The sequence below is a fragment of the Urocitellus parryii genome, chromosome 4 (assembly GCF_045843805.1).
Source record: "Urocitellus parryii isolate mUroPar1 chromosome 4, mUroPar1.hap1, whole genome shotgun sequence".
NCBI lineage: Eukaryota > Metazoa > Chordata > Mammalia > Rodentia > Sciuridae > Urocitellus > Urocitellus parryii.
Window position 1 is genome coordinate 11833672 of NC_135534.1, and position 121896 is coordinate 11955567.

Genomic DNA, 121896 nt, shown 5'->3' on the forward strand with positions numbered 1-121896 from the left:
GCCGGGCGCGGTGGCGCACGCCTGTAACCCCAGCGGTTTGGGAGGTGGAGGCAGGAGGATCGCGAGTTCAAAGTCAGCCTCAGCAACTTAGCGAGGCGCTAAGCAACTCAGCGAGACCCTGTGTCTAAATAACAGATTAAAAAAAAAGGGCTGGGGATGTGGCTCAGTGGTTGAGCACTCCTGGGTTCAATCCCCCAAAGCCCCCCAAAACTCCCCAAATCACTGAAGCCAGGAGTGGCAGCACCCACCTCTAACCCCAGTGACTCTGAGGCCGAGGCAGGAGGATCACGAGTTCCAGGCCAGCCTTAGCAACTCTCTAAGACCCTGTCTCAAAATAAAAAATAAGTAAATTAATAAAAGAGCTAGGGACGTGGCTTCATGGTTATGCATCCCTGGGTTCAATCCCCGGTACCAAAAAATAAAAGTAAATAAATAAAATAAAAAGTGCCGTGGATGGAGCTCAGGGGCAGAGTGCTCAGGGTGTGTGAATTTCTGTATCAGTAAAACTGTCATTTTTTTTTTTTTTTAAATCCAGGTCACCTCTGGGATCTACAGCAGAAGCACAAGCGAAGACCCATATACCACGTACTTAAATATTTAAAAAGCAAGCAAACAAGCTGCTAAATAAAGTATGTCCTCTCCTCTTGCCTTGAAAAATATACCTTTATAGTGGCAAAATGAAGAAGTGCGTCTGAAGCTCTGGTTTTTATATGCTGGAACGCTTTCGTATTTGGGTATTCTGTGGATGCGCCGGCTGTGTTTAGACAAGGGGTGAAATAAAGACATACATAATTCATAGATTATTATTGTCTCAGTCCATAAAGATATTCATGCTTTCGTTTCACCAAAATTATTAATTTGTGTTCCAGTGACAGGATGAGCCAAAAGACGAAAGAAATAAAATAGGGTTTTCATGAAAAAAAAGATACATCATAGTAAATGTAAAATCTTGAAAACATTTTTTTTCCCAAAATGGGATCTTTCTAGAACATTCAAAGTCATTTGATGAAAGGAGAAGGCAAAAAAACAAATTATAATCAATAATTTGTATTTGAAATCATCATTTTTCTAATCAATACAACAGTCTAAAATCATCACTTGAAATGAAATCTAAATTTTTATTTTATTTTATTTTATTTTTAAAGAGAGAGTGAGAGAGGAGAGAGAGAGAATTTTTAATATTTATTTTTTAGTTCTCGGCGGACACAACATCTTTGTTTGTACGTGGTGCTGAGGATCGAACCCGGGCAGCACGCATGCCAGGCGAGCGCGCTACCACTTGAACCACATCCCCAGCCCAAAATCTAAATTTTTATTTTTATTTTTCTCTGAAATTGTAATAAATTTTGTTTGCCATTTTGGGAACGATCATCTTATTGGCATTTGTAGTGTTCAGTGCCCACGTAGTTGGTGATATAAAGGATCAGTATCACATTTTATGCATGTTATATCTAAATTTATATATATAAATGTAAGAGTAATAGGATCTGTTTAAACATTGCAAAAGGTCCTTCAGCCGCTGTGGGCATCGTTGTAGATATTGCATTAATTCACAAGAATCTCTGGAACCAAGACTTGGTACATGAAGAAAAGCAAGAAAATGGACATTTGATTCTGCTGAGAAAAGTCATTGGTTTGCAAGAATCGATCGCATCTCTGTTCTCCCAGGGGAGGATTTGACAAGTTAATTCATTTGTCTTTTCAATGTGTTAGTCAGTTGTTGTTACTGTAACAAGATACCTGAGATCATTAACTAAGGAGAGAAAAAGGTGTGTTTGGGTCACAGTTTTGGAGGTTTCATGATTCCCCTTTTGCTTTTGGGCCAGGGGTGGCCATATGTCACGGCTGGAGCACTGAGCGGGGCAAGCTGCTCATCTCTTGGTGGCTCAGACAAGAGAGATAAGGAGTAGCCCCCCTGTGCCTGTCAAGGGCACTCCCATGGCCTCAGGCCTCCCACTGGGCTCCAACTCTAAGTTTCCACCAGCTCCCAAGAGTGCCTGCTGGGCTGAGCCTGTAGCCTCTGGGCCTGGGGGACATTTAAGGTCCTAAGCTCAGCACTCCCCGTCCCAGGAAGCAGAGGCCGAACCCTCAATCCCCCCACGGCATCTGACCCACATCACCTTGTGCCTCCAGGACGAGCAAAAGAGGAGAGGCGCCGTGGTCCCCTGCCCCCCCCAGTCACCCAGCAGGGGTTGGGGGTGGTGTGACAGTGGCCCACACTGGGCTCGGGGCCTGGTGCATGTTCCCTTGTGCACGTGGCCCTGCCCAGGCCTCCCCTCCCAGCGGGTTCGTCCTCGCCTGGCGGGTGCTCCTCGGGAGCTCTGCGGTCCAGCTCCAGCCTCAGGGACTGGGCTCCAGGCCCAGCTGGGCCTGGTCCTTCTTTGAACAGCCTGAGTCTCCCTGCTGCTGCCCTCCTTGCTGCACCCTCCATTCAGGCAACGATCCCTGGGGTCCCTCCCGCCCTAGGCCCAGCCCCAGGGGGCCCCTCTCGGGCCTCGTGCTGCACCGGGCCTTGGCACATGCCAGTTCTGTCCTCCGGAACACTCTCCTGCTTCTGGCCCAGCATCTCCTTCTCTTCCTTTGGTCTGAGTCTCCCGTCCTCCATGTCGGGTCGGGGGGAGGCCCGCCCCTGGGCTCCCCCACCTTTTGGGGCTCACCTGGAGCAGAGGCCAGAAGGGGCAGGGGCCTGCTGCCCACCCACCTCTTCATCTCCAGACGAGGCCCTGGGCCATGGGCCAAGCTGGCTGAGCCGGGGGGAGCCCCGCAGAGGGGGCTCGGAGGGCAGCTGACCCCCTCCTCCACTTCTCCCTTCTCCCTGCAGGTGTCTCGGGGGACTCCGAGGGGCAGTGGTTCAGGTGGACGGTGCCTCGTGGTCCCCTAAGACCTGAGAGCCGAGGCCCGGGGCCCTGGAGACGGAGTCCTGGCTGCCGGGCTGACCGCCGCCCTCTGACGCCCCCCCTGCCGGGCCCCCTCTGCCAGCCCGGCTCCCCCCACCGACCCCAGCTCCAGCTCCTCCAGCCCAGCACAGCAGGGTGACCAGGAGACTCAGTGGACACCTGCCTCCCACACTGCCCTTGGCCAAGAGACCGAACGATGGAGCTGGGCTGCGGTGAGGGCGTCGGGAGCTGACTCTGAGCCACGCTCAGGTCCCAGCCCGTCTCTCCTCCTGGGAGCCGTGGGAGCCGTGGTGAGGCTGGGTTTTCCTCCGCTGCACAGTGGGCACAGTCGGGTCTCCACCTCAGTGTTGCCGCGAGGACTAAATGAGATAGTGCTTCAGACAGAGAGTACAGCACGTCCCCAATACCTAGGGTCACTGTCATCGAAATAAGGACACAGGATGATCATCATCATGAACCTGTAGAAACCATAGGTTTATTATTCATTCATCCTCCAGCCGGTTAGTCAGCTGACAGGTGTTCAACAGTGCCACCACGTCACAGGCTCCAAACATCCTCAAGTGTCCTACAGCCCTGGGGACATCCACAACCCGGTTTCAATTGGTGTCACGAGGAATGCATTTGTCAAAGAAAACCTGAAAACAGTGACTTAAACACTTCAGGTCTTCTCACCTAACAAGGAATCTGGAGGTGAGGGTCCCAGGGCCCGAGCGCTGGTGTCCAGATGTCTTCCAGCCTCCTGTGCCCCCAGTTTTAGATGTTGACTTTCAATCTTGTAGTGCCGTAATGGCTGCTGCACCTCCAGGCATCACATGTAGATTCCTTCAAGATAAAGAGGGGTTGAGACCTAAAGGAATCTGCTAACCCAGTCAGCCCCTTATTTAAAAAAGCAAAGACTCTCTTGGAACCCTGAGTGGTCCACAACTTCTGTTTCGGCTTCACTGGCCAGCCAGAAAGTGAAGAAGCTGATCCATCCACAGGGATGGGAGCCATGACAATTTGGAACAAAACTAGAGTACGGTTAGCAAGTAGAGAGGGAGGGAAGAGTAATCAGGTGGGCCATCAAGGGTCTGCAGAGCCACACAACGGAGGGGGCTTTAAGTACCTCATCTGCCATCCTGGAGATATCCAGAGAGGGCGAATGACTTGCCAAGATCACACAGCAAAGCCCGGGCAGGACTGGAACCCAGGTCTTCTGAGGGCACAGGCTCAACTCCTTCCACCACCCCAACGGGGTGCGGCTCCATGGTTGACCAGGCCCTGGAAGGACCGGGAGGATGGGTCCACTCAAGTTGCCTGCACCCAGCAGCCCTTGAGGGAGGCAGATTGGGTGAAAGCGGCCTTCCCGTTGTCACCGACCCTCCAGGGCAGAGCCGCTGCTGGGGTGGCTAGCTGGCAGGCTGCTAATTACCCTGTCACCCGCGCTCTTCCAGGGGACAGCTGTGGAATCCGCCCATGGGCTGTGGGGATGGCCCTGTCCTCCACCCTGGGAGGCTGGCACTGTGTAGGGGGAAGGGTGGCCACGGGCAGCCAGGGAGGGAGGCAGGGAGGGGAGCCACTGCGTGGGGACAGTGAGGGAGGGCCCGGGTGGGGGTGGGCCAGGGCGCCAGGCACTGTGGGGGGCCACTGATGGGGGCCACCTACCACCCGACCGCCCAGGGAGAGAGTGAGCTCAGGGCAGGCTCCTCCTATTGGCCAGTCTCCAGCCTCCCTGGGAGAGGCCCTGGGGACACCCCACCCAGGTGACAACGGCAGGTCAGAAGGGGGGTGCTTCTGCATGACTCTGGAAGGAGGGAAGGCCTCCCCGGGGGACCCCTGAGCCAAGGCCGCGGGTCGCCCGCAGGTCAGGGCCAGCTGGCTGCCTGGTCCCGGGCGGGCAGAGGGGGCCCAGGTGGGGACTGTTCTGCAGCGCCGCTGGGACCCGCGGTGCCCTCTGCAGCTCAGCAAGCCCCTCGCCACTAGGGGCCCCTTCTCCTGCCCAGGTCGCGGGGAAGGGACCGGGTCCGGAGTCACACTAGGAAACAGAACCAGGACTCCATCTCGGGTCACCTCACTTCAAACCCCTGCCCTCCCCTCCCCGTGGGCGGGCTTCGCTGCTCACCTCCCCAGGGCGCGGGCTCAGGGGCGCGAAGAGCCCTGCGCCAGACCCGGGAGCCCCCGCGGGTCTGAGCAGGAGGACGGCTGTGGCCTGATGTGGGAAAGGGTCCCCGCCCCAGATCCTCCTCCCCTCTTGGCCCTCTGCATGGGGCAGCGTGTGTGAGCGCGCGGGGCTGGGGGGCCTGGTCCAGGGGCCTGGGTTTGGACCTCCTCCCCGCCTGCCACCTGCGTGGCCGGCCTCTCCCCTGTCTTCTCGTCTGGGAAGTGGGCACAGGAGCTTCGGAGCGGGCAGCCCAGGGGGATGTGGCCAGACCCGCGAGGCGAGGTGCCTGGCGGGGTGGCACGTGCCTGCAGTCCCAGGGACTTGGGCGACTGAAGTGGAAAGATCTCCCGAGCCCTGAAGTTCAAGGTCAGCCTGGGCAACACAGCAAGACCCTGTCTCCACCAACAAACCAGCAAAAAAAGAAAGACAGGCCACAGAGCCAACAGGGAGTGACCAGTGATAAGGGCCAGCGACGGCAGCCCGACGTCTGCCGCTGTGCACGCCCCTGTTAACCTGCCTGGCTCCTCCTTCCGTCCGCCGCTACCTGGCCAGCTCCAGCAGCCCCAGGACCCTAGCACGCTCTGCGCTCGAGTCCTCAGGCTGCCCTAACAAATGACCAGCCGCAAACTGGACACCTTAAACCTGCAACCAGGAGCTGCCTCACAGCTCCGGAGGCCAGAAGCCTGACATCCAGGGTCTGCAGGGCCACCAGCCCACCACGACCTGCAGGAGACTCCTCCCTGGCCTGTAGGTCCAGGGCTCCAGTCTCTGTGCCTGTTGTCACCTGGTGTCCTGGGTCAGGGCCCTCATACCGCTGGCCGTCTTCCCTCTTCTTGAAGACACGGACCTAAGAGATGAAGGGCCAGTCCACCCCAGGAGGACCTCACCTTCACCTGGTCACATCTGCCACGCCATATCTCCAAATAAGGTCACCTCGTGATGTGCTGGGACACCGGCTTCCGCATATCCTTTGCGGGGAACGTGGTTCCATCCATGACGCGTTCCAAAGCTCCCCAGCGCGTGGCCAGAGGACACCTGTGGGAGTGACCCCAAAAATGAACATCTGGTCCTTGCCCTTTGACCCCAGGACAGGTGTCCCAGCTCCTGGGGCCGGAGACAGACCCTGCTGTCCCGGGGGCCGGAGACGGATTTTCATTTAGATGTATCTTGGGGGATTTGCTCACTCCGGGGGTTGACCAAGCCGCTGGGGACAAGAGTCCTCTGGGGACCTGGGTGACTGGGGAGGGGTTTCCTCCTGTCACACTGGGAGCCCAGAGAAGCTCCGTGGGCTCAGCTCGGCTGCCACTCAGCACAGACAGGGAGTCCCTGGGGGCCGTCTCAGCAGCCAAGGGCGATGATGTCTCAGTGACACTGCTAATCTGGGGACCCAAGCTGTCGTGTGTCAGGCAGTGACTCGCAGTGGGGGGCGCAGGGAATCCTGCGGCAGGTGGGCAGCTGATTCTGAGTCAGGGGACAGCCAGGGGACAGTGAGCCGAGGGAGGAGAGGTCAAGCTGGGGACTGTGGTCCCTCCCAGCCCCTGCCCAGCAGCCCCTGCCCTGGCCGCCCGCCTCCAGGGCTCGCATGCGTCCCAGCCCCCTGAGCCGAGGCCTGGGAGGAGGCGGGGAGCAGGCTGTAAAGGTCAGCGGCCCCTGGGGCCCGGCAGGCCACGATGCAAATGTGGAATTTACACTCCGGAGGCCGGAGGCCGTGGCCGCGAAGCCGCAGGGTCCCCCCACAGACTCTGGGAGGAGGCCCCGGGTGCGTGGGGAGGCCCTCGTCCTCTGGACCCGGGCTCCCTGCCCCGTGGCTGAGACCCCCTGGCCAGCACGGCCACTCACCCTCCTCCCCCGCCCTGCGTCACCCTCGTCTTTCAGCCCAGTGGCTTCCCGTGAGACCTTGCTGACCCCATGACCTGGGGGGAGGCAGCCCCGGGGCCACCAGGCACCTGAGGCTGTCCTCTGAGCCTCTTAACCCCGCCATTGTCACCCTGGGCCCAGGAGAGGAGGCCAGAGCTGGAGAACATGCCCGAGGGGTCACACCAGGGAGGCAGCGCCCGGGCGCGCCCTGTCACCCCGGGAGCAGGGCTGACATCCCCCTGGTCACCTGCCTGCACCTGGCTTAGCCACACAGGCCTGGACGGCAGGCCTCAGGCCTCACCAGGCACCGAGCGCCACAGTGTGTGTGTGGGGGGGGTGTGTGCATGTGTGGTTTGTGTGTGATGTGGAGTGTGTGCATGTGGAGTGTGATGTATTGTGGTGTGTGAGTGTGTATGTGCACACGAGTGTGCGGTGTGTATGCCCAAGTGCATGTGTGTGTTTGTGTGGTGTGTGTGTGGTACATGTGGTGTGGTATGCATGTGTGGCGTGTGTGCATGTGCATGGAGGGTGTGTATGTGTGTGATATGTGTGTTGTGGTGTCAGAGTATGTGTGGTGTGGTATGTGCGTGTGTGGTTTGTGTGTGTCTGGTGTGTAACCTGTGCTGTGTGTGTATGCACACACAAGTGTGTGGTGTGTGCACATGTGCATGTGTGTGTGTTTGAGTGGTATTTGTGTGTGGTTTGTGTGTGGTGTGTGTATGTATGTGTGGTGTGGTGTGTGCATGGTGTGTGGTATGGTGTGTGTGATATGTGTGGTGTGTGGTATGTATTGTGTGTGTGGTGTGGTGTGTGGTCTGTGGTGTGGTGTGGTGTGTGGTGTGGTGTGTGGTGTATGGTGTGTGGTATGTGGTGTGTTGTGGTGTATGGTGTGTGTTGTGTGGTGTGTTGTGTGGTGTGTTGTGTAGTGTGGTGTGTGGTGTGGTGTGTGGTGTGGTGTGTGGTGTGTGGTGTGGCGTGGTATGGTGTGGTGTGTGGTATGTGTTGTGTGTATGGTGTGATGTGTGGTGTGTGGTATGTGGTGTGGTGTGTGGTGTGGTGTATGGTGTGGTGTGTGGTGTGTGTGGTGTGTTTTGTGGTGTGGTGTGTGGTGTGGCATGGTATGTGGTGTGTATGTATGTGTGGTGTGGTATGTGCATGGTGTGTGGTATGGTGTGTGTGATATGTGTGGTGTGTGGTATGTATTGTGTGTGTGGTGTGTGGTGTGGTGTGGTGTGTGGTGTGTATGTATGTGTGGTGTGGTATGTGCATGGTGTGTGGTATAGTGTGTGTGATATGTGTGGTGTGTGGTATGTATTGTGTGTGTGGTGTGGTGTGTGGTGTGGCATGGTATGTGGTGTGTGTGTATGTCTGGTATGGTATGTGCATGGTGTGTGGTATGTGTTGTGTGTATGGTGTGATGTGTGGTGTGTGGTATGTGGTGTGGTGTGTGGTGTGGTGTATGGTGTGGTGTGTGGTGTGTGTGGTGTGTTTTGTGGTGTGGTGTGTGGTGTGGCATGGTATGTGGTGTGTATGTATGTGTGGTGTGGTATGTGCATGGTGTGTGGTATGGTGTGTGTGATATGTGTGGTGTGTGGTATGTATTGTGTGTGTGGTGTGTGGTGTGGTGTGGTGTGTGGTGTGTATGTATGTGTGGTGTGGTATGTGCATGGTGTGTGGTATAGTGTGTGTGATATGTGTGGTGTGTGGTATGTATTGTGTGTGTGGTGTGGTGTGTGGTGTGGCATGGTATGTGGTGTGTGGTGTGTGGTGTGTGTGTATGTGTGGTATGGTATGTGCATGGTGTGTGGTATGTGGTGTGTGCTGTGTGGTGTGCTGTGTGTGTGGGGTGGGGTGTGGAGTGTGATTGTGTTGCAGCTGTGCGGTGCTGTGGTCCTGTGGACTGAGCCTGGACCCTGGGCCACATGGGCACCTGGCTGGCTGGCTGGGTGGCCTCTGAACCCGGTGGCCGTCAGGGTCCCGGGGAGGCCACCCGTCCTCTGCTCCGCAGCTCCCGGCCCCCGGCAGCCTCTGTGAGCCTGATGCCTGGTGGGTGCTTATCCGTCCCCCTGGCCTGGTGACAAACCTGCCATCCTGAGACGTCCCGCCTCGCCTGGGTGACAAGTCCCTGGAGGGCTGGGGCAGAGCTGCTGAGGCTCAGGCTCCACTTGTCCCCTCTGCAGGTTCGCTCGCCCCTCCCCCCTCGCTCTCCCCTGTCTCCCTGGGCTCCGCCTCCGTGTCCCTCGCTGTCCCCGCCTTCCTCCTGGTGCCTTTCTCTCCTCTCTTGCCTTCTGTCTGCGGCTTCTCTCTTCCTCTGTCCTCTCCGTCCCTCGCCTCTGTCCACCCGCCCACCCGCCCGCGAGCCCTGCCCACTGTCCACCGTTGCAGGTGACATCACCCTTGCCTCTGGCACCCTCAGAGCCTTTCATCCTGTTGACCTTCCGTTTCTCCCTCTGTTGACCGACTGTCCTGCCCCACCCGCTGGACAGGCCAGGGTCAGAGTTCAGAGTTGTCGCTGGGCCACTTGGAGCAGGCTGGAGTGGAGCAGGGGAAAGCCACCAAGGTGAAGGCCTCACGGTCTCCCAAAGCCACCTGGTGGGCGAGAGAGTGGGGACAGCCCCTCCGGGCAGCTGCGGCCTTCTCAGCCTTCCTTGGGACAGAGGCTGGCTCTGAAGAAGAGCCGGCAGGTCTGGGAGCACCTCAGTCTGCAGGAGGCCACGGGGACAGTGAGGGCCAAGGGAGGGAAGGGACTTGCCCAGGGCCACATGGCCAGGAGCCTGAGGACCGCTGGCTCCTGCCCTCCTCCCTCTATCCCTGGGAGGCAGGGAGGCCACAGACACTCCCCAGGTGGATCCTGGTTGTGCCAGAGAGCGGAGGGGGCTGCACCCCGGGACCTGTGCCGGGGAGGGCAGGAAGGCTCCGGAAAGGGAGAGGCTGGGAGCAGATGGTGGAAGCGGCTGCCGGGAAGTGCACCCGTGAGCGCCCAGGGAGGTGGCCTCGGCTCTGCCTTCAGGGGGTGCCAACCTGCCTGCCTCCCGCGGAGCCGAGCTCTGGCTGAGGCCAGTCTGTGGGGGGCCCAGCCTCCTGCACGTCCCCAGGCCTCAGGAGCAAGACTCGGGTTGTCTCAGACCCAGGTGGGGCTGGGCAGGGCAGGTGGAGGTGCACCTCAGGCCTGGGGCACCAAAAAGGAGCCTGGAGTAGAGAAGGAGCTGGTCAGAGGGTTTGGGTTCAAATCCCCACTCTGCTCGTCGAGGCTGTGGGGCCTCAGGAAAGGTGTGTTAACCTCTCTGGGCCTCAGTTTTCTTCTGGAGCAAACGGAGCGACTTTGATCTGCCTTCATCGGTCCTTTGGGAGAAATGAGCATCGTGTCACATGTGGCATGTGCCTGGCCTGGTGTCCTCCTGCTAAATAGATGGCCACCAACACAAGTGCCGTTTTAAAGTTTCTAAACACAATGACACACCATTGTGGAAATATCAGATTGGCGAAGCTCCTGCAGTTTGGAACACACTGGTCAGCCAGGCCGTGGGGGAGAGGCCGGCGGAGAGCTGGTGTGAGCGGAGCCCCAGGCCACGTCTGGGGCGGCCAGTCATCCTCGGGCTCCCTTCCCGATGTGGCCCCATCTCCCCTAGCGGCTGTGCCAGCTCCAGGTTCCCCGGCCCACACGAAGGCCATTTATCACAACGTTCCATGTAACTGCCCAAGACTGGACACAAGCTGAATGTGCGTCACTCAGGGATCAGCTGAATACAAGGAAGGAATGTCCAGCCCTAAAATCAAGACGAGGAAGCTGTTTTCAAATGACATTGAACGATAACTAAGACAAATCTTCAAGCGAGGGAAGCCAGGTAGGCAGAAGGGTGTGCGCGCATTTTAAATAGAGAACAAATGACCAGGGTGTGGTGGCCCACGCCTGTGATCCCAGCAACTTGGGAGGCTGAGAGAGGAGGACCACAAGTTGGAGGCTAGCCTCAGCCACTTAGTGGGGGACCAGGTGAGCGCAGGCTGACGGAGCCAGGTCTCCTTGTGGAGAAGGGCTGAACGTCCCCCTCCTCCCAGTGGCCATGGCAGAAGCGTTCTGCCCCATCACCGACACATGCCACTCCCCTGTGCCCCGTGCTCTCCCCCATACTGTGGAACAGGAGCTTGGGGCAGCCGGGACTGCTCTCTCCTGCCCACAGTCCAGGGGCGGGGACACCAAGCCAGCAGTGCCCCCTGGCGAGCGGGCACCTCCGCTGCCGCCTCGCTGGCCGGTCCCCCTTCCCAGGGCAGGGTCTCGTCAGGCCTGCTGCCAGCCAGCCGGCGGCCCCGGGTGGGCACAGCAGCATGGCGGACTCCCGCGCAGGGCAGCGGAGCTCGGCTGCCAGGAGACGGTCTCCCTGGATTCTGACTCTCAGAGGCAGCAGCGCCGCGAGGAGGCGGGTGCCAGCCACCCACTCCCCTCCGGAGGACGGGTGGGGATGCGCTCCTGGAGGTGGGTGAGGGCCCTCCACCTGGACCGGTCACTAGGGGCCGCAGGTGTAGAGACCCTTTCTCGGCCTGTGGTCAGTGGTGACACACCAGAGCAGAGAGGCACTGGGGGTAGGTGGCTCCGGAGGGACAGCAGTGCCAGCACCCGAGGCGATGACTTGGTGGCCTGAGTGGAGGTGATGTCCCCTGCTCGCCCCCGACGGTGACAGGTCGCTGCCACTGGGTGCCGGCCCTTAGGACAGGTCCTCGTTACCCCCAGGGGAGGCTGGGCCAGTGTCCCCATTGCAAATTCTGACTGTGACTCGTGGGTTCCCGTGCCTCCTGGGCCAGCTCAGGCGGACAGGCAGGGACAAGGGACCAGCTCTCCAGGCAGAGGCACGACGAGGCGGGACGAGAACGTGGGGACTGAGGCGAGGGGAGCAGAGGGGGCCTGGGGGGTGGCCAGCCTGGATGGCACCCCATGCCAGGAGGAAACCTCTCAGGGAGCACTGGGCACGTGGGCAGTTTCCCATTGGAAATGGACCTGATGGAAGGTGGGGACAACACGAGGGACCGACTCAGGCAGAGAGACCCTGGTGGTGGCCGAAAGAGAGGCTTCTGGAAGGAAGGATGCTTGGCTGGAAGCCCAGCCATGCTGCTTACCTGCTGTGTGGCCTGGAGCCAGTTACCTCACCCCTCTGGGCCTAAGTTGTCTATAGAATGGGGATGAGGACATCACAGCCACCTAGAGATCTGCTATGAAGACAAGAGTTGAAACGTGCCCAGCATTCAGGCCAGCGCCCTAGGAGGCAGCAGCACTGAGCCAGTCTCGGGTGCTTGCCACTTGTTATTGTCCCCACTGCCCTGGTCCTCAGCCCCGTGTCCCTGCCCTGAGGCCACCTGGACACATGGTTCTGTTCCTGCTCTGAGAGGGGACACAGGCAGGCCTGCTGGCCACTGGGAAGAGAGGTGTCCCTAGCCCAGATCTAGACGTCCCCCCACCCTGTTTTCACTCCCCTGGGAGGTGACCAGAGAGACAAAGCCTGGTCTGGTGGCCCTGTCCTTGGCCCATTTCCAGGTGGGCAGAGGGACTTTACACCTGTCACCCTGACCAGAGGTCACTGCCCCTGCTTATCAAGGCCCAAGTCAGGCTCCGAGTCCCCCCCCCCAAGCCCTGGAAGGGGAGCCGTGTGCCCGCCTGCCTCCTGCCACCCAGGCAGCTCTAATGAGGCGTGTGGCGGTCAATGGGAGGCAGGGCCCCGGGCCTGGTGAGATCAGCGCTGCCAGCGGTTGCTTGGGTGAGCGAGTGCGCTCCCAGTCATCGGAGTCACAGCCTAATCCCCTCATTACCACTCCTGCAGCTGACAGTGACTCAGGCCTGAGTGGCCAAGGGTCCCTGCCTCCAGCACCCCGTCCACCCTTCCCCCCGCACATCAGTGCAACAGCTGGACTCCAGGGTAGCCAGTTCCTGGCTGGACTCCGGCACCATCTGCCTGCCCCGGGGGAGTCGGGCTCTGCAGAGGGTGTCTCAGGCGCCTGCCCCCCGGGAAGGACAGCGGTGGGGCTCTGGTACACTCGACCTTCCTAAAAATAGGGCAGGGGGCCAGGCTGAGGGCTCAGGAGGTCTGGGGTCTCTCTTTTGGCTGGTTTCCTTGACACTCGGGCCCCGGTTTCTCCATCTGTGATGGGAGGACTGTCCACTGTCCTTCCTCCTTCTCTGGCCAACCGGACTCAGCGCAGGAAGGAGATTTGCCCACACAAGGCCTGGGGCTTCTGCGTGCGCAGGTTGAGGTGACAGGGTGTCCACGAAGGACAGTTGTGGGGCTGGGCACGTAGCTCCGTGGATGGAAAGGGGGACTTGCAGACGCACTGCCTCCCACCACCTTTGGCTCTGCTCAGCCCCAGGCTGCCCACAAATTTTGGAGTCCTCGATCCCCTCTCTCTATATATCTCTCTCTACGGGATTTTTTCCTCCAGGGTTACCCCTTTCTGGAACTCAGCAAGGCTGTGGGGATCCTTGGCAATGATAATAAGTAAAGCTGATCACGCACCCATCTTGCCCCCTCGGAAGCCCTGAGCTCAGATGGGTGACGGCTTCCCCCACGGAGGAGAAGCTCACGGAGACTGGAGAAGCTGGCTGCTCCCTGGCGTCACCCCCACCTGGCACGCAGCAGGCACGCAGCCACCGCTCAGTGCAGGCAGGAGCAGCAGACGGGCCTCGCAGGCAGAACTGCCCTGGAGGAAGCAAAGACGGGGTCCCATCGTGGGCAAATGGCTCACGTAGTCCCTCCCGACTTCTCATTTCAGAGAGTAAACTGAAGAGGACAGAAGGGATTGGTCCTGGGCCATCCGTCAGGTTGGGGCAGAGCCAAGACAGAACTGCGTGGAGCTTCCGCAGGAGGCCCCTGGAGCTGTCTCCCCCCCACCCCGGGGGCCACACCCCTGTCCCCTTCTTCAAGCCGAGGCTAAGGCTGAGGGCTGGGGACGCAGCCTGGGCTGCATGCTCTGAGCACCCCACTTAATGGGAGCATGGGCTCCAGGGGTCCTGCCTGCCAGCGCCCTGCAGGGCTTGCTCGGGGACAGCCATGTGTGCAGTGCCGGGCCACCTCATTCCCCACTGTTGACACACCCGTCGCCCTTATTCCATCAGCAAACACTGGGCCTGGAGAGACAGCCTCATTGGCTGGCAGTGTCCTGCTCCTGGCTCCCCTCCTTACCTAAGTAGACAGCCCTGTTTGTCCTGCCGGCCCTGCCACAAGGAGCCACCTCACCGTCACCCCGGTCCCTGCCTGCCAGCACCTGGCCCTTTCTCATTCCCCCAGAATCCCCCTGTGAGAGCTGGGGAGACCACGGAAACTCTGGGGACAACCTGTGACCCGCTGCCAAATACCCACCTCGGCTGTGACAAACCAGAGGGGGAGACAGTTCCCAGGTGGGGGAGGGGGCAAGACCACAGGGAACAGAGGTCGGGGCCGGCGGCGGTCACTTGCTGGCCGCAGCACTCTGAAGCTTGGCATGTGTCAGAAGAGCCCCTCCTTGGTGGAACCTGAGCCCACCAAATGAACGGCCCCCTGGACTGTCCCCCCACATCACCCCTATCCCACTACCTTCTCCATCTCCAGAGCTCCAGAGGCCAAGACCTGGGCTGGGTCATCTCAGGGTCCCCTGCTCCCAGGTCACGGTGCCCAAGAGGCTGGGGATGAATGAAGCTGTGGACCCGAGTCAGCACGGAGCCTGTCCCTCCTGCCCCCCCCCCGTTCGGCCCCGCCCATCCCCCTCCTGCCTCCCTAGGCCCAGGCTGGGTGGCCTCTGGGGCCTCCTCCCAGAAGCCCGGTGGGTTCTGAAGACGACCCCCTCCCTCTCCCGGGTCGGGGCCCAGGCCGGGCAGTCTCCGCGGGCTGCGGTGGTGAGTCAGTCACTGGCAGGCTGTAAACACGCCCAGGAGCACCGGCTGTACCACAGGGCCCTGGCACGCATCCTGGCCGTGCCGGGGGGATCTAAAAGAAGACAGGCACCCACGCACCCACCATGGAAAGGAGAAGGTGGAATAGAAACAGGGGGGAGGCTTCTAGAATTGCCTCCCGGCACGTGCACAGGAGTCTGTGCGGCCCAGCCCGGAGGGGCCCAGCCGAGCCCGGGGGGTGGGAGGGGGCTGAACTGGGAAGTTGACCAAGAGGAGGGGACCTGCAGGGAAGAGAGGGGGCGGCCACTGCAAGTGTCACAACCACCGATGTTTTCTGAACACCTACTGTGCAACAGGCACTGCTTCCAGCCTGGGGCACTGAAGTGGCAGAACAAAGACCCTGGGCCCCAGAGAACAGAAAAGCACTCCCAGGTCACAGGGTGTGGGGTGACGGCCTCATGGGTCATGTGTAAGACACTCTGCAAGGACAGGACATCCAGCCACTTGACAGGTGGAGGCACTGGGTCCCAGAGAAGTCCAAGGGGTTGCCTGAAGTCACCCGGGGACACAGGGCAGAGGTGGGTCCCAAAGCCCTGCATGGGGCCAGGTGACCCCTCTGGCTTTCAGAAAGGTGGGGCTTTGACATTCAGAAAGCCCTGAGCTGGGGCCTCCCAGCACGGCCCTAGCAGGGGCTCATTCCACCTTCCTGGGTGGGAAGGCACAGGCCAAGGGCAGGATCCGCCCTGCACCTCTTAGGGGCCAACTCTCAGGGCCCTCAAAAAAGCCGCAGAGGCTCATGGGTGAAGCCAGGCTCTGCAGCCACGCAGCTGAGGGTTCCCACGGCTGAGCCGCCCCCGTCCCTGTCTGCGCAAGGGCCACTGTGACTGTGCTCCCCAATGACCTTGCCAAGACTGCACATGAGGGTTGCTCCCTGGGGGTGGTCCGGCCTCTGAAGTCTGAAGGCTCCTGCTTCCTCCAGCGCCAGCCCCCACCCGCACCGAGCTCCACGCTGGCGACTGGAGGGACTCCGTTTCCCTGGGCTCCGCAGCTCTGCGGCTGCAGGGGCGACCGCGGGCGCTGACATTTCAGAAGCTCGCACTCTGCTAAGTGAATGGTACTTAGACACAGAGTACTTCGCCGCTGAAATTTGCGGCTGCCTCCTACATGCCATTTGATAAGCTTTTATCGTCACCTCCCCCTAATGCTGCATCCCCAGAGCCTGTGGCAGGAGGCTGCCAGGGTGGAGGAGCAGGTCTGGGGCAACTGCCCAGCTGTGCTACCTAGAGCATGAGGCGTGGCTCTCTGGTCCCACCTGGAGAAGGCTCTCCTGGTGTCTCAGCTTCCCTCTCCAGAACCCGTCACCACACCCCACTGGTCCACTCTTGGGCACAGTCCTGTGCTCAGGACAAAGAAGCCTATTCTTAGGTCACTAAGTAGCCCCACGGCAATGCCATCCCTCCCTCCTCTGAGCTCCTGCCCTGCCTTCCCCCTGGCTCACCCTCGCTATTGTCCTGGGCCACCATGCATGTGGGTGTTCCATGGGGCTGGGCGGGGTCTCATTTGTCACTGGACCCCCCCTGCTTGGGCCTGGTACGTTATTGAGCTATAGAGATGTCTATTCCATGATTCATCCACTCAATGAACAGCTCTTGGGGCAAACTATGTACCCAGCTCCGTGCTGGGCCATCCTGGGGTGAGGGGAGACCAGGTGGCAGCAGGAACACACAAAAAAGCTGGACTCCGCAGTTCTGGGGAGACCAGGGAGGGCTTCCTGGAGGAGGCAACAACTAAATTGAGACTTGAAGGATGAGTAGGGGTTAGCCAGTTGGGGGAACCGGTTCGAGGAGGCAGGGGTCTGGAGTACAGAGAAGGCGTGGTGAATTCTGGGGACTCTTGGGAGAGGGGGTAGCCTCTTTGTCCCTCCCCATTGCTTGGCTCTTCCTACCTCTTTAACAAAGAAGTGTGGGGGTTGGGGGGATGATTTCCTCCCATCAGGTGCGTCTCCCAGAACCGGTCCCTGCCTGAAGAGGCCAGAGAACTCCCAGGAGGCTCATTATTTGGCCCATGCTCCATAATCAGCCAGTCACTCCTCTGCCCTAAGCCTCCGAGGCCTCATCTGTTAAGTGGGGTGAGGCACCCCCACCCCCACCCCCACATGTCAGGGTGATGCGAGACCTGGAGGAAGCAGAGAAGGCCCCATCCGTCCTCTACCCAGCCAGGGGGTGACCTTGGTGGGGCCTGGGTCTGAATGCTGTGCCCACCCCTCTGAGCGCAGGCCGTGAATCCCTGGCTCATCCCCTTCTCCGGAGTCCTTCTCCCTGGGCCCCCTCACTCCCATCCACGTTGGATAGTGATAAAAAAAGAAAAGAAAGAAATGGTCCTCCCACTACCTGGCAGGCGAGCCCACGAGGAGGACGGCCTCTCCAGCTGAGCTGGTCTCGCGCAGCCTCGTCACCACCAGCACGACGGACCCCGAGGCTCCAGCTGCCCACCCCCGTCCTCTCCATGCCCCCCCCTCCTGACCCCTTCCCATGGGGCTGAGGACTCAGAGCCTAGGCACAGGGCAGGGGACAAGACAGATGGGAGGGGAACCCCAGGACCAGGTGGGACACGTCCTTGTTCCCTTGCTGGTCTGCAGGGGGGCGGAGACCAAGGCAGGGGAGGAGCCTAGGGGCCAGAGGACACGCCCAGCCTGACTCAGTTCTGGGCCCCCACGAAGAGCTCCACGTGCTTTTGCAAATTGATGCGCAGAGCCAGGGAACCTCGGGGATGATCTCATCGTGTAAATTCAAAAACTGAGGCCCAGAGAGGGGCCAGGGCTTCCCCAGTCACAGAGCAGGTTAGAGGAGACAGAGTCCGCATGAGAATCGGGGCCTCTGAGCCCAGTCCAGGGCCAGTCCAGGCCAGTGGTGAGAATGAAAGGCAGAGTCACCTAGAGGACTGTGGCCAGGCCAGGCCAGGCCAGGCTGCTCCGGGAGTCCAAGCGTGACCACAGCTTCTGTTCCCTGCTACACGGCAAAGGCCAGGTTCCTGTCCCACCAAGTTAGGTCCAGCCGCAGGCAGAGGAGAGATTTTCGCGGAACTTCCTGGAAGCCAGACTTCCAGGTCTGTAGACCTTCCAGAATTGCTGGAAGGAAACTTTGGGATCCTATAGGATGAAGAGGCAACTGAGGGCCACAGGGAGGAAAGCTGTCCCCAACCCCAGCCTCCAGGGAGTGGCCAATGCATGTTTTCTGATTCCTGTTCCATCCCCATGGCTCAAGGCCAGGCTGGGATGAAGCCTGACATGGCTGGGTAGGAAGCCCTGCTCTGCCACTCACTGGCTGTGGGACCCGACTGTGTTCTCTAGTCATTTACATTCTCTGAACTTCTGTTTCTCCATCTGTAAACTGGGGACAGCAGCATTAACCATGTGGGATGTTGTAAGATTTTTTTTTTTTGTACTGGGGAGAACCCAAGGGTGCTTTACTGAGCTACATCCCCGACCTCCTTTTGAAAAATTGCTTAAATTTTTATTTTGAGACAGGGTCTCGCTAAGTTGCTTAGGGCCTCACTGAGTTGCAGTGGCTGGTTTTGAACTTGTGATCTTCCTGCTTCAGCCTCCTGAGTGGCTGGGATTACAGGTGTGTGCCACCACATCTGCGTGTTACAGGAATTTAATTCAACCAGGTGAGCTCCATGGGGCAGACTTTGTCTCATTCACCACAGTGCTTCTGGTACCGAGAGTACCGCCTGACACATAGTGGGTCCTCAGGAAAAGGGAACAGGGATTATCACTCTGTCCTTTGCTACTTCTGGCTTGACCTCATTAGTGGGGGCAGAGAGAGGTAACTTCTTTTATCCCGTTGCTCCCCAAGAGGAGGGAGCTGCTCTTGCAGAGGGAGACAGCAGCCTAGCCTAAAAACGAGAGCCGCACATTCTCTTGCCCTTTCTGTTTGGTTTCCCCATGGGACAGGTAGAGCACTGCTAAGTGATGACTGAAGTCCCCCAGCTTGAGTATTGCTCCTGGACCCTGTACCATGGCCCTGCCAGAGGGCATTGACCCTTCCCCTCTGGGGGGCCAGAGGACAGGACTGGACACACAAAGGACAGAGCCTGCACTCTGTCGGGCTGGCTGCTTGCAGGACATGGTGAGAGGGGCACCAGCCTCCACCAGGCCCTGGGGAGGAAGCTTCTGGTGGAGGCTGGCTTTTCCTTAAGAGGCTGAGAAGCAGGGCTGAGCCTTTGCCGAGCACTCTGCCGGCCCCCACCTCCACCCAGCCTCAGCACCACCTGGCACTTAGCAGCTCCCTCCCCAGCCCGCCCCGCAGGCATTTGGGAATGGGCAGGAACACTGTGGCTCTCCTAATAGACTGCGGAGCCCATTCTGGCCCATTAGCCCTTGCTCCTGGGTCCCCTGTGAGGGAGTTTATGGGGTAGAGACTGAAGTTCCAGGAGCCGGGCCCCCCCCAGGCTGCTAGCTCTGCTCCTGTGGTCTCCATGGTCTGTTGCCAGCCAGGCAGAGTGCAGGCCTCAAGCCCCTCCTCTGTCTCTCTCTCTCTCTCTCTCTCTCTCTCTCTCTCTCTCTCACACACACACACACACACACACACACACACACACACACCAGACAACCCTCAGCAGGTCGACCCCCTCACATCGCAGCCCCTGGGCAGGGGCTAACCTCTCTAGAGGTTCCTAGAGCTCACTGGTAGAGCTTCATGAGTCCAGAAAGTTCTGGGCTCTGGAGAGAGACAGCAATACCCGCCATGACCCCAGGGAGGAAATGGCTTCCAGGGGCCAGGGAAGAAAAACAGGAAGGGCCAGGCTGGGGAGGAAGTCCCGAGGGTGGGCCCAGGGAGAGAGGCCTGTCCCTGTCCCGGGTATGCGGCTGAGAGTGACCAGTGTAGCCAAGAGAGTGACCATAGTCCTGGGCTGTGCCAAAGACTATCCTGGGCTCTCTGGTGGCTCTGTCCCCAGGTGGTCGCCGCCCACCTGAGAGCCCTGACCTGGGACTCAGTTCACATAGTGGAGGTGAGCACTGGGGACGTGGGGCCTCCCTCTGTCAGGGCAGAGATGTGACATCGCCCTCCTCACCCTGCTCTTTGGTAGGCAGGGGCCAGAGCAAAGTCGCCTCCTCTCCCTCCCCCTTCCCCTTCATTTCCTGAGCCCCTCTGGAAGCCTGGCCAACTACAAAACAGCAACTGGCGCAAGCCTGCCCCTGCCCTGGCCCCTGTTTCACAGAGGAGATCACAGCCCGGGGACACTTGGAAAACAAACAACAGAAAAATGTGTCCCACCTTACACAGCAAGTAAACAGTGCAGGAGAATCCGAGGCTGGTTGCCTGGCTGCACGGGCCTCGCCGGTCACTGGAATACTAACCAAAGAAAGGACCCTGTCCCGGAGGAACCAGACCTTAAAATTCAGTGCATTCAGGGGGTCCTAGGAGCGCAGAGGTGAGCAGCTGACTCGTGCTGGGGGAGCGGGGGCAGGAAGGCTCCCCTGTCCCCACACCCTGAAGCCTCCGCCCCTCCCCACTCTCAGCTGTTGACCTTCTTTCCCACTCCCCGAAGACAATCCCTCTCTCAGAAGCACTTCCAGACACACACGGGCACATCCACCCCCACCAGCCTGTGTACCCGCACTCTGCCTCCCGAGCCCTGGGAGAGATGACTTCCCACGCTCCTCCCCATTCACACACGGGAGCTCAGCCCTCTGATCTGCTCAAGGACATCATTCCAGAAACTTCTCACCCCACCCCCACCTCTCTGGTGTCATCAGTTCCTACTGGGTCTCTCAGGCAGGCTGAGTTTCCTCCCATCTCATGCAAATCCTTCTGGATCCTGGCTCGTCCCAGGCCAGCTATTGCCCATTTCCTTGGCCCCCTCTGCAGCAAAACTCCTCCCAGATCCTCTCCTCCTGTTCTCTCTTAAACCCACTCCAATCTGCCTTCTGTCCCCACCATTCCATCAAATCTGTTCCTGGAGCCAGGCAAAGTGGTGCATGCCTATAATCCCAGCTATTCAGGAGGCTGAGGCAGGAGGATCACAAGTTTGAGGCCAGCCTGGGCAAGACTCCATCTTAAAAATCAATCAATCAATCAAAAAAGGGGGATGGGGGTTTTATGAGTGGTAGAGCACTTGCCTAGCATGCGTGAGCTCTGGGTTCAATCCCCAATGCCAGAAATAAAAAGATGTTCCTTCCAGAATTTCCGCTGGCCTCCTGGTGAGTCCTCTCCTGTCAGTTCCCAGACTTGCTGCTTCTTTGGGGGGCGGGGTTGGGTCTGGGGATTGAACTCAGGAGCACTCAACCACTGAGCCACCTCCCCAGCCCGATTTTGTATTTTAATGAGAGACAGGGTCTCACTGAGTTGCTTAGCACCTCGCATTTTCTGAGGCTGGCTTTGAACTCGCCATCTTCCTGTCTCAGCCTCCCCAGCCCCTGGGATTACAGGTGTGAGCAACCAAGCCCCACTGTTCTTGCTCTCCCTGAAGCAAGTAAGGCCTTCCTCCTCCTGAAACATTGTTTCCTCTGGGCTTTCAGCTCCTTTGCCTGCTGAGGGTGGGGTTTTTCCCTACCTCTATGACATCTCTGGCTTATTTTCTGTTTTTTTTTCTCTTCTTCTAAACCTCTTGAGAACATGGAGTATCCCAAGCTCAGTCTTTGCTTTTGGTGCCTCTCCACACACTCCCCTGGCACGCTCACCCAGTCTCATGGCTTTAAACAGCACCCATGTGCCTGCTGACGACTCCCGAATCCACACCTCCAGCGGTGACCTCAAATGCCCACCTGTCTACACCTTGCCTCCTGCATCGGAGGGCTCAGCTCCAACCCTGGCAAAGCCGACTCTGCTCTCCATTTACAACTTGCACTCACACACACAACTCCGCAGGATGCTATCTCCCCAAAGAGGCAAAAATTGAATCTTGGGGGACAAAAAAAAAATCATAGATATCACAGTGGTTTGTGACTCTCCAAAGAGCCAAAGTACATCGACATGTGCCCATGATAGCTGCTGCATTAAAATCCCATGAGGAGGGGGTGACTGGAGGGAAAGGTCTGAAAAGGCGCCTTGGGTGGGTGGTAATGAAAAGTGATCGGGGAACCGCAGGGTGCTGACAGAGACTCCCTGCTGCAGCCATCGAAAGCCCACCTGGCCACTGCGCAGGCCAAAACCTTGGCGGCGATGTCACCTCCTCCTTTTTTCGTCACAACCCACATCTAATCCATCAGGAAATCCTGTCGGTTCTGCCTTTAAAATAGATCCCGAATCCAGTCCCTCCCCACCACCCCCACGGCATCCGACCACCACCGTGGCTTCTCGCCTGGATTATTACGACAGCCTCCCTTTGGTCTCTCCGCACCCAGCAGAGTAAGTCAGCCCTCCTCCTCCCTCTTCAAAACCACGGCAGGAGTTTTCCACCCCCGGAAGCCCTTACAGCGGCTGGCCCTCCCGCTCCCTGTCCTGACCCCTGTCCTCCTCCATCAGCGCACCCCAGCCCCACATGCCCCCAACACACTGGGCACAGCCTCACCTCGGAGCCCTCCCACGGCCGCTCCTCGTCTCTGGCAAGATGCTAGCCACAGGTCTGCAGGCCAATCCCTCCCGTCCTTGCTCAGATGTCACTTTCTCAAGGAAGCCTGCCTGTCCACCCCGTCTCACTGCTGCCAACCACCCTCAACATCCACGAAGCCCTCACACCTCCCCACTCGCCTCTCACTCCACAAAACTCATCGTCTGAGATGCAACACATGTGCTGCGATGGCCGGTCTCCCCTGCTGGAACGCCGGCTTCCAAGGGCAGGGGTCTTTGTTTTAGTCCCTGATGCATCCCCAGCAGGAGAACAGTATCTGACCCACAGCAGGCATGCCTGATCCACAGGGACACTCAGCCCAAGCTCCTGCCCTAGCAGATGTCCCACTTTTCCCACCACGGGTGCCATGACATCTCCCCAGCTTTGGACCTGCCGTTCCCTCTGTCGGACAGGTGCCCTCCAGAACCACCCGGTGGCAAGCTCTCTTGCCTTCACAACCCTCTCAAAGATCATTTCACTGTTCTGGAAGGTCAGGAAGGGACCTTCCTGCCAGACAGGAGGTCCCGGATTTTCCCAAAGAGCAGTGGGGATCCGTGGAAGGGCTTGGCGCTGAGGGGCAGCGTGGTCACCCTTGTGCTGTAAGGACAGGGGGTGAGAGGGAAGCCGGGCTGGAGGATGAAAGGGGGCCTGGGAGAAAGCCCAAGAGAGACGGGAGGACTGGGCTAGGGCAGGGTGAGGCTGAGAAGGACTGCAGGACAGCCGGGAGTCGGGAAGGCCAGGACCTGCACCAAGTAAATGTGCTGGGGAGGGAAAAGAGGGAGGTAGGGACATGGCCGAGGTCTCTGCTTTACAAAAGTGGGGGATGGTGACATTAGCCAAGGGAAGGGAACAGGGGCCCACAACAGGGTAAGGAAGGCCTATGGGGAAGCTTCTCCCTGACTGCAGCCCCACCCACTTTCACCAATGGCATCTAGTGCCCCCACACCCCTGGCCATAAAGGACAAGGCCTGTGGAGATTTGGGTGCTCAGGGGAACCCAGTCCTTGGGCCTGGGATGTAGGGAAGGGGCCCACCCAAGGGGTATTTTTAGAAAATCAAGCCTGAAGCCTGTAGGGACACTCATCCCAAGCTCCTGCCCTAGCAGATGTCCCACTTTTCCCACCACGGGTGCCATGCATGACATGTCCCCAGCTTTGGACGCGCTGTTCCGAGATTTATATGGGAACTTCCAACAGAAAAGTCTACACTTCCTCCCTTTCTGCATGACCTTGTTTGAACAGAAAGACAAACATGACAGTGAGTGGCCTCTGTGACTCCATGAGGACTCTCCAGCTCAGCCCAGGGTGTGGCAGGAGGACAGATGGCTGTCCCATGGGGTATCTCACTGGTGAAGCCAGAAATTCTCAGGACTATCTCCTCCCACATCTTCACATTGTGGATGGGAACTAAGACCCAAAGAGGCCTGGTTTTTCCAGGGAAGAAATGAAGGTTTCATGGGTAAAGACTGACCTGGTCTGCTGGGGACAGACGAATAATATCATCTTTGTGTGTGTGTGTGTGTGTTTACTATCCTTCTCCCCAAGAGTTCATTGCATACCCATGATCTCATTTGTCCACAAGACATCTCTCTGGGGCAGGTGACAGGGCCACTCTGTGCAGCTGTTGTGAAAATTGCTCCCCTCATAACCTTCTTTTCCCTCTCCAGTCTCCATTATGTCCCCTTTCTTCCTCCAAACAATTTAATTCGGCAAAGATTTATGAGACTCGTGCTTGATACACAGCTCTGGGCACTTGAAAGGCTTGTGCATTTCCCCAGGGGTAAGCCCACTGTTGCATCTTCTATGATCCCAGAGCATGTGATTCACACCTGATTTGTGCATCCCTCATTGTTCAGTCCTGGAGGGCAAGGCTCTGTCTTACTTTAGCTTGCATTCCCCCATCTGTCCAGACCCAGGCCTGGCATTCAGAGGCCTGGGGGAATGGAAGTCCTTGCCCAGGGCAGAGTTACCCCTGAGTGCACCCCGAGCATGCCTCATTAGTGCTCTGTTTCTGGCACAAGTCTATCACCCAGAAGTAACCCACAGTACACAGTAGGATTCTGTATATTTGGTGCCCAGAACATAGTAACTACTCAATGTTTGCTGAACGGATCAATAAAATGTGGGGGAAGGAAGATGAGGATGGATAGTAATTGAGTGACTCTTGCCTTTCAAGAGCTCCCAGTCCATTGCAGGGTTAGAGAGGAGCATAAACACCATTAGACAATTCCAAAGTGCTGAGGAAGCATGATGGGGCTACCAAAGAGGACAGGGCACTGGGTCTAAGGGTCTGAAGGAGGCAGACAACGGGTCAGGAGCCACTGCTGAGGCAGAGAGTGTGCATGTGTCTTAGAGAAGTGCCTTAGGGACACCTAAGGTATGAGAAGCTCTGCAGGGGACAGGGTCTGATGAGCTGGAGGAAGAGCATCAGGACTACGGGGAACTGATCTGGGGCTGGGGACAGTCATGAGGCTGGTGTGATCCAGGGAGGCACTGCTTCCCTAGGAAGGTAATGAGTTCACTCCACTTGGGTGACATCTATGTCTTCATTAAGACATAGATGCTGGGCCTGGGAGAGAGGTCAGGCCCCAGAGGCAGGGCTGGGAGTTGGGCTGAAGCAAAATCCTAGGCCGCGGGAGTGGATGAGATTGAGGGGATGCAATTGCAAAGAGTGTGGGGACAGAAGGAAGCTAAAGATAGGACAGAGCCTTGGGGAGGGGTGGGAGCAGGAACCGAAGGACCCAGGAGGAATGGAGCAGCCCCCGGAGGTGGCCGGTGATCCTTCTTCTGTTCCGTCCTTTCCAAGCTACCCGGGCCTCTGCTCCCCCTCACCTCCATGAGCAGGGCCACATCCCACTGAGGAGCTGACCCTGCTGCCTGCCCAAACCTTCCAAGTGCATTTGGTCAGGTCCAGGAGCGGTTCCTGGCTGTGACTTCAGACAGGCCACATAGACACTGATCCTCCGCTTCCTGGCCTTCCTAAGGGGATCACAAAGGGACTTCTTCATCGAGTTGCTGTGACTATTAAGTGGGATAATGCGTGTTATGCATTTGGCACTCGGGTCTGGCAAGCCCTCAGAGCTCAATAAATGGTGGCTGCTGCTATTATGATCATTACAGAGCGGGGATTGAATTCTGGCGCTGGGTCTGGCAGGGCCAAGCAACCCAGAGCCCCCAGAGGCCTCGGTGAGGGAGGGGGCCTGGCGATCTGAACACTTCCCCGCGTGCTGGGGCCCCCTCGAAGAGCCCAGAGCCAGGGATCCGGGATCAGAGAACTGGGACAGTGGTAGTAGCTGTCCCTGCGCTCCCCGGCTTCCACCTGCGGAGGGTTAGGACCCCACCCCCACTGCGGTCCTCAACTCCAGCTGGGAAGGGGCGAAGGCTGGACCTCCGTCAGGGGGTCGGGGGTCCTTCGAGCATGCCGTGTCTTTCTACTCAGTGTCCCGGCCCCCTCCTCCTCCTGCGCGCGGCTGTGTCCTCTCTGGTCCGCGGTAATTTGCCTGCTCACGCGGGCTCGCCCTCCGCGCACGCGCATCCCTGTGGGGGGGGGGGGCGCCTGGGCCGGGACAGTACAGAGGCGCAGGGTGGGTTATTCCAAGTTGGGTAGAAGGAAGTCAGTGCGGGAGGTGGCCATCCCGGGCAGGAAGGCTTGCCGACTCCACTATTAAAATCCAAGGCGCCTCCCCCACCCCCAATTCTGCAGCTGGAGCCCACCCCAGGAGCGCCTTCCGCGGGCACTAGAGATCCCAAGCTCAGGCTGCTGGAGCACACCAGGACTTGGGTCGGTGTGTTCAGGTTCCTGTCCCCTCACACATACCGAGCTCCGAACCGGGACTTCTGAGAACCTCAGTTTCCCCATCCCAGCCCGAGGCTAAGATCTAATTTACTGGAGACCGACAGGTCAAGGGATGCTCGGCTCGCATGCCCATCCTCTTGTGGGTGGGAAACAGAGGCGGAGTCTGGTCCCCTGAGGTCTGCGGACACTAAACTCTACCCCATCCTACCACCCCGACCTGGCTGGGGCTCCCTGGGAGGAGCAGCACTTGACCCTCTCTACCAGCTAGAATGGGTCTGAGGTCCCAACCAGTTCAGGAGGAGTGGACAGGCACTGGGAGGCCCCCATTAACTAGGCCATAGCTGGGGATGGGCCTGGAGGCTGGAGCTGACCGGCTTGGGTCTCCTGGGGGTGGGGGGTGGCAAGGATAGGGCTTTGAACAAACCACAGAAGGTTTCTGCCATATCAAAAGAGCTCTTAGAGACTAATCATGTGGGGGGAAGGGGAGCAGTTGGTGAAAGAGCCTCTGCTTGGTTCCCATCAGTGGAGGATCAAAAAGCATTTGGTCAAAGAACCTTTAAATACCTTGAAAGGCAGGTGAGGCCGGTTCAATGGGTTCCGAGAGGGATTAAAACAACAGTCTGAGCTGCAGACAGGCTGGCTCCAGCCACAGCAAGTGCTGGGGGAGAGAGAAATGAGAGAGACAGCCCACCAGTCCACCTTCCCTAAACCCAGAGCCACTGTGGGGGAGGCTGGGGAGGGCAGGGAACCGGGCTTCCGCTGTCAAGAGCTAGAAGCCACCTGAGGCCTCCAGGTTAGGGATTTTTATCTGGAACCTGTAGAAACACACACCCAAGGACAGGCACAATGTTGTGTCTGTGTTTGTGCGTGCATTTTTCCAGGGAGGCAAGATCTGTTGGGTTTATGAGATTCTGAAAGGAGTCTGAGACATAATCAAGAGGCAAAAGCAATGTCCTCATGGTACACACTACTGGTACATTGAGAAGGATTGAGTGACTCACTCCAGGTCACTTAGCTTGGAATGGGCAAGAAGAGGTGCTTCCACAGGATCTTTAGTCTCAGGGGTCCCAGAGGTGCCCCTAGCAAGAGCAGAGGCTAAGGACAACATTCTGGCAGAGAATCTCGTAAGCAGGGGTTGGTTAGATGAAGGGACGCAGGATTTCATCTTTCAGGAGTGGTGAGGTGTGACAGGGGCTGATCCCAGCCCAGGGGTGTCAAGGTGGTCATGGAGAAAAGAAATTCTCAGAGAAGGAATCTAGATGGGGAGGAGGTTGTAGGAAGATATGAAGGGGAGGACTTATACCGTGGAGGTGGGGTTTCTGGCAAAAGATTGTTTCTGGCCCTGCAACATGGCCTGAGAGACCATAGAGAAGGTCAGCCTGGATCAGGATCTGTGGTGCCTGGATTCAACCCCTGGATGCCAGGACAGACACCCAGTCCTTGCCATATCCTCAGTATAATTTTACATCTCTCTGTAGGGCAATTATTTCTATTATATGGATGAGAATATTGAGGCCCCTAGTTGTCAGATAAGCAATGAAAACCAAACAACTAGAAGAACAGTCAGTCAGAGGCAGGAGCAGGGCTCAAGTCTAGGATTCTTCTTCTTCCTCCTCCTCTTCCTCTTCTTCCCCGTCTCCCTCTTTTTGCTGCAGTGGAGATTGAACCCAGGACTTCACACGTACTATGCAAGCACTGAGCTACATCCCCAACCCTTTTTAAAAATTTATTTTGAGACAGGGTCTCACTAAGTTGCCCAGGCTGGCCTCAAATTAAAGATCCTCCTATCTCAGCCTCCCAAGTGGCTTCTAGGCATGTGCCACAGTGCCCAGCTTCATGTTCTTCTCTTGATGCTGTGGGGACAGACCCTGACTCTTCAGGACCAGACCTCCAAAGCAAAGCCCGGCAGAAGTATGACAAGCCTGGGCCCTGGGTAGGCCACGAGATTTGGTGGTGACTGGGTCTGGAGACAGGAGGTAATTAATCAGCAAGTATTGATCCAGTCTCTATTATGCTGAGGTGGGCAAGGGGACGGCTGCAGCTGCCGTCTAGGGGTTTGCCATCATGTCCTTGCTGGGAGGATGACATCTGTTAAATCTGTGCTTTTGCCCTCTGCAGACTCTTGGCCTCTGCAGAGGAGGAAGGGGAAGCCCGGGGGCTAGCTGCAGGGACAGGGTGGCAGAACAAGTGTTTGCTCCTGGCCAGGCACAATCGGCAGGCACCCGGGTCGCCCTTCTGGCTGGTCTCAGGCCATCCTTCCTGGATCAGGCCAATGCTCGGCCTGAGTCTCTCGCCACACGGATGGTGGCAAGGAGAGAGGTGTGTTTGTTCTGTCACGTGAGCTGCACAAACAGCTTCCTCAGCATTTTTATTAATAATTCATCCTGTAGCCCAGGGGGTGGGGGGTGAGGGGACAGGAGCTGTGGGTAGACAGCAGCAGCGGAGACCATGCCAGGTAGAGGCCAGAGGGGAACCCAGGAGCCATGCCTCCCAGCCGTGACCTAGCAACACAGCCTGGTGGCCTCAGGGGCCCTGTTTGGGAAAGTGGAGGCCTGGCATCTGCTCCTGGGGGACAGAATGTCCCTCCCTGCTTCCAGTCACTCCCTGAAGCCGACCCAGGACACCTGGCCCTGATGACGAAGCCAGATCGGAAACAGGCCTGAGGGGTCCACTGCATGCAGCAAGCCAGTCCCTGGGGAACCAGGTGCTGCCAGCATTTCCTGCCACGTCATGGAACCCAGGACACAGGGGCCAGCAGCATCAGGGAGGGAGAAGGGCTCTCTGGGCCTCCTCCAAGGGGCCAGAGAGAAACAGTAGAACAGCAGAGGCCCAGCCTCCCTGACTAGAGGCAGGACCTGAAGGCAAGGCAGGAGTGTTGCCCAGCCTCCCAGCTCCTTTCTCTGAGGACCTGCTCGCCTAGGCAGACTCCATTTCCTCCTCTCTCCAGTCTTCTGTGAGTGCTCAGAAGGCAGGAACTCACAATTGGCTTGGATCTCATGATACTCCAGGAGCAGAGAGTAGCCTTGAAATGCTACTATGATTCTAGGTTAGATATCTGAAAGGACTTCCTTGACAGGCAAAAACATGGGAATGGGGAGTACATGGTATCTCTGGTAAGGATAAACAAATAACAATAATAATGGTACTCGGTATCTATCTAGAATAAAGTATGTGGGCTAAGCATTACTTCAAGTGCTTTAATCATATCATTACATTTAATCTTACAAAAAGTCAAAGGAAATAGGTATTGTTGTTCCCATTATATGGAATGAGGAAACTAAGGCTCAGAGATGTCTGCCCAGGGTAAAAACAGCTATGAATGGCAAAGCCACAGAAATCTGTATTCTTTTCTCTTTCTGATAACTCTGTACCCTTAACAAAGTGACTAAGGCCCAGAAAAAGGGTGTGTCCAAAGTTTTTCATGAAGCAGGCAAGAAATAAAATACTGCCAAGATTCCGAACGCCTGGGAGGCTCAGTTTGCACAATATTTTACAGAGTTCATCTAGTATGCTTGAGGACTACCCAGCTCCTACATTCTGGAACAATCGTTGTCTAATGCCTCCTGGGAGTGAATGAGACCTTTTTATATTTTGTTAAGGGACAGGCTGCATGCTATTGGGCAGGAGCAGGCACTGGGTCTTCTCACAAATCCCACAATGGTTGGTAAAGGGTTCCTCCTCGAGGTTCTCTCACCAGCTCCCTGGGCTGTTAGATCTCTGAATCAGTTCTTTCTCCTCTAAAGGCCTTGGCTTCCCCTCTGTCACCTGAGGAGTGGTGCCAGGATCATCTCTCAGATGTCTTCTCCATTAACTCTGAGAAAGCACGTGTTTCCAGATGTTCAGTAAAGACCTGTTGCATTGCAATGACTAGGGGTTCTGTTGTCCCTCTCCAGGCTTGAAGGCTGGTGACAGGGAGGGCTCTGGAGTGGGGAGAGTCCTGAATGGGGACCTCTGTGTGTGCCGAGATGGCCTGGTGGAGTGGGTGTGTATCATGGTGCATTATTGCTCTTAATAAGAGCAATGAGAGATGCAGTTGGGGGTGGGAGCAGGAAGCTGAGGCAAGGGACCTTGGAATCCCTGCCCGTGGCTTGGTTTTCTGGAGCTTTCTAGGCCCAAAAGAGAGTTGTGGACAGCTCCTGGATTCTCGGCTGCCCGCGGATGAGGACGGCTACAGAGTATAGGGAAAAGAGGGAGGGATGGAGATAGCACTTGATTGGAAGGAAAGGGCTGAAATTTCTGGCTGTTGGGGAATCGCAGGCCTTAACCTACTGATGCCTTTTTTCCTTCCATTTTTAATTAGAACATTCAATCCCAGGAAATCTGTTCTTCACCGGAACAGTCTTTGAGAAGGTTTTCTGGGGGAATTTCCTTATCTGTTTCTCAACCGGAAAAGCTGTGGGTGGAGGTGAATGTATGTGTGTGTGTTGGTGGGGAGGGGGGGGAGGTTCCCTGTGAGTTCCAGGGGATGGTGTGTGTGTGTGTGTGTGTGTGTGTGTGTGTGTGTTAGGGGAAACTTGGGACAGAGATTTGTCCCTTGGGTCCTAGCTACCTACTGGCTGTGGGAAGGTGGGGTGTGGCTGGGCATGAGCTGCCTGGGATTAAGGCAGTTAGGTGGATTTCTGAGATGGAAATAGGAATCTTGAACTTGGGAAAGCCTGGCTCACCTGTGAACTGCATTCTCAGAAGAGGGGAAGGCAGGATTCTGCCAGAAACCTGGGATTTTGCCCGCTTTAGTGCAAGGTAGGGGCAAGACCTGTACTATGGAAGTGTCTGTGTCTCTTTGTGCGCTAGGCCTGTCTGTGTGCTTGTGTGTAGCAGCCCATTAGTTCTGTAGGTGTGTGCAAGGAGGTGTCCATACCTGCTACCACCAGTGGTTCAGTTACAGGCCTTTAAAATTCTTGGGAGATGGGTCTCTCTTTCCTCTCCCCAAATCAAATCATTCCCATTCTGTGAGGAAGGAGAAGTAAGAGAAATAGGGTTTACCCGAACTTGGACTGTGTTGAGAAGGCACAGAGGCAGAAAGGGCCAAGAGAGCCCGAGTGTTGGCAGTGAAAGGGGGTGTTTCTTTCCTACCAAGGAGGTGCTGGGTCAAGGAAAAGAGGGAAGGGACAGAGGAAGAACAAACAGGAGAAGGATGGGCAGAAGCTGAAAGATACGCTTTCTTCTTATGTGGGTTTGGGTCGGTAGACCTAGTGCCCCATAGAGGGCAGAGATCCTAGCCCTTTGGGCTCCCGCTGCGTGCAAGCTCTGGGAACCAGCAGAGTGAGCGGGCGCGGGCGCAGGCCCTGTGCTGGCAAAACTCCATTCCTGGTTTTTGCACACACCATCTCGTCTTCCCGGTACGGCTACGGTGTCGAGTTCGGAGCTGACGCCCTCGAGCGGCCACCCAGCGGAAAACCCGGAGTGGAGCTCCACGCCTTTCGGGACGGAGCCAAAGGGCACCTCGGAGGAGGTGGCCGGCTCCGCCACCCTGCCCCGTGCGAGGCGCGATCATCTGGGGTGCACGGACGGAGTTGGTCGAGCAGTGCGGATGGACCCACATGCTCAAAGAGTCCCGCCGTGGGGCTCTGCCACCCTCCCCGCGGGGGCCACGGGCGGGCGGGGCGCGCGGGGCGGCGGCCGTGCCCTCGGGGCGGCTCCGGGCGGCGGCGGGCGAGGGCTGCAGTGCGGCGCGCGGCCGGCAGCGGGCGGCAGCGGGCACAGGCGGTGGCGGTGGTAGCGGCGCTCGGCGTTAGGCGGGCGGCGCCGGCGGTGCCCCGGGCGCGCTCACACACGCGCTAACACACACACACACACACACACACACACACACACACACACATACACACCGCCTCGTACACACTTACATACGCTCCGGCGCGCACACGCGGCGCGCAGGCCGGAGGGAGGAGGCTCGGTGCGGTTCGGCAGCGGCGGCAGCGTGCTCCGCGGGCGGGCGGGAGGGCTGGCGGGCGGCCCCCGCTCCCCGGCTCCGCGGCTCTGTGCAGCCCGCGCGGCCCCCGCCCTCGGACCCGCCCCCGGGGGTCGTCGGGCCCCATGCCCTGCAGCGGCGGCGGAGCAGCGCGCGGCCGCGGGCGGCTCTGAGGAGCCCGGAGGGAGCCGGCGACGAGGGGACCATGTACCGGGACCCGGAGGCGGCCAGCCCAGGTAAGCGCGGCCCCGCGCGGGCTGGGGCGCCCCGCACCGGCGGGCAGGACGGCGGCAGAGCCGGGCGCCGTCTCGGAGCCTCAGCCTGGGGCTGCTGTCGGCTGGAGCCAGACCGCCTGTCCCCCAGGGTCATCCCAACCCTGGGGGCTCGGGTTCGAGTGGCAGCGGCTCGGACCCTGAACCCGCAGTCTTGGACACTGCCAGGCTTGATGCCTGGGGCCGGCTTCGCAGTGTCCCCACAAGGACCTCCTCCCCCCGTCCCCCAGCAGCCCAAGGACAACGTGTGTGGCGGAGCGAGGAGCCACTGCCCCCGCGGGAGCAGGGCAGTGCCCTCAGAGGTACCCCCGCTCCCCAGCACCAGTGCCCCGGGAGGCTAGCGCGGAGGGACCCCAGGGCGAGGATCCTGCCGCTTTGGGCCAAGATCGTGGGCACAGGGGAGCGGAGTGGCATTGGCCGTGCTAACTGTGAATTGAGAGGGTGCCAGGGGGCAGGTGGGAATCTGGTGCAGCAGCAAGGCTGGGAGGCTTCTGGGGGGTGGGGAACCGCAGGAGCGTGAGAGGGGAGGTAGGGGTACCTGAGGGGAAAGAGCGCAGCGGCCGCCTTTGACAATGGGGGTGCTGGGGGGATGTTCTCCTAGGGTTGAGGAGGGGGAAGCAAAGAACCCAAACTCACTCCAGTGTTGTCGGGGAGGGAGGGGGAGGGGCGGCACCCCTTTGCATTTCTCCTCAAAGGGAGTGGCCGGGAGCCCACTGTCTGCTTAGCATCTTCCAAGTCCAAGCCAGCAATCCCTTCTCCTTCCTCGGGAAATTGTTCTGCCATTTCCTCCTTGGTTCCTGACGCCTCCTCACGCAGTGCCCACCTGTAGGCAGGTCCCCTGCAGCTCCTGCCCAGGCTCAGTCCCAGCTTCTATCTGTGGTGCTCCCCCTGACTCAGGACACCCCCCCATCCACCAATTCTGCCATCGGGGTCTCTTTCTGGGTTGCTATCCGATGCTGAAAGCACCACTCGGATCTAGGACCTACTCCTGAATGAAGAGTCTGTGGGCTGTCTGCTGCACCTGGGGTGCAGGTATTGGAGGGAGGAAAGGCTTAAGACCCTCTGCAGAAAGCTCCTCCTGAGGCTCTCCAGGGCAGGCTGATGGGAGGACAGGCTGGTGGGCACTGGCTTTGCCTGTTCTGGCCCCAGCCTGCACTTGCTCTTTCCTGGAGGGACAGAATCAACCCATCCCTGCCTCCTGAAGAACCAGCTGTCACCCCTGTCAGTTCATTTCAGCCCAGGTGGACTGGGGACCACCTACTGGGCTCCTGGTATCATGCTCACTTAGCACTTGGGTATAAGGGGAAAAGAGACTCAGTCTTCCCTCTGGAACCTCGTGCCCTTCTATGATTGTCCTTTAGGTGAGGGCTACAGGGGCATTGCCTTTGGAGAGTCCTCCCTTCATCTATCTGGACCCAGGTCACAACCCTGGCATCTTCCCCCAAGAGGAGCCAGCTTCCAGCACCAGGGCTGAGGGCAGGGGCATCTCTTGCTTGGCTCACCTTCTCAGAAGGCAATAGTTTTGTTGAGAGACCAGTTCAGGGTAGTAGGCTGGAAGGGGGTGCAGTGAGGAGCCTCCCTTCCCCCTGCCCTGCCAGGCTGGCAGCCTCCCCTTTCCTTTCCAGTTAGGCCACTGGCCTGGGGCCCTGCCTTCATCCCTCTCCCCCACTCCTCAGCACTCCCACGCCTGGGCACTATGACATCACCATTTCTCCAAGCACCTCTGCCCTCTCCACGGAGGCCAACTTTGAAGGGCTTGGCATCTTCTGGGCAAAGGGCCTAGACTCCAACACTGGCATCCCCTTGACCTTTCCTTCCCCCTCCCTGGTTGGATCTCCCTGTCTGGGATTGGGACCTGTCCTGTCCCCCTGCAGCTACAGGGCCCACTAGGGCCCCTGGCAGGGACACTCTGTGTAGGAAGGGGGCTGACCTGAAGCACTCAATGGGTGGGGTCAGAAATAGTCTGGAGAGGATGGAGACAGTTTGGATCCTAGTCATCCAGAGATCTCCAAGGGATCAGAGACTTCCATTCGGCCTCGGTGTCCCCCTGGGATCTGTGCCCACCTCCTATAATCCCTATAGCTCCAAGTCAGACTTCCTCTCTCAGCTCACGCAAGGCCGCCTGAGATGCTGTTCCTCCAGCCAGAGCTCTGTCCCTCATTTCTGCCCACCTCAGTCCCCCTTTGCCTTGCCAGGTGGGAGTGAGAAATGCAAATTGATTCCTGTGTGACTCAGGCCAGTCCTGCTCTTCCCCCTGGTCCCCCAGGAACCAGAACCTCTTCTATCCTGGTCTTATCCCCCTCTCAGGAACACCTGCGGCCCAATCCTGCTTTTAAAAACATTTCTTGTTCTCTCCTGCTGCCCCTGGCCCCTGGCTGGAGCCAGAGGGTCTCTGTGGTGCTCTCTCCCTACTCACTCTGCAGGTCCCCACAGGGCTCCGTAGGGTTAAGACCTTACCTGGCAGGTGCCATTCCCTCCTCCCCACTTGGGCTCCTGTCCCCCAGGCACCACACTCTCTTCCGTGTATTATGAAGAAAGAGAGTGTGGGAAAAAATGAGATCCCGATGGAGAACAAGAATGCAGACCTGTCCCCTCCCATGCACACCCATGGGCCCCTGCTCCACACTCTGCCCAGTCTCTCCAGCCATACCTGCAACCCCCCTCTGCCCTCAGGCTCTATCTTTTTGCATCCCGAAACTGGCCTGGCTGGGCTTCCCTCTGTCTCTCCAATTGCCTGTCCCCAAGCCGGGCAGGGCCTCAACAGGCCTGCAGGGGTCAGCGTTGCAGTGGGCAGGCAGGATGGCAGCAGGGAGGAGGAGGGAGGGAGAGGTGACCTTGCAGTGAGCTAGTGAGCAAGGCCAGAGAGGGAACTGCTGGGAGAGAGGTCAGGTCCTGGGGGCTGCCTCCCCAGTCCCCAGCCCTCTGTGAGCTTGTTCCCTCAAGGGTAGCTGTGCGCAAAACCTGAGTCTGTCCCACCTGTTAGTGGGATCTATCCCCTACAGACATTCTGTCAGGCAGCCCATTTCTTGGGGGCGCGGGTACCAGGCTCTTTCATATTGCCTGGGGCAGGGTCCCTTGGCATGGTGGGTCTCCTTTCTAAAGCAGAAGGATCCACAGAGTTGGTCCTGGCAATCCTCCACTCACTGGGCACAAGTTAGGGACCGAGGCTGATGAGGCTATGTGTATGAATCAGGAGTTAGGGGCACGGGGTACAGGGCAGATTAAGGTGCCCTATGAGGATCACCAGGGTTAGGGCTGGGGCTGTGGTGTTCGATGGTCCGAGGAGGCCTGACTCTGTCCCATCATTTCACTGACCACCTTCTGACCTTCTCCCAAGCTGCCCCATGTACCCAGTCACAGGTCGCCCTGTAGTCTGGTCTCCCAAAAGTTATGGCAGGGAGAGGGCTCTTGGTCTGAGCAGGTCTAACACCAGGGTGGGAGAGGATGCCCTCTAGGGGTGTGGGCCAGAGTCCCCACCTCCCAGCTGTAGAGTTGCTGTGGAGACTGGCCCCTCCTTTGGCCTTGATTCATGCTGCTCTATGGCCTTGTGGGGACAGCTCCACCAACAGGCTAGGTGCCCAAGGACTGGAGGATGGTGGGGACAGAGATGGCTCCAAAGCCCCTCCTTCCCAGGGGGAAGCCACTAGAGCAGGCTGAATTGGGATGAGGACCTACAGGCTGGCTGGTGGCAGGTGAGGGCACATCTGGAAACCAGAAGAACAGGTGGGTATCAGTTGAGCAAAGACTGCCTTTGGCCAGCTGGGTCCTGACCCCCTAAGCTTGGGCCTCAGGGACACTGAAGGTGACATAGCATGCCAATGGGTGCTGCTCCTCTCAGCCCCCCCAGCGCTGCTGTGTGGGAAGGCAGAGAAGGACATGGTCCCCTTCTCCCCCCCCCCTCCTTACCCCCTTCCCCCTCACCCCGACTCTGGTCCTCTCACTGTTCTCTCAAGGACTCACCTCCCTCCCGTGCTGGGGATGGAACCCAGGGCCTCTCACACACTAGGCAAGTGCTAACACTTAGCCACGTCCCAGCCCATCCTCTCAGGGACTGAATCCTTATTGAATCTGATGGACCATTTTCAATAACTGCTTCCCCCAAGGGAGTGAGTCTGAGAACAGCAGGGAGGAGCTGGTGAGGGGGGCCGCGTGGGGGAGAAGGGGACCCAGTACTGAGCAGAGGACTCTGGGTTGGAGGAGGAGTCTCAGCTCCCTGGCCTCAGGGGCGCTGAGGCATCTCAGGTGGGCAGAGCGGGCCCTGCTCCATGGGCAGTGCCTGCCAGGTGGTACTCTTAGCCAGTGAGCTCTGCTTTCTCTCTCAGAGAGGTCACTGGTCTGGCCAGGTGCCAGAGCCAGCCTGTGCCAGCCCCATCCTGGGTGCCCTCCTGCCTTGCAAGGGAAGCCCAGCCAGTGGTGCCAAGCGAATTGTGCCAGTTCCATGGACATGAAAGTCACTGACCTTCCAGGCAACAGGGGCAGACCTTCTGGGCCCTGTCCAATTGGTGTCTGGAGGGCAGGGCTTTGGTCTCACCCAGCAGAATTCCCCCAGGGTTGGAACAGAGTTGGCAGACGGCGTGGGACCTGTGGAAGGGGCTGGATGGCGCCCAGAGCCTGCGCCTGGAATTCCAGACCAGTTGGTGTGAAGGTGGACTGGCGGTCACTGGCCGTGCTCTGGGGGGCTCAGCAGCCTCCACCTGGAAGGGCCCCTTGCAGGTGTGTGGCCTGTGGGGCCGGGCTGGGAGTCCACCTGCGTGGTGAGCCGGGATGTTGGGGAACTAATCTATTCCTGTGACTGTGCGTTCGGGGCTCCAGTGCGGGTGGCAGCGGAGGGCGGGGCGGCGTGCGCTGCCGGGTCTGTATGTACCTACGTGCGTTTGCGTGTGCGGGCGGCAGCTGGCTGGCCGTAATAGCTGCGCTCATCCGAGTGCCGTGCCCGCTGTAAACAGCAGCTAATGAGTGTATTTGTAGGGAGGTGCGTGGAGGTGCGCAGGGAGCTGTGGCGGAAGGCGTTGGGGAGGGCTCCTCCCCCTCCTGCCCTGTACTCTGTCAGGCAGAGCCAGTGACCTCCAGGGACCCTGCCTGCCCCCAGACACACCCTCCCACCTGCCTGCTTGGCTACCTTCAAGGCCTCCATCTGCACAGAGGGCCTCACCTGGCTGTTAACACACTTGGGTGTGGGTGTGGATGTTCGTGGAGCTTTCGATGTCGGACACAAGCATTGTGTGAGTGTGTGTGTGTGAGTGTGTGTGTGTATGTGTGTCTGGCTGGGTTGTGCTGAGCTCATCTGGCTCTTGTGTGTGTGACTGTAGCCACTCCTGTGCATGTGTGTATGAACCCCTCCCCCAGAGTCCTAAGAGGGGACTGCCCCTAATAATGGCAAAGCCAAAGATGCTGTCAGAACAGGCATGTGCCATGGCCCTGTTTCTTGAGTGTCCTTTCTGAAGACCAGGAGGCTGGGTACTTCTAGGGCTGTCCAAGGGGAAAAAGGGGGTGACCCCATTTTGTCCACTAGAAGAAACAGCTGGAGAGGTCTGAATCCCAGGCTCAGTGGATCCCATAGTTTCCTCTTGCACCAGAGAAAGGTGAGAACCTCCTGAGAGCCCTCTGGTCCTTGGGCCCCCAGGAGCTCCAGGAGAGAGTGGAGGGACGCTGATGGCCAGTCCTGGGGGGGGGGGCGGGGGTGTATGTGTCTGCACCCTGCCCCCAGCCAGGGTCTGGTGGCGTGAAGGGGTGCCCGTGTGAGGCCCTGCGTGAGGGGAGTGAAGGAGAGAGGCAGAGAGCCGTGTGGCTAATGTGTCCAATTAAATTACTTCAAACCCTGCTGCGGCAGCTGCTCCCGGCGGGGCTCTGGGTACAAATTGGATCCGTCTCATTACCACGGGGTGGTGTCAGCGGGACCAGAGAGCTATGGCCAGCATGGCCAGCACATGGTAGGCCTCCCCGTGCTCTGTCCACCCCGGACGCACACAGCCCCTCACATCGTTGCTGCTCGCTCCGGCACCCCTCAGGTTCCCCCAAGCCCACCATGTCTTGGTATCGGGGCTACCTGTCTACCTCTTGCCATGCCTGACCCCATCCCCGACAGCCCAACGGCTCCTGAGAGCCATTTCTCTCTTGAGGGGTTGACTCATGCTTTGTGGGCCTCAAGCTTAAGCAGTCCCCTCTCAGGTCCCCCAGCATACCCTGCCCCCTCTCCTGATAACAGTGATGGTGCCCCAACAGCACGCTCTTATTGTGGAGTGCTTGGTAGATGCTAAGCATCTTCTATGTGTGCTACCAGGAATGGCTTGCTGAAACCAGGCTCCGGTCTCAAACAGCCATTGAGTGAGCCTTGGCAGAGGGACCAGCTGCTGTGTCCCTGCAGCACGTGACTCCACCTCCATGGCCTCAGTTTTTCTCCTCTTTTAAATGCATGTGATGATGGTTCCTCCTAGGTGGCTTGAGGATGAGGTGAGATAAGGCGGGAAAGGTATCTCGCAGAGGGCCTGGCACATAGTAAACACTCAGCCAACCGCAGCTGTTATCAACATTATCCAGTATCAGAGATTGATGTGTGGGATGAGGTTTCTGGAAGCTTTGAGGAGGACATGCCTGCCACTTCCTTGGTGGAGAAGCTGGGGAGGGCTACACCAAGGCAATGCCAGTAAGTTACCATCAGAGTGGCGAAGATGTGCACCAGGTGCTGTTCGAAGCTGGTCCGTCCTCAGAATACCCAGAGAAGTAGGAACTTGGAAGTAGAAGTTGGTCTGGGAACCTGGTCCTTTGGTGCATGTCTGTCATCCCAGCGACTCGGGAGGCTGAAGCGGGAGGCTCACAAGTTCAGGGCCAGTCTCAGCAACGTAGCAAGACCCTGTTTCGAAATCAAGAAGAGCTGGGGATGTAGGTCAGTGGTAGAATGCCTCTGGTCCCAATCTCCAATACTACAAAAGAAAAAAGGAGTTGTCTGGGATCCCAGCCATGCCACTACCTAACAACATGAGCTGCGGGTGCAGGGCTTGAGTCCTGAAGGAAGAATAAGAGTTTGCAATGTGAGCAACACAAGTGAGGCATTTGGCAAGGTGAGGACAGCACAGGCAGTGGCCCAGAGTGCTGAGGGTCTTGGCCATTTGAGGCAGCAATGAGTGCTTCAATGTGATTGCAAGGGTGACCTTGGGGACTCCCTTGGTTTGGGAAGGTAGGTTGGGCCTGGAGGCTTTTGAGCAGATTCTAGTGTGGGGGGAAGGGGAGCCTGCAGGCAGGCAGGTAGATGCCACTGGAGTCTCGGCGGTGAACTACCTGTGCCTGTCTCTGCTTAGCCCCTCCTCTGCCTCTCACCTGCCTGAGTCCAGGGCATTCATGCCTAGAGATCTGCAGCACCCTGCTGGACTGGGGCCCTGCCTTTGTCAAGCTTGTGGCAGGTAATGGGTGGTCAGGGTAGCCTGATGCAGATGGGCATCACTGAACACCCCAAGGAGCCTTGTCCTGGTGCCTGAGGCATCAGAGGAAGCCTCTCTGGGAGAGATGAGGAGCCAAGGTGAGCAGATTCAGGGCCCCAGAGACACGGTTAATGCTCCTAGGCATCAATTCTGCACCCACCCCACCCAGCCATGGGCACCAGCACCACGCCTGTGGGAGCCACACAGCTCACACTCCATCCGCCAGGCCTGAGCTCCAGAGCCCCACCAGAACCAACCTGTATCCACGGCAACTAGGCGGCTGCCTCCCTCTCCATTGCCTCCCTCTCCATGCCCACGGCCCCTGGCACAGGGGCCCATTCTCAGCCAGGCCTGGGTACATCTTCCCACTCCCATCGGGGGTCATCCACGCTGAGGTGCTGGAGTGTGCACGCATGTTGACATTTGGGTCCATGTGCACACTTGATTATGCGTATGTTCCCTGCAGAGGGAAGCAGGAAGGTGGGCTAAGGTGCTCACACTTTGCAGCCAAGGATTCATTCCGTTGGTATGGGGTGGGTGGCCAGACAGTCACCAAAGAGCCTGATGACAGTTATAAGCCTTTGCCTCAGGGATCACAGAAAGAAAGCCAGCTGAGAGAAGGGATGGTTGGGATGAATTAAAGGCCAGGGAAGCAGCCAGGGAGAATCCCCCCATCCGCCTTGTTCCTTATATATGTTATTTCATTTCATCCTTGCAGCTGTCCTCAAGGGAGCTATCATTATCGCTGTTATACCTACGGGGAAACCGAGGCCCAGAGAGCTGGGGGGTCTTTTTTTTTTTTTTTTTTTTTTTTTTAGTTCTCGGCAGACACAACATCTTTGTTGGTATGTGGCGCTGAGGATCGAACCCAGGCCGCACGCATGCCAGGCGAGCGCGCTACCGCTTGAGCCACATCCCCAGCCCCTGCTGGGGGGTCTTGCCAAGCCATTCAGCAGAGCAGGAATAAGGATTTGTGTCAGCCGCGCTAGAAAGGCTGGGACTTAACCACTGGGCTACACTGCCTGGCGCCTCCTGTATCCTACTAGGATCCAAGCCAGCCTGTCTCTCAGCCTGTCTCTCAGAAGAGAACACTCGGAGTTGGTATTGGCTGCAGAGCTGGACTCGGAGGGTGTCCCTAGCGCCTCTTTTAGTGCTTGGGCTGTCCCCTGAAGCCTTTGTTCTCAGATCCCTGAGTGGAACAGTCTCCTTCCCACCCAGTCTCCGTTCACTTCTCCAGGCAAGGTGGAGGGATCCTCTCACCAGGGGAGGCTCAGGGAGAAGGGAGGAGCCCTTTACTCCCTGCTTGGCACCTGCCAGCCCTGGAGGAGCCTGGTGAATTGTCTGTGTGCCCCCCCCCAACCTCATTCCTCCCTCTCCAGCCCCCGCCTGGTAGGGGAGGTGCGATTTCACAGCCTGTCAGCTGAGGCCTAAAAATACCCAGGACTCTGAGATGCTTGGGCAGGGGGAGGAGAGAGCAGGGACCAGGGATGGGGTGAGGGGTGCAATGGGAAGGAGCCCTAGTGGCACCATAGTCCTGCTCAGACCCTCTGTCCCCAGATCCCCCATCTGGCCCCCAATCTGGCAAAGACAGAGGAGGGCCAGTGTCCCTAGACTCTCAGGAGCTCATCTGGGCACTCAGAACCGAGAGAGGGCTTCTCCTCTGATGGGAACTGTGGACCCCAGGCCCCTCAGAGCCTCCGGTGGATGCCCTCCTCTCCCTCCCCACCCCCGAGCTGGCTGGCATCTGCGGGCCGTGGGAGCCGGGCTGTGCTGGAGCCTGCTTCCTTCCTGGAGAAGGTGCCCGCTCCTGTGAGGAGAGAGGCGTGAGGAAAGCAGCGGGGATGGGAGTGCGGCAGGTGTGTGGCAGGCACTAGAGGGAAGCAGAGGAGAAGGGTGTGGTGGCTCACGTCACCACCATGTGGCTGTGTGCTGCAGCGTGGAACATGGTCCCCACCAATCAAACAGTACCCAGAGAGGGGGACGTGTGTGTGTGTGTGTGTGTGTGTGTGTGTGTGTGTGTCTGTGTGTGTGCCTGCTGCAGTGGGCCTGCTCCTGATGTGGGACTGCTTGTGGACGTGTGTGACCCAGAAGGGCTGTGCCAGGTAGAAACAGGAGCAGGTACGGAAGCCTGAGCAGACACGTCACTTCCTGCGGGCACGTGACAATGTGTGTTTCCCATGTGAAAACACGATGGCACAGGTGCCGGTGCAGAGGGCCACGGACAGACATCTCTGAGGCACCCCACAGGACTGAGAGGGTCCTTAAGGAAATAACTCGGAGTGGGAGCCGGAGCAGGGACTGCGGACCAGAGGTGATGGGGTTCAGGTCCCGGGTCTGCCATGTGTTGGTTGCTTTGTAAACCAGGCGTTGTAGCCTGGCAGAGCTCCATCTCCCATCTGTTGAATGGAGGTGACTGCCCCATCTTGGGGCCGTTGGAAGACTGGGTCTGTCACAGCACCACGCAGGTAGGGGCTGTCATTATTATCTGGTCCCACTGTTTCATGGCATAGGTGAGAACACCAGGGCCCAGAGAGGGCAAATGCACTCAGAATCACACAGTAAGTTGGAGGCAGAGCCAAGTCTGAGTATCAGACATAGGGCTGTTCAAGTCTAGGACCTCATGGTACCGCCTCTGTTCTCGGGTGCCCCAAGAATCCCCCACAATACACAGCTGCCTAGATTCTGGGGCCTAGATCCTGCCAGAGCTGGGTTTGGGTCCTGGGAGCTCATGGACCTCAGCATCTTCGGATAATGCCACGTCAGAGGGGTCCTCAGGGCAGCAGCCTCAACGTGGCTAGTGACCAGAGTTACAATCATGCCACTGGCTGGCTCTGTGGACTTGGCCATCACTCAACCCTCCTGAGTCTCGCTTTCTTTCCTTTAATGGGATGATAGTGATGTGTATTTTATAGGGTTGTCATGGGGTCAATAGGATCCTGCAGGCCGTGTCTTAAGGAGCTGGCACACTGTCCCTAGTGAATGCTCCTTAACGTTAGCTGCAGAACCTCCCTCAGGGCTCGAGAAGGACTGACTTCCTTTGCTTCCCTTCCAGCCCCTGGGCATCCTTGTTCCTTTCATTTGCCACCCATACGCCACAGGGCTTTGATCAGGGGCTGGCTGCTAGCAACCAAGATCCATCTTGTCTCCTGCTGTCCCCTGGAGAGAGCAGGACCCACCACTGGGACTCAGCCCTTGAGCCTTCTGCATCTGGCTTCATCGCCCATTTGCTCTATGACCTTGGACAAACACCATTTCTCTTTGGGCAGCTGGTCACAGTGCTGTGTGACCCAGGGGGACCCTGGCTTGGCCCACTGGGTTGGCAGGGAGGGAGGTCAGCTGCCTGCCCCCAGTATGTGAAGCATCTGGGGCCTGAGCCGGCTGGTGGCCTGCCATGGTGCCCGCCTGCACCTGTGGCTGCGTAGGAGGGTGTGCAGGCCCGGCTGGCTGGGCACTGACATTGGGGGAGGCTCAAGGACAATGACACAGAGAGAGCCCTTCTTGGGACTCTGGGAGCTGCCACTCCAAGCCGTCCTCCCTGTTCTCCTCCCCCTTCTCCCTGGGGTTTCCTCCGCAGTTCCTCCTTCCCTCCTGCCCTTCCTCTCTCCTTCCCGCTCCTGGAGTCTCCTGGTAGCTCCCTCTCTGACTTTTCCTCGCCTGTATCTTGACCATCTTCCAGGTCCCTTCTTCCTTCCTCTCCCTATGCAGGGGGCAGTGCCGCCTTCTGTCTCTGGTTCTTGAGATGCCTGCTTTCCTTCTTCCTTGGATCCCAGCCTCTGGGCTCTTCCTGACACCTCTGCTGCTCCACAGCCTCCGTCCCTCTCACTCTGCACGGGCATGTCTAGTTCCTTCTGGCTCCTGGTCCCCTGGCTCTCTTCCACTTCAGAGCCCCACTTCCTGAGGATCTCCACCTCCCTTCTTCCAGCTCCTTGGAACTCCTTAGCCCCTCACTGCCTGCTTGCCCTGGCAGGCCTTGACCCAGGCAGTGTCTGTGGCTGGTGCTGTTACCCAGTACCTCCACAACCCCCACTCCTGTGAGTTGAGAAAGGGGTCAACTCGGGGCCCAGGGACTGGCAGCCTTGCTTCCTAATTAGCAGGAAGTAATTGCCTGGAAAAAAATTTCATTTAGAATGAGACTCCAAGACTCCAAGTTAAAGCTGAGCCAGCAGATGGCCCCTGGGGAGCAAGAGGGCAAAGCAGCCCTTGGCCTCAGGAAGCCCCTTAGGAGATGAAGGTCTCTAGAACTCCCTGCCCAGCATACCCTTAGGACCCCTGCCTTGGACAAGTGGGAAGCAAACCCTGGGCTGGCAATCCTGCCATCTTCAGCTGGGGTTTGGCTGATTGCTCATGGCGACTTGGGAGAGCCACTTATTCCTTGGAGTCTTAAGTTTTCTCTCCTCTAAAATCAGAGCAGGGCCATCCCTACCTGCCTCGCCCCTCAATATCTTGAGGTTCAATTCAGATGGTAGATTTGCAAGCACGGAGAGGGCTGTAAGTGCTGCCGAGTGTATTGTCTTCTTCCATGTGGCTCTCGACGGAGAGGTGAGGATGGCGGGGAGGTGAAATGGTCCTGGAGCTACCTTCGGGTAGTGAGGCTCCAGAGCCGGGAAGGATGGTAAGGTGGATCTAGCTGAGTTGCAAGATTAAGGGCAGACAGGTGCAGTTCCCCAGGCCAATCTTTTTTTTTAATATTTATTTTTTAGGTTGTAGTTGAACACAATACCTTTATTTTATTAATTTATATGTGGTGCTGAGGATCAAACCCAGGGCCCCACACCTGCAAGGCAAGCGCTATACTGCTGAGCCACAACCCCAGCCCCCACCCCAGGCCAATCTTAATACTCAACAGCTGCACCGCCTGAGTGGTCACCTCACCCCTCTGAAGCCCACCTTCTTCATCTTATGATGCTGCCTCCCATGGGGATTTTGTAAGAGCTCTAACTACAGTGCTTGGCACATAGTAAGTGCTCAATAAAGGATACCAGACACATCTTCCATAATTAAAAGCTATTATCTTTACTCTCTGCCTGGGATCCAGAGAAGCAATGATTTTGGGTGTTGTCTTCAGGTGGTTTTATTAATTGCCTGGAAAAAAATTTCATTTAGAATGAGGAGAGTTTTTTGGAAAGAGGAGAGTTTCTACACCAGTTAGGCTCATCTCAAGTCTAAAAATACCAAGAATAACTGCTTCTCAAAGAGCCCCCACCTGTAGGGCAGGGAAATAGGAGTGTCCTGCAGTTGTAGTCTTCTACCCCCTCCCCCTCCCCCACTTTTTCCTAGGGAGGGCCAGTGGGCAAGGTTCTCTTTGGATGAGTGTGGAGTTGGGGGCCTCTGCCCTGGGGAGAGACAAGTGAGAGGCCTTTGCATTCGTCTTGGAGGACTGGCCCTGCAGAGGGAGTAAATGTTGGTATTTGTTTCCACGAGTCTACCCCACGCACCTGGGGGAGGAAGCAGGGAGTTTTGCCTGTCCCAGGTCTGGCCAGCTGGAGGGAGTCTGCTCTGTGACCTGGGCAGCATGGCGCCCAAAGAGGCCAGAACGCAGTGGGACAAGTTGGAGCCTGCGGGTGTTGGGCAACGCCGCGAGCTCAGAGTGCCAGATTGCCCCAGGAGCGGCGAGGGGGCGGCGGGGGCCAGGCCGTCTGCCGTTCCTTCCCTGCCCGCCAGGCGCCACCGCTGGGGACCTTCTGTGCTCCTGCTCTGGGTGCAGTGCCGCGCCGGGCACCAGGAGGCAGTGTGGCTGGCTCTCCGGGAGGGAAGAGGGTGTGGCCTTTACCTTAGCTGGGGGAGGCTCTTTTTGTCCCGGAGTTGGACATCTCACTGGGGTCCTCGCCATCCGGGGAAACGGAGCCCTCGAGGTCGGGCAGCCTCTGCTGTGGTTGCAGCGAGGGGTCGACGAGGGAGAGTGTGGCCGAGGGAGGTGGAAGCACTAGGCTACGACGTGGTGCGAGGACCCCAGGCTCGTGGCTTCTGCTCTCCAGGAGCGGCGCAGAGGGCCGCCTGCAGGACCGAGGTCTGTTTCAGCACCAAGGACAGGGACGGGGCGTCCGGCTTGGGTTTCGGCACCACGGACAGCTCTCAGGGTGGCGTGCTAGGCTGCTCCGTCCTAATAATTTGTGGTGTAAATGATAGTACCCCAGAATATACTAAAACAGCACCCGCGAGAGGGAACCTGACACCATAAATTTTAGTGAGAAGGTCAAGGACCAGAAAGGTAAGTGAGTAGACCAAGGTCACACAGCCAGTGAGTAGCAGAACTAGATTTAGATCCCACACTGGTCTCTCTCCATCCGTCTCTCCCACACCTGGATTCCCTTTAGTTCCCTCTCTCTTAAACACCCCTGCGAGCTCCTTCACGTTCTGTCGCATCCTCAAGAGCTCTTGAGCTGGCAAAGATTAAGAGCACTCCCCTCCCCCACCAAAAACCCCGGCTGAGGATTTGAATCCCAGAATGAACCATTCCTTGCTCCGGGGGCCTTTCACGGATCCAGGCCTCAAGTGAGAGGGAGTCAGGGAAGGGCAGGTGCCCTGGCCTGTAAGGAAGCCTGGGGACATAGGGTTGAGTCATCCATCCGAGGAACTCTCCAGTGCTCTGAGATCCTCAAAGGAAATACAGCACACTGTTCCAACCCCAGCTTCTTTGCAGCCGTGTATTATTAATAACAATAAGATGCTGATTTAGGCCAAGGCACAACAATGCATTATTCATAGGAGTAACTAGTGGTCAAGGCCTGCACTTAATCATCACACGTCCGGGTCCTGCCTCCGCTCCGCACTCCTGGCGGAGAGGCCCTCCATCTGAGCTCCTCCTTTCTTGGGCTCCTGCTGCTCTGATAGACACGATCATTTTCACGGCTACCCAGGCATCTCATCAGCTTTGGGATCAAGGTGGGTGGGGAGGGCGACACGTTCCTGGCTAGCTCTTTGCTACATTCCCTTCAGCCTGAGCTCCCTGCTCAGAGCTGACACCTGGCCATGTCCATCCTGAATAGCTTTGACCCTGGTGACTTCCGGGCTCAGCAGCTCTCTCTGGGGTCTACAGATGGCCTGTCCCCGTCCCTCCCCCTTCTTTGGAGGCTGAACTCAAGCTGGATTCATCAGACCTTCCTAAGCCAAGAATTGTGGATGGTGGGGGCGGCGGGCAGAGGATACCGCCCCCACCACCTCCATTAAATGTGACAGTGGATGTGAAGCCCTGTGTATAGTGTGCAGCACTTTGCAAACCGTTCAGCGTCGTGCAAATGGGAGACGTTCTTCCCAAGGCCATCCTCTCTGCTGGAGGAGAGAGTAGAGGTAGGGAAGGTGTGGACGAGGCCCTCGTGGTTGGCCAGGCCTGCCTCCCTGGTGAGAAGTCGGAATGCTTGTGGATCCTGACATGTCCCCGTCCAATTTCTTGCTGGAAAGACTCCTGGCCCATCCAGATAATCCTTCATTCGCTGTTTACTCACTTGGCATCTCGTCTGAATTCTAAACCGTCTGCACCCAGCCGGCCTCTGCGGCCCCTGCCAGCAGGCTCTCCCTGGCTCGCTCACGCATTATCTGTTTTTATTACAGTCAAGGTTGAGGAAGCTTGCTCGTGCTAAGCCCCTATTTTCAGCTCCTTGTAACTTTCCAAAACAATTCCCCTTGGGGTTCCTCTTCTGCCAGCCTTGCCCCCACCCTAGGTGAGGCCTGAGGGGTTGTGGGCATCTCCGCTGCTTTCTGAAGGACACTCACAGAGAAAGTCCTGCGGGCAGTGGGGGGAGGATCGAGGCCCATTTTCTTGGGAAGGAGTGCTGCCTTCTCCCCGCCTTCCTGTTCTCTCTTCCTTTCTCCCCGCCCATCTCATTGTCTTTTTCCTCTTGCAAGAAAAAGAGCTGCCCTGCTCCCAGGTGGGTGGCCTGGAGTGGGGAGTTTCAGAGTGGAGAGAGGACACAGAATTCTGCATGTTGCCAAGAAGCAGAGCTCTGCCTGGCTGTCTGGGCTTCAGGGTTTGGCTCCCTGGTTTCCATTCTTTTCTCTCCCCACTCCTGCCTCTTTCTGGTTTTCTTGTGTGTGTTGGGTCGGGGGCCAGAAAGGAGGAAGTATAGGCAACAAAAATGTCCCCCTTCCCATGCCCACATTGCCCTGGGGCTCGTGGGCTCTGCCCACTTCCAGTGCCCTCCCGTCTCCCCCCTTTCCCATCTGCTCAGCCTGCGTGTGAAGGTGCTTCCTGAGAACCTGTGACTCCAGCTTTCACTTCTCCACCTTGAACATCATCCCGGGGGGTGGGGAAGGAGCTGCAGAGTGCAGAATCCGGTGGGAGGAGGCGGGCTCAGGCTGGGAAGGTGCTGGCAGATGAGCCCAGACCACCCCAAGGGCACTCTGCTCCATCTCCGATTAGTGGCTGGACCCCAGTCAGTACTAGAGACGGGCCCTGGGCACATCCTCGGGCAACACCCTCCGCCTTCACTCCTAACCTGCCCAGCTCCAGCACCTACTCCCTGGCTTGTTCTGGGGCCCTTAGGGCCTGAGCCTCCATCTACAAGGGCACTTTACCAAGGCCAGTGCCTGGGCTGGTGGAGGGGGACAGTTCTAGGAAACACATGTGACCTAGGGGCCTCTGAAGTGCCTGGGGAAACTCAGCCCTGACTCTCTTTGATAAACTTCTTGGGTGAGTGGGAGCCCCTCCCTGGCTGCTCTCTATTCAGTGCTCACTTGGGCACCTTCTCCTCTAGCCACTGTCTTCCAAGTGATTGTGTCAAGGCATAGCTCCCCTGGGGTGGAACAAGAGGGACAGCTGCAGACTTTAAGTCTCACCGTCCTCAGGTCCAGTCTTGGCTTTGCTTTCTTCTGCTGTGAGCTCCTGGGAAGCACTGAACCTTTTCTAGCCTCAGTTTCTTTCACTGTGAAATGGGCAGAACTTGGGATCTGGGGGTGCCAGCCTTCAAGAGAGGGAACAGTCTGTATCAGGACAGTTTAGGGAGCCCCTGAAGGACTGGGCATAGGGAGTATGCATGTCTCCATCTAAGAGTGCAAGAGCAAGTAAATTCTGGGGAAGAGACATGTGTACAGATTCTCACTGTGTCCTCCTGTGGCTTCTCTGCACTGTGGTCTGGGCTGCAGGACAAGGAAGACTCTGAGAAATGGGAAGACAAGGTGTTACCCCATGGGCTCTATTCAGGGTGCAGTTCTAGCCTCAAGAAAAGGGGACCGATCAGAGGGTCAGATCATTCAAATTTGGGAAGGGAAGCATCTGCTGTGTCTGTCACGGAGGAGAGCTTCCTGGAGGAGGCAGGCTTCCCTGGAGTCTTGAAAAATCCCCTGCATGTGCTTAGCAGTCATGCATCCAGCTATATACCTTGGACTGCAGGGATGAAGGCTGACCCTGGGATCTCAGTCCCCTAGGGGCCCCCAGTGTGGAAAGGACATAGAAAGAGCCAATTATGAACCCGATATAGTTCCTGGGAAGGCAGAAAGAATTGTAGGAGGGACTGAAGACCATCTTCGGCTAGGTGCCTTAAGGACCGGGAATGTAAGGAAAGGCCGCGCAGGCAGAAGTAACAGCTCACGCGAGACCCCGAGGTGCAGAGGAGAGACCTGCTGCAGGAAGGAGGAGAGGCGGGTATGGGTGGATGGTGCCGTGGAGTCGGTACAGATGTTGCCACATGGTTCTGCTCAGAGGGAGGCCATGATAGCATGGGAGGAGAGGACCGGCTCAGGTGCCTTATTTCTCCTTGCCTCTGTCTCTTCCCCTGTGAAACGGGGGTAAGAATGGCCTGAGGTGCATAGAAACATCCTGACACAGTATCTGCCACCCTACATGTCCTCCATGAATGTTGGCTCTCCTTTGATCCCGGCAGCACCCCAGCAGAGGAAGTCGGATTTATTATCAGACTTATTATCATCATTTGAAGGTAAGCACTGAGATCTAGTGTGGGCCTCGCCTCGGGTCATGTAGCTGGTCAGGGACAGAGCCCGGGCTTGTACCTGGGTCATCTGCTACCACGTCTACGGCTCATGTTCTGCTCGGCCTCAGGAGGAAAGGCAGAATGTGAGCAGACACAGGATGGCAAATTCGTGGAGGAGAGAGTTCCAGGCCAGAGGAAGTGTGTGAGTGTCCAGATGCATGGATGGCAGCATGCACCAGACATGGTCATGGTCATGGCTGTGCCCGTGGGTGTGTACATTATATGTGTGAGTGTGCACGCCAGTACTGTGCCAGGGTGAGTCTCCATGACATGTGTGTGTGAGAGAGCCCTGGGTGTCTGTGGCTCTCCTCCCACGCCCCCCGGGCAGCTGCTGCGCTTGCTCTCAGAAGTCCCTTCCCTCCCCAGTAGCTCCCCGGGGCATCCCAGCAGCCGGCAGGGCCGTTTGATTCTGCTCATCCATAAATCATGACTTGCTGAGGAGATGAGAAGGGGTTGGGAGTGGGGGCAGAGCCCTGGCAAGGGACCAAGTTGGGTCTACAGATCACACCTGAGTCCCAGCCTGACTTCCAGCTGCCGCCCCTACCTCCTGTCCCCATGCCTCCGCCCTCCCCCTTCCATGTCATGCATGTTCACAGATCCTGGCGATGGTCAAGTCCTGGGCCAGGGAGTGGGTGCACAGATTGAGTAAGATGGGACCCCTGACCTCTGCTGCCCTGTGGGGAAAGCTAGAGTATTTCCGGTTTGGCGTTTCATTCAGCACTCACTGAGCTCCGTGTCCCAGATATCTCTAGTACAGGGCGTGACATGGTAATGCCATGATAATAACTAGCATTTATTGCCAACCTACTCCGTGCCAGGCCCCGTGCCAAGTGCTTTATATGTACTCGTTCCTGTTAACTTTCCAACAGACCTGTGAGAACTGTACTGTCATTAGCCCCCATTTACAGATGGGGAAAGCGAGGCAAGCAGAGATAATGTCACACGGCTGGGAAGAATCTGAGCCAGAAATTGAGCCCGGGCAGTCTGACTCCAGCCCTGGCACTTGTCACTCTACTCCACATTTTTGTGGGTTTTTTTTTTCCCTTTCATTTGGTAGTAGGGGTGGAACTCGGGGTGCGCTACCACTGAGCTACATCCCCAGACCTTTTCATTCATTATTCTGACACCGGGTCTCGATAAGTTGCTAAGGGTCTTGTTAACTTGCCCAGGCTGGCCTTGAACTTGCAGTCCTCCTGCATCAGCCTCCTGAGATCTGGAATTACAGGAGTGTGCCCTGGCCACCCAGCTTCACTGCTATCCAAGTTGGAGGCAGGAACAGTGTGAGGGGGGGACTCAGGCAGGAGAAATTCATCCTCACAGGGCAGATTAAGGAAGGTTCATGGAGGTGGGATTTTCATTTGGGTCTAGGAAAAATCAGAAGTGTGTCAGGCAAAGTGGGACATGGGGGGAAACAGAAGGGTCCTGGGGTGTGTGTGTCTGTGTAGAAGTGGCTCTGAAACTCTGTCCTTGATGGCTATCCCAATCTCTTCTTTCCATCTTGTTTGAGTGACAAATGAGATCACAGGCAAGCATTGAACATTCAACAAATATTTGCTAAGCAACTCTGTGTGTCAGATACCATACTTCTCACAAAGGGTACTGCAGCAACCAAAGCAGATATAGCTCCTATGTTCACAGGCCGCACTGTGTAGTATACCAGAGGTGATTAATAACTGGCAGCCTCCATTGTAATCTTTATTCCAAGAGGGCTGGCTTTCTTCCACATTCATTCTTACAACAAGCATTTATCAAGCACCTACTATATGCCAGGCTTTGTCCTCAGTGCTGGGAATAAATATCGTGGTGAGCAAGAAAGCAAGCCCTGCCTTCTCGGAGCTGACTTGCTGGAAAGGGGGACTGTGCATGGACATCTTGTCCTCCCTCAGAGTGCCACTCATCCCGGGGTTCACAGGCCTGATCTGAGATCTGCTTGCGAAGCGGCACAGCCAGGAGCACCGGCTCTTCCCACAGGATTCAGAGCATTTGCCCCGAGCTCTGATTAGCTGCATGCCCACCACAGACCCGGGGTGGGGGGCAGCAGCAGGCTGAGCCCACGCAGCACTCCCAAGACACCCCTGGGATTGGACTGGCAGGCTTGGTTCTGCCCAGCTCCCGGCTCACCCTACCTCCCAGGTCTCCCGATGTCATCCGTCTGCCCTTGTCTGCGTCTCACCCTCAGGGACCCGGGATGTCTCCTCTGCCCAAGGATAGGTTGCAGAATTCAGCCCTGTCCAAGGCTGACTAGACCTGCAATATTTTCTTTCCCCAGATGTTAATATGCTGACAATAAGGGGACTTGAAACCATGTATGTCATCTGAGGAAGGGATGGAAGGGCCCGGGCAGCTTTGCCTGGAGAAGACTTGAAGGGGACATGAAAACTGTCGGCAAGGATTGGCAAGGATTTGGAGGCCCGTCATGCAGCCCGCCTGCTCCCCGCAGCTCCGGAGGCAGGCCCAGGACCACAGGGGAGGGTTCCAGGGAGTGGGCTCAGTGCAAGGCACAGCGGGCCTCACCTCGCATCGGTGCATCGGTGCATCGGTGCATCGGGGAGGGCCAGCTTCCTGCAGAGGCAGCTCCCTGTCAGTGTCCGGGCTGCCCAGGGGGCTGTGTGGCGGTGGGGCCTGACTCATGACTTTCAAGGTCCCTTCCAGCCGGAGACACCGTGACTCCCTGCTCTGGGAATGGTTCGCTCTGACTGGCAGGCGAGAACACGCTTGCACCCCTTGACGGTAACATCACTGGAGGGCACGCCGGCCAAGGACGCCTTGTCACTTTTACTCCCAACATCAAGGCAATTTGCAGTGGCAAGCGTTTGTCTCACCCTGCCTTCAAGGACTGTCCAAGGGATGCTGAGGGGGGTCGGGGATCTTGGGGAGGGGAAGAGCCGGCTTCCTAAAAGATGATGGCGTTCTTTACACTGCAGGGGACCCTAGAGGCACCGTTCCAGAGGGGTTTCAACTTCCCTTAGTAGCACACCCCCTTCTTCAAATGGAATTTCCTGCAAAAGCTCAAGATGTGAAGCTGAGGGAAATGACGCTGCTCTGACTGGACAGGGCTTGAGAGGCCACAGCCCCTGAGAGATTCCAGGGAACCCTGGGGGTTCCAAAGAGCCCACTTTGAGAACCACTAACCATCCACCTCTGGAGTGGATGATGGGATGTCAAGGCAAAGAGTATGAACTCTGATGCAGATCACCAGGGTTTAAACCCTGGCTGTCCCACTCACTAGCCAAATGACCTTGAGCATGGCATTTGACCCCTCTGTGACTGAGTTGCCCCAGGACACTCGCCATGTTTACCTCAGTTGTTGCTGCGAGGATTAAGTTACTCTTGCAACGCGGAGCACCTGGAACTCCTGGCTCATCCTCTGAGCCAGGAAGGGTCAGTTTTTCCACAGATGGCAGCACTGGTGTCAGTGGCTTGCCCCTGGGGCAGGACTTGGTTGCTGCAGGTTGTCCAGGTCAGAGCTCATGTTGCTGTGGCCCTGGAGTTGACAGTGAACTGGGCACAGGGACTTCCTGCAGCGTGAGGCTGCATACTTGTACAGGAGCAAGCTCTGTGGGCACGGCGGGTGGACACGGGGAAGCCTAATCTGAAGGGAGAGATGGGGCGCACGTGGCATTCTGGAGAGAACAGGTAGTGAATGGGCTACAGGGTCCTGGAGCGGTGGGAGGGAGCCCAGGGGGCCCTCGGAACTGGGCACGACCGCTGGGCCTTCCTCATGGCCAAGCAGGAGACGCCAGGAGAGGAAGAGAAGGCGGAAGCTAAAACCGCGGGAACCAGGACCAAACAGATATTGTCAACTCTTAATTACCACAATCACTGGCACTGAAGAGCCCACGCAGGCGCCTCTGTAAATAAACCACATCTCCTTGACTTCGGAATGCGTCGCAGGGCGCTCCTGTTTACTGTGCACGTGGGGCTCTGCCTTCTCTCCACTCACTCCCCCACACGATCATTTTTGGTCAAGGTTTCGCCCTCCTTACACTTGGTTTGGGCTGATGTTTACAACCACCTGTGAAGAAGGCAGGGGAGGTGGCTTAGTGCAAAGCCACCCAGCTAGGAAGAGGAGGGACTCCCTGAAGCTTATGGCCCTGAGCTCACAGAATGGAAGCCGCAGGCTAGCCCCCACCCTGAGCATTTGGGACTTTGAAAACAATGAGATGGGGTTGCAACCGTGGGTGGGAGGGCAGAGGTGAGCTCATAGGCACAGCTGGAGAAGGCAAGGGTGGGCAGAGGACAGTGGGGTGGGCTTCCAGCCCAAAGGAAACTGAGTTAAGGTGAGCAGAGGGGTCCAGGGATTTCCCCTCTCATTACACATGTGGCTGTTGAGTCTTGGCCAAACCCTTACGAGGGACTGTAGGAACTAGTCCTTTAGGTCCATTTCACTGTAGTTGTCACTCAGTGTGTGTGTGGGGGCGGGGGGGGGTGCTGGGGACCTGGAAGGGCAGAGAGCCACGAGGACACAGCACCTACTTTAGAGGGATTGATGCACCTACTAAGGGCTGGCTGAGCTGAGGGGCACATATGGCCTCTCCCTTTCAGGGAGTCAAGTTTGGAGAATGGTATGGAGACGCCAAAAAAAGATGCCAGCTGGCACAATTCTCCCAATTTATAGATGAGGAAACTGAGACACGGAGGGGTGAGGTATTTCCCGAGTTGACCCAGCAAAGCAGAAGTGGGAGTAGAACCAGGACTCAGAGCTCCCAGCATTGAGGCCAGAAGATGGAAAGCGGGGTGCTCTGGGGAGCTCTGGGATGAAGGAGAGTGGCTGTCCCTGGCCAGTGAGGGTCTGACGTGTGCCTGTCCTCCCCAGGGGCACCCACCCGCGATGTCCTGCTGGTCTCTGCCATCATCACCGTCAGCCTTAGCGTCACGGTCGTCCTCTGCGGCCTCTGCCACTGGTGTCAGCGCAAACTGGTGAGGCTCCTGAGGGCCCCTGGGGCGTGGGCGGGGCCTGGCCCTGCACCCCCTCACTCTGCAGCAACGGGCTGCGCATTCTCGCGAGTGTGCGCCCGCCCAGATGGACCACTTGCCCATACAGACGCACTTCGAGGAAATTCCCACTACACACACGCCCTGAGTTTGCCCGGGTCTTAATCCCATACTTCTTTTTACACTCAGAGCCACACATCTACGGACACACATTCATGGACAGACCTTGGTCTCAGTCACCGCACTACACACATGCGTGCACGCGTGCGCACGCGCCCCACCTCCCGCATAAAGAACCGCAGACTCACACGCACTGACTGAGAATTGAGGCCCCTCCAGCGCCAGCGCCGCGCCCCTCCCTTCGCTGTCCCGCTAGATGGGCGTGGCAGAGCCCAGTCTCCTGGCCAATGAGGAGGCACCGCCCGCCCTGCCCCACCCCACCCCCAGCCGCGGCACATCCATCCTGATTCTCCGGGTTTGTACAAGCACAAACGGCTTCTTTTCATTTTTAACGAGGGCTGGGAAATTAAAGAGCAGGATTAGGCCATCAATAAGTAACGAGATCGTCTAGAGGGACATTCATCACCCGAGGGCGCCGGGAGGGGAAGCGGGCTACTGCCACCTTACCCACTCACCCACCGCAGCCTGCAGCCCGCAGCTCTGCAAGGGCCACTTCCCGCAGGCCCTCACTCCCTGCCACTCATCTGGTGTTTCGCTGCCCTGCCCAGAAGCGTGGTGAGCTGCAGGGGTCTGTAGGGGGCTCCCCGATGGTAGGTCCAGAGGTGTCTGTGAGGTGCAGGGCTTTGCAGGCATCCTCCAACCCGAGCTGAGAATGGTGTGAATGGGGGCAGGGTACCAAATCTGGAACCCCGTTTCCCCTGCCCACTCCCAGAGGTGCCTTAAGGTGGATAGGGCTCCATGCCCCATTCCTATGGAGGAAGAGGAGGAGCAGATAGCCTTGGGAAAGGGTTGTGGGGTCTTGTAGGGGGCCTATGGGACCCAAGCAGCCCATAACCTAGCATCTCCTTCAAGAAAGGCAAACTCAGGAGCGGGGCTCTACCTCTCCATCCACCTGGGGATTTTGAGCACCAGGCAGCTTTGACCCCTGGGGAAGAGCCACGGAGGCCAGCCAGCTCCATATGTACATGTGTGCAAGTGTGTGTGACCTGGCCTACTCCCTGTGTGCAGGTGTGTGGTCCTTGGTTGGCTGCTGTGCATTGTTCCCAGGTCCCCTGTGTCTACATCTGTCTCAAAATTTCAGGGGAGGTGTCAGAGGGGAATTGGCCACGTGCCTTGGTGTGCAAGTGTTCTCTGAGGCCATGGAAATAACAGCTCACACTGCAGCCCTGTGTGTTGCAAGACTCTGTGTTTCTGTCTGCATTTGAAGGCAGGGGGAAAGGTTGTACAAACAGGCACTGCTGGTGACTTTGCGTGTGCATGGGGGTGGGGTGTGTGTGTGTGTGTGTGTGTGTGTGTGATTTGTGCAGCATGTGTTGACTTTCAGGGCACTGGTGCAGCATGTGTGTATATATGTATGTGCACGGGTGTCTGTGTGTCCATCCTGAGCAGTGAGATGTGGATTATATCATCAGATCTTTGTGTGACTGGCACTGAGGTATGCCTCCATCCCAGCCTCTCCTGCATGTGCCACAATGTGAGTGCACCACTCTGTGCGTATGCCCATGTGTGCATGCATGTGTGCTGAGACGTGCCTTCCAGGACCAGGTTACTCTGAGCCCCACTCACCTCCAATCAGCGCAAAGCCTGCAGACAAGAGTTCAAAGATGACAGCTTTGGAAGCAGGAGGGGGCCAGCAGTGCAGGGAGCGCTGGGAGATGCAGATCCAGCCTCTTCCCTGGTCCCAGCATGCCCCCAGCCACCAGCCAGGAACTCTCCCAGGGCTCCAAACCACAGTCTGTCCCTCTTGACTCAATAGAACATTACTTTCTCAGTCCTTCAACCTACCGCCCCCAGCCCCTGGCCCCATGGGTTCCAGGCATCAGGGAGCTTTATGACTGGGCTGTTTCCTTGCTCCATGGAAGGAGCTTTAAAATGCTGTCCCTACGGACAGTTGCTGGGCTCTCCTTGCCTGCCTGTCCCCTCAGCAGCAGTGACGTGATACCCTGACAGCCCAGATCCCATTTCCAAACATTAATAACTTCCTTAATCTCCAGCTGGCTTTTTCCAGATCAGCCTGGCTAGCCCCCTTCCTGATAAGCCTGCTGGGGGTATGGGCTCCTTTGGAGCCACCAATGTCTCCTAACCCTTCCTGGATTTCCTATTAACTTGGGTTGCCCTATTAAAGTCCCCTGCCCCCTCTCAACCAAGCCGTGCCTTGGTCCTTCTCCACAGTACCTCCTGCTGCCAGGGACAGCTGCAGTCAGAGGCGACGGTTCTCTGAGCTGTAGGAAGAAGAGGGGCCGACAGAAGCCCCCAGAATGCCCTGGGTGAAGCGGGATCACCTACCTCAGCCCCGTCCTGCCTGGCCTTGGGGAAGGGGCAGCCAACTAGCCTGAGGAGAGGATGCTGGCCAGGGCAAGTTCTCCAGTCAAGACCAGAAATATGAGAGAGGATGAGGCACTGGGGGGTGCCTGCAGGAGGGCCCACCCTGCCGGAGACCTCGAGAAGAGTGGGTACCGGGCTCCTGCCAAGGGTCCGCTAAATACAGCGTGGCCCCTAGATGTTCCCAGTCAGTACTGGAGTAGTTTGAAATTTGAACTTCCGGGTAATGAGGGGAGTGACAGGAGACGGAGCTGAGAGAGAACACTCTGTAGACCCAGAGGGTCCAGCCGCTCTGTAATTTAACTCTTAAGGTTCTGGCTCTGGCACCAGCTGGGCCCAGGCCCCCACTGTGGGTGGGTCGATAGAAGAGAGGCTTCCACTACTGGTGGGTACCAGGTCCCCCTCTAGGGACCAGGGAAGGGACAGCCCTGCCTTTGTGCAGCTCCATTCCAGGGAGAAGGAGCTGAAGTAAGCCAACAGAGAAACAATGGAGTCTAGAACAGGGCATATCATCCTGGGGGGGCGGGGCGCATCTAGTGACATCACACCGTTTCAGACAAGAGGAAAGAGACCAGAGGGGAAGGGACTTGGCCAGAGTGGCACAAGGAACATTTGACATCACTGGGGTGATGGAGGGGTGCTGGAGGTAGAGTGAGGGCTCTCCCCAGCCCCTTGCCGGGAGCTCCGTGCCTGTCCCTGGACAGGCGGCTCCCGTGGCCGGGCAGGGGCTGCCACTGGCAGGAGCTCAGGGAAATGCCGCTCTGGTGACTCTCATTTTGCTTTCAGGAGAATGGAATAATTGACTATGGTGGCTGTGGTGTGGGTGCACAGGACAGAATGTCGAGGAAGCATGGGGTGCCTGTGTGTCTGTCTGTCCCCACTGTCCCCACCTAGCCAGGCAGGGGCAGGCCAGTGCCAATGAGTAAATGGACCAGGTGGGGGAGACCGCTTCAGCCCCCACGCAGCCTCCACCCTCCACTGCCTGTATCAGCCCAGAGCCTGGTCCAGGCCCGGGGCCCCTGGGTGCGTCTGAGGACGCTTGGTGGCAGCCAGGAATGTTAATGGGGCCGGGCTCTGCATGAGCTAAATTTAGAAACCCAAACCGAGAAGGTGACTGGCGCTCACCTTCCTGGCCGGCAGGCCCACTCCCCGCTGCAGAGTGGCCCTTCCTCTAGCTGGAGGGCCTGGGTGTCCACCCCCTTCCCTCCCCTGTCCCCTCCTCATGCTGCTATGAGGGACTCTGGGGGATGTCCAGGGCCAGGCTGCCCCCCACACCTAGGCCAGCCTACAGCCTCTCTTCCCAAGGCTCCCTCTCAGCCCCAGGGCACCAGGACCCCAGGGAGCCCCCAGGTAGTGACGGACATAGCCGTGGGCAGGACTGGCACGTGACCCTCTCCCTGCCCCCACTGCTCACGTCACTGGCCACTGCCAACCTTGCCCTACAGGGTGCCGCCCCCACCATCTGGGGGTGGTGACGTGGCCAGTGTGACGTGGCCAGGCGCCTGAGAGCCGTCTGTCCGTGGCAGAGGGAACTGTTTCTGGGAGCCAGGCCAAGGCCCAGGAGATGGGCAGACAGGAGGAGCCTGGTACCTGGGGGTCAGGCTGAGGTGCATATGGTGAGTGGCAGGCAGATCCTAGAGCCCACGGGGGCCCAGAAGCCACCAACCAGGGAGCAGGTACTGATGGGCTGGCACCCCCCAGTGGAGATACCCCCACACATGGGCTCTGGACCTTGCTGCCGAGGCTGGACTCTGATCTCCTCCCTTAACCTTGGGGTTCCTGTTCTGGGGAGGTGGGGAGAGTCCAGCCCTGACCCCTAAGAGTGACCCTGGTGCTGTCCCCACAGGGCAAACGCTACAAGAACTCCCTGGAGACGGTGGGCACGCCAGACTCGGGGCGCGGGCGCAGTGAGAAGAAGGCCATCAAGTAGGTGCCAGGCTGCCAGCTTGGGGGGCACATAGGCGACCCAGGTGGGAGGAACCCCTTCCTCCTCCTCAGGCCTGGCCACACACACAGTCCACAGTGTCCCCTCGCCCCCTGAGGCCCTGCTCAGTATCTGCTCTGCATATTCCCAGCATCTCTGGGCCCCCAGGGCCCTCCTTCTCCGCCTGTGCCCCCACTGGTCCCTCACAAGCTCTCAGAGCCCCGGTTCCTTTCTCTGGCTGTCCCCACCCCAGCACTGTCTCTCTCTGCCTCAAGCCTGGTTGCTGCTCCCTCCATCCGACCTTCATGTCACACACCTGTCCTGACCCCTGGCCGGTCCCTGGACCTCTAAGCTCCTCCCTGGGCCCTACTCCTGGGCTGGGAGCCTCCTCCTGCTGGGCTCAGGCTCTTGGCTCAGATTCTTCCCGTGTTCTGAGGGCAACTTGGAAGGTGGGGCAGGCAACCTTGGGGACCCAGCTGGTCCCAGTGCTGGACCTCTCTGGAAGCAGAACCGTGGGGAGACTCGCCTCCCTCCCCTGTCCCCACCTCAGGTCCTGCTGCCTCTGACCTGCTCTGAGACCCATTGGGCAGACAGGTCTGGCTTCCCCCTGCAGACTGCCTTGGCCATCCCATTACTGAGGTCCCTGGAAGATCCCAGGAGAAGCGCCTGCTCACCTGGCGGGAGTGGGCAGGCCTCTGGGAGTGGAGGCTTCCCTGGAGCCGGTCCATCCCGGCCCTTTCTTCCTGTGGAACCCAAGCCTTTCCCGGAAACTTAGGGGGCATGGTCGCCCTCTCTTAGCCTGTCTAAGACCAATCCTGCTGGCCCAGGGGCTCTGCCAGGAAGCCGAGCCCCCAGCCCCTTCCCTCCTTTACCTCCAGGCCTGCTGCCCTCCCCCCCACCAGCCTTCTCCCTGTTTTTCTTTCTCTTCTCTTCCCGCCCCTGTCCCTCTCTCCCCCTCCTCCCCACTTGGAGGGCCCCTCCCTGCCCCTCCCCTGTTTTCATCTCTTTCTCCGACCCTGGTTGGCCTGTGTCTGGGGTGGGGCTGCAGGAAGGGTGGGCCAGCTGAGGCTGGGTGGGTGGAAGCCTCAGGAGGAGGCTGTGGGGAGTCTTTGAAGCTGGGTTTGGTTGCGTGCTCTCCCGTCTTCAAAGCCAAGAGCTGGCAGGTCTCGGGGGGGGGGGGCTGGTGCAGAGCTCAGGCCCCCAGCTTTCCGAAGGTGGGAGGGACAGTGTGGGGGAGCATAGGGCGGCACCTGTGCCACTCCAAGCTGGGCTGTCTGCAGCCACTGGCCGGGGCAGAGGGACTATCTGTGCCAGGTGATCAAACAGGGGTGCATGTAGCAGGGCCAGGAATCCTGGAAAGGGCCACAAGAGAAGACAGGCTTCCCAGCAAGGGAAGGCAGGCCAGCAGGGCCAGCAGGGCCAGCAGCCATCTCCGCCAGGCTGGGACCAGTGCCCGTGAGGTTCTCTAAGACAAGGTGAGGCAGCAGCACCGTCCAGCCCGACTCTACCCTGAGCCCACCATCCACGCAACCTAAGACCACCCTCACCCTGCTGGGCTGTTGTACCCTCTGCCCAGGGGAAGGGAGTCACTGCCTTTGTCTGTGTGACCTATATTCCCAGACCTGTGCCACTTACTTACTGCACAACTCCTGGTGGACTTAGGACCTCCCGAAGGGATTGTCTTGTCAAGGATTCTGGGAAGCCTCGTTCTTGATCAGCGTTTCCTTCACCGTGTTCCTTGGAGCACTTGTGCCCCATAAATGATTAATGGTTGGCCATGAATCAGGGGTTCCACCTGCAATCAAGTTTGGGGAACACTGTGTGTGTACTCTGTCTCCCTTTTGGTGATACTGATAGTCATGGGCGGGTTCAAGGCTCCGCCTTGTCTGCGTAAAGGAACCTCCCCCACACACACACACACTTCCTGAATTAAAGATCCTCTTTTCTAGTGCCACAGTGAGAACCTGAGGGACCCTGGAGCTCCATGGGACACAGGGCAGGAAACCAGCCTGGCAGTGGCACTGGGTGAATCTTTCTCTCTAGGACCTAGCGTTGGGTGGCTCTCAGTTTTGGAGATCTGAAAGGAGAAGGGGGAGGGAGGCCATCCTCCTGCTCCCGCTCTGTGACACCTGATGTAGGGAGGCCCCATCCACACCTTCGTGTGATGCCCCATTGCCAAGGGGCCCCAAGGACAGCTCTGATGGGGATGGGGTCATTTGTCAAGGGAGCGGCTTCCCCTGGCGCCCATCCTGCCTCTCCTGCCCCCACCCCAGCCTCCTTGTCCCTGGAACTGGCTCGGGGCTGGGGCTTTGAACATTGTGCACACAGCCCCCACCACCATCATGAGACTTTTCCAAGGTGAACTTCGCACAGTCAGACATTCTGAGCCCACTAACTCTTCTGAGCCTAATGGTGGCATCTCAGCTTCTGTCACCTTTTGGTCCTTTGTTCCCGAGTGTGAGGTGAAGAACCAAGGCCAAGGTCAAACTCTCAGTGGGGAAAGAAGCAGGTTCCTCCCACCCCCAACGTTTGCCTGATCATCAGGGGGTGTGCCCCCACAGTGCCCTTCCCCCAACCACCCCTGACAGGACCTGCAGGGGCCCAGCCTCAGCGACCATGCACGCACGTGCGCGCACACACACACACACACACACGCACACACACACACACACGCACACGGCAGGCACCTGCCAGCTCCTTCAGGGCCTCCTCCTGAGCAGCATTCTTAGGGGCCAGAGGGGGCTCCCTTCCAGAACGGTCCTTTGGCCTGGGAGCTGCCTCTCCTTGCTCTGTCCCTTGGCACCCTAGGAGTCTGACAAAGTGGTGGAGACTCTTGTTCTTGGCTACCAGGGTCTTCAGGCCACCCGGACTTTGGCCCCCTGCCCTCTTGAAAGTCCCCATGCTTTGGATATGTCTAGCATACTGGCTCCTCCAGCGTGACAAGTCAGAGCAGGAGGGTCGGGGACCCCGAGGTGAGAGTCCCTTAGGAGTCCAGCAGCTTCACCTTAGAAAAGGACAGGGGCACAGAGAGGGGCTGCCCTAGCTGGCCAGCCAGGTCCACGCCAGGGGCCTGAGGCTGAGACCCCGCATCATCCCCCAGAACAGGCTCCCTGTGCTGTCCTCAACGAGGTCGGCGCCTTCCTTTCCCAGGGGCTAGCCCCGGCACCACATTTGCCCTGAGTGGAGGTGCTCCTCAGCTCGCAGAGACCCTGCCCCCAGCCTCATGGACACAGTGCATCCTGTTCTCGCCAGAGGAGGAGAGAGGGCACAGGGGCCAGGGGGCACCTCAGACCAGTGGCAGGATGGGCAGGAGGGGCTCCGTGGAGATTAGGGGGACAGGAGAGCCACCAGCCTTCTCCTTGGACAGGCAGGGGGCCTGAGGCCAGGAGAGGTCACTGGCAGCAGGATCGGATCTACTTTCCAGCTCCTTCTAGCCAGAAACCATCGCCTCACCTTCTCCCCCTGCACCCACCCCACCCAGGCTTGTCCCCGACCCCCTCCCCCTCTGTGCCCTGCTCTCATCGTCTCTCTCTCTCCCACCAGCTTCCCAGGCGCCAGGCTCCCGTCTGCCCATCCGCAGCTTGCCTCCTTTCTGCGTGGCCTCCCCTGGCCAGCCCTCCAGTGCGTGTGCGTGTGTGGGCTTGCACATGTGTGCGCGTGAACAGGTGCCAGCTCAGGCTGTGGCGCCCGCCTGCCTTTCTTCCTCCCGCAGGAGCAGACCCTCGAAGCCCCGCCCTGTGGGTGCCCACCCCGGTCCCGTCCCTTCTGCCCCCGCAGGACTTGGAGTTCTTGTTTCTTCTTGTATCTCCCTGTTTTCTTCCCTCTCTCTCTGCCCCTCCAGCGATCTAGACAGAGACTTTTGGAATAACAATGAAAGCACAGTGCAGCAGAAATGGAGCTCCTACCCTCCCAAGGAGTTTATTCTAAACATTTCACCCTACGCCCCTTATGGCGACCCACGACTGTCCCTCAAGTGAGTGACTTTACCTGGTTTGATCATATGTACAAGTATCCGCGCACGCCCTCCTCTCCCCTGCCCTCTCCGGCCCCCTTACTTCCCCCCTGCTCCTTGCCCCACCTCCCCACCCGTCCGCCCCATGGGCAGGCTGGCCATGGAGACGAGCAACCCCTCCTGCCCCGCGCCTGCCTGCCCCAGGGCCAGCCACGCAGGAGAGCCCCCTCCAGCCGCCTGGCCCCACTGCCCCACCCTCTGTGCAGTCAGGATGGGGTTGCCCGTTCGGTCCCTCCCTCTTGGTTGTGGCTCGCTTTTTCCTCCCTGCTGTGCGCTGCTGCCGTGGCTGCTGGTGGTCGGTGGTCGGTGGTCGGTGGTTCGTGGCGGTGGTGGCGGTGATGGTGGTGGTGGTGGTGATGACTTCTGACTAACATGGCTTTCTCTCTCTCCCTGCCTGGGGGCCTCCTGGCCTGGACAGCCCGCTCTTCCTCCGTCGTTAACCCTTCGTTGTCCTGTGGGATAGAGTTGGAGGTGGCTGCCCTCCCCTACCCCCGCCGCCCCTGCCCCAGGCGGTGGGGAGGGGCCCCCCTCCATTGTCGTGGTGCGTTGTTCTCCGACCCCAGCCCACCCGGTGCCCCTTTCTCCTCTGCAGGCTCCACTGTTAACCCATCTGCAGTGCTGATGTCTCTCTCTCTCTCTCTGTCTGTCTCTTGTCCGTCTGTCTCTCTCCTTCTCTCTTGCTGTCTCTTTCTTCCTTTTATCTGTCGTTGTCTCTCCTCCTCTTCCACCCCTCCACCCCCACGTGTGGCCTGTCCTCTCTCCCCCACCGCCACCCCCGGTGCCCCTCTGGCCGGGCTGCCTCGTGCATGCCTCAGTGGCACCCTCCTGTCGGGCGCCAAAGTGGCCGCCGTGGCGGGGCTGGCGGTGGAGCGGGAAGGCCGGCTGGGGGAGAAGCCGGCGCCGGTGCCACCACCCGGAGAGGACGCCTTGAGAAGCGGCGGGGCTGCCCCCAGCGAGCCGGGCAGCGGTGGCAAGGCGGGGAGAGGCCGCTGGCGGACGGTGCAGAGCCACCTGGCCGCAGGGAAGCTCAACTTGTCCAAGTGAGTGATGGCGCCCCAGGCCGCGGGAGCCGCGAGCGCAGGCCCACCCCTGCCAGGTGGACAGCGGGACCCCTGGCATGCCCGCTTCTGCCCCCAGAGGTGCCGTCCTCGGCCTCTGGCTCATTCCATTTCTTCACAAGATTCTCCCATCGTCCTTGCCATTGGGCACCACCAACTCCGCCATGTAGCGTCCCATTCCAGCCTCCGGTGGCTGCCCGCCAGTCTGTCCCTTTGCCAGCACCCAGTCATTCCATTCTCCCCCGCAGAGCAGCTTCATTTCAGTCCTCGGGCCACCCCATCCTCTTTGGCCGGCCACCTCATCTCAGCTGTCAGGTCACCCTCCACAGGCAGCAGGCCCATGGTTGTCCCCAAGGGATCATCCCATCCTTGCGGAGCCAGCCCACCTTAGCCTGCCTCTGCCACCCATCAGCCCCTGGGCATTTCCTCCTTCAGCCAGCAGATGGCTCTAGACCCGACATTGAGCCACCCATCCTGGACCACCTGGTGACTCCATCAGCTTTCCCCAGTCTTGCTGGTCAACCATGACACCATCTGTTGCAGAATTTCACCCATGAGTGGCCGCCAGGCCGCCCCATGGGTTCATCTCATCTCAGCCATCCCCACTGGCTATCCCAGTCTTGGTCAGTGAGCTGTCCCTCTGTCAGCTGCTGGGATTGGGTGTTCTTGGAGGTTGGATGGTTGAGCCCCAGCTAGCTTCTCTCCAGATGCCAGAGGATGATCTGGATGTCAGGCAGAAGAGCTGTCCCTTTTTAATAGCTGAGGTTGTCTGTCAGTCCCAGTCTTGGGTGATGGACATAGGGTTGGTCCCTGTTTTCCAAAGATGATATGCACCCCCCCTGAGGGGCAGGATTTTCTCATCTTGGCTTTTAGAAACTTCCAGTTCCCCACAGTGGAGCCCTTCCTGTCCTAGGACCCTCAACTGTGGCCATTCTCCTGCAGGGGATGTGGCTCCATTTTCAGCTACTGGAACAGCCTCATTCCCCACTAGTGGATCAGCCACCCCCTTGGCATGCCAAGAGCCTTGACCCCTTCTTAGCTGTGGGCCTTCCTGTTGCTCAATATAGGGCCCACCTGGTTCTCTTTAGAACTCCCACCAGTGGGACCCCTGAGGGCCACCAGGCTGAGACCTCACTTGCTGGCTGGCTTAAATGAACCATGTCTCCTTCTCCCCTCACATCTAGCCTCAGGGAAGTCCCAGAGGAAGCCCCACACCCCTCCAGAGTCAGGTCCCATGCCTGCCTTCCCCAAGCTGCCCCCGCCAGTCTCCAGGCTGGCTAGGCCGCCATGCCATTTGCTGGCTCCAGGCCTGAAGGAACCAATTTTAGTTTCCTGTGACTGAGAGGTTGTAAATTGGACTAATTTTGGATGTGATAGGAAACCAAAATGAGGTCAGCAAGGAGGAGGGGGAGGAGGCCGCCAATGTGCTGTCCTCCCTTTGCCTCCGCCGGCCCCCAGGGAGCTGTGGGCCTACCTGGCCAGCCAGGCCTGGGCCTGCCCCTGTGAGAGCCCTGACTCCAGGCCTGAGGCAGGCAGGTTCCTGCCCCTCCAAGACTGCAGCTGAAACCATGTTTGCTTTCTTCTTTCTCTTTCATTCTCTCTTTACTATACTTTCTCTCTCTCTCTCTCTCTCTCTCTCTCTCTCTCTCTCTCTCTCTCTCTCTCAGCCCACAGGGGCAGCCTAACTATTGTCTTTTGGTTCCCAGGGTAGGTTCAGGGGGTGAGCAAGGCTGAGGTCTGGCTGCAGTGGTGAACGTGGCTCCCAAAGGCCCTGGAACCTCCTCTCAAGTACTCCCGTGGGTACTTGACCAGGGTGCTCAGCTTCCCCGTGGTCCTGGGCCAGGGCCTGCACACTTCCTCAGTGAAGGGCCAACTAGGAAATACTTAGGCTTTGCCAGGCCAGCTGTCTCTCACACTGCCTGGCCCTGCTACGGCAGCAGAAAGGCAGTTACCGACAGTCTGTAAACTCATGCCAGTGGCTGTGTTCCAATAAAACTTTATTTACAAAAGCAGGGTTGAGCCGGATGCAGCCCACAGGCCACATAGTTACCAACCCCTGGCCTAGTCGTTGGATTGGAAGAGGGAGGGAAGGAAGGTGGAAGAGGAGGTTTGCACTCTGAAGTTCAGGGAGGAGAAGCAGCTGACCTGGAGCTGTTCAGCCCAGGCTCTGGCCCCAGTCTCTGGTGCTCTAGTGACATCCTGCCTCTGGCCCTGCCTCTGGGATGTACTGAAATCTCTGGCCAGGGCACAAAGCAGGCAGGTTATGTCAAGGGGAACCACAGACTCCTGACGTCAGACAGTGGCCTGAGAGTGTTTACAGATACAGCGCTTCCCCTCACCTCTGTGATGGAGGTGACTCAGGTTGTACCATTGTTTCAAACTCCCATCATACAGATGAAGAAACTGAGGCCCAGAGAGGAGACACCTTTCCCAGAATCTCTCGTAAGTGGCAGAGATGGCCTTGATCCCAGGTCTCTCTGACCCTACACGGCCTCTCACCTGCCAGGTCCTATTTCCTGTCCGGCTGCCCACTGTTCTTCAGAGAAGCTGTGGGCCTGTGACATGAGTATCTCAGGAATAAGACAAGATAGTCGCCCGAGTCTCTGTCGGCACTGGGTCAAATGGCCAGGGAGTCCTGGGAGGAGGGCAAAGATACAGCCCAGCGCCTGAGGCAGCCTTGACCTCAGAGCAGTGGTCTGCGGGCCCAAGACCTCCTCCTCCCTCCCCTCCACGGACAGATTCTAAGGACCACGGGCTGATCCCCCTCACCAGGCATTTCTAGGCCAGCTCAGGTGCTGGCCTGGATTTCCTGGTGTCTCCGAAGGACAGTCGTACTCAGAACACAGAGACAGCCTTTCCTGGTGTCCCCCCTCGAGGGAGCGGCGGCCACTCCACAGCAGCCTCAGGGCCCAGGGACCTGCCTTCACCACGCAGCCACCGCCCTCAGATTGGCAGAGAGGTCGGCCCAGACGGGAGGCATCGGGGCTGTAGCCTAGCGGGGCCGAGGGCAGGGTGGTGGGGCCGACCTGGGGGCCTCCGGGCGGGCACACGGGCTTTATAGCCTCATGGGTGAGGCAGTCGCGGCGACGGCGGCCAGGACGACTCAGATGGCGGCTGGGTGAGGTCCAGCGGAGCGAGCGCACCCTGCTCTGGGGCCTCGAGCCCTGGCCCTCGGCTCCTTTCTCCTCCACTGTGATCCCTTCACCTGCTTCTCCTTTCTCTCCTCTCCTCCACCCGCCCCAAGTTTCGAGGACTCCACCCTGTCCACGGCCACTACCCTTGAGTCTATCCCCAGCTCCACGGGAGAGCCGAAATGCCAGCGACCCCGCACCCTGATGCGGCAGCAGAGCCTGCAGCAGCCCCTGAGCCAGCACCAGCGGGCCCGGCAGCCCAGCCAGCCCACCACCAGCCAGAGCCTGGGCCAGCTGCAGGCCCACGCGGCCTCGGCACCGGGCTCCAACCCCCGGGCCTATGGCCGGGGCCAGGCTCGGCAGGCCACCTCGGCCGGCTCCAAGTACCGGGCGGCCGGGGGCCGCAGCCGCTCCAACCCGGGCAGCTGGGACCACGTGGTGGGGCAGATTCGAAACCGAGGCTTGGACATGAAATCCTTCCTGTAAGTCCTCCCCTTGAGCGGGCCAGCCCCCCACCTTCCCCTTCCAGCCTCCTTCCCCCCAAATCTCCTTGGGAGCAGCTGGTCATGTGTCATCCTTCGTCCTCCATATCCTTGGCAGTGTGCCAAGCAGTCTCAGTGGTCCCCTCGGCAGCCTCTGCGGCTAGTGCCGGAGCATCCCTGTAACCTGAGCTATCTCTACTCTGAGGACCCCCGGACCCTCTTGGTGCTCAGAGAAAGGACCCACACCTCCAAAGTTAAATGGAGACATTAGACCATGCTCCAGGAGTCCCTGAGGTCCGTCTCCTCCCGGTCAGGCCCAGGCTGCTCTGGGCCTCCCAGCCAGCCTCGCCTCTGCCCTACTCCCCTCCTAACCCTCTCTGCCACTCCACCTCCAGGGTCCTGCCCTCCTCTACTCCAACTGACCTCCTCTCTGTAACCTGACTCTGCCGGCCTCCTGCCCCACACTTCCTCCCTCCCTCTCACTTCCCCTGTCCCTGCCATCAGCCTGTCCCCTGTCTCTTTGACCTTCTGTAGCCACCTGTCCTCCAGCGCCTGCCATGGCTTCCCAGGGCTCCTTCCTCCCCATAATGCCCCTGCCCCTGAGGACAAACCTGAGATGCTCCCAAAGCTTCCGAACTTGTAAACCACAGCCTTCTCTCAAGTGCACAGGCCCAGGAGGAACCTGCTGCCAGCATCCAACCTTAGTCACTTCCCCAGCTGTTATCGCCCCCTGCTGCCTGCCTTAAGGGACGGGCCCCTGCCCAGAAGCCCCTTCCCCAACAGCCTTCTGGGCACCTATACTCGCTCTCAGCCCAAGACCGTGTGGGCTGTGGTTCCCAGCATCACACCCTCCTCCAGCCTAACGTGGGCTTCCTTCCAGGCTCTGGGGACCGTTCCCATCACCCAGGTCTTCCCTGGGAACACTTTTCAGGAGCTGGAGACCAGCAGAGTAAGACTGGGAGAGGAGAAGGGGAGGAAGAAGGGTAAGCCCAAGACAGAGGCCCAGCTCACGACAAGATACAGGGAATCGGAAGGCATGCAGGCTCCTCAGAGCGTCTGTCTAACCAGCTGAGAGTCCAGCCTGAGCTTCCAGGGCAGTTGGGGGCAGTGCCCCCGGGAAAGGCCCTCCGACAGAAGAACCAGCTTTTCATGCCCATGCAAGAGACCTGTGGCCCCAGCCCAGCAGGGTGCTGCCTGGCTCTCTGACAAATCAGGGCAGCCTATCCGCTGACCCTTCAGATCCACGGGAAAAAGCCCTTTGTCTGGGATGGACGCTGTGGCCCTGGAGTAGATCTAGAAGAGTCAGGAATTGGTTCTACCATGGCCTGGAGAGAACGGCAGGCCAGCTGGACCCCACACCTCTCTGCTCCTTACTTCCTGTCCTCATGGCATCGGAATGTGTCCAGGATCTCCCCAGCTACAGGAGGAGCCCTGGGTACCAAGTGCCTGCCACCTTCCTGGTCAACCAGGACCTGATGGGTGCCACTCACATGCTAGCATCCTGTGATGGGTGTCCCTCAACGTGCCAGCATCCTGTGCCTGCCCTTCTACCCACACGGGAGCTCTCACTCCCCCTCCCTGCTGCTGCCCCCAAGTCACCGGCCTCTCAGCCCCTACCTCCTCTACTTGCCCCTCAGCAGTGGTCAGCAAATTCTGCCTGTAAAGGCCTGATGATATTTTAGGCTTTGCAGGACTCACGTCATCTCCGTCACATGTTCCTTTTTCCTTTCTTCTTTTTTTAATCTTAGCCCTTTAAAACTATATAGACCATCTGGGTGCGGTGGCACACGCCGTGATCCCAGTGGCTCGGGAGGCTGAGGCAGGAGGATCGCAAATTCAAAGCCAGCCTCAGCAATTTAGCGTGGCCCTAAACAATTCAATGAGAGCCTATCTCAAAATAAAAATATTTTAAAAAAAGAGCTGGAGATGTGGCTCCATGGTTAAGCATCCCTGGGTTCAATCCCTAGTACCAAAAAATAAATCAATTAATTAGATGTACAAAACAGTCTTAGCCTGTGGACTGTGCACAAACAGGCCACAGACCACCATTTGCTGACCCATGCCATGCAGTTTAGGTGACCTGTTTTGGAGACTCTTCTCTTGCTCCCAATACCAAGGCCCCTTCAGAGGGTCAGGTTGGGAGGGGGCCGTCCAGGCCCTGCAGGACCCATCCTTTGGTCAATGGGCATCCCCTCCAACATGGTCGGCATCTCCCCCTACTCTCTGGCTCCTGCCCCTTATCCTGCCCTGGCGGCCTGCAAAGCTGCAGAGAGTGACAAGTTGGGTGTTTATGCAGAGGCCACTCTGTTTTTAAGAAGAGCAAAAGGAGTCTCTGAAAAATGCATTAACCAGGGAAAAACATGTTGTTTTCCCTTGGTTTGCCTTCCCCCAGCTCCACCAGCTCCCGAGCAGCCAAATGGAATTTTACCAACTCTGAGAGAGTACCGGTGGGCAGGAACAAAGGGAACAAGGACTCATCCTGAGGGAAGCGGCAGCGTTGCTCCCCAAAAGTTATATGCAAGAACAAGTGTCAGCCTGCAGTGGCGGTGCCCAGGACCAAGACACAAAGACAGAGCAGGACCCTACAGCTACCCAGCTTCTTCCCGGTGCTCAGCCCCCAGGGGCGTCTTCCTGTCTCCAGAACCCCTGTGCTCTCAGCCCTCATCTTGGAGGCCGTTTCTCACCTGTTTGGGTTCCTTTTTGATGGTCTCTCTGGGGAATAATCACAGCCAGCTCTTGCCTTCCTTCAGTGGTTGAAGTGGTAGATTCCTGACCCAGGACCCTCTCCCTTCCAGAACATTCCTTCCATCTTGTCACCTTTCCCTTGGCCCTTCTGGTGATTGGCTTTCAGGCCCGCCCCATCTGAGAATGCCTCCTTGTTTTCATGAAAGACCTAACACCCGACGAGCTCCACAAAGCCACCAGAAAATGCTCATGGACTCTGATGGTTTCGAGAGGCAGCCGCCACCCACGCGCTTCCTTTTCTTCCCAGGAAAATGCAGGTGACCCCAGCAAAGATCCCTGGCATTGCCCAGTGGTTCTCAGAGAAGGCACGATGACCTCTGACCCCAGACTACCGTCCACTCCAAGACACTTGGCCTTCTCCGTGCCTGCCCACCCATTCTGCCCTGGCCATGCGGCCCTCAAAGCACCATCACCCTCTGCAGGCGCAGGCTCCCTGCAGTCCTGCCAAGGCTTGTCCACACCTTGCCAAGTTCCTGCACTCTCTCTCTCTCTCTGCCTTCGCGTTTCCGTGCCTTCTGGACTGCTTCTCCAGTGAGAGGCCCCTGAACAGGACCCGCAGTCTTTGGCAGGCCTTTCCCGGATCTCTAGAAAGGGGGACACAGGAGAGGGTCTGCTGTGCCCAAGTACACCACATGCCAGAAGGGACTTCCATTCTCCTCTGATGGGCTGTACATCCTTGGGCCCCTTCTGGCTTCAAGGACATCTGGTTGACCATGACCCAGAGAGGTCTGGGATGGGCTTCCATGATCACAGGGTGCAGTGCCCATTGGATTTCAAATTTCTAAGATAGAGCTGGGGCTATCGCTCAGCTGCATGCACAAGGCCCTGGGTTCATAAAACAAACAAACAAAAAACCCAAAGATGATCCCCTCTGAGAACCTGAACCTGCGTGCACAATCCTAGAACAAGATGGTCACGGAGCCCCGCCCCCTTCTCCCAGGGGCCAAGATGACCCTAGCAACTTCAGCTGGGGATTCATTAGCCTTTAAAAATCTGCCATGTCCCAGGACCTGAGCTCCACTCCTGCCCCCACTGCCCCCAGCTGTCTCTGTGTGTTCCCTTGGAACTGACCCACCAGTGACAATCTCAGCCCTGTGTCATGTCACCCCCCCACAGTCTGCTCTTGGCCCAAGGCAAGGGGGTCCCAGGCTGAGGACAGCTCCCCTCTGTGCCCTCCCCGCCTCCCTCCTCTGTCCCACCATGTTGACAGTCCTGAAGTTGGCTTTTCTTTTCCTGCAGGGACAGTTTCTTACGCTTTTTTCTTCTCTCTCTTTGTCTCTGTCTCTGTCTCTCCTTCCCCCCCGCCCCTGCCCGTGGGGCCTCTTGGTCTCGCCCCGGCTGGTGGGCTGCCCACCGGGCAGGGAAGGCCGGATGGTGGTGCTATCCTTGGTCTTAGGGCTTTCGGAACAGGATGACTTTGCCAATATCCCTGACCTGCAAAACCCAGGAACCCAGCAGAACCAGAACGCTCAGGGGGACAAGAGGTACGAGCACGGGCGAGGCCCGCGGCGCCGCAGAGACGGAGGCACGGGAGGCCGACCGCCTTGACCGGCCCGGCTGCTGGACCAGGCGGTGGTGCCTTCAGCGGACGCTGGAGCAGGAGGACGAGCCCCCTCCCCCGCTGTTGTCCCCTCACAGCCACCTTGGTGGTGTCCCTGGGGCTATGAAGGGACCATTCTGGATCAAGCCTGCTCCCCAGCATGCTGGCCCCGGCGGGCAGCGGGAGCAAGCCCAGCCTTCTTGGCCCCATCTCCCTGCTTGGCCCCCCTCTGCTGCCCCCTCCATCTTTCATCTCTGCCCCACCCCCGACCCGGAAATCCCCGTTTCCCTGGAGGTTGGTGGACTGTGGAGGGGATGTCAGGGGAGGGCGCCAGCCTCACCCCCTCATCCCCGCCCCCTCAACCCCCCTGCTGCCTGGAGGTCCTGTGGGGAAGGGGAGCCCCTGGTGAGGAGGGGATGGGGCATGGGAGAGGCCTGGTGACCAGAACGAACCAGAAGGGCAGCCCTTCAGGCCAGGTTTCAGGAGGAGGGAGTGGGGTCCAGGGCCAAGAGCAGCTGAGGCAGCTGCTGGCGCAAGGGGGTGGTGTGGTTCCGTCAGCACCCAGGGTCGCTGCCACCCTCAGGGCGCTGCCACCCTCAGGGCGCTGCAGAGACCCGGGATAGCCATGTGGCCGCAGCACTGGCCGAGCAGAGGCTGCGCACTCACACCTCCACAGCTCCCACTGCCCCCAGAGTCCAGGAGGGCACTGCTTCAGAGGAAGGGGAAAGGTGGGGGACCTCGGTGAAGGAGGCATCCTGCCTCTGGTCCAGCCTCCTCCGACCTGGCCTTGGGCTGGGATGATCACACACCTGTGGTCCCAGAGATGGGAGGAGGGCTCGTCACCTATGATAGGTCTGCTTCCCACGAGGTCAGTGGGTCGTGAGGCCCAGCAGCCAGGACACTGCCCATACCGCTGGTGTGGCCAGCGCCTCACTCTGCAGCCTTGGCAGGTCACGGCCCTTCCTAGGCCTCTGCTTCTGCAGCTGTCGAGTCAGGGACAGCAGGGTGACCTCTAAGGAGCAGCCCTTCCGGCTCAGACATGCTAAGCTTCTGTTGAAGAAATGGGCCTTGGGCTAGAGCACTTGTCAGACCCTGTGAGCTGGACAGGGACTGTTTGGACAGATGACCCTTTGGGGGCAGGAAAGGACTGGCCCGGGCCGCTGCCAGGGGCTTGTGGGTTAGGAAAGGGGATAGCCTGAGACTCCGAGGACTGGCTGTCCCTCCCGCGGCTTCTGGAGACCGGGGCCCTCTCATCTCCTTCCCGCCGAGTCCATGCTGCATGTCTGTGGTGGGCCGCGAGTCCCTGGAGAGTGGGTGGGGAGAGTGGGGCCCTGGCCTTTCACTCCTCGGCACAGATGGTGTCAGGCTCTGGGCCCTGGTCCCTGGGTATGGGGAGAGGCGGGACCTGCCACTCCCAACCCCCCTGGGCCCTTCTCAATGCTGGGCCGCAGGCAGGCCAGAGGGCCATGGGGAGAGGGCCAGGGTCACGGACAAGAGGACGCAGGGGTGCTAGAGCCCCCTGAAAGCCTGCTAAGAACCTGAGCCTCTGGCTGGGGAGAGGTGTGGAGCGTGAGGGAGCAGACGCAGGCTGGAAACGAGATTTCACCCCACCCGTGTTGACCAGCCGGCTCATTGTCACCCACGGCCTATTTTTACCTCCTCACCACTCAGGTCTCACTTCATATTTTAACACACCCATCCCTTCTGATCATGACATCAGCTTGTCCTCTGCCTTCCTGGGAAAGGGGGAGGGGCGTGGAGGTGGCAGCTCTCGCCCCACCCAACCTGACTTTCCCAGTAGACACCTGCCATTCCCACCTGGCCGTGCCCATCCACCCGGGAACTCATTCCTCACGGCCCACGGAGCATTTCCCCAATGGTGGGCCACCACAGCGGGGCTGCAGAGTCCAGTGCTTCCCCTAGCAGGCCCTCCCCACCCCAGAGCTGGCGCAGCCGTCCTGGCTGGGCCCAGGCATCTCTGGTCCCCACCCTCTGGGCTCCGGTAACTTCCAACCTTGCAGTACTGGCTGGACCACCTGTCCCTGTTCAGCTTTCCCCTCCAGACCCAGAGTCTGCCCTTCTGCACCCCATTCCACCCCTCCCAGCCCAGGGACCCTGTGGCTCTCGTTTGGGAGAACCTGCCTCCCTTGGCCCGTAGCAACAGGCTTATGGTAGACAGGGCCCAACGGAGGAGGAAGAGCCACTCCAGGTCCCAGACAAGATGGCAGTGTGGCCAAGGGACCACGGGAAGGCGGGAGGGGCAGTCCCTACCATCCCTTCAATCCCAGAAGGCCCCGAAGCCCCCACTCCAGGACCCTCCAAACCCTGGGCCTCTAGGTAGGACCACGCAGCGCTCTTGGGCCTCGGGGGGAGCTGGCCACTGGCCCCAGGCGGGCGACTGCCTCACTCATTCTGCTCCACCCACCCAGCCACCCACCTCATGCTCACAGCCATCCTCTCTCCATTGCTCCTGGGATCCAAATGGTTTCCACCGTGGCCCCACCCCCACCCCGGTGGGGGGCAGGGCGGGGCCAGGCCACCCCCATTGCTCGCCTCCTCCGAAGCCACCATGTTCCTCTGCCCCTGTGTGCCCCCTGCCTCCTCTCTGCCTCTCCTGTTGGCCGCCTCGCTCCTCCTTGTCCCTGTCCACCCAGCAGCCTTCTTCACATGTCTCTGACTAACTTTTCTTGGCCCCTCTCTCTCTCCCTCTCTCTCTCTCTCTCTCTCTCTCTCTCCCTCTTTTTCTCTCTCTGCCTCCTTCCTCCCATCTGCTCCTCACAGGGATGTCCCTGGGCCGGTGACGGGCCCCTTGGCCTCTCCCTCTGCCTCTCCCCGGGCCTTTGTCTCTCCGTCTCTCTGTCCTGTGACCTCCGACAGCTTTGGTGGCGCTGACCATCTTTCCCAGGCTGCTCTGCAGCTGTGCCGAGCTGTGGCGTGGCCAAAATAACTCGACTTCTCATACCTTCAGCAGTCAATCTCCGCTCTCCTCCTCTCCTGCTCTATTTTTAACCTGACTTTACCTCTCCAGCTATTTCAGTCTCCTCTTCCTCCCTGCGCTGTCTGCGTGAGCACATGTCCACGTGTGTGCGTGTGTGTGTGTGTGTGTGTGTGTGTCCCCGTGTGTGCGGGGCCGAACGTGCGCCCCCCCAGCTGCGTGTGCTGCCGTGTCCGTGCCTCTGGGAAGGGTGTCCAGCCTGTTGAGGGCGGGTGGGTGGCTCCCTGTTGTCACAGCAAGGCCAGGTTCTCACAGCAGGTGTATCAGGCACCTGATAATTGGGCTGTCTGTCCCTCCTCCTCCTTTCTGTTTTCAGTCTGTCCCGGTTCACGTGCACACCTTGGTATGCCTGGGTGTCCCCGAGTGGGTTTCCTCCGGGGACCTAAGTGTGCCCATCACTGTGTGTGTCCTCACGGCTGCTCTGGTTGACCTGCCCCATGCCCATGCTATTCTCTCCCTGTGCCCCGGGTGTCTGCCCGCCTCGTGTATTGGTGTGTGCGTGTCTGTGCGTGTCTGTGTGCACACCCTGCTCTTGGGTCCTGGCCTCCCCTCCGGGGCCTGGCATAGTCCGTGCATGTCTGTATGTGCCCGTCGTGGCCACCCGTGTGCTGGTGGCCAGTCTGTAGCCAAGGGCCGCGGCTTGTGTCCAGCCTGTGTGGCTCCCAGTCTGTGACTCTGCTCTGAAGGCTGTTCTATTCTAGCCTGTCCCAGGCCCCGGCTGCTGGTCCCCATCACCTCCTCGCTGCCTGCCCCCACCTCTTCCTTCTCATGGGACGTTCCAGCCTGGTCCCTGGGCGGGCTTTCAGGAGCCCCTTCCTGACTCCCAGCTGACCGTAGCCCGGTCTTCCCACCCGGCCGCGGAGCCAGGGCTCCTAGCCTCCTGGGAACGGCATGGAGCTGGGTGCTGACTGGTTGCTCGGTGGGTCCCCCATCTTTCTTTGGTCCTGGGTGAGAGCCTCATCAAGTGTGCACACCTCCGAGTAGGAGCAGGGTGGGGACTGGGGAGCACGGGGTGACAACTTGCCCTACCCAGTAGGTGCTTTTAAATCTAAATCAGCTTCAATGAAGTAGAATCTTCAGTTCTCAGTCACGCTGGCCGCCTTGCGAATGCCTGCTCGCCTGTGTGGCCAGTGGCTAGTGCTTCAGGGGATTCAGACAGAGAACACTTGGGTTTGGTAGAAACTCTGCCTGAGCGAGCTGTGTGGACAGGGGTCTTGACCTCACCTGGAAGAGCACCTGTGCTCTGCACAGCCTGAGTAAATAGGTGGGACACCTGGAGACAGACACTGGCATGTTTGCAGAGGGTAATGACGGGTAGAGGCACCTGGTCTCCACCGGGAGCCTCCCCAGTGAGCCTCCCCCTCCCAGGCAGGGGGGCAGGGTGGAGCAGGCCTCAGCAGAGGGGTGCAGACTCAGAGACCAACCATGCAAGCCAGTGCTTGAGGGATAGAAGGCTTCTGGGGAACCCAAAGAGGAGGAACCCCACCCCAAACAGCCCCCCATGGGGTTCGTTAAGTGAGAGGCACCTGGGGCAGAGGCTGCAAGGGGCATGGGCCCTGAGCGCAAGTCTTTGGGGAAAAACAGGCCTCTTTACGGACACGAGCTCGGCCTCTGCCGGCCCGCAGAAGGTGGCAGGGGCTCGGGTCCTCCGAGAAGCTCCCGCTGCCACTCCAGGCCCGTGGCGCCCAGCCCAGCCCAGCTCCAGTCTGCACTCACTGGGACTCCCCCTCTCCCAGGTTGCCCGCGGGAGGTAAGGCCGTGAACACGGCCCCAGTGCCAGGCCAGACGCCCCACGATGAGTCTGACCGCCGGACCGAGCCCCGCTCCTCCGTCTCGGACCTCGTCAACTCCCTCACCAGCGAGATGCTCATGGTGAGAAAGGCAGGGGGCCTGGGCCCCACGGAGAGCTGGGCTGGGAGGCAAGGCGCGCGCGCGTGTGTGTGTGTGTGTGTGTGTGTGTGTGTGTGTGTGTGTTGGAAACTGGACGGCCTGGGACTGGCCTGCTTGGGCAGGGGACCCAGCCAGCGGTAGCCTGGAGAGCTGGGCACAGTGTGCTGACAGTGTGACTGGAGCGAGCAAGGCCTGGGGTCTCTTCTCAGCTCTTTTCACCAAAATGACCTCTCTGGGCCTCGGTTTCCTCATCTGTCGGGTGAAAGTAAGGATGCCTCTCCTGCTTTGATCCCCTTCCAGATGGAGAAGGGACCTCGTGAGAGAGGCTGATAGATAAAAAGCCGGGGAGTAGACTTGGGGCCGTAGGATGACTTGGAGCGGGATCCCTGGGGTGGAACTCCCAGCTGAGGCCCTCTCACCCCCACACCAGCACCCTCCCCACTTCCCATTGCTGGGCGGCTCAGAGGAGAGGAGAGCAGAGCCACAGGTCCTGACTCTTCCGAGAGAACAGCGGTGCTGGGGTGCTCCTCTCCACCGCTTGCAGGACTCAGACCCCAGAGTGCTTCACCAAGGCCAAGGGTGTGGTTCATAGGGCGCCCCCTGGTGGCCGCCATGAGGCCGCTTGTCCTTCCTGTACTTTCCAAAGAGTCCCTGAACTAGGCCAGAGGGTTTCCAGACAGCACCATTAAAGCTCTGGCAGCTCAGAAATCCCAAGAAGGATCTAGGAGGGCCTAAGGGTGGGATCTGTTCCTACTGGACACGACCTGGGGCAAGTCCTTGCCTTGGTCACCCTCCCTCCTATAGAGACAGGGAAGTGGCCTTGGGGACCCTCTGGCCCTTCCCAGTCCTGACCTCAATTCAGAGTTCTCCCACCTGCCACCCTTCCTGAGCCCCACAAAACCTCCAGGCACCCCCCTTCTGCCATTTAGGGTTGCAGCCAGTTCTAACCAGCCACCCCAGCTGCCCCTTGCTAGCCTGGCGTTTCCCAAGTTCCCATGTGCACACAGACCGCAGGCCACCTTGGTAAGAGGCCGACTTCCAGTCGTGGGCTCTAGAGGCTGGAGGGTCCACGTTTCTGTTGGACCCAGGCTAGGGCATCAGAACCTTCCCATCCCAGATCCGGTGGCTTCTGGACCCCCATCTCTCGCCAGCCACAGACTCCCACAGGCCTGGCCCTGCACCATCTCCCTCCCGTCTCCCCTACCTGTTCAGACAGCCCTGGTCATCCTCTGCTTTGGACACCCCTTGCCACAGCCCACCTGCCTCTACCACCGCCCAGTAATTGGTTCCATTTTCCAGTAGCCAGGTTCCCAGAAGGGACAGCCCTTTCCCAGCCAGCTTGCCTGCCCCCTGCTGCCCTCAGGGAGGAGCCCACAGGCGTGGCAGCGGAAGGAAGTGCAGGCCCATCTCCCTCTTGTGCTCAGCAGATGCCCAGAGGTGGGAGGGCAGAGTCTAATTGCCCAGTCGTAGGCCAGCGCCAGGTCATCGGCATTAACAGTGACTGTAAAGATAAGCAGGAGAATAAATCCCTGTGACTTTAACCTGCAGAGGCTTGGAGTCAGGAGACAGGAGTCAGGCCCCCAGAGCCGACCAGCAGAGGGGAAGGGGAGGGTGTCGAGACCACCCTGACATCTGAGGTGCCCAGGGCCTGGCTGGGTGACCTGGGGGGTTAACTCCTGGGGAAGGGGCTCAGGCAGCACCTCCCAGGGGCTGGGATGGGGTGGCCAGCCTGGGTGCCAGGAAGAGAGCTCTTTAGGGCTCAGGGCTGTGGCTTAGGAAGCTGGGAGTGGGCACTTTCTGATGTGAAAGCCACCTAGGACTCCTCTAGACCACCCTCTTGGGGAGCAAAGAGCCAAGTGGCCAAAGGACTTCAGCTGGGGCTCTAGTCACCCATGACTGCACCCCAACTTTAGAAGGGAAGGTGAGTGGCCCTGCTGGCCCTGCCTACCCATGGGATGCCCCAGGCTCTTGGTGCCTGGGCCAGGGGACCAGGCTACAGAGGAGGACTGTGGAAGGAACAGGGACCCATCTAAACCTCCCAGGAACCTCACCAGCTCTGTCCCGTGGCACCCGTTCTGCAGATGCAGAAGCGGAGGTCCAAGGTGAAGAGGACCCCATGAGCTGACCCTGGTCGGGTGGCCGTGTCCTCAGAGGGCCTGGGCTGGAGCTCCAGGGCTATCTGGTCAACCAAGGGTCCAGGCTTCCACTGTGAGGAAGACCAGCAAAGGCTGCTTGGCACCCCTGCCCACCTGTGCCAGTGCTCAGAACGCCTGGGTGCCACCTGGGTGCAGGTTCCGCTTCACCATTCGGGCAAGGTGGCTTGAGACAAGTTACCCAACCTCTCTGTGCCCCAAACCCTAACTGGAACACAGTTGTGCCTGCCTTGTTGGGAGTAAGGAGTGAGGGTGGGACACCTGGCACAGGGCAGGGGTGGCAGGCAGCTGATCCATAGCTTCTCACCTGGCACAGGGAAGACTTTGCTGGCTGGGGGGAGTCTCCTATCCCCCTAGGGTGTGGGCCTGCTCTGGTGGAAGGAGCAGGCCTTCAAGTCAGAGAGGGCTCATACTGCTGTGCCATCTTGGACATGTGACTTAACCTCTCTGAGCCAGTCTCCTCAGCTAGAGAGCGGTGACAACTGCCTGGCCCGGCAGTAAGAAGGTGACGTAAGAGTCGTCTGCCATGGTAGGTGCACCCTATCTGCATTACTATTTCCTGTATCATGGAGCACTTCAGAGCCCGTGGCCGCCACTCTAGGAGGCAGGAGGGGATGTGGAGGTTTCCGTGGTGGAGAAGAGATAGCCACCTGCAGCTTTGTCTGAACAGTGGCTCCCTGGGTCCAATTCCTGGCTCCCATCTAATCAGCAGAGGCAGGGAGGGGGCCAGTGGACCTAATGGGTCTAGACCCCAGCAGCTGGAAGTGGCAGGGTTTCAAGCCTGCCCAGATGCCCCCTCTGTGTAGCCACACTTCAGACCCTGGACAGGGAGACCTCCCCGGGCTCTGCCGACTTTCCCACGTCGGGTGGGAATCACCCTCCCCAGGACTTCCTATTGAGTCCCTGGCTGCCAAGCGCCCGCCCTGAGAGTGGGCACCGGGGGCAGGTGCAGTCCCCTCCAGTGGTCCTGAGCCCGGCACGCAGTGCGGCCATCGGAGGCACTTTGGAGACAGTATCGATGCCAGGGCCCACCCAGCCTGATCCAATCAGACTCCCTGGGGACAGGGAGGGGCAGATCTGTATTCTTCATTTCCCTGGTGACGCTGCCTCACACAAATAGACATCGCCCGCGGAACGCTCGCCTTTCTGATTTAGTAAATTGCATCACCCCAGCACCCCAGAGAGTCGCCTTCGTCAGAAACACCGGGCTAAGCTCTTGAAGCTGTGAGCAGCCTCCCACCTGTTTTCAGCCCAGGCTTGGGTCAGCATGTCCACAGGGCCCACAGGGCCAGGGAAGGAGGGAGAGTGGAGGGGACCCAGGGACCCGCACGCCCCAAGGCAGAGGCCTCCCGACCTGGGGAGATGAGGGCAGCTGTGGTGGCCAGCACTTGGAGTGGGTTGACCCAGGACTGTGACAGGAGGTGGGAGAGGGGGTCTCTACACACAGATCCGGGGCTCAGAAGCGGGGGCCGTTCCTGGATCCGCCTCCCTCTCTCCTTAAGAGACCTGGGTCCAGGTACTTGCTCGCTGGCCTGAACCCCCTCCTCCGGCCATGAGTCCGGGCTGGGCCACCACCTCCAGCCAGCCCCATGTGTGGCCAGCAGGAAAGAGCAGCTGGTGGCAGCGGGACCCGCCTCCAGCACAGCAAGGCCTCTCAGCCAGGCTGGGTGGCAGGTGGCCCCGGGGAGCAGAGCCCTTCCCGACCTGCTGCCTCTCGCCCGCCCCCAGCTGTCCCCAGGCTCGGAGGAGGACGAGGCCCATGAGGGCTGCAGCCGAGAGAACCTGGGCAGGATCCAGTTCAGCGTCGGCTACAACTTCCAGGAGTCCACGCTCACCGTGAAGATCATGAAGGCCCAGGAGCTGCCGGCCAAGGACTTCAGCGGCACCAGCGACCCCTTCGTCAAGATCTACCTGCTGCCGGACAAGAAGCACAAGCTGGAGACCAAGGTGAAGCGGAAGAACCTGAACCCCCACTGGAACGAGACCTTCCTCTTTGAAGGTGAGACCGGCGCCCCCTCCCCGCCACCCCCTCCTCCCCACCCCACCGCCCGCGTGGCCACGGGCACAGGCGCATACGCACACTTGGGGGCGCACAGGTGCACGAGCACGGGCAAGCCGGTCTATGTGTGTGCACACGTGTGTGCACATGGACAGATACATGTGTGCATGTAAGTGCTCACACACGCCCTAGAGGCACCTGTCTCGGCCCAGTCAACCCGATGCATTTTGTGTGTAGCTGGATCAGGTCTCGGGAGCCAGAAGGAGCCAGCTTCACACCCAGAGGCCAAGGAGGGCCTCATCCTGGGGAGGGCTGGACAGGCAGGAGGCACCCACGGCATTCAGAGACGGCGTGTCCCGGGGCACCCAGAGTGCAGTAGTTAAGAGCACAGGCCTGGCCTGGACTGTGTGGGTTTGGATCCCAGCTCTTCCACTTACTAGCTGTGTGCCCTGGGTAATTTCCTAAACATCTCTGTACCTGGTCTCCTCATTTGTAAAAGAGATAATAAGGGCGAGTATCAAACAAATCACTAAAGTGTGAAAAGCACTCAGAACGGGGCCCTGCACTCAGAAAATGCTGACGGCCGTTGGTTAAACACATTCTGTGGCTGGTCTCTGACCCCTTCCTTCCCCCTCCCCAACCTAGGACAAGAGTAAAGGCTCTGAGCCTTGTCCTCTGGCTCCAGGAGGCCACTGAGGCAAAAGTCCTTCCTCTCTCCTGAAACCTGGTGGCATCAATGCCACCAGGCTGGCTGCGTGCTCAGGAGCAGTTTCTACCCCAGGGACCCCCTTTAGAGAGGCCATAATTCTCCCAGGAGCCTGGTTCAACCCGTGAGAATAAACCCCAATGGCTCCCACTGTCCGGTCCCCTGATTTCCAGAACCTGCAGGGACTCTTCCCCAATGGGTGTCCAGGACTTTCGGCCCCCTCCAGATCTGCAAGATGGCCCTCAGTTCACCCACGAAGTCAGGGAGGGTGAGCTCAGGTGTTGGCAGGTCCCCTCCTCCCTGTTCAGCACGGGGTCCAGTTGAGATGGTACAGCTAGCCAGAGGTTTGGCCATCCGGAGGGATATGTGGCCAGCTGATAGGGCGAGGATGATGGAGCAAGCCACGGCCCCCAATCCCTTCCACAAACGCACCCAGCGTCGATTATGAACTGGGAACTGGGAGCTCAGAAAAGGATGAGGCCTGTTGTGGCCCTCGAGACGTTACTGCTCTAATGGAGGACACAGAGGGGCTGAGACTTGGCCACACCCAGCATGTCAGCCGCTGCAGGAACCCGGTACGGGCTTCCCTTGGCGGTGCCAATTTCCCCAAAGAGGGGCCATTCAAGGTGGGTCCTGGAGAATGAGCAGGAGTGTGCCGGAGAAGAGCCCGCCTCCTCTGGTGTTGAAGAGAGTGGACTCCAGCGCTGCCAGCGTCCCCAGAACACTTGTCCACGTGCATTCACCCAAATAGATGCCGAGGGTCACCTGGGCAAGATCCCTGAGGCCCTCCAAGATGAGCAAGACCCAGTCCCCCTTAATAGGAGGACAGGGACTCTGTATGATTTCAGAGGATTTCCTGTCCCTGCTCCTGCCAGTGCCTCTTTGTGCCTCTGCTGTTTCTGGGTGAAGGTGCTGGAACCCTCCAGAGCTCTTCCCTGCAGCTTCTCCACCGGTCAGGCTGGGGACTGACCCCTTCCTTCCCCCTCCCCAACCTAGGACAAGAGTAAAGACTCTGAGCCTTATCCTCTGGCTCCTTATCCTTCCTGCTCACCCCTCATTCAGGATCTCAGCCCCCCAGGCGTCCAGGGTGGCCTGTGCCCTTCCACCCGCAAGGCCGGCCCCACCTCTAAGCCTGGGGGGGGGGGGGACACTGACTCCTGGCTCCCGTCTTCCTGTGGCTCCTCCTCCCCTCCCCCTCCCGCCCACCTCCTGCACCTCAGCTCCTCTGGCACCCCAGCACCTTCCTGCTGCTCCGGCAGACCATTTATTCCCCTGGCACTTATTCATCTGTTCAATTATTTATCCTCTTAACAAGTGCCTACTATGTGCCAGAAATGGTGTTAGATGCCAGGGTCTGGTGGGCGATCACAGGGATGCCTTTCTGGGAATCCCAGCCTAGCGAGTCAGACGACTAAACCTCTCACAGCTGGCGGAAAGGAGAGCGCCCGTGCACCGGGGCGTCCCACCCAGCCGCGAAGTCAGGACACAGCTAAGGCCTGAAGGATGGGAGTAAGCCAGCGGGTGCGGTGGGGGCCAGGCAGGAAGAGGACCAGGAAGGAGGCTGCAGCCTGTCATTGTTGAGTGGTCAGGAGACGAGCAGGAGCTGCCAAATTGTGGCAGGACTCGAAGCCAAGGTAGGGTGCCCAGCTTTTATTCTAAGTGCACCGGCAACCATTGAAAGGCTCCGGGCAGGAGAGTGCTGTGATGTGCTGCTATTTTTAAAAGATCACTCCGGCCACTGCGTTGAGAATGGACCCGGAGGAAGCGCGGACGTGGGGGAGCGATCTGGAGACTCTTGCGGCTGTCTAGGCAAGAGGTGGCTGGACAGGGAGGTGGCGCGGAGGAGGGGAGGGCTGCAGGATCTGCTCAGGAAGAACGGAAGGACAGGCCACCTTGGAAGGGGAAGGAGTGTCCCGGGGCCCCAGTCCATTCCTGCTTCTCCACCCCCAACCTCGGTCCCCCAGGGGACTTGCTGGCAGCCTGGTCTGCCTCAGACAGAGCCACTTGCCCAGACTTGCCTCAGGATGATGGCAGTGGTAGCTCAGAGACGCCCGTCACTGGGACGGACACGTGGTAACTGAATGGATGCCCCACTCCTGCTGTTTGTAAGCCACGGGACTTTGGACAGGTAATTTAAGCCATCGGAGCCTCAGTTTCCTCGTCTGTAAAATGGACAAGACACTCCAACAAAGAGGAGCCATTGAGGGGTTCACATGGCCGGTGGCAGCTCTTACTAGCACCTCGAAAAGCCCTGACTGCACCCAGGTGTTGCCTGCCGTCCTGGGTGTCGTGGCAGCAGGAGGACACAAGTCTCCCCTCCCTGGAGCCTCCCTTCCTGCCTCCCTTCCTGGGCCCTGCCTGTGTGGCCTGCTGTCCCTCCTTCACCTCACGTCTGTCCCTCAGGTTTTCCCTACGAGAAGGTGGTACAGAGGGTCCTCTACCTCCAAGTCCTGGACTACGACCGTTTCAGCCGTAATGACCCCATCGGGGAGGTGTCCATCCCCCTCAACAAGGTGGACCTGACCCAGATGCAGACCTTCTGGAAGGATCTGAAGCCATGCAGCGATGGGAGTGTAAGGCCTCCCCCGTGGGCCTCTGGCTGGAGGGGGCTGCCTGGTCAGGGCTAGCAGGTCCACCCTAGTCCGCCAGCCGGGCTGGGAGAGGGGTGCAGGCGGGCGGTCCCCAAGGAGCTGCCGTCCCATCAGGGTCCGAGCACTGTCCCTCAGCCCTCAGCGACTCGCTGCGCTGTGGGGAAGAACCGGGGCTCTGTTAAGGAAGTGGGGAGTCTGGGGGCAGGCGTGTAGAGACCTGCCAGAGGAGGGGACGCGGTGTGACAACAATGGCAGACAGAGGGGTGGGTGCCAGGTCAGGCCAGAGGCCCAGCCTCATCCCTCACCTGTCCCTCCCAGGGGAGCCGAGGGGAGCTGCTCCTGTCTCTCTGCTACAACCCCTCTGCCAACTCCATCATCGTGAACATCATCAAAGCCCGGAACCTCAAAGCCATGGACATCGGGGGCACATCAGGTGCTGGGGCTCCTGGAGGCAGGAGGCGGGCGGGCCAGGGGAGGCTCTGACTCGGAACGCCGCCGGCCCTCCTCCCTGACCCCCACACCTCCATTCCGGTCCCAGCTCCTCTACCCTAGAGACGTTGGGGGCCCCCTTTGGATGATCCTCAGGGACAGCAACATCTCGGACCCTGTCCTTTATGGATTTGGGGAGAACAAGACTGTTGTTCTATTGGGGAGGCCTGGGTTCAAATCCTGATGCCACTTGTCTCTGAGCTCGGGCTGCACCTGGCCCCTCTGGGGCTGGGTTTCCTCGTGGATGTTAGCAGGTGGCTCTGGGTGGCTGACAGCCAAGGTCCCCTCTGACTCTCCCGATGGTCTGCTGATCCCCCCGGATCCTGTCTTGGGCCTGGCCTGGCCCTGAGGGGGAAGCACACAGCGCCCCCCGCCCGCCTTGGCTTCCACACCTGGCAGGAGGAGAGGGTCCTAGGGCCCCCCACCCTGTCCCCCTAACCCTCCCGTCCTTCCCCAGACCCCTACGTGAAGGTGTGGCTGATGTACAAAGACAAGCGGGTGGAGAAGAAGAAGACGGTGACCATGAAGAGGAACCTGAACCCCATCTTCAACGAGTCCTTCGCCTTCGACATCCCCACGGAGAAGCTGAGGGAGACGACCATCGTCATCACCGTCATGGACAAGGACAAGCTCAGCCGCAACGACGTCATAGGCAAGGTAGGCCCCCAGCAGGCTGGACACCAGAGTGGGTCAGTCCTTCCCACCTCAGGGAAAAATGAGGGCATCAGATGGCACCTTCCCGAGGTCCCCCCCAGGCATCTTCCTGGGGCTCGCTCAGCTCAGGTCAGACCCCTGGGAGGGAGGGAAGAAGGGAGTAGCAGGGAAATGAGGCTCCTCAGACAGGCCCCCGACTGCGTCAGAGGACAAGCTGTGTGGGGCAGTTTCCAGAGCTACCCTCAGACTCCAAAGACCTAACCTCAGGTCCCACCTGATCTGCCCACTCACAGCTGGGTGACCTTGGGCAAACCACTTGCCCTCTCTGAGCTTCAGGGTTCTTATCTATAAGATGGGGCTACAGGACTTTCCAGGGTGAGAGAAGAATTGCCCAAGATAGGTAGAGGTCCTCCCTATTGAAGGTGACCTTCTCCTCCCGCCTGCTAATCCACACATCCATTCCTGGCCTTGAGTTTTTCTAGGAGGTGATTCTCTGGCATAAACCCGTCCACTTTTCTACTTTGAAATGTCTGTCCTTGTGTTTGTATGTGGCTCAGTGTGGACAGCGTGGGCTCAGAAGCCAGCCTGCCTGAGCCCAGTGCCCAGCCCCACCACTTGTTCTGGTTTTGCTGGGGATCAAACCCAGGGCCTGGTGCAGGCAGACCTACCCGCAGCCCTCCAGCTCCACCGCGAGCAGGCGGCACCTCTCTGAGCCTGGTTTTCTCCTCTCGTTTAATTCTCCTGACCACACAGTGCGCGCGGGGGAACTAAATGAGATGCCCGGGCCAGGGCTTAGCACAGTCCTGGGAGCATACCTGTAGCTGCTGCCAGGATCAAAGTCATCTTTGAAGAGGCACCCCCTACTCAGGGCTTGTGCATTTTGTCCAGGAGCTGACGGGGGGAGCCAGTGACGAGGACAGGAAGCGTGAGCGAGGGTGAAACAGATGATCGAGGCCATGGCCTTGTCGGGGGAAAACACGGAAGGATGTCCTTGTGTGTGTATGTGGCTCGGGGTTGACAGGGTGGGCCCGGAAGTCAGCTCGGAAGGGGCAGGGAAGGGGGCTGAGCTGGGGGCCACCCTCAGCTAGGGATGGAGGCAAGGGAGGCGTCTGGCCTCACAGAGGCGAGCTGGCCCTGCCTGCCACAAGTCTGGCCCAGGGCGCGTGACCAGCCATATTCCAACATCTGGGCAGGGCCTGCTGAGCCTCCCAGGCCCAGCCCAGGCCAGGGGACGTGTAAACCATATCTGTTTCTAGGATCTTCTGAAGCTTCACCTTTGGGAACTGGGTGTTCCTGAGATACCAAGGGCAGGTCCTTTTGCAACGGGCCTTCTTTCTGTTACTGAACCCAGGCAGAGGCAGAGCTGTTCTTTTGTGTGTATGTGGTGGTGCTGGGGACTGAACCCAGGGCCTGGTGCATGCCAGGCAAGCCCTCTACCAGCTGAGCTGTGTCCCCAGCCCCGGATCTGTTGTGGCTCTGGCCTGGGGAGTTTAGGCAACCCTCTGAGTTCCAGCCCCTGCTCAGCCCTCGGAAGCCAGGAAGCTGCCCTCTTATCGGTGCAGCAGAGCTCAAGGCTATGGGCACCATGCTGGACGGAGGTGGCAAATGAGGACCTTTCCCCGTGTGGCCCCCAAGCCCTGTGACCCTCTGGGAGTGGACAGCCAGCCGGCTATAGACACAGAACCCACCACTGAGAGGGTTTACTATGCACCACGTGCCCACAGAGCCGCGACACTCACCATCTCAAACTGTGTACGAGGCAGCCACCATCAACACTCAGGGAGGCCTCGCCACCCGTATGTGGCAGAGCTGGGGTTCGCCCCATCTTTTTTTTTTAACCCTTTCTCTCTTTCTCCCTTCCCTCTTCTCTTTCCCTTTCTCTCCCTCCCCACCCACCCCCCGCTCAGAACTTGAACCCAGCGCTCTACCACAGGAGCTACATCCCCAGTCCTCTTTTATTTTATTGTGTAATAGGATCTTGCTGAGTTGCCCAAGTTGGCCTCAAACTTTTGATCCTCCTGCCTCAGCCTCCCAAGTCGCTGGCTTTACAGGCATACCTCACCATGCCCTGCTCTTCCCCCACCCCCAACACTTAAAATACTTTTTATTTGAATAGTTTTAGATTTTTAGAAAAGTAGCAGAGGTGGTACTGATAGTTCCCATGTGCCCCTCGCCCCTACTCCCCATTGTCAGTCTGTCACATGAAGATAGTACACTCCTCACAGCCTGAGGATCTTACGAGGAACTAAAATTCAGACTTTGTATCTTACCAGTTTTTCCATCAATATCCTCTCTCTGTTCTAGGATCTAGTTCAGGGTGTCACATGGCACTGAGTCGTCATGTCCCTGGTCTCCTCTGAGAGTTTCTCAGTCTTCCTTTCTTGTCTGGGATCTTGACACCCTTGAGGGGTGCTGACCAGGTGTCCTATAGCACCCACTCCTTTTCCCCGCACTGGGAACAGTGCACTCTCCAGGCTGTGGTCAGCTGGGTCTGCCCTGGGGGGTTCTGGAGATCCCCACACACAGCCCCACAAGATGTGAAGGCCCTAACACAGCGGCTGGGCAGGATGGGGCTGGGAGTCCAGGCCCCAAGACCTGCATTGAAACCCCTCTGCACCACTTTAAACCCCTGTGACTGTGAGGCTGGGAATGTCATTGTGCCTTGCTCCCAGCTATAAGGAGGCGGTGCTCTACAGATACAGAGCCCCAGCTCAGTGCCTGGTGGGTAGGTCCCCAGGAGGTGGGAGCGCCTGCAGTCCTGGTGAGCTAGGCAGTGTCCAGGAGGGCAGGGAAGGCCATGGACACAGACGGCCTCCACTGCCGCCTTTGCCCCCTCCCCTGCAAAATAGGCCACAGGCTGATTTCAAAGGGCCAGGCAGGCCGGGGCTCCCGAGGTGGGGCCCCACCAAGGACATCTTCTGTGGGGTTGGTTGGCACTACGGCCGCTGGTGGGGGCAGGAGTTAGAGCCTGAGACGGGCCTAATGCATCTTCCTCCCTCTCTCCCCAGATCTACCTGTCCTGGAAGAGTGGGCCAGGGGAGGTGAAGCACTGGAAGGACATGATTGCCCGTCCCCGGCAGCCTGTGGCCCAGTGGCACCAGCTCAAGGCCTGAGTGGGGCCACGGGAGGCCCAGGGGGCAAAGGCCCAGGTCCCCATCATGCCCTCACCCACTTTATGCACAATGCCTGGCCTGCCCCTGTGCCGCCAGGGGTGAGGGGAGGACCCTGAGGGCTCAGCTAGGGAGGGGACCCGGGACTCAATGGGGCCTCACTCTAGGAAGCACCAGCCCCACCCTGCACCGGTCCAGCTCAGGGCGGGGCTCTGGGAGCCATTTTCCTGCTTTGCCCCTTTCCCTCCTGACTTGCTGATACTAAAGAAGTGGGGGAGAGCTCGAAAGCCAGCGGGCAGACGGGCAGATCCCTCCAGAGGCCCGCCAGGTGGGCATGGCCCCCGTTTTCTTTAAGGCAGTGCCTGGAGTGGAGAGAAGCCGCCCCTCCTACAGCCGTGGTTGCGGGCCCGAGAGACTGGAGCCGGGGCGTTTGGCCCTGGCTCAGCCAAGACAGGCCCAGCCCCAGGGCAGTTTCAGGTGCCGCCTGGGCCCTGAATGCCAAGGGTAGTGTATAGCCCGCTCCTGGGTCCTGGAGCCCGGGCCTGTGTACTTGTGTTGTGTCCACTGTGTGTGTGTGTCTGTGTGTGTGAGAGAGAGAAAGGTGGGGGCGCTTGCTCCCTGTCCCCCTGGGGCCAGCAGTGCTAAGACTGTGGGAAAGCGAGCTTTCGTGAAGGCAGGCCGGGGCTGGAGGTCTGGAGAGGTCTAGGCTGGGGGTCAGGGCCAGTGGAGGAGGGGAGAGGGGCAGACGGGCAGCTGCCTGTTTGCCATCCCCCTCTCCTCACCCTGTCCCCTCAGGGACCTCCTCTGCTCAGAATCCTCCAGTGACTTCATCTCTTGGACATCCGTTCACAACTTTTAGGCACCTCTTGTGTGCACAGCATTTCGCCAGGATGCACCTGCTCCCCTCTTGCTCAGGGGTCCCAATCCCCCACTAGCTCTTCCCCAACACCTTTACCCAGACTCCCCCCTCCTTCCAGGTCACGGATTGCAGCCAAATTGGAACCTCGCTCCATGCTCTCAGCTTCCCCACCCTTCCTCCTCCCTCCCTGCCTGTGCAGACCCGGCCCCCTCCTCACTCCCCGCCCCCTCCTCACTCCCCGCCCCCTCCTCACTCCCGGACCCCTCAACCCCCCTGGTGCGCGACACCTTCCCTTTCCTTCCCCATCCTCTGAGTCGTTTCTGATCTTCCATCACCTGTCTCCTCACCTTCCCCACCCCTCCCTGGGCCTCCAGAAGAGCTCCTTCTGGCCCTCCCACCGCCGCAGGCAAATAAGCAGGGACCGTTCCAGGAATTCTGAGACTTCCCCACACCAAGAAGCTGTGGTTTCTCCTCCCCAGCTATGGCTGAGACTAGACCCGGCTTCTCCTTGGAGACAGCAGATTTCACAATGATCCCTGCTTAAGCCCTCTCATCCCTTCGCTGGCCGTGTATTGATACAAGACCCAGCTGGTGACAGTTTCAAATCCTGGGGTTCCACGTGCCTGGGCCGGACATTCGCAGGACGCACCGCCAGGTGGCGCCAGAACACCACGTCTGTGGTCACGGTCTTGCACGACAGTTCTATCCAGGATGGGCCTGGCACCCCAGGGAGAATTCGCACAGGGTCCCCACATCTAGAGCACAGTGAAAGCATAGACGTTCGGAAGCCACTTTCCTTCCGCGGGCTTCCCCTTGAGCGTTCCTTCTACGCCATAGTCAGGCCACCTTTTGCCCATGTCAAAATGTGCCCCCCCACCGCCCCCACCCCGTCCCTGTCCCTGCCCCTGGGATCCGGAGGACTATCATACTTAGTAGGTGAACCGTGAAGAATGCTAATAATGTAAAGCAAATAGTCGCCCACATTCCTTGTAAATCCAAATGTTCCTCTAGTCTAGCTTTGCTTTAAATGGGGTCTGCCCTAACAGGTCGGTTTGGGGGAGCAGTCCCCAGCAGGGTCTCTGGAGGCTGTGTGGAAGTAGGAAGGCAGAAGTTTTGAGAGGCCGAGGGACCTAGCAAATCTCCGCCCCTCCCTCGGATCCGCAGGGTTTCCAATGCACCACCCCCGAGTGGCGAGTGGCGAGGCAGCGAGCCCCACTCAGGGCCCCTGGCCAGCCTGAGCCCTCGGTACCCAGTTCACACGGAGGCGGTGAAGCCACAGCATCCCCTGCCCGAGCCCCGCCCACGGAACTCTTAGCCAATCACATGCAGAGAGCTTCCCCGGCAGAGTCCGCTCTCAGTTGGACCCCAGGCGGGCACGCAGATGCCCCCGCCTGGGTTCCCCAACACCCCACCGCCACCGCCACCCCCGGGCTGCTGGGGCTCGCTCCCGGAAGCCGGTGAGGGTCTGCAAGTGGTGGTCTGAGGGCCAGGTGGGCTGGCACGAGAGGCAGCAGGTGATCTGGGGTGGAGACAGGACAGTCGAGGGCGATCAGAGAGCAAGGAATGGGGGAACTTGAGGGCGAGGGAGGGCACCAGAGCCCTGCCGCCGTCCCAGGATCCTGGGCAAGTCACCCACACTCCCTGGGCCTCAGTTTCCCTATCTGTAAAATGATGGTAATAATACTTCACCTACCTCATGGGGAGGTTGTGAGGCCGTCACCTGATCTGGGGGTCAAAGCAGGAGGACTCTGAAGGTGCTACCCTGGAGCAAAGTATTATTACCGCAGGCTGAGAGCAAGGCCCACCTGCCCTTCCCCCACAGAGCCTCCAGGGACAGCGAGGCCTCCAGGGCCCACTGTCTCTTCACTGTGTTCCAGCCCCCCTCAGTGTCATCTATACCACCTTTGTGGGCACCCTAGACTTAGTTCTTACCTTGTTCCTTTCTTGTGACCATCTCTCCCACTGTAACTGCTGTACAAATTCTACCTGCCCCAGGACCCCCACACCTGCCTTCAGGCACCAGAGGCCAGGCCAGGGACCAAGGAATACAGCCACAAAAAAGCCAAGGGGGGATGCCCAGCCCAGCTGGGGCCCCAGGGGGTGGAGATGGGTGGCCGCTGTTTGTATTGTGTTTGAGTCCTTGAGCGCAAGTGTTTTATAAAAAATAAAACAAAAACCCACTTCCACAAAAAAAAATTTTTGCAGCAAAGAGAAATGAAGAAAAAACTGGAGAAGAAAAAAAAAAAAACATACAAAATTTTTCCACCACACGCACCCTCTAAGCCAGCAAGATTTCCTCTTTGCAAAATCATATTTTTGTGGGAACCGGCCCTGCTTTTTGTGGCAAGGCCTGTTCTGATTAATAAAGGATCGTGAAAAAGCAGGGCCTTGGCTCTTTCCTCTGTGGGTCCCAGCCTGTTCCCTCCCCAGGGAGAAGCAGCTGGGTGAGGGGATGGGGAGCCTGGGGCTGAGTCTCTCCTCCTCAGCTTGTCACCTCTGGGACTTCACTGGTGACCTGGCCCTTCCTGAGCTGCCCGCCCATCTTCAGATCCAGACTATGACCCGACCAGCTGCCTCAGAAGCAAAGGCAGCTCCATCTCCCACATCAGGTGGGAGGCTTATTGGGAGAGGAGTCTCCTATAGGCCTCAGGGGTGCCCCTTGATTACCCACCCCACTGGACATCCCCTCCCTCAGTTCCCAAGGGAGGCTTGCTATCCTCCAAGTAGGTCAGAAAACCAAAGCGGGACCCTTCACCTTCCACTACCACCTAAGAAGCTGCGGTGGTTTCCGGTCCAGTGTCCCCTTCCTGATTCCTGCAGGGTAAAGGACGGGAGAGCTCTGGGTCTGTTGGCTAGACCTGTGGCCTCTCTCCACCATTTTCTCTAGTTTAATTATTTAGGATTAGAAAAATCTCTCCCACTCGAGAGAGCCCACGGCAAGCCCCAGCCGAGGAGCCTGGGAAGGGCGGTCCTATCTCATGCCAGCCTGCGTGGCCCTGCGCAACGATTTCCTCCCTCTGCTCTCGGAGTTCAGAAGCAATAATCCCAGCCTCCCTGCACCGCCCAGGGGCAGCAGGCCTGCTAGTTCTCAGGGGACTTCAGAAGGGAGGCATTACATCTGTTTCAGACATAGGACAAAAGGAATGCTGGCACCTCTGGTCACATGTCCACCTGCTGGCCCCTGCCCCACTCTGGATTAAAGGGGGCCACACACTTCCTGCTCCCCAGCTCCTGGGGCTGGCAGCCGCCTTCCTGAGCTGCCCTGAAGTTCCTCCACCAAAGCTGCCCACCTTCTCCCTTTCTGCCCCCTCCATTTCCTACAACCTGGTTTTAATGTTCCTTTTCCAAGCTGGTCGTGGTCTGGGGATGTAGCTCAGGTGTAGAGAGATTACCTAGCACAGGAGGCCCTGGGCTCCACCTCCAGCACCACAAAGAAAGAAAAAAAAATGTTTTTTTCTTTGCCTTCAGATCTCTGTTTCAGAGATTGGAGGGAGCCCTGGGGTCAGGTAAGTAGCCTCAGGGGCACTCCCTTGGCGGAAGGAGCTTCTATTGGGGCTCTCAGAGAACAGCCCCGTGGAAGTCGGCTCAGCCCCAACCACGGCTCAGGGCCTCTTCCCTGGACTGTCTGTCCGGCCTTCCACTTCTTTGGTTACATGTGCAAGTACCCCTTTCACTTCATTCGATCTGTCTTCATCCGCCTGCTCTGAGCGACCCGCCCACCCCTCCCTGTGCCTGGAACCGCTGCTCTCTAGTGTTTTCTTTCTCCTGCAAGACCCTCCTAGTCCACAGTGCTCCCTGGAAGGCCTTGTCCTACTCTCCTCCCCCTCCCCCACAAAGGCAGCCAGAAGGACCGCGACCCGTGGCTCCCCTGAACACGTTTCTCGTGAAGACACTGCACTCCCCATGTCTCTGTCCCCGCATGTGTGTGCGTGCATGTATGTGCCTATGTGCGTGTGTGTTGTGTCTTGTTTAGATTGTGCGCCCCCTGGGCAGAGATCCCTGTCTGAACACTTGTTCTATGTGGTACGCCTGGGTGTGCTAATAAATGTCCGTCTTCAGAACAACAGTGCCCGGGTGTCTTGAGGAAGCTTTGGAACAAATGGTTGAAAAAGCCTGCTGGTAGCATTAGAGGCAGGACTCCTGGCTCCCAGGTACCTGTTTGTCCCCCTATCCCAAGCCCCTGGGGGTGGGGGAAGCAGGGAAACGATCCTCCCCGCCCCTCATCTCCGCACTGTTCTGCTGGCCAGGAGGCCTGCTTGTCTGAAGGCTTGGGTGCAGTGGCAGGGGTGGGGAGGGTGGCCACAGCCTGGAATTCTCATCCATTCCACTAAAAGACCTGATGTCAATCAAGGGCAGAGCAGTGTGTGGAGTGAGCCCTGGGTTGGGAGTCCACACATCTGTTGATGGGCAAGTCACTTACCCTTCTGGCCCTGTGGCCGCCACCTCCCCTGCTCTTTTCTCATCTCAGTTCCCACAGCCTTCCTTCCTGCTCTGACCACCAAATGCCCTTGGCCTCTCCCCTGCATCCCTTGCATAAACACAACTCTTTGGGGCTTTCATGCCCTGCTCCCCACCCATCTCTGACTGCCCCCAGGACAATGTGGGGAACCACAGACGCAGCTAGCCCTTCACCTCTCTATTTTCTCTGCTTCCCAGAGACCAACGTGGATGTCAAAGGAAGTTGTGGGGTGAGGGGTGCTAGACTCCTTCTACAGTGCTCTCTCCGTACCAGGGGGAGGTGGGATGCCCAGATGCACTCTGCAGTGGCTCCCTCGATTCCCTGGTTTCCCTCATTTTCTGTGGAAATGGAGACCCTCAATAGTTCTCTCAAGCCAGGCATCAGCACCTGCTTTAACCAGACTCACTTTCCAGAAGGAACTGGCTCCTGTTGTGGGGAGCAAGTGAACAGCACACCAGGCCCTGACAACTCTCCTGGCTCTGGGGAGAAACAGCCGGGCAGCCCCCATTTGGCCGGCAAACAGCCATGGAGAAGGGTGCCACGCGAAAAGGGAGGGCTCTGTGTGCCTGTGATAGCCCCCGGGACATCGAAGGGTCTTTGCTGTGACCTAGAGGGTGGGGACTCAGCAGGGAGGAAGTACAGGGAAACAGAGGAAGGAAACTTGGCTAATTCTGCATGAAAAGAAGGTAGATGGACACCAGGATGTTTGGGGTATTGTTCTGTAGCCTCAGCTCTAAATAAACCCAGCTCCTTGTATACTGATGGAGAAACAGAGGCCCAGCCAGGCCACGACTTCAGTCAGGTCACTTAGTCATAGCAAAACTAGGACTGGAATTTCCCCTGTGTGACACAAGTTACAGGTCAAGAGGACAGTCCCTGGTCAGCTGCAGCTCCTACCCCACCTGAGTGATCCCCACCCTCCCGGACCCCAGAATGTTCCCAGGGTCTGCAGCCAAGCCCCAGACCCTCTTCCTCCGATCTTGCCCACCTCTCCACCTCTTTCTGTCCCGGCATGGCCGTCACCCTCACTTGCAAGCTGACTGTTCCAGATCCAGGCCCAGACTCCTCCTTAACCAGGGCCCAGCTCAGTGTGCCAGCCCTGCTGGGCAGGGCCTGACCTTTTAGCCCCATATGACATCAGCCCCTGTTGCCATGGTGATGGAGGCCTGCAGGATCTTCTCATGGGAGATGGGCCTCTAGGTTTGAGATTTTAATTTTCTTCCTTTCTTTAAATATTTTCCCCCTGAACAATGAGGGGAGAGAGAAATGCCGAAACTGAATAACAAAAAAAAAAGACTATGGAGGAGACAGAGGAAGAGGTAAATGGAGGATGCAATGGAGACGTGTAGTCTCAGAGAAGGAGGGGGGAGCACGACTGAGAGAATACAGAAAGGTCAGCCCTGCTGGTGGGAAAACACCCAAGAACCAGGAAACTGGAAATTAAGCTTCAGAAAATCCAAGAGCCGAACTGAAAGAGGGGGCGAGCCAAGCCGAGCCGAGAAGGAAGTAAGTCACCCCAAGATGACGGGAAACCAGCCTTGAATGGCTCAAGACATTTCTGAGCATTTGTTCCCCAGACAGGCAGGACACGACTTTTTGCCAGGGTCGGCCTGACACACAGCTGGGGCACGTGGATGGGGGCAGTGGGACCTGGTGCTCCCAGGGCTTATAAATAAACAGGCATGTGGGAAATGCACATTCTTTCTCCAAGAAATATAATTTATGTATACAGCCAGTTTTTTTTTTTCTTCCTAAAGAAAACACTAACATGTGGGGCCACTGCCCCTGACAGTGTCCCTGAGTGTCCTTGGCCCTGGCCCCCTCCTCCTGTTATTGCTTGGATGGGAAAGAGCTGGCCCTGGGAATTGCAGAGCAAGGCCCCTCTCCTCACCCCCTTGAGGCTGTCCCTGGTGACGGAGTGGAGGCACACAGTGCCCATCCCGTGCCCCATGCTGTGCCAGCCACACTGGCTGTGCCCATTTAAGGGAATGGAGAGTGCAGGCAGCAGGAGAGGCCTGGAGCAGCCTCCCAGGCACAGAGCCCCTCTCTTCAGTGCAGGAGGCCCTGGAGGCACAGTGGCTTCTTTTCAATCTTGACAGCTGAAGGCTCAAAGCTGTGGGAAAGGGAGGGAGAGCTCTCTGCCCAGCAAGAGTCCAGGTACATGCTGGGAGAAGAGACCAGAAGGAAGGGTGGCGGAGGAAGCCCTGCCTTCTTGGCCCCATACAAATATTAGGGCGCCTGAGGAAGGAGCTAGGTATGAGGAGCCCTGGTGAGAGGTGGGGGCAGCTGTGGCCTTAGGCCTCAATCTGTCTCCTACTTCTATCTTGGGCACAAGCCAGGGCTCCCAGGCCCTGACCTGGGCAGCACCTCCCCCCAAGGGCAGTTCTACCCTACACAGTTCACCCCAGAGGTAGCAGCTCTGGCACCAGAAAAGGTGGGCCTAGGAGATCCAAACCCCAGGAGGAGGGTGGTGGGTACCCTGGGCATCCAGATTCAGTGACTGATATGATTCGTGCGTGGACATGGTGACCCTGGTTCCAGGAGGAAACGGGCACCTGTTTTGTTGCCAATGGCTCTATCAGGGAGGAGACAGAGCCCAAACTTCTTGGTCTGAAGACTGCCCAGATCCACGAGGGGGCAGTCTTCTTATTCCCAGGAGTGTCTGAAGATGGCCCCCAGGCCTGCCTGTGCCCAACAGCCAGCCCAAAGAGGCTTCTTCACTGCCCCCAAGTAGGTCCCCACCCGTCCTACAGACCCAGGAAGCCATAGTCTCCCGAAGGCCGTCCTTCCAGAGTGACCGAAGCCCACCACCCAGCGCAGGGGTTCAGGTGCCCAGTCCTGGAGGGCCTTCCAGAGCACGGAGGTTGCCCCCCGGGTGCGCCAGGACCCGGGAGCCAGCGCCGCCTATGAGCAGGTCTTCTTCCTCCTCATCCTCAAAGGCCCGTGCCGGGCGCCTGGGGAGCGGCCGCGGCGTAGGCTCATCACGCTCCGCCATGCGCTCCACGGCGCCTTCGCCCACAAGGAAGACCGTGTCCGCGACGCGCGGGGGTCCGGTGACCGGGTTGTGGTCGTAAGAGAAGACGCGCAGAGCGCGCAACGGGTGTAAGTCGGGGAAGCCTCCCAGGCGGTTGCGGTCGAGGTCGAGGATATGCAGGCGGCCCATGCGCAGCAGCGCTGGCGGGAACTCCTCGAAGCGGTTACCGTAGAGCCAGAGGCCACGCAAGCCCGTCATGCGCGGCAGCTCCGCGGGCAGCGCGCGCAGCCGGTTGTCGCCCATCTGCAGCGATTGCAGCGCCACCAGGCGCAGCAGCGGTCGCGGAAAACGCCGCAGGAAGTTGCCCTCGATCCAGAGACAGCGAAGGCTCTGCAGCTGCGCGAAGTCGGCGGGCAGTGCCAGCAGCCGGTTGCTGCCCAGGTAGAGGCGCGTGAGGCGCGGCAGGCGACACAGGCCGTCGGGCAGGCGCTCGAGTTTGTTGAAGTCGAGCGCCAGGATGCGCAGCTCGCGCAGCTCCTCGATCTCCTCGGGCAGCTCGCGCAGCCCGGTGCCACTCACGTACAGCTTCTGCAGGCGGCTCAGCGCGCACACTGCGCTGGGCAGCCGCCGCAGCCGCCGCCCGCTCAACTCCAGCTGTTGCTCGCCGCTGCGCAGCTGCTCCTCGGCGTCCGACGGCAGCTCATCCGGCGTAGACTCCGCGATGCCCATGGTCACGGGCCCCGGCCGGGGCCGCTGCCACCACCACTGCCCGGCATCGCCCCGCCCCGGCCGCCCCTCGGCCGCCCCGACGGGGCCGGGACGGCGCCGGCTTAGGGGCCCCCCGCCCCGGCCGGCCCTTGCGCCGGGAGGGGGGCCGTGCCGGGCCGGGAGGAGGCGCCCGCCTGGGGCCGAGCGCTGCGCTCAGCCGCCCGCCCTCCGGCCTCCCCCGCTGCCTCTGCCAGAGGCCGACTGGCTAGAGTTCGCACTGACTCGCAGCTTAGCGACCCGTCGCCCTGGCAACCCCCGACGCGCGCGTGGCTGCCAATGAATCGGAGGGAGGGCGGGGAGGGGCGGGGCCAAGGCGTCGCCCGAGCGGGGTCCCGGCGCCCGAGCCCGCCCCCTGCCAGTCAATCCCGCCCACCCTGGAGCAGAGACAAGCCGAAGGATCCCTTCCAGCGAGCCCAGCGCTGTGCCGGCGCCGAGACCCGACGTCCGACACAACGGCGAGCTGTTCGCAGGTTTTGTGCTCTCCCGGGCCGCGGGTCCTGAAGAAGGAAACCCCGGACCAAGAAACGCCAGCGCGACTCCCAGGGCTCAGAACAAAGAGCTCTCCAGGAGGGACTGTGGAGCGCTGTCACTGCCGGCCATTCAAGTCCTGCGACGTGCGACCAGCCTCCTTGTGGGGTCACTTCAGGATAGTAACTCGGAGGGCTGTTGCTTTCTGTCCCTTTTCACATCTGAGGATTTGCAGGACTCCGATGCTCGCCCCATACAGTCCACTGCCCAATAGCTTCCTCCCTGATGTACCCACACCCCTATTTCCTGCCTTGTTCGATGCCCAAGAACTGTGGGTATCTGCGATAATCAAAAGCATGGGACAGGTGAACGGCTCTGAGAACCCCCATGAGGTCCACCCTCAGTCTGAAACTTCTTGCGCATGTTCCCACCAACCGCCATTTACCGTGCCTCTCGCCTCCCAACCAGAGACCTCCTGCCCGAGGTCCTGGCCGACAGGCGCTGTCCGGTTTACTGAGAGGCTATCATGGAACCAGCGCTAAAAGCTTTGCGCTGAATCCTTGCCACAGCTATTACCCCAAAATCAAAGATAAAGAAACTGAGGCTCAGAGAGGTTTGACTTGAGCTGGTTGACTTTGAGCTGGGTGACCCTCCCAAGGTCATCGAGCTGGTGAGCTGCAGGGATTTGAAGTGAGGTAGTGTGACTCAAGAGCCTGGGCTTTTAACCATACACTGCTGGCAATAAATGGAATAATGTCACTCAAACGAATGTTTCCCCCAAACAGAACCTCTGATTCTCAATGCAAAACTACAAGGAAGGTGTTATTAATCCCAAGGGAGCAACCTTCTCAAAGTCACATAGTGAGGAGAGGTTGCTAGGTGGGAGCAAGTTCCATGCCTCCTCCATCCCGTCTTCTCTGGAACCTGTGGGCGGTGTCAACTGACTGAACTACAATCTCAGGGCAGCACCCTGCCCTCCAACCTACCCCACTTCCTTGCCCACTGCAATTAAAATGTTTAACATTTAAGAAAATGGAAGCTGGGTGGGGTGGCACATGCCTAGATACCCAGTCAGCCAGAAGGTTGAGGCAGGAGAATGGCTCGATTCCAGGAGTTCAAGACCAGTCTGGGCAAGATAATTAGACCCCCATCTCAAAAAGAAAAACGTGGGGGGGGAGAAGAGGAAAAAACAGAAAAGGGAGGCAACTTTCATCCAGTGGAATGTGTAGATTCTAAGGGTACCACTGGATGCATGTTGACAAATGTACACATCCGAGTCACATTTCATCACCCAAGAGTTCCCAGGAACCTCTTCTACCTCCCACAGGTAACCATGATTATGACCTCTATCATCAGGGATCAGTGTTGCCTGTACTTGAACTTCACCTACATGAAGTTGTTCAGCACACACTTTTGTTCCTGTTGGCTTCTTTTGCTCTGATAATTGATGTGTGGAGGCACCAACAAACGAACAGGCAGAGCAACAGAGGTGTAATGCCTGAGGAGGTGCGGACGAAAGTATTGGTCTAAGCCAGGAACCTGCCCCCTCCACCCCGTAGACCCTCATCCTAGCCAAGATGAAGTTGGTACCAGAGCCACGGTAGGGGACCCAGGCCAAGAAGGAGCAGAGCCAGACCCCAGACCTGGGATGGACAAGGATTCTCAGCCCCAGTAGGAGGGGCCTCAAGCTCCTCTCAGATCTGCTTAAGCCAAGGTCCAACTCTCTCCCTTCTGCCCCGAGGTGGGCACCTCGGAGACCAGAAAGTTGGGGAAAACCCAGCCAGACTGATGAGATGAACACAAGTACTCCCCACCCCTGCCCTCCAAGCAGCTTCAGCAAGGGAACATTCGCTGTGGGGGAGGAAACACAGCCATCCCACCCTCGCCACCTGCTCGGGGCTGGCACTCCAGCACCAACCAGCCCTCTTGGGCACAGGCAGCAGCCCACATGAGCCCCTGCTTTCTGGTACCAGTCTGGCATAGCGTCCCTGGGCCCGGAGCACGCAGGTCCAGCCCTCTTCTTTCCCAAGTCTTTGTCTTGCTCTTGGTAGATCCTGTACCTTCACCCCCCACCGGGCCCTTCTCAGTGGGTAAAGGTAAAATGTGCTGGCGTTCCGGGCCCACGCAGGCTGGCAGCGGGGCAATCATCGTGATGAATCACACTGGCACCGCGGGCGCCCGGTCCTTGCCGAGGCGTCACTAATGAATTAGTTTCACCCCCAGTACGGGGCCTCTCAGCCTTCCCCTACTCCCCAAGAAGGCAGGAAACAAGCCCAGCAAAGGGAGCGCGAAGAGGAGCAGGTCTCTGACAGTTCCAGAGACCGTCCCAGGCCATGCCCTCTGCCCACTCACCGCAAAAAATACCCAGTGGGTAGGTCCTCCAGGTCCTGGGAACTGCCTCCCTGCTCCTAATCATGATCGAGAACCATCATGCCCACCCCCAAATCTGGGTTTTTAAATGAATTTTTTTGAAATACAGAAAAGGTACAAAGCTCTCTGTGATAAACACCCCTGTGCTTGGTCTCCAGCGTTGACAATTGTTCACATTTTGTCATACTCGCTTTCAATCTCTTTCCTTTGAAATAAAAGAAAGAAAACAGCAACGTAACACAGAAGGCTCCTTTGATTTCCCCCTCCACGTCCCCACAGGCACCTCTGCCTCCTCCCCACAGACCCAGCCAAGGCCACTGGGATTCTTCCTTCCTGCTCTGGGGCCAGGACCACTGGCTGCTGAGACTTGAATAAGAATCAGGGAATATTAGCCTGGCCTCTTAGAATGCGAGGGCTTGAGCCTGTTAGAGCCAATCACAAAATGTCAGAGCAGGGAGGGGGGCTTAGCTCTTCCCGCAGGCCGCTGATGTAAATGTCTGTAAGAAGCTTGTCCCAGAAGAATGCATGGAGGCAGCTTCTCACCCAACAAAGTGCCCATTCCCCAGGTTCCTGGTCTCCTGGGAGTCTAGTCCAGTTCCCTCATTTGGCAAAAAGAAAATCCATGATGTCCCTTTATGCCACCGCCCACTCCCCTTCTCTGCATCCGTCCGAACTTCAGTACCTTAAATCTTTCAGGTTTGTTCAGCAAACATTGGGCACCTGCTTCTAAGGCTAGGCACTGGGGATAAAGTGATTATATAAATTATAAAACTGAACACTGCAGACAAAAATCCCAGCCTTTGTGGATTTAAACTCCCGCCAGTGGAGATAATCATCAAAACCCACCAGTCCAGGGCTAATCAGGCTGTGGGGGACATAAGGCAAGGAGGAGAAAGGAGGCCGGGAGAGCTGTCCTTCAAAACTGAGTAGCCAGGGGAGGCCCCTTTGGGAGGACAGCATTGAGCCAAGATGAGAGAGGGGAGGTAAAGAGCCACTGAAGAAGTCTTGAGAGGCTGTGTTCCTGGCACAGGGGACTGCGGTGGGCAGGAGGGGCTCAGGGTGGTTCTTGCAGCAAGAGGGAAGGTGGTAGCAGATGAGGTCAGAGAGGGAAAGTGAGGAGGGGGTGGGGAGCGGGGATGGCACATGGAGGCCTGTGGCCTTCCTGAAGACTTCAGCATTGAGGGTGAGGGGGCTTTGAGCACAGTGCACGTGTCCTAACAAGAGCCTTTGGGCTGCAGCTTCAGGAAAGGCATGCGCGCATGCTGGGGAGGCCTATGTGCAACCCGGGCCCTTCTCGTCTTGTTCCCTCCCACGCGGTAATGATAGTTGTCATTTACTGAGCACCTCCAGGTTGTCTAATTTACCCTTCATCACGGCTCTGCCAGGCAAGTACTGTATTCCCCACACTCCCACTCCACAGATGAGGAAACAGATTCAGAAGTTAAGTCACTCGATCGTCACCCAGCTGGTAGGAGGCTAAGCCATGATTCAAACCCAGACCATCTTATTGCGAAACCGGGGAGAAATTACAGATACCACCTAGAGTGCCCCTGCCCTGCAAACAGCACAAAGATGTCCGGGAGGGCCCTACTTGGAGTTTTGGATGTTGCTGGAGAAGTTGAGGGTGGCTGAGAGCCGTACCCCTCCCCTGCTCCATCCCAAGTCCCAGGGCTCAGTGTTTGCCTACCTGGGGGGTGGGGGGGTCCTGGAATCTGCAGGGCCAGGCTAGGAACCCTCAAGTAGGTCCAAGAGGACAGAACAAAAAGGTTCCCAAGTCCAAGGTCACCCTCTGCCTGTGATCTGGGCTCAGAGTTCATCTGATTACAAATTCCAGGCGCTCTCAGGCCCACTTAGCCCCGGGACCTTCAGTGGGATGTGAAACTCCTGGCTGGCTTAGCCATTACCAACCTGCTTCTCCAACGCCACCCCCCTCCTTCCAGAAACCCGAGCCTACGTGTGGCTTGGGATCACATTCCCCTGGAAACCCAGCTCTGGGAACATGAGAGCTGGAGTAACAGAGGCCAAGGGAGTGTGCGGAAGGGGAGAGGCCACGTTGGTGCCCAAGGCCAAACCTCCATGCTACCGACAGGAACCTGATCATTCTGAGGGATCTGGTGAGCCCCTGGTTGCAAACTGGATTCCAGGTATGACGGTCCCTTCCTCCTAGGAAGAACTCGCAGCCGTCATTGCTGGCAGCTGCCCTTAGGTTACTATCTTCTGAATCCGTGGCCAAGTACAGATGGGATGGTTTACTCAAAGACTACAGACCCGGGTTCCAACCATGATGGCCAAGGACCCCTAGACTAGTCCCCCGCCCTCTGGCAGGGGCTGCAGAGGGTCACCGACTTCTGTTTTCTGTCTTCCCTTTCTGAACACTGAGCAAAACTACTTTTCCCAGGCCCGGGGGCGGGGGGGGGGGGGTCCCTTGGGACGAGCACTGGGTCAATCAGTGGACGTGGGCAGAATTGAGACCGAAGCGTCCGTGTGCAATCTTCCATGTTCTTTTACCTTCTGCCATTTTAACAATGGAAAGGAACCTGGGCCCCTGAGTCATCACTACCTGACCCACTTCAACTGTGACAAGAATACAGAATAAATGTTTAATGTGTTTAGTTGTTTAGACGTGGGGGCTGTTTGTTATAGAATCCACCTGGACTATCCAACATAATTCCTCTCAGTTCATCGGTTTCTTCCCAACCCAGGACCTTTGCATATGTTGGTCCCTCTGCTTGGCTCCCACTAGCCTCTTCTGCTAAAACCTCCCTGTCTCTGAGAATCCTTCCAGGATCCTCCAGAGTATGTCAAATCCCCGAGGTATAGAAATTTGAGTGCCTGTTTAGTTTTCAAAGTATTTCAGCTATAATTAAATAACTAACTGTGGACTCTTTGGTTGAAGGCTGTTTCCCCTATAGATGTGAATGAAAGAAGGATGGACAGGGGCTGAGGCTGTGGCTCAGTGAGAGCGCTTGCCTTGCACCCAGGGTGAGGCCCTGGGTTCCATTCTCAGCACCACATCAAAATAAATTTAAAAAATCAAGTTGTTTTTTTTTTTTTAAAGGATAGAGACTTTTCTCCCACATGTTCCTCTGGAGCCAACTAGCCCCTTGAGTCGCTCACCTTCTCTGCTAGTATTTTATTGTTGTTGTTTGTTTTTGATGGGGTGGTTATTGATGGTCTTTTTCTGTGTTTTGTTTTATGGTTTTTTTCAGTACTAAGAACTGAACCCAGGGTGGTCTACCAGCTACATCCCCAGGGATGTTCTGAGTTACATCCCCAGACTTTTTTTTTTTTTTTTGAGACAGGGTCTCACTAAGTTGCCCAGGTTGGCCTGGAACTTGTAACCCTCCTGCCTAGGCCCCCCAGAGTGGCTGGGGATTCAAGGCGTGTGTCACCAGGCCTGGTTTCACGCAATATTTTTAAAAATTTGAAATTAATATTAAAAAAAATCATGATAAACAAAATATTGAAGTTTGAAATAAAGACCAGATCAATATGGTATGAAGCCCTTACTCAACAAGCGTGGGGTTAAGAAGAAACAGCAGTAATACTAATCATGTTTTTGTTTAAAATGTTGAAGTTTTGTTCATCCTGAAGTTTGGGCATTCATTTTTATTTTAAAAAATGATTAAATCAGGTGGGGGTGTGTGGTAGAGGAGCCCCAGAATCAAATCCAAGACACACACACACACACACACACACACACACACACACACTGATTACATCAAACTATTACTTGATTATGAAGTTGTTGTTTGCACTTTAAATATCACCCCTGGGGGGCAAGTGCCCTGCTCCTTTCACCCTGGTGCCAGGTCTGCCATGATGGGCACATCGCCCCTGCCCTGAGGGATTAGCATGAAGCCACAGGGAGATAAGGTTCTGATCATTTGAGATCATTTGCGGGTATTAACCATTGTTCTTCGCAGACAATTTCCTTATATCCATTCTTCTCCATTCAGATGCTAAGTTGGCTCCCTCTGATTCTTGCTCTCCACGGGAAAACCAGAACAAAGAGTCAAATCCTTGGCCTTGAGTTGCAAAAGAGGCTTTGAAACCCAGAGCTGAGACTATAGCCCTACAAGAGCCGGGTTTTGAAAGAGAAATCTTTTTTGTCGGTCCAGAAGCCTGGCTTTGAACTTGAAGAGCAGACAGCCGATGCCCTAAGCCCTGGAGAAGGGAAGACTGCGTCATCACAGAAGCAAAGATCCCACCCCAAAGCAGAGAGAGGCTTGACCTGCAGGTGGGAGAGAAGGGACAGTGTCACAACCCTCACACAGATGTGGGCCAAAGGGGGTCTAGGTGGCATGAGAGAAGCCCCGGGGTACACTTGAAGGATGCTGGGATCAACGTGCACCTCCCTTAGCAGGTGTGTGGCCTGGGGACGGAGAGGCCTCAGTAGATGGAAGGTGAGCTAGCCACCGCCCCCCACTCCTTCTACACCAGTGTCACAAGGAGGAGAACCCATAATTTCATTTTTTTTTGTACTGGGGATTAAACCCAGGAGCGCTCAACCACTGAGCCCCATCTCAGTCCTTCTTCTTTTTTCTTTTGAGACAGGGTCTCTTTCTTTTTTTTTTAATATTTATTTTTTAGTTCTTGGCGGACACAACATCTTTGTTGGTATGTGGTGCTGAGGATCGAACCCGGGCCGCACGCACACCAGGCGAGCGAGCTACCACTTGAGCCACATCCCCAGCCCGAGACAGGGTCTCTTGAAGTTGTTGAGGGTCTTGCTAAGTGGCTGAGGCTGGATTTGAACTTGGAATCCTCTGGCCTCAGCCAGCCTGGGATGACAGGCATGCACCACAGCACCTGGAGAGAACCCAGAAATTTCTACTCCTCCAAAGTGGATGCAGGTATGGCCAGGAGCAGACTGGCAGACCGAAGGGGTGCCCAGTTCTGGTTAGGCAGCTGCAGAGTTGATTGCATAACCCTGGCAAACAGAGGCCAAGGGACATAGTGGCTTCTGGGCAGGTACAAGGAGGACAGGCGTGGATGACCAAAGGCCACAAAGATCCCACAGGGAGGGATGCAAGCTCCATGGAAGTTGTGCAGCCTCCCAGGAAGAAGGGGCAGAACTCCCGAACGGACTGGATTTGATCCTTAACGGCAGAGCTTTCATTCAAAGGAGACTGTGTCGGGCTAGAAGTGTCTAGATTGATGAATCTGTGTGGTCACTGACAGTCCCAGGTATCAGGAACTCATAGCTGGGTCAGGCCTCTTAAGGACCGGTGTCTTTCCCATGTCTCATGAAGGGTCCTTCAGATCAGTCATCCCTGCCAGATGTGTCCAGCACTGGACGTGCAGTCACACTCCAGGGCCATCTTGGTGACGGCCCCTGTGAGGGAAGGACTTTTGAATGCTTTGGGCCTCCCAGCATCTGAAGACCCTTCTTCTACTGGAGAGTCCCACCTTCCCGCGCAGAAGCTGAAAACACCGGAAACTCACTTTCCCAGCATCCCTTGCAGGCTGGGTGCAGGGATGTGACCTGGGATTCACTCCCCAACATACCCACCCTCGATTCTGAATTGGAAATCCAGCACTGCCCAGAAGAAGAAGGACCATCTGGGATCCCTTCCCAGGACAAGCGATGGGGAAGCCAGCATCTTCACCAGCCCAGGTCCACAGGGTGACTTTGGCCATGTGACTGGCTTGGGTACCCTCTAAGCTTTGTCCTGGGGTCCACCTGAGGATGATATAAGTGCCCAAAGTTCGTTTCATCAATTTCTCCTCTGCTTAAATCAGCCAAAGCTGGTTTCCGTGACTTGCAGGGAACTCTGATACCTAAGCAACTGTCACTCAGGCAGCCACATGTTCAGCCCCTCCCCCACCCCACCCCCGCCCTCTGTTCCTTCTCCATCCTCAGGAACAAGTTTGGGTTCAGCAGCCCCAGTCTTCTGTCCCAGGTGCCAGGCCCACGAGGAGAACGTGGCTTCACAAACAAAGGCTGTCATCACCCTCCCCCCGGGTCACTGGGCCCAAGGTGTCCTAGAGTTTGCCCCTAACACAGCTCCACCCAGTCTGAGGTCAGCTAGGCCAGACAGGTGCCTGTCTTACCTGTTTACCTGGGGACCTCTGAAGGCACACTCTCACACACTCACACAAACACACACATGCACAGACACACACCCGCTCTCAGACTCCTTCTTTAGCAAAAGAAAACAAAGTCCCCTTCTTACCATGGGCTACAGGAGGGAAGCTTCCGGGCCCCACTGCTGCCCACCCCAGACTCCCAGGCAAGCGAGGTGAGGGGCGGATCCTCATGTTCAGAACAGAGAATGACAACGTGTGCTCACTAGGTCGAGTGGCTTTGGCTAAGTGGCTGCTTCTCTCTGGCCCAGGATGACCTGGTTGTCACAAAGGTCCTTCTCGGGGAGAGTTTAGGACTCAGAGGACTCTCTTGTCAGAGCCTGCCTGCAGCAGCCCCTGCCAAGGCCCCCAGGTCGGGCTTCCTGGGTCGGATTCCTCCTGTCCTTGTTGTTCCCGGGGAACGATTTCTCAGGAATGGAGGGCTCTCCAGATGGTCAGAGAGGAAACGGGAGAAGCAATTCAGAGTTTCACCCACTCCATCTGTTGTGCACCAGCCCCACCAGCCCCAGCCTCCCCAGGAGGGCTTCCCACCACCCCAGCCGCCTCCGGTTCCCGCAGACAGATGCCTTTAAACACCTCCACCGTCCACCCCCGGCCCCTGGGAGCCTTGTTCTCCCAGCTGGACAGCTGTCAGGCCCCTGAGCTGATGGTTCTGTGTCATCATGTGACCCAGGCCAGATGGTACCTGTCAACATCAGCTGCCACGGTACCATGACGAGCTGCAGCCTCACACATGTCCCCGTGCGTCAGAGGTGGGTGCACCAGTCCCCACCCCTGCTGCCCTACCATCCTTCTGGACCCCACACCCACATCCCTGCCGTCAGCACCCCTCCCACCTGTGTCCCCAGCCCTCCTCCCCCAGAGGGAGGCCCTCCTGTGTTCTCACTGCACGAGGTGAAGGCCCACAGAATATTCTCAGCACCTGGCAGGCGGTGGGAGCTGCAGAAAGGTTAATCATCATCTCCGCATACCTAGAAAGCTCCCTGAAATATCTGTGGGAGAGGGAGGGAGTGCTCAGCAGCAGCTACGAGAGTCACCCGCCGGAAGGGGTGACGCCGATAAACACTCCAAGCCGGTTACTGGGTAAAGGGACAGGCAGGCAGCTGCCAGCAGGGCCTGGCAGAGGGTGGCCTTAGGGACGGGGTGCCAGGGCCGCCCGGTCAGGCTGTGCAGATTGATCACCCGCCAGTGATCAGGGAGGTCTGCTCCCGGAGACAGAGGGGCCCATCCAGGGCCACACAGCAGACAAGGGACAGACCTTATGACATCAGCAGTAGCTTGGTCTAGCTCCCATCCCATTTAGGCCTGTTCCCTCTGCTCCTGCTATAAAATAACTGTCCTGTCAGTACTCTGCGTGTAGCATCTGGTGTCACCCTCAAGGCAGGGGCTGCTCTGAGCCCAGAAGCTCAGAATGGTTAAGTGACCAACTGGAGGTTGCATTGCTGGTTGTAGAACCTACCCTCAGGTTGTGGAGCCCTGGGGTTTGAACCCTGGCTGACTCCAGAGCCCAGGCCTGGGACACCAGACGCTGCCACCCACCTGGTCCTGGAGAGGAGAGCTCCCTGGTGGGGGGCCAGGCTGCAGGCTCAAACCTCGGAGGGCCAAAGGGTCTAGGCCACTGAGGAAGGAAGCCACAGTGCACACCCCTCACCGGGCTCCTTTCTCAGAGCTGTCCCCAAGGGGCTGGCTGCTTGTCACTCATCTCTGAGCCATCACACCGCCCCCTCATAGGGCCTGCTGAGAAGCAGGAGCTCTCCTACACTCCCCTGAGGGCACAGGGCAGGAGGGTGACAGGGCCAAACCCACGCAGCCAGCCAGTCCCTGTCTGGGGCTCAGTAGCCTGGAGAGCTGGGGGAGGCAGAGGACGCCTCAGCACCGCCTTGGGGCCTGTAGGGGCCCAGGTTGGAATGTGAAGTCCCTCAGGCCACCCACAGGGAGCGGGCTGGAGTTGGTCAGAGGTGGGCAGGTGCCATGTGAGGGAGACCAGGAGGGCACGGTGCAGAGAAGAGGCACACCCTGGGCACAGTAGGGGTCCTGCAGGGCCACAGCAGAGGCAGCTGGGCAAGGGCACACAGCAGGGTTCTGCTGCCAGCTGCAGAGGTGCAGGGAGCCCGGCTGACTGACCCCTTGGTCAGGGCGGGTAATGGTCAGAAGCCCACACGGGACACCTCCGCTGGCAGGCCGGGTGGTGCCTTCCTCCGTGGAACGTTCACTAATTCCAAAGGTGCCAGGCGCTGTCCTGGGCCATGGAGTCTCAGCTGTGAACAGGACGGAGACTGTATGTCCCCTGTTGAGCTTCCTCATCGGAAGCGGGGTACAGAGAGGATCCCTAACATGGTCTTCAAGGCTTCCTGGAACTGGAGCCACCTGCCTTCCCTGTGGGAGCACCCACTTCTAGGCTCACTGTCCCCTGTCCCTGCTGTGCCTGGGGCTCATTCCCTCCACTGTCCTCACCTGCAGGCTCCACCTCCAGGGACGGCCCCATCCCCCTGGAGCCCACCCCTCCTCCATGAGGAACCGCCCTAGCAACTCCAGACTCCGTGGTCCCAGCAGAGGCCAGGGCAACTTGGAGGTGACCGAGGCCCTACCAGATGCTGCCACTCTGGCCAGCCGGCCCCATGCCACCTCCTCATGTCTGCCTCTGAGATGGGGAGGTCCACACCCGCACCAGGCAGGGGGTCCAGGACTCCCTCTTCCTGGCACCCCATGTCCTGGGCCACTCGTCCTCACACAGCCCCTTGGCCTGGGCCTAGGATCAGATAAAGCCAGAAGGCAGGCCACATTCCCCTGCTCTGGGTGGGCTCAGGCCTCCTCGAGAGGTGGCCCAGCTCTCGTGACCTGGAACCGGGTGCAGGACCATAGGACGGGGTGGGGCTGGGGACGTGTAACCAGGCTCCGGTGTCCCCGACACCATATCCCCTGTTGGCCAGGTAGAAGTAGGATGAGCAGGAAACTCGAGCTGAGAGAGGACCTCCCCGGAAAGGAGAATCGGAAAGCGCATGGGGTGGGGTGGGGTGGGAGGGTGGCGTGTGTGTCGTGTCTCCTCTGCATGCGCTTCTGGTTTTTGTGTGCCCTTGTCTGTGCATGCCTTTAGGTCTCTGTGCTCACACACGCCTATGTGAGCGAGCATCTTGGCTCTTTGTGTGACCTCTTATGTCCACATACGTTCGTCCTGGGTGTCTGTGTGTGGTGGCCGCATCTGTATATTTGTCTGTTGACACATACGTGCCTGTGCATTTGCGGGAGCTGTCCCCAAGGGTCTGTGCCATTTGTATTTGCATTTGTGTGTTCACAGTGGCAGTGTGGACTTGTGAGTGTGTGTCTTTGGGCAGGGAGGGGCTGTGGGATCCCCTCACTCCCACTGCCACTCTGCCATGGCCAAGTCATGGCTGGAGCCCAGCTCAGTCCCAGGGCTGGTGACTCACCCTCAGGGGGTTATGGGCCAGCAGGTCCCCACCCACAGTCTACGGGGCTGTCGCTGGGTCCTGAGTCTGGCTGGGTTTGTAGCCCAGAGACTCTATGTCCTCGAATCCCCTCCTCCAATGCTGGAACCATCTGGGGCCACCCACAGCCCACATGGAGCCCCAGCTAGGCTGCGGACAGCCCCAGGCCTGCCACTCAGAACTGCTCTGGGTACTGCTAGGATCCGGGGCCAGCAGAGCTGCTCCACAAACACCCGCTAAGGAGCCAGCTGGGTGCAGGGACCCTGAGCGCCCCTCTGCACACCAGGCTGAGCAGCAGGGCACAGGGGCAGCCCTGGCCCTGGGCTGGTGTCATATGACCTTAGCAGCTCATGTACCCTCTCTGGATCCAGGCTCTTCATGTACAAAATAAGGGACAGGCAGGACCACAGCATTCGAACTGTATAGTTGTGCACTGCTCAAAGGCCCCTGGTTGAGGGGACAAAAGTGCTGAGAGCCAGCCCAGATCAGGCCTTCAGGTCTGGAGGTGCCAGGCTGCAGCCTGTGGAGGAAGACATGTAAATATCTTCCCACAGACAATGGCTCAGCAGGGCCTCTGCTCAGGTGAGGCGCACCTCTGGTGAACCCCTTGTTCCCTTTCTCACAAAGGGGCTGCCTTGCTCCGGTCACTTGGTTGAAGGGAAAGAAGCCCCAACCCTTGGGATCAGCACCCTCATCCCGGGCTGGTGTCCAGTGCCCTTTCTTTTCAGACTCGCCTCCGTCTTGGAGACAGATCCTGCCGCTCTCCCTTCCCTGCTACACCCTCTTCGGAAGCCATCCCTTGTGGGACCCAGGAGGGACGTGCAAGCCCTGTCCCAATCTTCACCCCTATTTTGTAGACCGGGTAGCCAAAACCTAGAGAAGGACAGCCACCCGCCTCTCGACTACCCCGCCCTCCTCCACCTCCCTCTCCCGGTCCCCGGGGTCCTGCCGTCCACACTTAACCAGGCACCGTCCCAGGCGGCACAGAATGAAGCACCCCATCTGTTGAATCATGTGACTCACAAGTTCCAACGGAGCCCCTGACTCCAAATCCAGCGCTAGCCCCACCCCACCTCCTGCACCCACCTCCCGGCTCACCCCTCCCCTTCCAGCCACCCTGACAGTGACCATGACACTTCTCTCCTTCAGTGTTCTTTATTTCATCCGGAAAGTAGCTAGGGAGGCACTGTGGGGGAGGGGTGGGGACGGGGACAGAGGCTTGACTTCTGTCCTGTGGGGTCCGTAAACCTGGGAGCAAAGAGCAGAGGCGAGGCCCTGACCCCTGGGAGGCCCCCCGATCGCCCACCCCCACTCAGGGCTCAGTCCCCAAAAGGTGGCTTGACCCGGGCTTGGGCGCGGGCTGGCCCCCACTGCCCCCCGCGCAGGGAGAGGTGCAGGTGGCCCGGGCCTTACCAGAGCCTCTGGCTCAGCTGGACGCCGGGTAGCGGCTGCTGTGAGGTGTGTCTCCGTAGAAGGGGTCAACTGAGGTCAGGGTTCTGCAGAGGAGGACAGTGGGAGACAGGGGCCGTGGGGTCTGGGCCTTCTCTTCTGCGGGCCCCTCCCAGGGAGCCTGAGAGGACGCCAAGCCGGTCAGGGTGGCCAAGCCACAGACACGCGCTGCCTGCCAAGTCGGCCTCTGTTGCGAAAGCGTGGGTTTTGAGGAACTGAGCAGCAAGGAGTGACGGGAGAGGCAGAGCCTCCGTCCATTCATCTTTGGATGCATCTTCCACTGCCCCTGCCACCAAGGGCCACCCAGGGGCCAGGGCAGCAGCCGTGCCGAGGAGAGACACACTGGACAGAGGAGGAAAGGAGCCCAGCAGGGCAGGAGGACAGAGGCCAGGGGCCAGGATGGAGAGGAACAGACAGACAGACAGAGGCAGGTGTCCAGTGCCCTGGAGCTGGCCTGGAGCTGGCCGGGACGTGAGGAGGGAGAGAACTGGGATGGGGGTGCTACCTTCCCACATGGGGGTGCAGGCGCCTCAGGCTCTCTGTGGGATTGGGAGTGGCCTCCATGCGAGTGACCGGCTGGTTGAGTGCATAGCCTCCCATCTTCTGAGGCTGGATGCTACCTCGAGTCCAGCCTTCCCGGTCCAGACCCTTGGGGATGTTCTCAAAGTACCTAGAGAGGAGGGGGCTCTTGTTGGCCTCCCACGGGCCTCTACTCACCTCCATGGCCTCTGCAGGAATCTCAGCCCGCGGATGCCTCAGGCCTCCTTGCCTCTGCCTGTGTCCCCTGCGCCTGGTCACTCGAAGCCCTTGTCCACGTGGAGAACTCTCCCGCAGGAAGCCTGCCCTCCCACCTGCCTCCCCGGCTTCTCCCTGGGGTCCTGCTCTCCTCCCATCGAATCCCATGCTCACCGAGCCCTGAGCCAGGCTCTGAGGGTGTCAAGCCCTGCCCTTGAGCTCAGAAGAGGGGGTACAGATAGGTCAGTGTGGAAGTCAATATTAATGCCTTGGGGGGTCCAGGTGCACAGGGTGGACCAGTGTGTGCCTGACACCTGGCAGGAGCCCAGGAGCAGGCAGGCGGGTGGACAGGGGAAGGACCAGCCCAAACTGCCGGATCCTTAGGAAGGGGACATCCACCTCCCCAAGGGCAGGCACATAGTGGCCCCTGACACCCTGAGTGAGCCTCTGCCCCTCCCCCTGGACTCCTTGGGAACTAGAGCAGCCACTTGCTCCAAATCTGAGCTCAGCGTCTTGTCCCAAGGGGAGGGATCCAGCTCCATCTCTGGTCTCTGGGCAGGGCTTCCCCTCAGCGGGATACCACTCCCTCTGAAGCTGCCCCCTGCCCTCTCTTCTTTTCAACAGGAATGTCACCTTCTCTAGGTCCTCCCCCGGCCCTCCTGACCCTCCTGTCTCCTGCTCACACCCGTAACAAGGACCCTGCCTGGCAGGACTCAGGGCTCCGAGAGAACCTGACGTGAACGGATCTGCGAGGTGTCTGGAGGCAGGAGAGGTGGCTTGAGGAGCAGGGCAGAGGGACAGGGGTCTGGAGAGGGGGAGCCTGAGAAGGGAGGGCGTGGTGGGGCACCTTGGAATACCGAGGTGTTGGGGGGACAGTATGAATATGGATGCCACTTGGGTTTCCCGGCTCAAATATTTTGTCCCCCAGATTACACTTCCTTTATTCCACTCCTGTAAATGCCCTCTGTCTGCAGTGCTGGCCCCGGGAGGCTCCCCCAGGGTGCCAGGGCCACCTCCTCCTGGAAGCCCTCCCTGATGCCTCTCTCCTGCCCAGGGAGCCCTGAGCCCATCCGTCAGGCACTGGAGGTCGTGTCTTAGTAGCTGCTCTTCCTGCTGACCCCTGTCCCGTGCCCACCAGCCACCAGCCTTCCACTGTCTTACTCTGCATCTCTCAGAGAACTACCCTCAGGTTGCTGGAAGCTGCTTCACCTGAACAGAGACATCTAGCCTCTACTATTCCCTGTGACAGCCTGTAGCAGTGACTGCTAGGTGTGGGGTACAAATACCCCCACTCTCTTGCCTTTGGGCTGGGAAAATTCTGAGCTGTGTGCTTTGTGCTGTTTTCCAGAGTTTCCCCATGGGGCAGCTGGCTTTGTAACTGCACCATTACTGGACGCCTGCGCTCCCCTTCCACGTCCCCTTCCCCACCCACCCAGTAAAACCCCTTGCTCTGGGATGCTTGGCTGAGCGTGTCTAGCAGGGCCTGCACTGATTCAGGGCTGCTCTTCTCCCCAAGGCTGTGAGCTCATTGCCAGTCCCGGCCCCAGTCTTCCGGTCTATCAAATGGGTTTCAGCTTTGGGCTGGGAGGGAAGGGCCTCACCCTTGATTGTAGGTGGTCAGGTACCGGCTATCCCTGTCGGGGTCATAGGAGCTCCGGACATAGGTGGGGTTGTTAAGGCTGAATCCTGTGGGCTCCTGAACAAGAGGGGTGGACAGGGAGCTGTCGGGTCTGGAGGGCTGGAGAGGGGGGCCGAAAGGGCGGGCTGGGCGCAGCGGGCCTCACCTTGTTCCCCACGGCCTCGCGGCCCAGCAGGGCAACATTGGTCTGTTGCATCCGCTGTGGGGGCTGGAATGGACGGTGGCTCATGCTGCTGGGTTCCGGGCTGGGAGGGGGCACCTGCAGGGGGCAGGGCCACCAGAAGGCAGGCTGGGGTGGCCAGGCTGTGGCAGCGGGGTGGGAGGGGTGGTGACCGAGGCCCTTTCCCCTCCTGCCCATCTCATTTGCCTTTCGGGAACACACCTCTCCGTCCCAGCCCGGGTGCCCCCCTCCCTCCTCCCCAAGGCCTGTCCTTCCCAGGCCTCTGAGCCTGGCCCCCACCCCAGCTCCTCCGGGAAACCTCCCTGTCACTCACTCTGGGGTTCAGGGTCCTTTCATTTGCTCTGCTGTAGCCTGTCTCCCGCTCAGAGCCTCTGGCCAGCACAGGCAGAAACTCATTTCCCTGGGGAGAGCAGAGCAGCGGTGGGCACCAGAGGGTGGCTGTGACTCCCCACAGTGGTGACTCCCCGGAGGAGCCGCACTAACTGTCCCCACAGGTGTCCCTGACCTCCCTGGGTGCAGCTTACGTGAGGGTGAGTCATGGGGAGGAAGTCCGACTTGGTGACACTCCGGTTTGAGAGGAGGACCTGGAGGGACCCACAGGAGGAGGGTCAGCCCAGCGCAGGGAGCCAGCCCCGTCCCCCCCACTCAGCCTCCTCGTCCCCACTGGCTGGACACGCAGCAAGACTCGGCACCAATGGGGGCGGCTGGGATGGCTGAGGAAAGGCCACAGCTTGGTGGGGGGAGGGGGAGGACAGGTCCCTGAATGGGACCCAGCAGGAAGGCTCTTGTCTGAACCTGGCGGTGCCCTGGTGCCTCCCTGGACCTCAGTCTTTCCATCTATGAGGCAGGACCAGAGAGGATTTCACCCAGGCTCCTTCACCTTGTCTGGAACCCAGGGCTGCAGCTGACGGGTTTTTGAAAAACTAGAAACGCCCCAGGGGAGGGGGAGGGCCTCCATCCCCCCGAGACTGCAGCAGAGAACTCACAGGGTCCCCGGGCATGGCCTGGGAAGGAGAAGGAAAGACCATCGGGCTTTTGGCCGTGTCCTCGGTGAAGCCGGTCTCCTCCTTGGCGCCGATTGATTTCTTCTGCAAGAGATCTGGAGAGACAAGTCCCCGTGGGGCCTGGGCGACCGAATCCCAGCAGGGGGAAGTTGAGAAGGGAGGACATGGGGGTCCACGAGCTCCAGGGTCCATCCAGAGAACCAGAGAGGAAGGCCGAAGGAAGGGGCAGTGCTGAGGGCAGCAGCCGGCTCTGGTCAGGCCCAGGACACTGAGGTCAGCCCGGGTCGGGGGACAGTTCCCTCAAGCCACCTACCTATTTGTCCTTCTTTCTTCTGCTGGTGGCTTCTGAGACCTAGGCCAGCACCAGGTCGCCCTCGGTGGTCTCTCTCGGAGGTAGGCGATGGAGGTGGGGGATGGAGGTGGGGGATGGAGGTGGGGGATGGAGGTGGGCGATGGAGGTGGGGGATGGAGGTGGGCTACGGGGCAGACTGGCTCAGACTCGGGCCTACCTGGCTGCATGGACGGCTCCTTGAGGTACTTGGAATTGTACTCAGAAGTCATGAAGCGTGGGCCCTGGAACACAGGGTGGAGCATTGGGGGACACAAGGCAGACCAGGGCACAGTGGCTTTGGGTGGCAGTGGCACTAGCTTTTGGGTGGTGTGTGCTCCCGTGGGGCTGGGAGGGGGCGCGTGAATAGCTCAGGGGCCATGACTCTTTCCCTGACAGTGCACCAAGGTGTCCGAGGTCTTCCCCGTTCCAGCCATCTCTAAGTCCCACACCACCCTCAACTTCCGGAAATGAGCCTCCAGGGACCCTGAGGCAGGAAGGCGGCGAAGGGAGGAGCGAGGCTGAGGGCTCAGGGCACCGTGGGGCCGGGGAGAGGAGGGGGCCGGGATCGTCACTGTGATGCTGTGTTGGAAATGTCCAGTCACAAATCCTTTGTCTCTCGGGGCCTGAGCCCACAGGTGACCAACGTGGGGCCAGCTCCATGGTGACCAGAGCAGCACTCCTCTCCCAGCCCCGCAGCCCAGGCAGGGCCGTCCACTCAGTCCACTCACATATCGCGAGTTCTCCCAATCCGGGGAGCCCCTGCCCTGCTGCTGGTGGAGCAGGGGGACCTCCTTGGGCTCCAGCCCGGTGATAGCCTGGGCTCCATGATCCTGGGTATCAAAATGGACCTTCCTGGCCTGGAGGAGGGGACACCAGTGAGCTTCCCGGGCAGGTGAGGGGCGGGCCATCACTTCCTGACCCTGATTCTGCCCCGACACCTGCAGAGTTCCTGCTGGCAGCCAGAAAGACCCCTCATAACCAGCCAAGTGTCCGTCCTCCCCTCAGAGCCTGCAGCGTTGCTATCACACTCACTGAGCCCCACGTCCTGACAGCAGCCCGCAGGGCCTTTGCACCTGCTGTTGTCACTGCCTGGAATGCTTCCCTCAGATGGCTGCAACTGGAGAAGCACCAGCCTCCCTCAAGTCTTTCCAGTGTCTATGACCCAGCTGTCCCAAGTCCTTCCCTCCTGCTTTCTCCCTTTTCCCCTACTGGCTGCCCCCTGCTCTCATCACCTTCAAATAGAAAAAAGATGCTCAGGGCTGGGGGTGGGGCTCAGGGTTAGAGCCTGGCCTAGCACCATGGAGGCCCTGCGCTCCATCCCCAGCAGCACGCACACGCACACACATGCACACACACACACACACACACACACGTGCAATAGCCATGATCAGGATAGATTGGTTGGTAGACAAATGGATAAGTGCTCAGGTGCTAGGTGGTCATGGTGGTGACATGAGCGATGATAAAGTGACTTTGGACACAAACAATCTGGGGTGTTAAGGACAATGGTGGACCCTGAGGGTGGTGGTGGGGGCTTGGACAGGTGGAGGGGAGGCTGGTGATGATCAGGACAGAGGTAGGGCTGGTGACAGCATCCCCACAGGATGGAAGGAGGGAAGTGGAGGGATGAGGTCTCGTCAGTGCTGTCCCTGCCTTCCGGAAGGACCCCCCTCCCAGCCTCCCGAGCCTGTGGGCCTCTCCGCTCAGAGCTCTGCCGCCTCCTGGCCTTGGCCGGGCACTGACCTCCTTAGTGAGGAGGCCTGCGTTGGGCTTCTCACGCCCGTAGGCAGAGGTCGTCTGGTACATGTTCCAGGGTAGTGGTTGCGTGCCATCAGGCACCTCCAGGGGACAGTAACTCTGACTGGTCACGGACTGGAAGTTGCTCCGGGCTTGTTCCCTGGCAGGGGACACAAGCAGTAGCTAGGCCCCCCAAGGCCCCCTGCTTGGGTTCTTTGGAGGCTGAGTTGCTGATGCCAGAAGCTTCTCACCTCCCTCAGCCCTCTCCCAGGCACCCTAGAAACATGCTGGCCTTGGGACCCACGCTGGGCACCAGGCCTTGGCCTGGCAAGGCTGAGTTCCCGTCCTGGGAGGCCCGAGTGGTTCGATTTGCTCTGACATTCCCAAGAGCTAAGTCCAGCCGGGCAGGAGTGGGAGAGGGAGTGGAGCCGACGTACCCCATGGCGGGGCTGTCCAGGGTATCCAGGTGGGGCTGGTAGGAGACCACAGGCCGGTAGTTTGATTTGTAGCCAGTGCCTACGTGGCTGCCCATCCGGGGCTTAAATTCCTCCCGACCTGGCGAGGTGGATGAGAGAGACGGGACTGTGGGTCAGCAGAGTGGGGGAGGAGGAGGGGGCAGGGCTTCTAGGCAGGATCAGTAGAGCATCCCCCAGGAGCCCAGGGTCACTGTGACAGGGGAAGCCCCAGTGTGACCGAAGCTGGCCCTTCAGGTCTGCGAGAACAGCAGATGGGGTGGGGCCAGGTCAGGGCGGCAGAATCACACTGTCAGAACGACCAGGAAGGGTCCTCGGAGGGTTCAGGGGAGGGATGGATTCAGGATAGAGGGTGGCTGCAGTGTGACTCGCCCACGGGCCGTTCCTCTCTTTGAGGACCCCTGCCTTCCCCGCCACTGTCCTGGAGGGCCTCCTGCACTCACCATAGGCTGTGCAGTAACTGGTGGCGTAGAACTTCAGGGGGTCCGTGCAGCCCCCCGAGCTCATCTTCACATAAGGAGACACAACCCCCAAAGGGAGTTTTCCCATCATGATGCTGTAGGGCAGGGCCCCTGAGGGCCTAGGAAGGGACACAGGAGCCCCTTGTCAGTCCCCAGTCCAGACCAGGAAGACAGTCAAGCCCCCAGAGCTGGCCCCTTCTCCCAGGCCTCAACTTCCCTCTGACACCCACACCCCAAATGGAGAAAGAGCAGAGCTCATCGGCTCTTGTTCCCTGCTTCATCTTCCCAACACCTAATGATTAACTCTTCCTATTCCCATCTTACAAGCCGGGAAACCCGTTCTAAGTAATGAAGGATTTGGCCATAATCGGTGGCCGAGCCAGGATTCAGACCTGGGCTTGTGACTCCAGGCCCCTGAAGTCATCCCTCATGTGCGGGAATCCTGGGCCACCCCAGCTCCGACACTCACCGCCAGGCCCACCTACCTCCTTGGCTCCCCTTCAGCTCCCTGGCCTTGCCCACCATCCACTGGAAGTTGGCCCTGCTCTCCTGGGGTGAGCAGTCGTGGGCCCCACCCTCACCTGCCCTTCACAGTGGTTCTGAGGTCCACAGAGGCCACAGGAGGCAGGAGCCGCTGCAGAGAGGCTGGGCCCTCCTGGAGTTGGCCAAGCCAGGAGTAACAGAGGGTTTCCTAGCAACCGGTGCCTGGCAACAGTGTTCCCACGCCTCTGAAGCCCTTCTAGGGCCAGGGCCCACTGAGGGGCTGACTTGGCCAGGAGGAGAAGGCCAGGAGCTGAGCAGAGCTCAGGGCCCCACCTCCAGCCTGCTGCACAAGGCCGGGATGAGTTGCTGTCTGAGTGACAAGAACGAAAAGATAATCCCCAACAATCACTCCCATTATTGAGTGCCCACTTCTGGCCAGACACTTTACATCCGTTATCTCCATCCTCCATGCTCTTCTAGGGCTATTATTACCCTATTTTCACAGGGGGAACACGAGGCTTAGACGCGAAGAGCAGCTTGACGGGCCGGAGATCTCACAATCAGAAAATAATGTGGTTGAGAATCAGGTGTAGGTGGATCTGGATCCCACTCCTTACGCTTCTCAGTAAATTAATGTTTACTATGTTCTGCTGGAAGCCAAGTCTGGGCTAAGCCCTTTGATACACATTACGGCGTGCAGTCCCCCAAACCACCCTGTGAACTGGGTACTTACCGTAAGGCCCACAAACCACAGCAGCCGTTTAAAAGTGTGGTTCAAACCCGATCTGTCAACTTTGATGAGGCGCTTATTATCCTCCTGACGCCCCCACTTCCCCGTCTTAACCAAGAATGTGACTGTACCCACTTCCCCCGAACTGTTGGCAGATTAATGAGCACATGGATTCAGCACCTGGCTGAGGTGAATGGAGGTAATAACAACCTTCCTGCCCACCGGGGTTCAAACAGAGCGTTTCACCAGCTCCATGGCTCCATGGCTCGTGACGGCCCTCGCCTCAAGTTGGCATGCAGGCTTACAAATGTTGTCACAATTAGATCTCTGGGAGGGGAGGAGAAGGCGCTGATTTGTAACATTTGCTGATAACTTCTGGGGTGTAAATACTTCCACTGTGGCTACTTTCAAACCACTAATGTGATGTCACTGAACCAGGGCTTGCAAAGCGGTCTCAACACCGTACAGTATTTGTGCCTTACAGATCCAACAGACGTGAGCAACCTTGAAGGCACAAATATTTAAAAAATGTGCTGACATAATTAGGAAGCCAGGAGTCTTAAGTATGCCTTACCTTTATTTTTAGTATAATTCATTATATTGTAACTTCAATCTCTATCAATGGAGTATTGGTGCAGGTTGTGCCTCAGTTTCCCATTCTGGAGAATGAGAGTAATAATGGTATCCACCTTCAGTTTGTAGCACTAATGAAGCACCTAGCCGGGCGCAGTGGCAAACACCTGTAATCCCAGGGCTCAGGAGGCTGAGGCAGGAGGATCAAGAGTTCAAAGCCAGCCTCAGCAACAGCGAGGCCCTAAGCAACTCAGTGAGACCTTGTCTCAAAATAAGATATAAAATAGGGCTGGGGATGTGGCTCCGTGGTCGAGTGCCCCTGAGTTCAATCCCCTGTACGCCCTCCTCAGCCACAAGATGAAGTATCTGGCCCAGCACCTGCACATGGTGAGGGCCATCTAAGAATTAGGGACAGACCCTAGGAGGAAGCAGTCCCAGGGCTCCCTGCCTGCAAGGCAGAGTTGGGCCCAGGGGTTACAGACAGGGACCTGCCATCAGGGAACTCACAGGCTAAGGGGATCCCAGACACAGTGTCCGACTCCAAAGGCTGAGCTCAAAACCTGCTTGTGCTGCAGGGGTCTTTTTTGTCTCTGGGCTTAACAGAGCTTAACAAGCCTACTTGGCAGGGTCACTGGCGGATTTGAAATGCCCTAGGCATAGAGTCCGGCAGTAGGAGACATGCACAGGTGGAGAGCAGGGAAAGCCAGCAAGGTGCACAGTGGGGGACCCTGTGCTGGGAGGTGACTGGTCCTATGAGGCTGGAGGATGGAGAGGCTGGCTCCGCAGGGAGAAGCAGCTCCACGGAGGCTGCGGCCATGTCTCGTTTTAGCGGGGCCGAAGGAGCAAACAATAAATTTTCCTTAGGGCGTCTTGGGCTGCTGGAGCTGACCAAGGGCTTGGGCAGGGGTTCAAGGAGGGGGCTGCCAGCTGGGTCTGCGCTCTGCTGCGGTCCGGCAGCGGCCGGTAGTCCCCGCGGCCTGTGGTTTTTAGCTGTGTGGCGACACCTAGCGACCATAATTGGGAACTGCAGGCTATGCCGCAGGTGTAGCCCTGATAAGGCGGGGGTGGGGCTCTGGGCGGGGCTCCAGGAGGGGGCGGGGCGGCTGGTGGCCCGGGTCGCAGCGCTCAGCCCCACTCAACTCACGAAGCAGAAGGGGCAGGGCTGGAGCCCCCGGGGAGCAGGAGCCTCGGGGCTGCCCACCTGGACAGGTCCTAGCAGTAACCAAGTTGCTGGGTGATTTGGGGGCTTCTCACCTGTGGGCCTGGGTTCTGTCTGTACAGTGAAGGTACAGACTACCAACAATCCTTCCAGATCTGAGTGTAAGTTGGGAAATCGGGGCCCACCGCATGTCACTGCCTTCCCATAACTGTCCCCACTTATGAAACTCTTCCTCTGTGTCAAATGTGCGGCTTTTCACTACGAGATTATTGTGATTACGACCTCCTTACCTGTGGGGAAACAGCCTGAGGCCTCGCAGGTGGGAAGGAGTGGAGCTGGGTCCACACCCAACTTCCACTCGGGGAATTTGTGCCGGGCCTGCGGGGACAGGCTGGCAAGCTCTCTGCAAAGTGCAGGGACAGCCGCAGAGAGCTCTAACGCCGCTTGGTCCAGCTCAGTGATTTTCCAAAGAGATGGGCTGCGCTGGCCAGACAGACCAGCTCCTTCCCTTTTCCCGTGTAAGAAGATGGGCTAACACACCAGCCTCTGCCTCCCCTCTGAAGCCTGGGGTCAAAGCTTAGGGACCCAGTAAGGGGACATCTTGGGCACTCAGGCTCATAGACCTCCTTAGCTGGGACAAATGGGGTCAGGCCCTCCAAGGCCAGAATGTACCACCCCGAGTCCTGAACTGACACCGATGTCTATGCTCCGGACTCTGAGCTGTGTGGGCTGCGGGCCCCTAAGGACAGGAGCTGGAGCAGATGAGAGATCACCCCCCAAGCGCATGTTGTTTTGCTTTGGCTGATGTTTATCTTTATGGCCATCTCAGAGGGCAGAACTGGGGCTCTCATCCAAAAGAGATAGGTCAGCTTAATGGAGGGAAAAGCTTCCTAACACACCAAACCCAGAATAGGCTGCCCTTGGGGAAGTGAGTTCCCTGTCCCAAGAGGCGTTCAGTGAAGCATCACAGGCTGTCGGTAAC

General features: G+C 58.6%; 3 protein-coding genes across 4 annotated transcripts; 1 reads left to right on the top strand and 2 right to left on the bottom strand.

The window, feature by feature from the left end:
- Positions 1-32155: 32155 nt before the first annotated feature.
- On the top strand, positions 32156-89604 carry Syt7 (synaptotagmin 7). The gene is made up of 13 exons (XM_026407648.2): positions 32156-32238; positions 54429-54532; positions 58896-58975; positions 62815-62946; positions 63801-64025; positions 67288-67656; positions 71763-71885; positions 76673-76808; positions 80708-80978; positions 84088-84257; positions 84594-84708; positions 85222-85421; positions 88427-89604. The coding sequence occupies exons 1-13, from the start codon at positions 32208-32210 to the stop codon at positions 88529-88531; spliced, it is 2061 nt and encodes a 686-aa protein (XP_026263433.2). The 5' UTR covers positions 32156-32207; the 3' UTR covers positions 88532-89604.
- A 7059-nt stretch (positions 89605-96663) lies between these two features.
- Positions 96664-97549, bottom strand: Lrrc10b (leucine rich repeat containing 10B). The gene has a single exon (XM_026407658.2). The coding sequence runs from the start codon at positions 97547-97549 to the stop codon at positions 96671-96673; it is 879 nt and encodes a 292-aa protein (XP_026263443.1). The 3' UTR covers positions 96664-96670.
- A 13836-nt stretch (positions 97550-111385) lies between these two features.
- On the bottom strand, positions 111386-118060 carry Saxo4 (stabilizer of axonemal microtubules 4). Of its 2 annotated transcripts, XM_026407646.2 has the most exons (12): positions 117952-118060; positions 117473-117590; positions 117042-117195; positions 116027-116155; positions 115477-115540; positions 114950-115062; positions 114488-114547; positions 114277-114363; positions 113928-114041; positions 113745-113839; positions 111914-112078; positions 111386-111455 (listed from the first exon to the last, which is right to left on the bottom strand). In XM_026407646.2, the coding sequence occupies exons 1-12, from the start codon at positions 118058-118060 to the stop codon at positions 111386-111388; spliced, it is 1278 nt and encodes a 425-aa protein (XP_026263431.2). The 2 variants fall into 2 exon arrangements, with proteins under 2 accessions (XP_026263431.2, XP_026263432.2); XM_026407647.2 differs by lacking the exon at positions 114488-114547.
- Between the last annotated feature and the right edge of the window lie 3836 nt (positions 118061-121896).

Coding starts and splice junctions, on each gene's coding strand:
- Lrrc10b (XM_026407658.2), bottom strand. CDS start 97,549: ATGGGCATCGCGGAGTCTACGCCGGATGAGCTGCCGTCGGACGCCGAG.
- Syt7 (XM_026407648.2), top strand. CDS start 32,208: ATGTACCGGGACCCGGAGGCGGCCAGCCCAG. Junction 54,533..58,895: donor ACTGGTGTCAGCGCAAACTG/GTGAGGCTCCTG, acceptor CTGTCCCCACAG/GGCAAACGCTACAAGAACTC. Junction 58,976..62,814: donor AGTGAGAAGAAGGCCATCAA/GTAGGTGCCAGG, acceptor CTGCCCCTCCAG/CGATCTAGACAGAGACTTTT.
- Saxo4 (XM_026407646.2), bottom strand. CDS start 118,060: ATGATGGGAAAACTCCCTTTGGGGGTTGTGTCTCCTTATGTGAAGATG. Junction 117,196..117,472: donor CTGGACAGCCCCGCCATGGG/GTACGTCGGCTC, acceptor GTCCCCTGCCAG/GGAACAAGCCCGGAGCAACT. Junction 111,456..111,913: donor CTGCACCCCCATGTGGGAAG/GTAGCACCCCCA, acceptor CCTCCTCTGCAG/AACCCTGACCTCAGTTGACC.